Source organism: Artibeus jamaicensis, unplaced genomic scaffold (genome assembly GCF_021234435.1).
Source record: "Artibeus jamaicensis isolate MK-2021 breed Jamaican fruit bat unplaced genomic scaffold, CSHL_Jam_final contig_944, whole genome shotgun sequence".
In the NCBI taxonomy this organism is placed as follows: Eukaryota; Metazoa; Chordata; class Mammalia; order Chiroptera; family Phyllostomidae; genus Artibeus; species Artibeus jamaicensis.
In genome coordinates, this window is record NW_026522020.1 from 3999284 (window position 1) to 4117905 (window position 118622).

The 118622-nt window shown below is 59.6% G+C and overlaps 1 protein-coding gene across 6 annotated transcripts; it reads right to left on the reverse strand.

Moving 5' to 3' along the window:
• Positions 1 to 34108: 34108 nt before the first annotated feature.
• Positions 34109 to 101956, reverse strand: COL6A3 (collagen type VI alpha 3 chain). 6 transcript variants are annotated; one of them, XM_053655229.1, is made up of 45 exons: positions 101865 to 101956; positions 101418 to 101515; positions 91233 to 91350; positions 89186 to 89797; positions 84001 to 84603; positions 79848 to 80432; positions 77601 to 78200; positions 75794 to 76357; positions 73806 to 74411; positions 71335 to 71943; positions 69428 to 70042; positions 67709 to 68308; positions 66827 to 67164; positions 66167 to 66245; positions 65097 to 65242; positions 63621 to 63713; positions 63034 to 63087; positions 62176 to 62247; positions 61436 to 61462; positions 61285 to 61329; positions 61115 to 61168; positions 60624 to 60686; positions 59976 to 60041; positions 59500 to 59553; positions 57346 to 57381; positions 56689 to 56751; positions 55905 to 55967; positions 54602 to 54664; positions 53687 to 53749; positions 52218 to 52268; positions 52018 to 52053; positions 51484 to 51546; positions 50650 to 50712; positions 49459 to 49491; positions 49340 to 49376; positions 49226 to 49237; positions 48644 to 49137; positions 47199 to 47295; positions 45836 to 46534; positions 44515 to 44617; positions 42341 to 42696; positions 40678 to 40941; positions 39336 to 39434; positions 35610 to 35774; positions 34109 to 34835 (listed from the first exon to the last, which is right to left on the reverse strand). In XM_053655229.1, the coding sequence occupies exons 3-45, from the start codon at positions 91318 to 91320 to the stop codon at positions 34795 to 34797; spliced, it is 9474 nt and encodes a 3157-aa protein (XP_053511204.1). In that variant the 5' UTR covers positions 91321 to 91350; positions 101418 to 101515; positions 101865 to 101956; the 3' UTR covers positions 34109 to 34794. The 6 variants fall into 6 exon arrangements, with proteins under 6 accessions (XP_053511204.1, XP_037017284.2, XP_053511205.1 ...); XM_037161389.2 differs by having other exon boundaries at positions 101418 to 101622; positions 101865 to 101943; XM_053655230.1 differs by lacking the exon at positions 77601 to 78200 and having other exon boundaries at positions 101418 to 101622; positions 101865 to 101942.
• Between the last annotated feature and the right edge of the window lie 16666 nt (positions 101957 to 118622).

Consider the following 118622-nt stretch of genomic DNA (forward strand, 5'->3'; position numbering starts at 1 on the left):
GGGTGTGGGTAAGAGGCACTCAGTCGACGTTTCTCTGACCCATTGATGCTTCTCCCCCCACCCTTCCGCTCTCTCTAAAATCAGTGGACACATCATCAGGTGAGGATTGAAAAGTTTTGTTTGATTCCCACGGGAATTTGGTGAGCTAGCCTGGCAGGGAAAATGAACGGGAGGAAAGCTAAGAAGATCTGGGATCGGGAGAAGGGCGAGCGGCCGGATGCACCGTGTCCGATACTCCCAGGCCCGACAGAGTGAAGGTCGGAGCTGAGCTTGAACAGCAGGCAGGTCTGGGGGCGGAAAGGCGAGGTGAGGACACACACATGTGTGAGAGTGTAAACTACAATAACCGCGTCATTGCCGACCGGGGAGGGAACACGGGCTATTCAGCAGACACTTTTGGCACGTTTGTAAATAAAATAAAGCTGCGTCTTTGGACCATCCTTAGTATTAAAACAAGTTCCAGATGGAGAAAATATTTAAAAGCAAAATATAAAATCATAAAAGAATGAAGAGTTATTTTTGAGTGAAATCATTACCAATATTCAGCAGAGGGATTTCAAAACCAAAAAATCATAAAGAAAAAGAAATGGATTCGAATATGTAAAATTGTCAGCAGAAAAGAGCAGTTGAAAGGAAACTACTCAGACGCATTCCATTGTTGATGATATATTAAGAAAAAAATCGTAAAATATAATAGAAAGTGTTTCATTTTTCTGGTACACTGTCAATTTAGTAAGAATATGAAAAATCAGCAAGAGACTTCGGCTGCTTCTGTATATATTTGCGCTGAGTTTCTAGAGGGGTAAAATTTTAAATTTGGGTATTACAACACATTTTTTCCTTTGCTATCTCTGCTTTCGCTTTTATGCACAAAGTTTCTTCCTCATTTGAAGTTACCATTTGCTTGAAGCCCTCATGTCCGGGGGGCTCTTTCCCACGTGGAGCTCTTCACGCCGTTCGGGGCGACCGCGGCGTCCGGTCTGAGGCCGCCGGCCCAGCGGTTCCCGGCGGGCAGGCCTGCCTTCCCAGACCGCAGGGAGCCGACCCGGTCACGTGGTTCAGATGCGTCTCCTGTGTGGGACCGTCACCACCTGTACTCACGTCCCCATCTGTTTCTGTCCACCAAGTGTCTCGTTGAAGACGAAGGAAAGGAAGCCCAGCGAAGGGCCACGCTTTGCCTGGGTCACACAGCAGGGGGGGCTGGGGGGGCCCCCACCAGAGCACCCCAACCTCTGTCTGGGAGGACGGGCAGAGACCCGGCTCGTGGGCAGGGGCCCTTCCCTCACCACGTCTGAGGGAGAGAGGAGTGTGACTTCGTTCTGGCTTCTGGGCCCTGTCCTGGGAAGCCACGTCCCATGTCCCTTCCAGAGAGCAGGTCCACCTGGCTGCAGAATCGGACGTTGCCTCCTGCCCTTCCCTCAGGGCTCCACCAACCTGGGCGCTGGACTCAACCTACCCAAGTTCAATCCAGCTCTGACACTTCCTACTTGGGGGACCCCTCTGCGCCTCAATTCTTCTTCTTGAGAATGAGAATCACGTGTGGGGCTCATAGGGCTTTTGTAACGATTCATTGTGTTAACCCGTGTAAGGCACTCAGAACTGGAAATAAATGTTAGAAGGAAAGATGAGTCCTTCTAATTTTATTCTGTTGAAGCGTTGTTATCTAGTCCACTTCACACGTTTATTTTAGAGGTCACATCTGTCTGTTTGGTATTGGAACTGGCACTTTGGAGGCTGGTCCTCAGCTCTGAACAAAGCCACTCACTGACCGGAAGCCACGCCTTCCCGGGCTCAGGGCCGAATCACGGGACACGGCCCTCGCGTTACAGACGCAGGTGCTTTGCTGCCCAAAGAGGAGAGAAACAATCATGGATGATACTTTTCTTGTTGACAATGCACTTGGGGAAATGAGCTTTTTGCTCATAGAGAAAATATTTTTTTTTATCTTCCTTGGGTAAGGAAAAATAACAGATTGCAGAGACAGAAGGTTACTATTAAAACATTTTTGTCTCATGAAAAACTGATTGGCTTCACTAACTATTGATTAAACATCTATGTGCTGTTATTCCCGAGACAATAAAAGTCCCTTTATAACATAACCACGCAGGCCAAGTTCATTTACGGTCAGGGCGGTTTTGCCAAAACAGTAATACCCCAGTGTTATGACTCTCAAGACTGAAGGGCCTGGAGTCTCTCGAGGACCTGGTTTTGATTAGAGGACAAATTGCCCTCAGAGCTACCACTGCCGACTGCCTCTGTTCTCCCCAAACGCCACCATCTGGGGGACAGTGTGGAGTCGGGGCACCTTTCAGTTCACACCTCTGCCCATAAGAGCACGGCCCGGGTGGTGGAGGCGGCCGGCAGGTCACCGATCTGGGGGCCCACACGTGGCCACAGCGAGGGAACCGATGCCTGTGCTCCCCGGCAAGGGGTGTGGCTGCATCGGGCCGCCACACAGCACAGGAGAGCTCCCTAGAGTCACATAAATCTCTAGAATTGGCCAGAAGCCGTCTGTTTGCACGTCCCATGCCTTGCTCACACGCGCATCTGCCCTCTGTGCATGCAGGCACTCTGGTGCGTGCACACTGCACACCAGCACTCCCAGGATGGCTGCAGCCCAAGGGTCAGAAAGAGCGCGGGGTCCGCAAGGCCAGTCTCGTGACAAAGCGCCACGACCTGGCTTGTGCCTGCGTTGCCGCCAAGCCCCCTGGAGCCCCTGTGGGGGTTACCCAGGAAGGAGGTGCATGCTGGTCCAGCGTGCCAGGGTCACCCGGGGAACCTGGCATCTGATTCTGTGGACCTGGACTCAGAGCAAACGGGGGCTCATGGAACCCATATGGGGACACTCTCTGGGCCCTGGCCAGACGTCTGGGCGCCAGCCACCCGCTGCCGTGAGTGTCGGCCCCTGAGGACTCACAGCTGCCCTTTTCCAGAGAAGTGTCCTGGGAACAATGACAGCTTCCTGGCCCAGAAGTTCCCACCCACACACGAGACAACCAGAGGCCCATCCCCAGGGCTCAGCTCAGCAGTGCAATTCAGGAGCCATGGTCAGGAGCTCCAGTAGGGTTTGCAAAATTGAGCCCAGCCAGGACCGCGTCCCTGCGCAGCTTCATCCCCGTGCCCCCAGCCACCCTCTCCCGCAGCCACCCTTCCCCCCCATGCTGACCGCACCCGGTCTGTGAGTTGCTCCCCCAAGACGCCCTGCTCGGCTCTGCTGCAGAAACCCGCCTCTTTCCACGCATCGCTGCACCCATCTAGTGTCCACTGAAGCGCCCGTGGCTGTGCCTGAGCCCCTAGCTGCCTTCAGTCTGCAGAGACCGGGTCTGGCTGCTGCATTTAACCAGCGCTGCCCGGGTTCGGCCAGATCTCCCCCCGTCCCACACCCAGAGCAAGGGCATCTCGTCCCCGCAGTCAGTGGGCTCCGCTTTCAGAACCGGAGCCACACGCTCTGTGCGGCACAGCCAGAAATGGACTTCGGGCTCTCGACACCACCGATGCCCCCGGCCCCGGTTCCGGCACGGCGGTGACACCCAGGCCTGCAAGGGGTGGACGGGCTCTGGTCAGCTGTGTCCGAGTGTCACCGACAGCACCCGGTGCAGGTGGGCACCGGGCAGCTCTTGGGCACCGCCCACGGACGCCACAGATGGCGCCCCAGTTCCCACGCCCCGGGAATGGCTGGGTTCTCGGCTGTTTCCGAGGTTTTGAGGGGGAGTCCGAGGCCGTGGTCCAGGTGGAAGCAAGAGCTTCCTGGCTCATAGATGGTTGCCTCCCAGTTGCGTCCCCACGTGATGGAAGGGGCGAGGGGCCCGTGTGGGGTCTCTGTTGTGAGGACCTCAATCCTATTCGTGAGGTTCTACCCACAGGGCCTGACCACCTCCCGAAGACCCCACCTCCGAACACCATCCCCTTGGCATTCGGGTCCAGCCCGTGGATTTGGGGGGAATACATACACTCAGCCTGCAGCCGTAGCCAGCTGCCCCCACAGGGTACAGCTCTGAACAGGGACCGATGGGACCCAGTCCATAAACACTCCTTCCTACCCCACCCACAAGACCAGCACTCATGTCCCGTGTGGCCTTCGGAAGGGGCCGAGTCCCTAGAGCAGATTAGCTGAACTGCACGGCCGACACCGGGGACCTCCCCTCCGCTGTTCCCATCCCTTGGTCTTGCCCTCGGCACCACTCCCAGTGACCGCGCTGACACAGCCGGGCTCGTCACGGGCTCCTGTCCCCCAGGAGCTTGGCTGACCCAGGGCTCACGTGGTTGTCCAGGTCGCACACCCCACCCAGGAGCCTCGGGTGGGGGCTCCGAGTGGGCTCTGCGTGTCCTTCCAGAAGTGGCTTCTCACGGCTTCCTTGGCAATAGATTTGCACACATGTCAGCACCTTTAACCGGACCCGTGGGCTGAGTCACGCCTGAACTCGGGGTGGGACGGAGCCGGGGTGAGCTTTTATCTCCAACTCTCGTGGAAGCAGCTTCCACGCCTACACCCACTGCTGTGGGGGAGCCCGGGGTGGTGACAAACTAGACCAGCCTCTCGGGGACTTTCCATCTGGGAGAACTCTCCAAGCGGCGACTTTCAAGCTTTGTTTTCCATAAGGAAAGCCAAATTTTCAACTAGAATTTTGTAAAGAAAGTACACAACACAGAGGAAGAGGGGGTCGTTCTGACTCACTGGCAGAGAGACGTGGAGACCATCGGTCCCCAGCCCTGCTGCCCAGGTCCCCCAGAGGCACCACCGTGGACCTTGGAGCTGCTAGGACCCCGCTCTCGAGGCTACGGTCCTCCCCAGAGAGGCCGTCGGGGCAGCAGTGTCCCTGGGGCAGCCGATGCTGGGGAGCTGTCTGTCAGGGACAAGACACGCGGGGACGCAGAGCACAGCCCAGGCAGGCCCCCGCCTCCAGAAACACGTCTCGGGCGGGGGCCCCTCCGTGGCGCAGCCTCCTGCTGCCCTCGGGCGGCTCCGGAGCCTGAAATCACAGAGCGTCACAGGCAGGAAGGGCCCGCGTTGGTTTTGGTTCCTTGAGTACAAGCAACGGACACGGGCCGACCACCCGCACCCGAAGAGCAGTCTGTCGGACAAACGGGGGGCGGCTCACAGAAGCAGGAGGGGCCGAAACGTCAGGTGTGGAAGGGGACCCGCAGGAGGCCCAGGACCCCCGGTAGCAGGACATCGGCTGTGCCCGGGGGAACGGGCCCTGCGTGTAGGAGGTGGCGCCACACTCAGCACCCCTCTCCCAAGCCTCTCGGTGAATGTGCCACCCCTGTCTCAGCCGAGGTGAGTTTTCTCATGGCTGCCCCATTGGGTTGTCAGCGAACCCTTGTGTTTGACGTCCGAGAACACCAGCGGTTCAGAGACCTCGTCCTTTTCTCCCCCCGAGTGAGGAGCCCCATGGCCCCCGGAGCTTGGCGGGGCTGTCGTGTGGTGCACCGGCTGGGAGACATGCCAAGAGACAAACAGGGCCCGCTTGTGAACGTTCTGGAAAAACCAAGCCAAGGAGTTTAGATTTTGTCTCCTTTCAGTGCTGCGGAAAGATGAGGAACCAATAAATATTTGCTGGATGGATACGTGAGATGCTCCGGAGCAACAATGCCGGTCCTGGCAGCGTCGTGGTGAGAGACAGGGCTGACGCCAGAGGCGGGCACTCGGGTTCCGGGGTCATTGCTCAGCTCCCTGCACCGGGCGCTGCATCTGGACCGGGCACCCGCAGGTGGACTGAAGGGAGGGGAGGTGCAGAGTCTTTCGAGCGGAGCTGAGAGTTGATCGTGGGGAGTGAGGGAAGCAATCAGGGAGACCTCCAGCATCAGCGGCGGCAGCCGGGGAGCCTGGTGGGGAGACCTGGCTGTGGAAGGCAGTGCCCTGGGTTCAAGCCCCGACTGAGCCAGGTGGCTGTGTCCTGGCAGGAGACGGCTCGGGCCTGGCGAGGCCGCGTGGAGGGCACGTGGGAGAGAAGCCAGCCCACAGTGCCTGGCCCGGCTGCCCTCCACATCGCCCCCAAGACCCACTGAAGCCCACAGCCCCGGTCAAGGTCACGGACCCTGCACTGTAGGTTCACAGCTTCCCCCAGATGGGACCCTGGTAGAGGAGGGGCGCTTCCGAGTGTGCAAACGCACAGGTGCTCAGGAAGTGCCGGCCGAAGGGCCATGTTGGTGAAACACAGTGCCCCACCGCCCGCCCGGGAAGCAGGAGCTGGCGATGGAAAAACACGCCCTGCTGGTCAGCGGGTGGAGCCGCGCACGGCTGGCCGGGCTCCGAAAGGAAGCACAGGCACGCACAACCGCCAGCCAGGGTTGCCACGGCACCGAATTTCCATTTTCAAACTTCGTGTGCAGCCAAATGCAAAGCTCACCGCAGTGGGACAAAGAAGCTGACACACCGCAGGGATGGCCAATCGTGCAAGCCGGCCCTTCGCCGGGTGCCCTCGGGCAGCCAGAAGAAGGGACGCGATGGCCGTGAGTCAGCCGGGCCCAGGCCGGGTCGCTGCGCCCAGGCAGAGGCTGTGCGTTCCCAGAAGCTGCTCTGTTCTTCTCCAGTTCATCCTTGCTGCTCGTGACCCTGCCCGTCCCCCTGCCCGCCCCCACCCCGAGCCTGGGTAGAGGCCTGGGAAGTGGCAGTTCACGTCACTCCCGCCACTCTGTGGACGGTGAGATCCGTGGGACACAGCCCAGCGAGCAGCGAGTGACTGAGGAAAAGACGGAGGGAGAGTGGCTCAGTTCCGGGCCCCCCGGGGGCCTCAAACGCCCCTGATGTTTGTCCCAAATTCTTCTTCCTCAGATGCCACTCAGACTTTGGAGCCCCCAGTCCTCCTTCCAGGGAGGAGCCTGGCAGGTGGGGGGTGGCAGGCAGTGAGCAGAGACCGACAGCGTCCTAATCTGGGACCAGCACCCCCAGTTTGCCTCCTCCCCCACGGCTTCTCACTGGCCACCATCCTTTCCCAGCACCTAACCTTCCTCAGACTCGGGTCTCCCGTCTCGAAAACAGACATAGCAAGAGGACACGCCTCACGGGGCTGCGGTCCCCCGACTGTGTGCTGAGGCGCCCCGGAAGTCACTGCACCCTGGGGAAGGCTCCAGTGGGCGCTCCGCCTCCTTGAGGAAGCACAGAGATGCTGATCAGATGACAGACTATCCCCCTGGACAGAGGACAGACCTAAGGACAGAAAACGTTCGGTGGTGCTGTTGTTCGCGGCCCCCGGGGAAACTTAGTGAGGTGCCGAGGGCCCTGGGAACTGAGACCCATTGGGGGACCTGTCCTGGTGGCTGTGAGCACTTAACGGTGACCTCCGCCACATGCTTGCTGCTTGTTAGCAACCCACAACGCCTGTGACCATCATCAGCTTCCCCTCCTCTGGGCCGGCGTCAGCGTGGAACCCCACTGTTCACAGAGATCACCACTGGAATTAGGATCAAACTAAAACTTGAGCAACAAAATTGTCAATCCTGATTCACATCTTCTCATCCTCCCCAGTTACGAGTTGGAATGACAGAACAGTTCTGGAACGATAGCTCAGGTGTGTCCCCCAGGACGCGGTGTGCACCCCCAGACCTCACTGGCCCGGCCCCTGCAGCAGGGCAGGGACCCCTGAGCCGAGGCCCTGGAAGCTCACACCCGAAACAGACTTAATGGAATGAAAGAGAATCTCTGGAAATAGGCCACTTTCGACCGTACTTTGAATAACTCACTGATTGTCATCGGGCAAGTGTCAAGCACTCTGCTCCTAAAGCCCTAAATGCACCACAAACAATCTATTCTGTTTCCTTTTTAAAAACAAACGCCTTGTTTGTGTCCAAGGCGCCCGCCATTGCGTGCACTGCTGTTTTTAAACCGAGCGTGACAACTTGGCTAGTGATTAACAATGTATCGATGTTTGGTGTTTAAGTGGGAGTTGCCAAGTCACTTCTGCAGAAAGATTCCCAAGAATCGCTAGGACCAGAAGTTAGCCCCTGGCCGGGAGGCACAGACACCAGACAAGACCTGCTGGCTTTCTTCTGCCGGGAAGTTCCAAGCCAACTGCATTCTTGAGTCTCCTTTTTTAAATGGAAAGATGAGCCACATCAAGTTCCCCCGGCGGCTGGCGTGTTGTCCGAGGAGCAGGAGAAGCTGGCCGCTCCCATCTGCCGTCCGCTGACCAGTCGCCTGGGGATTCTGGTGGCTGCGCCGCTTTTGTCAACAACTCGGAGATGCCTTCCGTTTGCAGCCAAATGACTCACAGCAGCAGGAGCACCAGGCGCAGGAAAAGAAAGACCTTAGACTCCGTTTGAACCACGACTGACCTGGTTGGTTTGTGTCTCTAAATGTTCAAACACTTTTTAAAATAACTTTTTGCTCCTCACCTGAGGGTGTGCTTATCGGTGTCAGAGAGAGAAGGGAGAGAGAGGGGGACACTGTGTCAGAGAGAAGCACCCATCGGTGGCCTCCCGCACGCACCCCGACTGGGGACTGAACCTGCAACATTTTGGTGTACAAGACAGTGGTCCAACCAAATGAGCCACCTGGCCAGGACTGAGCGTGCAAACATTGAAAACCAGCAGGTTCTTGTGCAGTCAAACGTGGCTGTGATGCGCTCACACCAAAGAGATCCGAAACCACCGCCTGCTCCCAATGCCGTCTCCTCGGCCTGGCAAGCTGGGGTGGGGGGAGCCCAGAAACCTCTGCATCCAGACGAGCCCACGGAGCCAGGTCCTGACCGTGAGGGCGATGACACCCTCTGGTCCCGGACCTTAGACCTCGGACGGGTCTGAAACTGTGGCCTCTCAAAGTCCCGTTGGAAGTGACACAGTCCTTCAAGGAGCTTGGGTACCTCTGCTTTGTGACGAGCGTCATCCGATGTGAGGGTTTTGAGGACAGGCAACATGCCCCCTCCTTGCTGCGTGTCCAGTGCGTGAGTAGCACCAGGCGCTCGGCCAGCGCTCAGGGAGCCGTGCTCAGGTGGACAGGTCGGCGCCACAGCGCAGGTTTCCGCCCGGGCGCGCACAGGCCCCACGGGAGGTCTGCACTGTGTCCAGGTGCAGGTGTGGACACTGCAGCTCGGGAAGGCCGGTCGCCCACCGCAGAGCCCACAGCCAGCCACGCCACGCACAGGTGCGGACCCCCCCACGTGCCCGGTGCTCAGGGAAGCTCTGCCAGAATGGCCTGAACCGTCCCACCAGACCCCACACCTCCTGCCTCCGCTGGTGTTTCCCACCCAGCAGGGTCTGGAGCGTGCGGGGAGCCGGAGCCGGAGCCGGAGCCGGAGCCGGAGGGGTAAGGACGTGGAGAGGAGGTTGGTGGATGGATAGCTGCTCCCCACGTGACTGGGAATCAGGAGACGCATCTCCCCAACTGCCTCGTTGGGTCACCCGGTTGGGGTTGGGGTTTTTTTTGGAAAATGGCGGGTTCTGGCCAGATTGTGTGGGTCCCAGAGCCAGGGGTCTCGCCCCCCTCCTAGGGAGGCTGGCGCTCTTTCAAGGTGCATACACTCATTACCTGAGGGGGAGGCACAGGAGGGTCTCCAGCTGGCCCTCCACGTCCCCCGGGAACTGCGCTTGTCCACATGGGGATGGCACAGACCTCCCCTGCCCAAGCCCTTCCCCCTCCCAGCCCGCACTGGCCTCACACCTGGGGGCGGCTTCCCTCCGTCCCCGCCACCCACCCCGACCTACTCAGAACCTCCTGCCCAGGAAGCTTCCAAGCTCTGGTCACACCTCTCGCCTTTTCATCTTGTGTGGACCATACGTGGGACTTGCATCTGTGGGGTGTCACTTAAAAATGTGCTCATCTTTATTGTGCTGGCTGGAGTGGGGGACACACACACACACACACACGAGCTGGGCACAGGTGCCCCGGGCGGGAGGAGCCGTGGCTGGTGCCACCTCTGCCTTTCCAGGGCGGGACTCTTTTCGGGGAGAAACATCAGGTCACGCCGTCCCTTTGCTCCAAGGGGCCCTGACCCGCCTCACTGCCGGCAAGAGCACGGGCAGCTGCCTTCCCAGGCTGCCACAGTGAGGTCACCCCGGGGGAAACTCCTGTTCTCCTCCTGACACACCGCAGCCTCTTCCCCCACAAAGACCCCGGCTCGGTGGGGAGAATGACAAGGCTGCGGAAGGCACGCGGACGGGCAGCTCTCCGACCACCCTGGGGAGGGCCCCGTCCCCACTCCAGCGCGTTAGCTCACCGGGCACGCGGTGCGGTTGAGCCCCAAGCTCGGGAACAGACCGCACACTCGCCTGTGTCCCCCGGCTCCTGACCGGACAGGGCTGTGAGCCCATCCGGAGAGTGCGATTCGAGCCCGTGCAGTCGACATGCAACACGGCTCCCTTCAAAAGTCAAGTGACAATGGGGACAGATAATGTTTTATGCAGCAGATGGGAGGAAGTGACGCCAGCCTTGGGAGAGGAAAACCACTCCCAGAAATCCAGATCAGACGCCTGCGCCCGGCCTGGCCGGCCCGGAGAGGGGAGTTTCCCCTGCCACCAGTTCTGATGGCACCGTCTCCGAGGTGGGACACCAGGGGCGGGTGGCTGTCTGGGCCTGCATCCGGGACAGCTGCGCAGGCCTCGCTCTCCACCAAGAAATGAAAAAGACACTTCCCTTGGAAGTTTTGGGCTTGCTTTCTTCATTGAGGATCACAGCCTGAGTCCAGAGACCGGGCACGAGGAGTCGGCAACTGTGCACGGTGCCATCCACAGCCCCGGGGCTGGGGGTGCGAAGCCCGGTTGGGTGGCAGCCGGCCGGTGCTATGGGTTTTCCTGACACCAGGGGGTGGTCTGCGTCCCGCTGACGGTCACTGACGAAGGCAGAGCCCGCGACAGCCTTCGATGGTGTCCTGTGACGCCGCCCTGCAGAGAGCAGCCGCAGGCCCGCGGGGGCCAGCCACTCCAGCCAGGGAAGGTGGGTTTCCAGGGGCGGCGCCGGAGCCCACGTGGTTCTCTGAGCGGCGCCGGCTCCTGAAATACTCAGACTCGTGTTTCTTCTCCTGAGAAGATGGCCCAGTCTTGCATCGATGCAGTGCAACCGGGAGGCAGAAACCAAGGGAAATCCCGACAGGGAAAGTTGGGTTCGTGGAGTTCAGTAAAATGGGGGGGGGCGGGGCAACACGGACCGGCCAGTGAGGAGAAAAAGACCTGTAAGGACTCTGGGACTGGCGGACGGAGAGGCCACCTGCTCCCCAGGGCCGAGGTCCAGGCTCAGGGGAGCCCTGCCCCCGCCAGGGCCCAGAGGGAGAGGACACGGGCCTGTCTCACGGGACGGCAGAGCAGATGCTGTGCTGTGCACCCATAGATCTTGCTGGAAATCGGGCCTCTGCAACTGGCTGGAAACGTGTCCGCTCAGGGCAGGGACAGCGGGTCTGGGACCATAGTGGCTGGGGGGGTGCAGAGCTGTGGGGCGGGGAAGTGGCTGTGCCGCAGAGGTCCCGGGGGACCACCCCGTGCGATGCAGGAGCAGACCAGGAAGCCACACGCACTGCGGGGGCCTGCCAAGGGGACACACACCCAAGAGCCACCGAGGAAAGTCCCTTCCTCCGGCTATGTCTCCCCAGGGGCCTCTACGGACAAAGACTGTGCTAAACACCAGCACGGGGAGAGCATTTAAAGGGTCCGGCAAGGGGCAGTTTGGAGCTGAGCCGCCGTGGATCGATAGCTGACACCGCCCTACTTCGGGCTGCTCAGCTTCCCCGGGCACCTTCCACATGGCTGTCACCACGGCGGAACCACACCGCAGCCCTCTCCTGCCCGTGAGACGCAGCTGCTGGTGTCCTCCCCGGAAGTGCGGACGCGTCACCCCGACGGTCACGCTGACGGTTGCCTGCGTTAGTCGTTTCTCAGGTTCGGCCACACCTCCCTGGGTGTTTTGCATAAATAATCCAGCTAATTGCCAACAACTTGTACCTAAAATAAAAGTAGGGAAGAGAGATAACTTAGAAAAAAGTTCTTACATGTAGTAAGCAACTAGGAAACGTCGGGAGCATCTACAATCCTTGTTTCTGTCGTTTGTCTGACGTCTAGCGACGTCTGCAGCCTGTGTCTCCCCCTGTTTCCGGGGGGGAGGCCGCCTGGGCCCCCCGTGGTAGAAAAGCCCATGTCTTCGCCACCAAATGGTCTGAGTCCCCACCATCCCGCCTGCTCGCCGGGTTCTCTAGGTTTCCACTGAACTTGAACCCACGGCTCCGTTCTCCCACGGAGGCGCTCAGAGGGCCCAACTCAGACTCGGCCTCCCAGCCCCCACTGCGGGCCCAGCAGCCCCTCCGCCCGTGACAACCAGGACCCCCAGCTCCAGCCCAACGGCGGGGGCGCTCCTTCCAGGCTGTGGGCCCCGGGGCCTCAGGGCCTCACGATGAGCACACGCGAGTCCCTCTTCCTGGTGTGGCGGGGTCCTTGTCCCGTCCCTCGATCCAGGGTGGGGGCCCCTCACCTGGGAGCCCAAGCCTCCAAGATGCCGGGCTCCAAATGCAGGACGTTGGCGTCCTTCTCAGACCCCTGTGTCCGGGTGGCCATGGCCCCTCGTTCTCAGCACACCTGAGTCCCTTCAGGTGGGGCCCGGCCCTAAGTACCGCGGGTGGAGCTCCTTCAGGGACAAAGGCAGAGGAAGCGAGTGTGCGAATCACTCAGGAATGTCAGAGTCGGGCGTTGTTTACGCAATGCTGATTTATTTTCATTTTAAAACTTGTGTTTTTCCCTCTGACGACCATTGCCTATGAAATGAAAAGTTGAAGGGCCCTCGTTCCAGGCTAGTGCTCAGCACTGCGTTTATCATTCTATGTCATCATCATGACCCCACCGGGCAGGCAAGCGCTGACCCCCCAATTCCGCAGAAAACCAAAAGGCTCTAGGATTAACTTATTCATTTGTAATCATAATTTATGTCACGACTTGGAAAAATAGAGGAAAGGCAAAGCCAGGCCAAACTTTCACACAGTTACACAGCTCCAGTCTCCGGGAAACGTCCCTGTGACTCAGCGGAGCTCGCCGCTGCCCCGTCTCCGAGACGCCTTGGCGGGGGTGGTGTCGCCAGCGGGGATCTGGGCGAAGCATCCGTGGGCCAGGCTCCCACGGCCGCAGTGGGCCCTCGAGGCAACTTATCTCCAAGCCCTAGGATTACCTAGAAAAGAGCGTTTCTCATTCTATTTGCTTCAGAGGCAAAGGAGGAGAAGGTCAGGAGAGGTGAGAAGCGAGAGAAGCAGGTTTGCTGGGTGAGGTATTTCCACGCCCTGGCTAAGGATCCCGTCCCTGAGCAGTTGGGTGACTTCCTGGGAGTGACAGGGCTGCAGAGTCACCACCCCCGTCTGCCCAGAACAAAGCCATTCTCCTCGGCCAGTTGGTTGATTGGAGGGTCCCCCAACCAACCCCCTGGGGCCTGGCACCAAGCCGAGCCCCCTGCCCACCGGCCGGGCTGCTAGGGCTCGTCACCCCGGGTCCCTAGAGCCCCGAGGAATGGAGGTGTCAGTGACGGCCCCTCACCTCTGCAGATGAGGAGTCTGGACCTGAGGAAAAGGAGGCCACTGACCCAGAGCCACAGAGCTTGTCAGGAGTAAAGTAGAAATCGGGTCTCTTCCAAAGCGGGCCGGGGTCCCGGACTCAGCCTCCGCCTCCCGCTCTCCCTCCCTCCCCCGGAGAGCAGGGATGTGCAAATTCCGAGGGCGTCAGAAAGCGTGTCCTCAGTGACAGATAGTGAGTGGGAGAAAATTGTTCCAGGATAAATGAAAAAGGTGTGATATTCTCACTGTATCAAAAAGAGAAACTTCTACAAATCATTTGCAAAAGGGTAAATATATATTTAGAAATTGAAAAAAGGTGCCAAATATTTGCTTGAGGAGTTACAAGGAAGAAATACAAGGGGCTGATGAATACATTAAAAACTCTGAACGTAACAGACCCAATTTAAAACAGTTGAAGGTCCTGGTTTCCGAAATCCTGCTGTGCTGGGCGAGAAGTGAAAAGATTGATGAGACCCCTGCGGGCGAGGAGATGGGCTCCTCTCCTGGGGAGACGGCGTGGCGTGGGCTTTCAGACAACCGTCTGCTCGCGCGCCCAGCCGCTGCCCGGAGGCTTCTGGGAAGTTATTCTGAGCAGCAGTCAGTCCGTCGCCCCACGAGGGTAGACATGAAAAATCAGGAGAAATCTACATGACCAAAAATGAAAATAATGGAAGGATCGCCTCCCTGCACGGAGCCCTTCAGGACAGAGGTCAGAGTCCCCAGGGCAGCGCATCGGGCGGAGCCCAGTCTCACGCCCTCCACTGGCTGGCACACTCTCGGCTGTGACCCTTCTAGGTCGCGGTCTTTTTTAATAAACCTTATTTTGAGAGCAGTTCAGGGTTCAGCAAAGTTGAGAAAAGGTACAGAGGTTTCCCATCACCCCCTGCCCTGCACACACACGTCCTCCCCCACTGTCCACACCCCCCACCAAAGTGGCGCACTTGTGACAAGCGGTGACCCCACAGGACACCTCACTGCCACCTGGAGTCTCCAGTGGACGTTAGGTCCTCTCGTGGCGTGGCGCGTCCTGTGGGTCTGGGTGAATGCGTCACAACAGGTGTCCACCGTCACAGGACGGAACAGAATGGGCTTGCTGCCCTCTGCACCCTGCCTGCCCACCCGCCCTGCCCTCCACGCCCTGCCCTCCACGCCCCGGCCTCCACAGAGCGCTTCCCGTCTCCACGGAGCTGGTTTTTCTGTCCTAAGTTGGCCTCGGTGTGCGGTCTGGCCTCTTCCACTCAGTGATGTGCGTTTAGGTTCCCTCCAGGTCTTTTCACGAATCGGCGTCTTGTTTCTTCTCAGCACCGAACGATAACCCTCCGTCTGGATGGGCCACCGGGCGCTTAACAGTCCACAACCCATGGGACAGCTCAGTCACTCCCCAGTTTGGGCCACTATAAATACGGCTGCGGTAACACCCATGTGCATGTTTTTGTGTGAACCGGGTTTTCAGCGCCATCAGGGAACGCGGCGGAGTGTGACGGCTGGCGAGTGTGCAGAGTGTGCATTTGGGTTTGTCGGACGCGCTAAAGCGCCTGTCAGAGGAAGCGTCTGTGCTGCCTGCTCCCCGGCAGCGAATGAGCGCCCGGTGCTCCCCACGCTCGCCAGCGCTAGGTGTCCTTGGCGTCGGGCATTTTGGCCGCCCTGACGGGTGTGGCCTGGCGCTTTGTCCCGTGGAAGCCCAGGGAGTGTCCTGCCCTCTGGCCTTTGGTCGTGCTGCCCCTCGGCCCGAAACACGCACCCCTGACCCCTCCTGGTCTCCTGGCTCTCACCCGCCCCACCCTCAGGTGTCGGCCTCTGTGTCGGTCTGTGTCCTCTGAGAAGCAGACGCCAGGTCGGGACGGGATGTGCACTCATTGGGGGAATGCCTGCAAGGGGGAGTGGGGAGGGGGCCTGGCGACGCGGAGGGGGGGCCATCACACGCAGCAGGTCCGGCTGCGTCAGAGGAGGAGGAAAGGAAAGGCGGCTGGAGGAAGAATCGGCACCTGCAGAGCAGTGGAGGGGAATGGGGCGGAGCGAAGGCACGTGGCGGGGGCCAGACGGCGCCCAGACAGCGCGTCCCCGTGGCGTCCCCATGTCTTCGCTGGGTCCAGGTGCGGGGAAGCCTGTGGTCCGTGTGGGCACCACGCAGATTTCAGAACGCAGCAGCCAGGACGCCAGTGCCACCGCGTCCCACAGGCGGAGTCTAAGGGGTCCGTGGCCGCAGTCCCCACAGCCTGCAGGCCCGAAGGGACACGTCCATGTGAGCTCCGGCCCTGATTAGGACTCACATACACCAACCTCTCCCCTCATAACGCTCGTTAGATGTTTCAAGTTTTTCACTCCTCTTAATACTTGTTTGCCCAGTAAACAAGGAGGAGTTATGTCAGCTTGCTCACTGTGAATCCCAGCACCCAGCAGAGAATCCAATTAACATGCTCTTAATTTAAAAAACAAAACAAAACCCAAACAGGTGAATGAATAAATGAATGAGAACAAAAACGCAACAGGCGTGAGCAGACGGGGAATTTCAGTAGAGAGAAACTATTATTCAAAAACAGAGTCAACTGGAGATTCTGAAAATAAAAACGAATATGAAGAGAGCTCTTCCAGGCCCACTGCCCAACACAGCCCAGGAATCGCTGAACATAAACGCACCTCAGTGGACATTTACCGAACCGTGACGCAAAACACAAGGAGAAAAAAATGACCCCGGAGCTCTGGGATAATACCAAAAAAGTCTAACATGCGTGTAATTGGCACCCCAGAAAGATGGAAAGGGGGTCGAGAAAATATATGAGGTGATAATGGACAAGAATTTGTCAAAACAATGAAAGACACGAGACCGCAGATCCAACAAAACAGGATAAACAGGGAAGAAGAAAAGACACAGCTGGACGCATTACATTCTAACCTCGTTAAAATAAAGGTGGAGAGAAACGTTCTGCAGGTGTCAGCCGCATGACTCACGTAAGCGCAAAGATAAGAATTTATAGGAGATTCTTGTTCAAAATTCGCAAGCTCCCTCCCAGGGAGGGACGTGGGTCCTGACTGGGCAGCTGCCCACCGTCCCCCATGTGAGCAAGGCTGTGCCTGCCAAGCCAACTCACGCCTGTGGCCACGTCTACGCGCCTCGAGCACCGCCTAGTCCCCCATGCAGCGCCTCTGCTGAGCGTCACTGCGCTTTCCCACACTTCCTGACACGGACCCTTCTGAGCAGCCACAGCAGAAAATGCACAAGTTGGTGCGCAGATCGTATTTCCAGGTGTGGTCCAGGTACAGGGTGCGGTCGGCTGAGCCCGCCGGCGAGGAGGAGGCTTCCTGGCAGGTGAGGCGGAGAATCCCGGTCCCGGAGGAGGTGGCTTCAGTCCCCGGAGGGGGCAACGCCTGAGATAGCACGTTGCGGACGCCACAGAAAGTAAAACCTAGAATAAAATTAAGGGACCCGCCTCGATGCTTGGGGTTCTGTCCTCGCAGTTTCAGGAAAAGGGAGGTAAAACACAAATCATAAAGGTCTATTTTCCATTCCATCTGCACCCTGCGTGTTTACCTTCGAACCCCGGGTCGGAGTTTTCCCCCTGGAAGAAACAATGACGACAGTGGCCCAGGGTCAGCTCCCCAACCCAGGCTCTGCCTCTGAACGGCTGGTTGACCTTGGGGATGTTGCTTTGCCTCTGAGCCTGTTCCTCCATCCTCACCAGGCCATGGTGAGACTTCAATGTGACAATTCAGGGGACGCGCTTAGCCTGGTGCTGCACGCACTGTCAGCACCCAATTAGTTTTAGTCGCCATTAGCGTAGTTATCGTTTTGGTGAATTAGGGTATTATTCTCCTCCTCATTTGACCAGCCAGGTTCATTTTAGGGAGGGTGTGGCCCTGTCACTGCCTCTCCTTGGGTGCCTTGTTCTTTGGGTCCGCCCAAAGCCCAGGTGCCTCCCCTGTGACTTCAGGGCTCCTTGCTCCCTCTCCTGTATGAGGTCGGGAAGGCGTGTGCCAGCCTCGGAGGAGACACAGCTCTGCACCGCCCAGAGCGGTACGTGCCTTCCTGCAGCGGAGCCAGAGAGACCTCCTCCTTCCACCTCGCGGGGGCGTGGTGTGCGTGTTAGCCTGGCCCACCTTTGGGGACAAAGTCCAGTGGTCAGCACGAGGTGATCAAGTGAAGTCTCACCCCCCACCCCCAGCACCGTCTGGCTCTGTGACTGAGGTCTCAGAATTGTTTCCTTTGTAGCAATTATCATCAAGTGGCCAGTGTGCGCGCCAGCCCCCCGCCCCCCATGGCGCCATCCGCAGGACCGGGGATGAGCGAACGCGGCTACAAAGGATCAGAGAGGGGGGTGTTTGGGCTTTGCGGGCCACACACAATCCTCTTCCATCGTGATCCTCTTGTTTCTTTCCCCCCACACTCCTTCAAAGATATAAAGTTCTTAACCCACGCGGTGGGGGGGGCGGGGCAGGAAGACAGTCTCCGAGCCAACACCAGCCCCCGCGACAGTTTCACGACCCCGTTAGAGAGGCCGACTTCCTTTGTATCAGACAGCTTGGCGATCGAGCAGAACGTGCACTTAAACGCTGTCCTCCTTGCCAGGGCGCCACTGAGAGTGGGCGTGGTTTGCAGCGCGCAGGAAGCGGGGCCCCTGGCGGAGAGCGCGGCGGGACAGGAGCGGCATTCCACCCAACGCGCTGCATATCCTTGCGCGCGCTCGCGCTCACGTGGGCCCGGGTTCCGAGTGAATGAGAACATCTGACCTCCTTCAGCTCGTCGCCCTGGGAACGGGTGTTGAAACAGAGCGCATATTCTCAACAGCACCGGGCTTCTGGCCGGTGAAACGTTTTACGAGTTGATTTTGGAGGCTGTTTTGTTTCCATTAGTGCCTGCCTGGCTGACTCTGTCCCCCCCCCCCGCCCTCTCTCTGGGTGTCCCCCCCTCCTCCGTCACATGTGTGTCTCCGGTACCCCGCTGCCCGCCCCTCCTCTCACCGCCTCCCGAGCTGCCGGCTCTGCGGCCTCGAGACCAGGGGCTGACATCTGGTTTCCATCGGCCGCACTGTTTAACCGCGGCCCGGCCCACCCACATTTCCTGCCTGTGAATCACGGCGCATCTGGAGGACCCTCGGGCCGCTCCTGGGACTGTTTACTCAGCGTATCTCCTTTTTTAGAAGAACTGCTTCCCTTCCACCGCGGCGCGAGTTGGCTGCCATCTTCGGAGTTGATGATTTTCTCAGTGTTTAGTTTGGAGAAGTAGACAAAAGGGGAATTTACTTGAGATAAGACATTTGAAAAATTGTGTAAAAATTAGAGTTGGGTAAATCATAAGAGTTTATAAAACAAAAGTGAAAAACTGGAAGTGCACGTATTGTACTAAGAAGATGTGACATTTGATATTTTAAATAAACTTTGCCGAAGTGGTGGTAGCTGATGCAATCGCAGCTCTGTGCGGGTCGCACTGGAAACATTAACTCGCTGGTTCTCAGCCCGCCCATGAAATAGCTCTCTGGGCCTGGCCTCACAGATGGGGAAACTGAGGCAGAGGAGAGCTGCCTGGAGCCTGCCGGTCGGGAGAGGCTGTCCTGAGAGAAGGACCAGGCGGTCTGGCCCCAGAGTCCATGAGCTGATTCCCATTTCACAAATGGGGAAACCGAGGCACCGAAAAGTTAACAGAACCGTTGCAACTGTTCACGAGTTTTCCGGAACATCGTCCCTCTTGTTGGCATGTCCAGCGCGTTTCAACGCCACGCCGCGCTGGTTTGCAGTGACGCCCATTTCTCCATTTTTCGCAGAAGCACAGGCTTTGCAGAGGTTCCTCTTAGCTGCTTGTATCGTAGGAGAAATAAATAGGTCAGAACACTTTCGTAAAAAAATTGATCACAACGATCTGATGATTTTCCTCTGGTCTCGACTATAGAGGAGTTTATATAAGAAAATTAAAACGCAAATGGGGCGAAGGGCACAAGGTCCTGAGCCGCCCTCGAGCCGGGGTATGAGGGGTTCTCGGGGGCCACGCCGATGTCCGGTGGGGACTGACGCTGCCCAGGAGCTGAGGGAAGGGAACAGGAGGTAATGTCTGTCCCTGCAAAGAGCGGAGCCTGCGGAGGCAGGCGTGAGATTGTAATCGGTTGCAGCTTCTCGCAGAAACGTAGATCTTCGGGAGGGACCGGCACGCCCTGCCCCGTCATTGGTCGGAAGGGACCGGCACGCCCTGCCCCGTCATTGGTCGGGAGGGACCGGCACGCCCTTCCCCGTCATTGGTCAAGTGCTGTGTTAGAGGGGCCGCGGGTGTAGGAGGAGGAAAGGGTGGGTTATGCTGAGCAACCAAACACTCCGAAATTCAGGAGCTTTAACACAACAAAACGTGGCTTTTACTCGTGTGGCCTGTCCTGTGTGGCGCAGCCGGGGCCCCAGCTCCACGCGGTCGCTCAGGGACCTGGGCTCACGGAGCCCCCACAGGCCTGTGGCTGCGCCTTCAGAACACAGAGCCGTTGTGTCCACCACCAAGACACCGAAGAACAGGGCCCGGCTCCTCACCGCCTCCGCAGGGCAGAACGCTCTTCCTTGGCCGGAGCTCGTGTCTGGCCCCAGGACCTACAAAACAGTGACCCGGTGTGCCCACAGCAGGGAAGCCAAGGTCCTGAGAACGGAAAAGGGCAACCCCAGCCCCTGGCCTCCTGTCGCTGCACTCCTGGAGTCGGGGTAAGAGAGAGAAGAGCCCTCGGGCGGGGGCAGCTCACAGACAGACCAGTGAGGGATCGTGCGATGGAACACGGACTCTAAAATACATGGAAATCTAATACACTACTTGTAAATCCCAAGCCCTGGGACACGTTCTTGATAAGCACTATATCTTGGAATCGCACAGCAGCTCCATGAAGTTAAACGTGTTGCTGAGGAAGGATGCACAGGCCGTGGGTGGCGAGTGTGGCCCCCTGGCACGCGGCACTGCCCGCAGCCCTCTCCACGGGCTGGAGGGGAATGGTCACCGCGGGGGCGGCTCTGTGGTCATGGCCTCAATGTTCCCCCACATTCCTCTCCCCCGTGTGGCCCAAAATTCTGTGGTTGCCCCCATCCTGATCTGCATTTCTTCAGTCTCTCGCTAGTTTTGCAAAATCCCTTCTTCATCAGTTTGGTTTCTTTCATGCCGCTCGTGCCCTTTGTCCTGTGTTTGGGGGGGGGGTATCTGGGGAAGGATGCACGTGCAGAGTGAGTAAAGCAGAGAATTGTTGTTTAGTTATTTGCACAGAGAGGCAGCACCCAGGTGGTATTTCGTCTACGAGTCTGGTCTTAGTCAACTCAGGAATCATCGAAGTCCCTCTGTTGCTCAGTGATGTCTGTTATTCCCAAGCAAAATATTTATAAGTAAGAGAATCAGAACTGAAGTATCAGTAACTGGTCCTGCCTGACCTTGGGCACGGCCGTGTGGAGGTGGGGTGTCCTCAGGCTCTCTGCATCCTGGGGAGGAGAGCTGGCCACCGCGGGTCCCGTCCGGGGCTCGGGTCACGTGCCCACTGAGGATCCTCCACAGCGAATTGCCCCTTCCCGTTGTCCGTGCAACAGGTCACATTATGAGTGGGTAGGTCGGTACCAGATCCAAGCTGGGCAGCCAGGCCGCAGTGGGCAAAACCGGACTGAGGGAGTCAGGAAGCTGTGGACACAGGCAGGCTGGTCGTGAACCTTCCTGGTGCGGGCGCCCCAGACGGTGTATTCAGAGGTTCCACAGGGTGGGGTCAGGAGGGGGGTATGGGTCACCAGCGTGGGCGTTTGCCATAGCTAAGTGACGCTGGGGAGACTCACACATAAAATCCGCCTTTCATCACAACTGCCTTTGTACCGAACACACACAAGCTGACGGGTGGGGCCCTTACAAAAGTTAGAAATCCTCTCAAAACTTCTAGAAACAGGCACTATTCGCATGTCCCCTTTACACGCAGAAGGAAGAGCTGGCTCAGGGAGCTCAGACGGGGTTCATCGCGCAGTGATGCGGTGACAGCCACTCAGAGGCAGCGGCTGGAGACAGCACAGACGTTATTTCACGGTTCCGGGGGTCGGCAGTTCGAGACGGCCTCATGGGCAGCAGAGCCGTGGCCAGTCCGGCAGGGTCCCGGAGAGACGCCGCATCTCCGCCCCTTCGCCTCCAGAGGCTGCCGGCCTTTCCTCGCTCACCGCCCCCTCCTCCACCTTCACGCGGCACCCAGCACCCTCCGACCTCTCCCCGCCACGCCGCCTCACTGTCTCACTCTGACCTTGACCTTCGGCCTCCTTCTTCCACTTATAAGGACCCTCGTGATTACACCGGGTGTATCTCCCAATCCGCTAACCTGACTCCCCCTGGCCGTGTCCGGGAAAGTAGCCCCAGGCTCTGGCGGGTGGACGCAGACGGCTTCGGGAGGCCCCCATTCTCCCACGACATCCTCTCCGGGCCGGCAGCAGAGATGGGATCCCAGTTCCGATCCGACCTCCAAACTCGTCGTCCAAACCGCCCGGTTCTCCGGCCTCTCCTCTGACCACCACGCTACCCCTTCTGCCCCTGATGTGACTTCTTGAGACCCTGGAGCACCCCTGCCGCCCAAACGCCCCCTTTCTCCAAAGCTCCGCGGGACCTTCATCTCTGCAGGGGGCATGTCCTTAGTACACGCTCCTCTGAGCAGCTGCGCCGTGCGTTCAAACCCCCGCCACAGTCTTTGGGTGCAGGCGGAGTCTGGGATAAAACAACTGACCCCAGCCCCGCGTGGCCCCCCATCGCCGGCCCTCCACCCATCTGGTTTTAAACCTTAGGGACAAAGAGGACACGCCCGCTTTCTTCTGTAGGAACCCTTTTCACACCTAGGAGGGGAACGACCGATGACCTCACCCCCGTGTCTTCTCTCTGCCCCTGGAAGAGCTCTGGTTCCTTCAGCCACCGCAAGTCCAGGCCACACTCCCGCACGCACCAGAGTTTCCAGTGGCCCCTTACCGAGCGACAGTTCCTCAGTGTGGTCTACTCAGCCCTCCCCGGAACAGCGCATCTCTAAACCCGTGGGAGGTCAGACGAGTCCTTCAGAGGGTCTGTCAGAATGTTTACCCAAATTTAACCGATGCCGACATGAACCAGAGTCACTAGGATCTTTGCAACACCCACCACTAAAATGCTATCTTTTTATCTGACACTGGGAGGCAGTTCATTCGTGGGATTCTGGGGAGCAGACCACACACAAGACCTCACCATCATGCTTAGTCAAGCGCATTTCCGCAGAACCGGGCCCCTCCAACCAAGGCCCGACCCCTCTGCCTCCTGGCTTCAAGCTGCCACCCACCCGGGAGTATGGAACTCATGACCGCGGGTTTCTGTCCCCAGACTGATGAAAATGCTGAACGGGTTGTGACTGGGGCTGGAGACCAAAACCTTGGGGTTACTGAGTCAACATTCCTTGGGCGGCAAGGCAGTTAGTAACCCCCCTCCCTACCCCGGGCTGCGGCCCTCCTTCCTCCTGCAGGCCTGCCTGCCAGCAGGCCAGGGAAAGCCCGTCAAGTGCCCTGATGGGGAGCAGATGAGACCGACCTCAGCGGCATTCCCCACCGAGCCCCTGTGAACGGAGGAAGCCGCGTGGGCAGAGGCAGCTGCAATGAGGGTGTTGTCTTCCCAAGTCTCCCCCTGAGCAAAACGCAGCGCTAGAAACGACTGCCAACCAGTCACCCCACACACGGCAACCATCTTTAGAACTGCGGGAACAGTGAGCATCGTCACGTAACCAGGTCTGGTTCCCGTGCCCTTGGGCGGGCCCCAGGACAGACGTGGTCCCAGAACTGCGGGTGACATGAACTCAGCGTCCCCTCTTCCTGTCTCCCCGGGCTGAGGCACCGGTTCAGCTGCGATGACCAGCTCCGGGTGGGACGCCATGCCCGCCAGCACTGTGCCTGTGAAGCAGCCTTGACACCGGCCAAGCACACCTCCCGCGGCCTCAACACCATCCACCGGGGCAGGGAGGCCGCCCGTCCGGAACTCGGGGAAGTTCCAGTTGCAGTGACTCTCTTCAGAATGCACCTGCTACCTGTGGGCAGTTTGCAGGCAAAGCGCCATTCACACAGCTGAAAACGTTAATAGTACGATTCCCCGGAAACAGTTACCACCGCGTTATCTCAGTAGAACGAGTCTCACGCTTCACAACCCCCTTCGTACTGGTGAGGGGGGCTCAGCCGGAGCCCTGGTATCCCAGGGACGGTTCACCTACAGGAAGGCGTTAGCCCGTCACACAGAAAGGACACTTCTCAGGCTTGCTGGCTGTCATACCTGCTGGTTGGTGCCATTCCAGAACCAAAGAGATGACCCACACAGAAGACCAGAGTGTGTTTTCTCCCCTGTCACCTAAGCACACAGAGAGACTTATTAGACGTGTGTGAAATGCAGTGAAGCCAAGTTCACGGGCAAACGGCCACTGCACTTCACTCACCAGGTCTCTGACCTTGACCTGGACACTCCAAGTCTAAAAGCCTAATGCCTCATCTGTGAACTGAGTTCTTTGTCCCTTCTGTACCATGTCAACTTCTTCATCTTAGCACCTTCTTCACTATTCCAAGTTCTTTACCATTGTACCCTCCCCCACATACCTTCCCCCGATTCTTCCTTGTCCCTCATTCTACTTTATCCCCCATTACACCTTTCCCCCCATTGTATCTTCCTCACCACGGCAACATCTTTTGGAAACTATTGCGAGAGTTAAGTAATGTACATGAAATTGCCCGCTGCAAAGCCAGACCACACCGCAGGGCTTTCCATGACCAACACAGCAACAAATGTTTCCCTTCAGATGAATCACAGTTACTCATCCACGACCAGCTTCTGCGGATGAGTGAGGAGCGCCTTTGATCTCAAGTTCAGCATCTGTCGGACTGTCGGAGCCCCCGCCGTCTCTCACAGCCCCTCGCAGATCGACGCCCGGGGAGACCAGGGCCTCACGTGATGCGTGAGCGCTGCAGAGTGAACTCCACACGCCTGTGTTGGCAGCAACAGAGTCCCCGGACCTAAGGAATTGGCGACATCATGGGTGGACCTGGAGGGTATTATGCTAAATGAAATAAGTCCGGCAGAGAAAGACAAACACCGTGTGACTTCAGCCGTGTATGGAGTTTAGAAAACAACGGGAACAGACAAAACAAAAGCAAACTTATAGAGTGAACAAATTGACAGCTGCCGGGTGGGGAAAGGGGAAAGGGATTAAGACACACAGATTTCCGGCTGTAAAAACAGCCCCGGGGATGTAAAGCACAGCACAGGTCACACAGCCGAGAACGGGACAGTAACTGTGTATGGGGCCGGGCTGGCGCTCGGCTCCTCGGGGCGAGCACTCCAGAAGGCGTATAAACGTCTGACCCCCGTGCTGCACACATGAGGCTGATACAGTACTGAATGTCAACTGTAATCGAAGAATAAAAAGTAATTTTTAAAAAGAGTGCAGTGCAATGAGACCATTCACTCTCAACTAAGATGAATGAACTGAAATGCAAAGTAGCTTCCGGCTGTAATGGCAATATTTATGAGACCTTTTGGTGATGAGAAAAAATAGCATTCGATGCTGGCAAAGGCAGATATTCAGTAAAGGCTCAAAGTAAGAGTTAGAGCGAACCGTGCGGTACACAGGACATCCCACAGACATTAGCTCAGCAAACGGCACTTCCAGGTGGGGACACGGGAGCTCAGAGAGGTCGAGGGGCTTCCTCAGCGCCACACCTGGCTCCGAGGCTCAGTGAGCTGGGGAGCCTCTGGTGGGTGACTGGTCTGCGGAGTGGCACGGCCACCTGTCACCCACTGGTGTGACAGCAGCTGCTTCTAAAGAACAGAGATGCGGAAGGGCTCCCACATCACAGGGACGTGCTGTGACCCCGCGAGTGCAGGCTGGTCGCCAGCTGCTCCCACATCCGGTGTGGGAAGGGCCGCTGCGTGGGATCAAAGGGGTGCAGCTCGGCCTCCCAGCTGGTCCCCATACGCCACTTCCATGTGTCTGTCTTATGATCGACTAAAAAAGTCTCTCAAGAAAATAAGCTGATAGCTGTACAAACAAAGTTAAAAGATACAAGCCCTGAAGTTCACAAAGTTGGTTTTCAAAGAAATCAAAAGAAGTGGGTGAGTCCAGAAAGGCAAAATGGAGGGACCTACACTGAGGTCGCGGACACGCAGGACGCCATCCCAGAGGGCTCGCGGTTTCCTGAGCACAGCCTCCCTCCCAGTGATGCGAGAGAAACAAAATAGAAGCCGTGAGAGGCTGGTGGTCCCGGGACACAGGTGGGGAGAATGGGGACCCCGCCGTCCAACAAGATGGCGGCCGCCATGCCCACACCGTGCTTGGTACAGATGAAAGGTTCGTCCAGATGGGCCGTGCGGCACTTACTTGGCATCGGGTATCACACCCTTCAAACCTGGACGCCTGCAGGGTGCCATTTCCCCGGAGCCTCAGGCCCCAGCAGTCCCTGCTCTGGCTGTACTCATCCTGGACGCCCAGCGCTGGGTGACATTGTGTCTGTGACCTACACTGCTCCAAACCCTGGTCTCTGAGGTGCGGTCCCAGTGGCCGCTAAGCACAGTCCCGAGGACCCCTGTTGGCAGGTGGAGTGAGGAAGGAGGGGTCCCGGGCCCAGGAGCCTAAGGAAGCGTGAGACTCACACTTGGGGCGATTGCGAGGGGGCGTGGCCTGAGCAGTGCCCAGCGGGCGGAGTGACTCTCTGCACGCCAAAAATTACCCTGGGGTGCAGCTGGAGCCCCACCCCGCCAGGCGTGGAGAGGACAGAGCCCCAGTGGGACCCTGCAGACAGCTCCTATATCTTCTCAACCGATGAAAATGGGCCGGCCTGGAGTACTCACCCCGCTATTTTTAGCCCTGGTTCTGCCACACTGGCAGAAGCGCCCCGCTGGTGGCAGGCAAAGGGCTCCATGTGCGTGAGCAGGAAGGCTGGCCACCTCGCCCCTCCGGGCCGGCACTTCCCTTAAAAGGCAGGAGAAAGCCACATGGCTGTGGGGACCAACCAGCCTGCGGGCCCGAGGAGGAGGCCTGTCCGTGCGGGAGTGCTGGGCGGGGGCACGGGGGGCGCAGGGACCTGTGTGTGGGCGGGGGGGGGCGCAGGGGGGCGCATCCCTCCACGGCAAATGTGGTTTCATTTCGAAACTCAAGTAAGGACGAGGATCTGAGCCCACAGGTCTCTGCCTCTTCTCCCTGGAAAGAGGGCCCCTGGGTGACTCCCAGACCCACTCGTCCAAACTCCCCTGGGACACTGACTTCACACATCAAAGCTGCTGGGCGGATGGTCAGCGCTTGAGGCTAAACAGACCCTGTCCTCGGCTCAGGCCTCTGTGGGGCAGCCTCCCGGGGCAGGGGTGGGGGGGGCACAGCTTCTGAGGGTCCCCTAAACGGCCGGAGAGAAGAGCAGAGAACAAACTGGAGCCGAATTAGGATGGACTCCAATCTGGGACCTGATTCGGAATGTGCACACGTTTCTGGGAGATGGTTAATATTTATTTTGTTCTCCTGAGGTTTTGTCTTTTAAAAAAATGTAAATTATTCATTTGATAGAGAGAGAGACGTCGATTCGTTGTCCCACTTCTTCACACATTCACTGGTTGATTCTTGTATGTGCCCTGACTGGGGATTGAACCCCCAACCTTGGCATATCAGAGGGGACGTTCCAACTGACTGAGCCACCCGGATAGGTCTAGCAAAGTTGGGTCCTACCGTGAGTGGGCTTAGTTCCCTCGATGACGTGGGAAATCCAACAAACCATTCGTTGTGTCCAATGCAAGGCCGAGCAGCCCACCAATGCAAGGAATCCCCTTGGGCCCGCTCCTTAGGGGGCAGCTGGTGCACCAGACGCTGGTGAAGTCTCTCCCCTCAGCCCGGAACGCACATGCGGTCATTACGCTGCTTTCCAGAACATTGCTGTAGGTCACAGCCTGTGGGCTGGCCCGGGAATTGGGGAAGTCCACCAGAAAACCGGGAAGGGGGCAGGCAGGCGTGGGCTAGGGGTCGGGCGCAGGCGGCCGACATGCAGATCCACAGAGGAGCCAGCGGGGCCTTGGGGAGGCAGCGGAGCGGACAGGCACGGGGGCCAGCGTTGTCCCCGGCCCCCGGGGGACCACAGGGCACACACGTCAGGAGGTCCCGCTGCTCTGCAGCTTCCTGCCAACCAAGGCCGCAGAGCTCTGCTCCCGATGTCCTGTGTTTTCTTTGGAAAGTATCATGAAGGTTGCAGGACGCGTACACGCTCGGCGAGCCACACACAGCCTGTTCGTGGTCACACACCAGTGAGTGTCACGGACACACGTGTGCTCACTCGGTGTTGCAGCCCGGGATCCGGTCAGGCCACACCCTCCTGGCCAGGCCCCGCCCCCTTCAGGCCCAGGCCGGGGGACAGGTGGGCCTGCCTGTCAGTCCCCTGCACTGACGACTGGCTCGGGAAAGGCCCGTCGGACCTGTGGGGTGCCGGGGCGGGTTCGTGTGGCAGGGAAGTTACTTTTTGGGAGGTTACTGAGCAGCTCGTAGCCACAGTGGAAAGACCAGACACCAGTTCGTTTCCAAAAACGGACAGGCACCAGGGAGCTGAGCGGCCAGGGCCACGGCCCACATCCGTGCCACAGCACGGCCTCGGGCGCCGGGCGCTCTGGGGCCCCTGGACCGCTGGACACCAGGGGGCCCGAGGCCGTGGGAAATGGGGACGGGGGGCAGGGATGGGAGCCACCTGCCGTTCCGACGCTGTTTCTGCATGTGCGGACTCCGACTAACCCGCAGCTTGTAGGTGAGTCCTGGGAACCAAACTCGGAAGATGCAGACCCCGACCTGCAGGCGTCCCAGCTCCCGGAGAGCCGCCGACCTTCAACAGTGGGGCCCAGATGCCGTGCAGCCGGGATGACTGACCCCGTGACGCACACCGGACAGTCCCTGTCCTACCGGAATGGGCTGAGATCGTCTGCCTGCGTGCGGGGAACTCGGCAACCCCCGCCCTCGATCCCTTCGTCCGCTCCCCTCCCTCCTTGCAAACACCTCTGCCTCCTCTCCCAGGACTTGGGCTCTGAGACGGGAGGCCCCTCTCCCAGGTGGCCGGCACCTGAGAATAAACCACCTTCCTTTACGTCAGCACCTGCCTCTTGAGAACTGGCTTTCGGGGCGGCAGGCAGCCAGACCTGCGTTCGGTGACTGTCCTTTACCGGAGCAGTTTGCCGCCCTCCGCCGGTGGGCTGCCGGGCCCGCCGCGGGCAGTGGCAGAGCTGAGTCTCCTCATTTCTGCCACTCAGGGCGGCGAGGACCATGGTGTCTGGTCCCGACCTCTCTGGACTGCCCTCCCTTGTGAGCCTGGTCTTGCGCCTCCACTGGAGTCTGTGGGTTCGTGTCCAAGGAGGCGGGAGGTCAGTCCTGTTGGTGCCGTGTGCCTCGGCCCACCAGAGAGCTCGCCGAGGCCCCAGAGGACAGTCCCCGGGGTGCCAACAGCTCTCTGCCTCCAGGGCCCCGTCTCCCTGCGTCTTGGCCTGAGGACCTTCCCCAGCAACAGTGTGGGCAGAGCCCGGAGGTGTGGGGACTCGACACCCCAGGGGAACCCCAGCCGGAGGAGAGGAGATTAGGGAAAGGAGCAGGCGGGCCCCACCGCGCTGCACCGCCGCCCGGCCCCGCCCCACCCCGCGGTCCTGCAGCTGCAGCTAGGCCGCTGAGCCGCCCCGAGTCGGGCACCTTCCTGGGCTTTTCTCTGTCCCACTTTCCCAGCCCCTCTCCTGGGCTCCCCACGCTCCTGCCCAAACAAACTCCCTGCGACGGCAGCTCAGCCGGGGCCTGCTGTCGGGGGAACCCGGGTGAGGACAGGGTGACAGGCGGCCAGCCCACTCCTCGAACCGGACCCCCACCGGACGGAGACACTCCACTGTGAGTCTTCAGAAAACAGGACTCCCTCCCGAGGGGAGGCCCCGCCAGCTTTCTGTGCCTTGCCGCTTGCTTCCGCCGTCTCCGGGAAGTGTGTGAAAGGCTGCGTCGGCGCATCCGCGTGCGTGGCACCCACTGGGCCGCCCCCGCGGCCTCCCACTGGAGGGGCTGCTGCACCCACGGCCGCAGCCCGGGGTCTGCGCAGGCGACTCCGAGTCCAACTGAAGGTGGGGAACCTCACTCCAGAGGGAGCAGTGCCTGGAAGGGGCCCCCGGGGCTGCCTCCCGTCACCAATGCCTTTGGGCTGTGAGACTGGAATCGAAAATGCCCCTTCCCTGGTGTTTCAGTCTTGGGTGATTTTTCACCGGCCAGTGGGTCACAGAATCGGGGATCTTGTGGAAGGATCCTTGACCTGGTTCCTCACTGAGCCTCAGGGCCTCTGAGGGACAGTCCGGCTCTGGAGGACCTGCGGGGGTCCCACGGCACTGAGAGCCGCCCAGCAGCACCGGCAGCACCGGCACCACGGCCCCCGGGGAAGGTGGGCGCACAGGCAGCACCGAAGCTCAGAGCAGGGAACTGACGGCAGAGAAGGAGCGGACCCTCGGGGCAGCCCCGACAGGGCCCAGCGGCTCCACGCCGGGCAGCGGCCCCCACCCCGCTTCCCCGGGGGAACCCAGGGAGCCTGTCTCCCAAAGGACAGCCAGATCCAGCTGGAAACCGGACAGCGAGGAAATTTCCTTGGCAGGAAATCCGAACTGCCTGTAAAATGAGTCTCTGTGGGGGAGGGGCTGAGAGGGGCCTGGGGGTTTCTGGAGCTGGCTCCCGTTCACGCTCACTGCGACTTTGCAGAACTCACGCAGAGAGTCAGTGGGGGGCCCCGGTCATCACGAGCCCGGCAGGGAAGACGACGAAGGGGCTGAAATGGGCTCACAGCTGGGTCCAAACAGACGTCCCCATGACGCACCCCCCCGCAGGCCGCCCTGTGCACGGCCTGAAACTAGAGCCGGGATGTTGGCTTCTCCTCGGACAGTGAAAAAGAGACGGGTCGCTGGCCTCAGAGTGGGGGGCAGAGACGGGCTGCGGGCGCTGGGAGTAAGGGAAGGCGCTGGGGGGAGCCCTTTGTGCTGGGAGAGGACGTAGCCGATGTCGCATCTGACCCCCAGGGAACGTCCCGAAGCCCCTGGGGGCCTGCAGGTCCCACAGGAACCAGCTCGTCCTTGGGAGCCCTGGCAGGACTCAGGGTCACGATGGTTTGCTTGGACACGGCCTCCAAGAGGTCACAGCTGGAGGGGCCGGGCCACTCTGACCCTCTGTCTCGTCATCTGTAAAACCAGGAACTGGCCACTCCCAGGCATCACGGGGGTAAATCACCTAACCCGGCGCCTGACCCACCACCGCTCTCGACGACGGCAATCGGTATTAGCTCTGGTCACGCCAGCTGCTCCGGCAGCCCAAAGCCTCAGGGTCTCGCCCCAGGGGAGGCCTAGGTCTTACTCCCGAAATCCGAAACTGGTGTTCAGTCCTGGCGAGCCGCTTCTCACCCCACCCCGGCTGGAGTTTCTCTGAGTCTTCCCCAGAAAGAAGTGGGCGGGCGCCGGGGTCGGGGAAGGACGCGGAGTCCCTGGCACGGCCCAGCCAAGGATGATCTCGGGAGGTGGTCCACAGTTTTGGGGGCAGGAGGCCTGCCGCTCGGGCGTGGCTTGGAGGAACAAAGAGTCAGGGCCAGGGAACGGGGTTCGCTTCTAGTTCCTTCATCGGAACAAACGTGGGAAACTGAAAGGACACAAAACAGTATCAGTCCTTGCGTGTTTTGGATCAAAAGGCACCCGGAGCCCAGGCTTCACCCCTTCCGCTGCGCCCTGGGCTTGGCTGCCGTCACCTCTCTCCTGGACACCTGCCACCACCTCAGGGCCAGAGCCCTCCTCTGCCCCAGTGCCGCAGCCGGGGGCGCATTCTAACTCACAGAACAGCAGATCAGCCCCTGGCCCAGCTGCCGAGCGATGGCTGGGTCACGAATGTCCCCTCCGGCCCTGCACCCCCCGCCTCTGTGTCCCCCTCCCTGGGGACACACTCCTTGCCCTGGGCACCTGACCGACCAGGGCTCTCTCCTCGCTGTCGGCTTGGCGCCCCCGTCACTGTCTGCCCTCGTGTCCCAAACTCCTCTTCTCAACAAGGAGGGTCAGGCCACCCCATTGACACATGGCGGCCGCTGACCAGGGCACCATCACCCCCCCTTCCCTGCCCACGGCTGCTATCATCTCCCACAACAACAAGACCTGGGTCCAAAAACGGAAAACAGAAAATTCCAGAAACAGCAACACAGGCAGTTTGAAGCTGCGCGCGGTTCCGTGGGCCTCGCTTCCGCCCATCACGTGGGTGTCAGGTCTGGTCGCCTCACTTCCCCCGAGGGGCGAGCCCAGCAGCTGAGACACAGAGAAAGGGAAAGGCCACGTGTTCACAACTGTTCACCGCGTGTCGTTGCGGCTGTTCTACTTCACCGTTCGTTACCGTTGTCCATCTCCCGCGGCGCCCGGTTATAAATCGGACTCCATCACAGGTGTGCACGCAGAGGAAAAAACAGTGTTTACGGGGCTCAGGCGACCAGCGGGGGCCTTGGAGCATGTCCCCGTGGGGGGACACCGTGATCGCTGCCGCGGTTACCAACGTGACGGCGCGGGTGATGGCAACGCCCCTTTTCCGTTCGTCGGGGAGGCTTGATGTGCCTCAGCGCCCCCTCTCGTCGGCCGTTTTAACGACCTCCAGTGCTTTCGTCACTGCGAATAACGACAGATCGAAAATCTTTAACGCAGGCCCTTGTGTGTCTCCAGTGGGTTCCTGGGAAACACTTCTGTGTGTAAAGGTGCCGGGGGAAAAGCCGTGGAAACGGTAAGTGTTCTTACACACACACACACACACACACACACACACACAGGGACCGATGGGCTCAGGGACACAGAGCACGACCTGAGTGTGAGGCCCGCAAGGGCCGGGGCTCACCGAACCGCGGGCGCAGACGGCTGGCTTTATCGTGGACACAGTTAAGGTTTTTAATGGGATGCAGGGAATAGGTCTCCTGTGGGCGGGGCAGGAAGCGAGACGCCCACCATCCCGCCGTCCCCGGGGCTTTTGTGTCCTGGGGGACGCACCCCCATCCAGGGCCCCACCCGGCCTGCCGTGCATGTGCGGGGGCAAGATTTAGGCTGCTGGCTAAGGAAGGGGAGGGGGAGGAGAACTGAGGCCCCGGGGGGAGGCATGTGCTGAAGTTCTCACCCCCGGGGCTGACCCAGGGCCTCAGGATGTGAACTTCTTCGAAAATGGGGTCACGGCAGACGTGATCAGATCAGGCAAGGTCAGACTGCGGCGGGGGGCCCTGCATCCCATGTCACCGGACCCCTGACCCCCCCCCATACAAGGAGACGAGCCAAGATTGGAGTCGCGTGGCTGAGAGCTGAAGCCACCCGGAGGCGGGAAGGGACAGGGAGGGGCCCCCACAAGACTGAGGGCAGCAGGGCCCGTCGGTGCCAGAAACAGACAGTTAGTTCCCTGTCCCCCCCAGGGCGGCAGGGACGTCCCTCTCCTGGCCCCTGTACGAGCATCTTTGCTCCACTGGGCTGAACTTGGCCTGAACACCCCAGCCTGAGGGGAGGCGCAAGGCAGGTTTACGAGGAGGGGGACTGTCCTCACAGGGCTGGAGATTTGGGGGGCTGTCACTGAGAAGGTCACAGAACACAGGCTTCCCACCCAGGGTGCGTATCCACTCCAAGGGAAGTCATGACCTCACTGGGCTCTCCGTGGGTCCCCTGGGCTGGTCACACGCTAAAAAGGGGGCCCTCCAAAGGTAAGGAGGGGTTGGCATTACCGAGAGGACAGTGGTGGTCCCAGGCCCCCCAACCATGGAAACTTGTCAGGAGCCCCCAGAGCTTGAGTCCCCTGAAGCCACCCTGAGGTCCAGCCGGAGCCTCTCAGTCCTCACGAGGCGCTGAGAAACTCAAATCCGCACCGCCTTCAGGGACAGTGGAGTCCCGGTGGGGTCCTGACCCGCCCCCGACTCCTGCCACCCTCCCTGCACCGGTCCGTGTGCTCCGACTCTCTCCCGTGTTGCCTGGGGCAGAAAGCCCTGTTTTTCTGCCACCCCTGGGCAGGTGCCCTCCCTGCGGGTGCAGGGGGCCATCTGAGCGGCAGCCCTCCCGGACAGGGCGGGCAGGGCTGCTGTCTCCCGTCCCCTCACTGGCTCTGGGCCCTCTCCCCTCCTCACTTCCCTCCCACTAAACTCTCTGAGTCCTTCCCCGTCACGCACAGGACGCTTCCGCCTGCACCCAGGGCCCCGCGGAAGCGGAGTTCAGGGGCCACCTGAAGACGTGGTGCTTGCTTTGGGTTCCTTCTGAAGACAGGAGACGAGGTGCTTCAGGGAGAAGTGAGAAGACGCTCTGTTTAGTCTCTGAGACTCCAGAAAAGGGACGTGGGGGGTCTCCCTGGGCCACATCTCCCCTGGTCTCCCCTGCAGGTCTTCTCTTGGCCACGCTGGGGGAGCAAAGCGAACCCCGGAAACAACCCTTTACAGAGGCGGGGGGGGGGCCAAGGCGCTGGGGCGCAGCCAGGTGTTGGAGGCCGGGGTGAAGGGCAGGCTGGTTCTCAAGACCAGAAAGACCGCTGGGGTCCTCAGCCAGGACCGTGGTCCGGGTGGCCGTGGCGCGGCGGGCGCCTTCTCCAGGAGCTCTCTGGCCCCTCCGCTGGAGACAGGAAGCCAGTGCCCAGGGCCCACCCCCAGCCCGGGGGTCCTCCTGACCACAACGGCCAATAACACCAAACCCAAGACACTTTCCATATACTTTATTTTAAAGTTTCTTTGTATAAATTTCCTAAAAAATTTTAAAATTAAAATTAGGTACCCCCCCCACCCCCACACAAAAAAACCCACACATTAGAGGAATGCCAAGAATATTCTCTCATGACTTGCTGTCCACTCTTTACTCAAAGCGCTGGTCCCGCGGCGGTGCGCAGGGATTACAAGATTTCGCCTCCAAGGTCGTGGGTCAGGGGCTTTAGGAAAAGAGCCTTCTCTCGACGTCTGACCCAGGATATTGGGGGCACACGTTTATTCGCCATGGCAGGGTCTCCGTCTGAGGTCGAGCTTAACTGAGAGGGAAGGGGGAAGGAAGCAAGGCCGAGTAGACAGCATGGCCGTCGGGGGCGGGGTTCCCTTCTAGACCCCACGCTTGCCCGGAACAGGCGCAGCGTGGAACCCCGGAGGGAGGGCGAGGTGACGGGAAGGTTGGCGGAGACGGTGTCCGCAGCACAGGACCTGACTGCCGAGACGGAGGGCGCGGGGCCACAGACCCCTTAGCACCAAATGGATGGTCGTGCGGCAGGCGGTCCCTCCCAAGTTCGAGTGTAAATCAAAGCGGCACGGTGCCAGGGAGCCTGCACCCAGAGCTTCTTCGAAGACGGCGTGGAGACGGCTGACTCCTTCTTCCAGAGGTGTGTGTCCCTGGCCAGTGACCCTAGGTCCCGATGGCAGCGGCAACGCCGGGTTTGACGAGCACTGAGCGTCCGAGGAGGGGTGGGCAGAGAGGGCAGAGAAGGGGAAGGCACGTTACTGACCAAAAAGGACCCCGTGCTTCTCACGAAATGACCCCGTGGCCTCCCGTTCTCCCCGGCCACCCCTCACTTTCCAGCCCAGAACCTTTGCAGGTTCCCCAGCGCTTCTTGGCCTCGGGGACCGGGGGAGGGGGTGCACTCCTGCACTCTGAGCCTGTCTCGCCTGCGCCCCGGCCAGTCCTCCTGCAGACTGAGCGCTCGGTCCCGCAGGGGCCCAGGTCCCACAGGGGCCCGGGCTGTCGGGGAGCTGGCCCGTTTTATCACCGACCGAGTTGCCCAATGTAACAGAGGTACTGAGAGGACCCAAAGCAACACGCATCACTGAGAGGGAGCAGAGTTATTTACGTCACTGAGGGTTCGTTATCTTTGGTGTTATCTACAATTGCTCCTCTTCCCCCAAGGACCCGTTTGTTAACAATATCGTGTGAATAACAGGAATTTACATAACTCAATAGTAAGAAGGCGTTCACCCCATGTTTCTTCATTGTCAAAAGTTCAAGGATACAAGCACGTTTTTAGGAAACAATACTCATTCAGGAAATTCCTTTCAGGAGCTTTATTTGAATGTCTTCCTCACCTGACGATACAACCTATTTTGGGGGGTGGTTCATATCTACCGTAACCTTTGTAATTCAGGTATCTTAAAAAGGTGAGTTATTGACCTGGGTCGCTTTCACCTTACAGACAAAGGCCACAGCACAAAAGGGTCCTCGCTTACCGGGCGCGCAGACCCTCTCGCAGTCCGCCTGGGAGCTGAACCTGTTCTCGTTGCCGCCGCAGCCGCCGTACCAGAAGCGGGCGCAGCTCCCGGTCTCCGCGTCGTAGTACCACTTCAGCACGAACTTCCGGCACGTGCCCTCCTCCCTGGGCAGCTTGCATATGTCTGTGAGGGCGAGACGGGCCCGCCCGTTAGAGCCCGCCGTCCCCCGCGCCAGCCCGGGCAGCTGAGGGGCCAGTCGCGGGCTGGCAGGGCGAAGGAGAAGAGTGAGGACCCCGCACCCCCACCCGTGGCCACCCAGGGCTCCGGGAGCGCCAACCGGACAGCAAGGAGAGACAGGGTGAAGTGCCCCCAACCCCAGCGTCAGCCCTGGCTCGTCACGGGAAACTGAATGTAAAGTGAACGCATCTCCCTTTCCAGGCTCTGGGCCACCTGCTCTCTGGCCCCTTCACTGCTAAGTCCCCGGAGAAGACGCTGAGTTTTAGAGCCTGGGACTGTTCTCCTCCTCGGCCAAACAGCAGCTAATGCTGTCAGAATACAGCTGAAAAATAAGGCTGAACATCTCGCTACGAGCCGACTAGATTGACAATAAAAGTGGAAGTGGAAAAAATCCTTTATGAGTGTGCTGGTATACGTGTGAGCATGCAGGTGTGTGCATATGTGTTTCTGTATATGGGGTGTGCATGTGTGCGGGGATCTGTGTGGGTGTGTGTCTCTGTGTGTGGGTACACGCGTGTGAAATCCACAGCAGGGAAATGGGCCGCAGCACCGCGGCTCTGAGACAGAGCCACACTCTTCCTCCCCACCCCAGGAAGGAAGTTTCTGCGCAAACGCACACCCCGGAGGCAGCCCCGCTGCAGACAGAGAGGGAGCCGACCGCACCCCAGGAACACTCCTGTTCACAGAGCTTCTGAGAACTGCAGACGGTGCTGGGACAGGGCAGCTCTCCCGTCCACCACTATCTGAGTCTGGAGGACGCAAACCTTCTGACAAAACCCGCGCATTTACGTGGGCGGCTGACGTGCCTGCGTCTCCGCCCCCGCCACGCAGCGCTGACACCGAGGGGCCTCGGTCCTCGGCTAGTGGGGTGGCCCTGCAGCAGTGGGGGTCAGCGGGTGCAGTTCTGATGGGGACGAGCAGGGAGACGGCACAGCCAGAGCTCGGGGCCACCTCACACACCAGACCCCTCGGTGCACAGGACCGAGGCCCAGACCCATCCAGAAACCCTCCCTGGTGGGAGCGGGGCAGCTGCCACCCCAACAGAGGCAGAAAAAAATGACGACAATTCACGAAAATGATGTCTTTCTCTCAAACGCGCCAACAGCTGCAGGGAAAAGCCTGGAACGTCAGAGGGGGCGGGCAAGGCAAGATGACCCAGCCACCCAAACGGTGTTCAGCTTCTGCGGGCAGAGCGCCCTTTCGTGACCCAGTGGGTCCAGGCACTGGGTCCCGAGCTTCAGCCAGACACGGACCCAGGTCGTCACACTGACCTGGGTCACTGGGCGGGAAACGCACCGCCTGAGGTAGTGACAGGACCCTCGGGTCCTGGGTCGGAGGGCCACGGTCTCACCGGAATGAAGGACAGATTTCCGTGCATCCGGACCAACTCCCCGGAGAAAGACACACAAGCCCTGATCTCAAAAGCTCTTTGCTCTCCGTCACATGCAGGGGGGCCGGGGGGAAAAATGGATTGAAAAAAACCCCCCTCCTTATGTCGAAAAGAAAAAAAAAAAAACAACCCCGGCCTTTTCTTTTTAAAGACTGTGCTGTTTATATTAACTACAGGCTGTTTCCACGCCCGCACCGCTGCGGACCACACGCAGGAGCCGAAGACGCCCGGCCGAGTCCACTCACTGGGGCCCCGACTTCGCTGGAAACGCCACACTCCCTGTGCTCTTTGGGGGCGACATTCCCAGCGAGTGGGAAATGACAGACAGGGGTTCGGTGACTTCAAAGTTGCCATTTCGTCTGTCCCGACCCACATCTTGGGGAATTCCCGTGACTTCTTTGTGGCCTCTCTCCACTCACACACACAGATAGGGCCTCCAATGGGGGCGACTCCGGGAGGGACCGGGAGTTGGGTGGGAGGTCCGGGACCCAGTGCAGGGGACCAGGCTCCTGCGGGACCCAGAAAACAGCTTCTGAGCAGAAGCAACAGGGGCTGAGGCTCCTTCTCCGTCCCACGCCTCCACCTCACAGTCCCACGAAGGATCGTATAAGGGAAGGGACTGCACAAAACCGCCACGAACTCCTGACTCAGGCCGGTGAACCGGCATCGGGAGGCCAGTTTCTTGTTTCCGTCGATCTTCCCGTTAGTGAGGCTCCAGGAGTTTGAGAAACACAGGCAGTATCTCCCACAGGCCGATTCCCAAACGTGTTTCCGGAAACACAGGATTTGGAAGGGTCTTCAGCCCTGCACCATGACGCACCTGTGTGCATAACCGCTTCCCAGCTACTGCCCCGGCTCGGCCGCCTTCTCCCCCCCCAGGGCCTGAGGCCACCTGTTGGCACGGGCGGCGGCCGTGGTGAGGGACGATGGAGATGCAGACCTGAATATAGATCTGGATAGGACTCCTGGATGCAGACAGACACACGTGCACATGGACAGGGGGAAGCCTGCTGACGGAATGTTCTAGTGACGGAGAAGGGCCTCTCCTCCCAAGTGCGGAACCAGACACCACCCAAGATTCTCTCAACACAGACACAGGGTGCAGGCGCTACAGAACCGGTGCGGTGGAGAAACAAAGTAACGTCTCAGAGACTCACAGTGCAGAGAGAGAGTGAAATGTGAAGGCCTCACTGATAACTTGTAAACAAGGTGTGGCCGCTGCGCCCGGGTGGGGAAGGCTCAGCTGCGTGGCATCCGGCACCCACAGAAGCCGCACGGGCAGCAGCAGGTGCCCTCCACCCCAGCCTCGGGCAGAAAGAAACACTAAGGAAAGCCGCACCCCCTCCTGCCAGTGGCCAACACCCCCAGAACCAATGAACTGTCCTCGCACTCAGGGGACACCTTTGGCTAGGGGGCTAAAAAACGGTGATGTATCTTGGCGTCCACAGGCTTCGGACTTGGGTGTTAGTGCACAAGTCGTCTGTACAACACGCTTAAGCAAAGCACGTCGACTATCGCAGACACTAGCTCCTCGTGGGCGAGTGGCCCCAGCTCACACCCGCTGGACGGGGGGTTGCAGTGGTCACTGCAGAAACACGTCCCACTGGTCCCTGGTCAAAGATGAGCCGTGCACTCGCCTGGCTCGGGCCCACAGCGTGGTGTGACAGACCAAGTCTCGGGTGTGCTCAGAGAACCGGAACTAGAACAGGCCTGCCATGGGCCACCAAACCCGTGCCTCCTCTGGGTCCCCGTCTGGGCTGTCCCGGGTCCTCCGGAGCGGTTTGCTGTTGGACCAGACCTCTGCGTGGATGGCGCCCCAGGCTTTGCAGTGTCTCGGGCCACACCCACCCACGCTGGTCCCAGTTTGAGGAAAAGTGGTGGGTGAGAGAGGGTTCCTGGCTACGGCGCCCAGGAAGAGGGGGCAGCAGGTGCAGCCCAGAAGACGCAGGAGGAGACTGTGCGCAGCCACACGGAGAGTCTGGAGCCCCCCCGTAGAGGCCCGCCTGGCCGGAGGGTCAGGGCCCCAGCCGGCGGCCCACAGTCTGGACTGCAAAGACTCGGAGTGCGGGGGGAGGCCAAAGAGCGTTGCCCCCGGCCCCGCCGTTCTCACCACTCACCTCTTTCACCGCTGGCCAGCGGTTCCGTGTTCACCATGAGGTTCACGGTCGCACTGGAGGCCGTCTTCGCGGGCTGCGGAGGCACAGGCTGAGTTCTCTCTAGAAAACACAGGCAGCTGGTAGTAACTCGGAGCCACAAGGGCTGGGGACCTGGGGGCCAGGCGAGCTCGCCTCTCTGGGTAGAGTCTGGGATGTGGGTGTGGGGGGCACTGGAGCAGAGGCCCCAGAGGCCGCCCCCGCAGTCCTGACACCTGCTGCCTGCTCGGCCGACCCGTCTCAACGGGCAAGCAGACCCAACCGCTCTGAGCGGACCTACTGGCTTTCCCACGGGGGCTGTCCTGCTTCCGGCCATGGAGCCGGACCCCGGGGCTGAGAGCACTCATCTGCACAGACTGCGTGGGGACAGGCGGGGGCCTCCTTTCCTTGGGCCGGTTCCTGGATCTGAACAGCACTGGCCCAAAGTGCCGAGAATGTGAGCCTCCCCCCCACATCCAGGGAAGGGGGGTCAAGAAGAACGAGGGTGCTCAGAGGAACTTGGAAAGGGGGTGGGGCACGGGAGCCGCTGAGGCAGGCTGGGGGGGGTGTAGGACTAGACCTCGGCGCCATGGAGGAGCCAGGAGGGCGGCAGAGGGCAGAGCCTGAGAGAGGGGAGCTGGGGAGGGAAATTCGGAGGTGCTTTCTGCACTACCATGGGTGCCCCATGGCCCGGGGCGGCGAGCCCTCGTGGGCACCTCAGTTCCTCCCCAAGGAGCCAGTGACTTCGGTGCTTCCCATTCACTGAAGGGCGGGGGCGGGGCAGGCTCCTGAAACTCGGGTGGGGGAGACACCAAGCCCCAGCGGGGGCCCAGGGGCACGCTTCTCCCTCCCAGGGCAGGGGCAGCACCCAGGCCACATGGAGCTGGCTCCCTTCACAAGGTGGCCCGGGGCCCCCAAAGCAGAGCAGTGATTCACAAGGACCCCATCCTGTCTTCCATCTCGTTCATTTGTAAACTCAGGTACAAATGAAACACCAGGATTTTGGACAGATTCGGTGAATGAGGATTGTTCTCTCCAGCCCTGGCCAAGTGGCTCTATTGGTTGGAACACTGACCCATAAACCAAAAGGTCACAGGTTCAATTCCGGGTCGGGGCATGTGCCTGGGTTATGGGTTCGGTTATTTTCCTCTCTCACATCGGTGTTGCTCTCCCTCTCTCTCCCTCCTTCCCACTCTCTCTAAAATCAATAAGCACGTCCTTGGGTGAGAATTAATAACGATGATGAAGATGATGAATTGTTCTATGTCCTGTCAATATTCCACATAGAAGTCAGGACCGACCTTTCTTAACCAGGCCATGTACTCACTTGTACTGAAACTTCCTCGGTAGACGGCCCGGACCTGAGACCTCAGGTAGCAGACCACCGTCACGTGGTACGTCTGCCCGGCGCGCAGGCCCCCAACGACGCGGTCGGTGGCCGTGAGGTTCTGCTTCAGAACCAGGGACTGGTCGTGGGCCGAGGTGACGGTGAGGTCGTAGGAGTAGGGGCTGGGCGGCTCCGGCCTCTCCCAGTGGAGCCTGGCGCTGCTCTCGGTGACCTCGGACACCTGCACCTCTCGGGGGGCCTTGACTGGGACGGAGATCAAAGCACAGTGCGGGTCACCAACAAAGCCCCACGTGACCAAGACACGCAGGCGAGAGGGGACGCCGAGAGGCGTGTGTGACAGATGAGGAATAATCGGGGGGAGGCAGGGAACCGACTTCCTGTTCAAGTTCCCGGGAAATGCCGGTCTAACCTACGGACGTGGACGGAACTGAGTCGCAGTGATGAGAAGGCCCGAGACCCATCGCCAAGGCCCGCAGCTGCCCCGGTCCCTTCAAAAATCCCCCTCATTGAGGGGACACTTAGAGAGGAAAACGCACGGCCGGGGTGCTCGTCCGCCAGGAGGCGGCCGATACGGGATGAGCCCCATGACTTGGAACAGGCTGTCAGACTCCTGTTCACCGGGGGCCACGTCAGCCTCGCAGCTGCCTTCCAAGGGCTGAGTGTAACCTTAGGACTGGATACGTGTAAGTGCTCCTTAACCAGGGGCAAGGAGCTCAGTGCTGCTGCCGGGTAGAAACAAGGTGCCAGGCCGGATAAAACAAGGTGGAGGCCGGATTTGGCCTGTGGGCCTTGTGCTTGCCACCTGTGGCTTAAAATATATTACATCGTGAAACTTCAGGGTGTCGCACAAAATTCTTTTAAAGGAATGTCCACCTTCACCGTCCAGGACAGCTGGCAACACTCTGCAGTGTCTCCTGGCATCTCCTTTGAGGAAAATCTACAGTAAGGCACCCAGGGTCTCACTGAGCCCACCCAGCCCCGGATCTAACTCCGTCCGGAGCCTGTCTTCCCCACAGACGGGGCCAGCATGCAGACCAGCAGGTGGGGACTAGATGCCAGGCACCGCCGGAGCGGGCAGCCTGGGCACCTCTTTTCCCTGCGTGTCCAGCAGGACAAAGGCTATTTGTGGTGCAAGGCTCCAGACAGATCAGACAGTCTGCTGTCACGCTCTGAGAGAGGCAGGTCGGGCTCCAGGAGCCGGGCGCGGCCTGCAGCCTGGGATGCGACGGCAAGGAGCTTTTTCTCCCCCTCTCCCTGCCTCCAGGGGGGCTGAAACCCTGCTTCTACTTAGGTCCCTTTCTCTCAAGACGCTAGGTCTCCAAGAGAGAAGGGCCGTGCCACCTGTGGGAGTCCCAGAGGGAATGAGGGTGTGGGGCTCCGTGGGGAGCCGGGGAGGAGACAGCCCTTCCGCCTGCCCTTCGCCCGGGGCTCGTCGGTCTCACATGGGGAAGAGGAAGATCGCTTCCTTCCTCACACAGGAAAAGCGCGATGCTTTCACAAGTCCCTGCTCTGAACCATCCAGGGGCATAACCCCAGATCAGCGCCTATCGCTGCTGCTTTGCAGACAGGCTTGGAGGGACACACCCGGGCCACAGCGAACAAGGACGTCACAAGGCAGCAGCCCCAACTGCCACTTTCTTACCCACGGGCTTCGCAGTGGCTGGCTTGGTGGCAGCTGGTCTGGCTGCTGGGGACTTGGGGGCCTCGGGCTTGGTGGCGACTGGTTTGGCAGCGGTGGGGGGTCTTGCAGCCGCTGGCTTCACTGCTGACACCTGCTTCACAGCCACGGCGGGTTTGACTGTGGCCACCTTTGTGGCCTCGGGCTTGGCGGCAGCAGGTCTCCCAGGCCCGGGTCTGGAGGCAGCCGGCTTAGAGGCCGGCAGGTGCACCACAGCCACGGGTTTGGGGGTGCTGGGCGCCTGTTCCAGGGCGGCCGCTGGCTTGGCGGTGACCACGGGTTTGGACACAGGACTCGAAGTAACGTTACTCGGAGCATTTCTGTTAAAACAAATGAAGTATTGCTTCAACTCTCCATATTTTTGCCTGCCGTCTCCAACGGGCAAACACAGGGTCTGACGTGCTCGCGGAATCTGCCGTCTTAGCAAAACGCACGCGGCAGCTTCCCTGCCCTGCACAGGGCAAGGCACGGCAGGAAGCACGCACAGCGGTGGGGTCGCTAGAAATGAGGCTCCGTAAGTGCCTCTGACGTCTGCCCTCCAATTCACAGAACAGAAGCAGAGATACCGCAGAGACACGAGTGCTGAAATAACCGGGACGAGGGTTCTCATCTGGACCACAGTGCTCGGTGGATGACCACTCTCCCGAGAGCAGGGGCCCAGGCCGCGCAAAGCCGCGCTGGGCTGCACCTTCCCTCCGGGGCTCCCGGGAGCTTTGGTCTGTGCTCAATCTTTTTCGTGTGGTTTGGTTTCAGGGTTTTCCCCACAGTGTCTATATGGTGGCACAGACCCACCCTCAGTCCATGCCCTCACATGCACGTTCACCCCTTTGTGGCTGCGTGACGCCAGGCGCTGCACACAGTGTGCCCTCAAGTCGCTATGCTACAGACTCAAGTACGAGCTCTGCTCCTCCTGCTTTCCTAGACCTGGGGGCGCCATCTCTGGGGAATGTTCTAGAGGGATTCCAAAAAGAACTCAAGACGAGGGAAGAGAAGCTGTGGACCAAGATCTACCGGGCCAGCGTCCCTTATAATGGTCCTCGGCCGGCGAGGCTGAGACGGGAAGCGTTGCCCCTGGGAACAAAGGCCCTCGCTGAAGGGCTTTGGGGGGAATGGAGAGAAGGGGTGTAGGCGGAAGAGAGGGGCTCCTCCCCGGCCCTAGAGGTCCACCAGGAGTTTGCCAGACGCTCACTTGTCAGGGATAATTCACACCCACACTACGTCTACGGGCCGCCGCCAGGCCCCACCTCCCCCAGGCATGGCACACACTCGGTTCCTGCCGTGAACTTGGTTCACGCCCCCTCGCCTGGCCTCACTGCTCTCCCCACAGGTGCAGCTGGGCACACGGTCACTGAGCAGATGCCAGGTGGCCAGCCCCGCCCTCTCACAAATGCCCCTCACAAGCAGGCAGGTGGCCCCACATTCTTCCACCGTCAGCTGTGTGACCACAGAATCACTTATTTTAGGAAGATCGGGGTCCATTTCCTGCTGAAGTCGCCCAATCCTTCTTTATGAAATCATTTCACACCAGAGACGGCAGACTGCTTGGACACAGGGCCCTGGCTGCCCACCCTCTCTGTCCCCATGCCCTACCCGTGACGTGACAAGTTTGCCCACCGTTCCTGGACTCTAGCTAGGCTGGCCTTGGGACACGCTTTGACCGACAGGACAGGGCAGAGGTCACGAAGCGCTGGCCCTGGCCTAGGCCCCAAGAGGCCTTGCACCTACACCTGCCTCGTCTCAGGGAGCCCGGCGCCTGGGGCACAGCCAGGCTCACCTACCGGAGGGCGAGGGACCACGTGGGGCAGAGACGAGCCTCAAGCTGACACCACCCTGGACCACCAGCCTACAGCGGATGACCATCCAGCCTCAAACAGACCTGAGCCCCGTGGGGGCCGGAGGACCCCGGGCACGAAGGCTGACCCACAGAGTTGCAGACAGGACGGATAGTGGCTCTGAGCACTACCGTCTGGGGTGGCCTGTGACGCAGCAGAAAGTCAACGGATCCGACAGGTCTCACGAGACCCTGGGGAAGCATGTGTTCTGCTCTTCCAGGCCTCACCCCCCAAGCTCAGGCCCTGGAGGTTCTCTGCGTCCCCTCCTATCCTGGACTCTGTGGGACAGTTGTTACAATCACTCACACTCGTCTGTGACCAAATTTCACATGATTCTTTGCCGGCTGGTCCCCTTGCAACCAATCACACTGTTTCTTGATATCTGGAGACAAGTAAAAAGCGTTTTCACCTAGGAAGAAATAGAAAAAATATATGTGTTTAAATGTATGTGAATCTCTTGCAAATTAAAACTAATCTGCTAATAAATTAAATGAACCACACAGAAGGTAGTCCATAAATATTTGTTAAAGAATTAATGAACTCTTACACAAAAGCTAAGTCTGCCAAGTTTAAACATTAAGTACCAATATCTCCTATTTGGCAACATTTCGGTTAAAGATAATGTTCACTTGGTGTGGGCGAGAACACAGGGCCCAAGAAAACTCGGGTGCTGAGTTTCACAAGACCCAAGCCCTTGGGCACGGGCTGTAGCGGGTCACCTTCCATGCTCTCTCAGCGCTGCGTTTCACAGAGCAGGTCTTCTGAAGGCAGGGACGGTGGCCCCCGGGTGAGGCAACCCGTCTCCTTCCTGAAACTTTCGGGGCCCAGGCTTCCCAGTGGGAGGACCGTCGGTACGGCCCCGACCTTCCCTGGAATGAGAACCTCCCCGTCTGTGCAGGCTTATCCACGCTTCGTACGCCTCTCTCCTCTGTTAGTCCTAACATGACAACTCCGGCTCGGGGACACGGTGGTGAGTGACACACTTTCTCTAGGACCACGCAGCCCACTGGGCCCACAGACCACGGATGCACAGGCCACGTAATAGATGCAGTCAGTGTGGCAACCAGATTAACGACGGGCCAGCCTCGGGAACGGGAAGCACCCAGGGTAGGCGGGGGGACCGCAGGTGGGTGTGGAAAATGAACGTGGCTTCGCTGCCACAGCAGAAGTGGAGAGCAGGCTGGGGAGCCGCGCCAGCACAGACCGGAGGTTTCCAGGTGTGGGGCTGGCGGCTCAGCCCAGATCCATGCCACTCCTTCTAGAAGCTTCCACCGTGCCCCATCAGAACACACTTCTCTGTGACCTGCCATCACATTCCATCATGCCTGACCCGTCTGCCCACCTAGACTGTCCATTCTCAGGGTCCCTGTCTACACGCTGAGGACGAACTTGGTTGAATACAAAAGTGAACAGGACAGGGTCCCCGTCTGCCTCCACTGCCACCCCCGGAGCTGAAAGCGTGCTGGGGCCTGGTGGGTGTCACCACCCACCTGTTCAATGCGTGAACAAGTTAGCGTCTGCACACTGGTCACCTTTCCCATGTGTGCACCCCCACTCCCAAGAGCCCGAGGGTGCGGGCCGGCAGGAAGCCGGGCCGGGGAGCCCCAAGGCCTGACACAGGACTCACCGCTGACGAAGGACGGCAGCAGCCTCCCAAAGCGGAGCAGGGGCTCCTCGTTGAGCTCGGTGGGCTTATCCACCAGTTTGAAGAAGACGTCGTTCGGCTCGCTGGCGAAGCTGTACACCTCCTTGACATTGAGCTTCCTGCCGATGCCCAGGATCACGAAGAAGTAGCCCTTGCACTTGGCCCGCAGGATGGCCGTCTGGACCTCCCGCAGCTGCTGCCCCTGCACCTCGCCCGTCAGCATGAGCACCAGGACTTTCAGGTCCCGGGGGTTGGGCGCGCGCTCGAAGACATGCTCTACGGTATAGTCGATGGCGCGGCCCAGGGCCCGGGTCCCCTGCAGCTGCGCCATCCGGGAGCCCAGGGCATCCAGCAGCTTGTCCTTGGAGCCGTAGTCAGTCAGGGAGACCTCCACCTTCACAGGCGCCGCGCTGGCATTGCCCGCGGACTCGTGGGCCGCGTGCTGCACCACGGCCACCCTGGCAAAGTGCTGCGAGGCCCTGGGGTCTGGGCTCAGGTCCAGCTGTCGCACCAAGTGCCCAATGTACTTCTTCATCTCGTCGAACTGCAGCAGGGAGGTGGACTCGGAGCTGTCCACAAGGAAGGCCAGGTCCATGTCCACGTCGCCGCCCGCCGCGCGCCTGTCCCTGAAGACGGGCCTCCAGCTGCCCAGGTTGCAGGACGGGTCAATGTTGCAGATGTCTAGGGGGAGGAACGGCAGCTGGTCCACACTGCGGCCCACACAGCGAGACACACGCCCTGATCTGCGGGAGCCTGGGCCGCCCAGGCTGCCAGGGAGCTCGGAACCCTGTTTACGGCGGCCAAGCTTCAGTTTCATCACAGAAAGCTGACTATATAGACAAGTCAGTGAGCCCAAGTGTGTCCATATGCTGGGGCACTGGTGTCAGATAGGAGGAAGGGGAAGGAGGGGAGGGGAGGGGAGGGGAGGGGAGGGGAGGGAAGGGAGGGGAGGGAGGGAGGGGGGGGGGGGGGGAGAGGGGAGGGAGGGAGGGGAGGGGAGGGGGGGGGAGGGGAGGGGGCCTTACTTCTCTGCCGTCCTTTGAAGAACGGTTTTCTAGAAAGTCCCAAAGCCAGATCATTAACATCTGGGCTCCAAAGTCAAAACATAAGCAGAGTCTACTTCCCCTCTATTCCCTGTAAACCACTCATTCCCCGCCCAAGAGAAATTCTGTTTGGAGGCTCTACGTTGAGCGTGTGAACTACTGTGCGGCCTCCACACCCAGGCACCGAGCATCGTTTCACGTGAGCCCCACACGCAGATGGCGCCTGCCCGAGCACAGGTCCACCTGTGGACGGGAGGTTCCGGCTGCCGCTGCGCAGAGGCGGGGGTGCGGGCGGGCCTTACCCAGGCAGATGTGGCAGGTCAGGACGTTCCTGAGGAAGCTCGTGAGGTCTCCCCTGGCGGGCAGGACGAGCACGTGCCCCACCTTGGTGTCGTTGACCTGTTCCAACAAAAGGACACGATCGTGACCAGCAGCCACTCACAAACTCCAGCCGAGGACACAGACTGCCCAGTGGAGCAGCAGCCCCTCGTTTTTCAGAGCCCAGGCCCCCAAAGAGAGAGGCGGCGCTGAGCTGAGCAGGAAAGCGCGGGCTTTCTTCTACGGAGGTGAGCTCGAGTTCGAATCCCAGCCCCGTCCTTCCTGCTGGACCCCAACCACAGCTACTCCACCTCTCCCGGGCTCAGCTTCCTCAGCTGTGAAATGGGCTAACGGCGAATTCTGCACAGAGTTGTGTGAAGGATTAAGTTGGGTAACACACGCCAAGTGCCTTCTGCAGCCTCTATCAGAGAGCAGGCTTAAATAATGTCATTATTTTCAGCACTAAATGTCGATGGCGAATGTCAGTGTGTCCCTTTCTCTCCCTCCCGGGTCTACAAAGGGACGCAATGACAAAAACAGCCACTGAATCACCTCCAGAAGATTCAACACCCCCATCATAGCACACCCTGGCAAATTATTCATTTAGTGAGTAATTAAATTCAATTAATGAATAATTAATGTTCCAAACTTGCTGAAACTATCGCCGGTAAGACACACAGGCGGGTCTGGGTCACTCAGCCCACACACTGCGCCCCTGACCACACACACGGCCAGGGACCCACAAGGGACCCCCAAGCCCAGGGCTCTGCGCTCTGCCTGCCGGCGGTCAGGCAGGGGAGACTCTATGAGCCTGGACACAGAGTGTCCAGTTTGGAAGGAGAAGCGTGGAGCCTGTCCCTACCCCGCCTTTCACAGGTGAGAAATCTGAGACACGGAGAGGGCAGTGAGTGACACGCACAGCCGGGTGGCAGGTGGCCAGGGAGGGACAGCGAGCCCAGGCCCCGCCTCTGTCCCAGCCCCCCCTCCCTGCAGCCACCCACTCCCCTCCAGCAGAGAGCCCAGAGTCCTCGCCGCGTGAATAGGGGTCGATTGAGTACAACAATGAAAGGCTAAAGGCAGTTCGGGGACAAGAAGGGAGCTCTTGTCTGCGTCCCAGGCTGACCCTGGTGCCAGCCTGGCCGAGGACAGGTGTGAGCAGGGCAGGTGCACACTGGGGGCCCGGAGTCGCAGGTGTCTGGGGACCTCGCTAGGAGGCAGCAGACCCCCCGTTCACCAGGGGAGACCCTCCTCCAGCCCGGGACCCGGGACCTTGGATCTGGGGCCAGAGCCAGAGGCTGCCCTGGAAAACCCCAGGGGAGAAGTTCTCGGCCAGACCAGACCCCTCCAGAGCCTTCTAGAACCAGGGGCCCAGAGACACCCTGGGGGTGCGGCGGTGCCCAAGAACCTCCCCAGAGCCCCGGGCACAGACCTGCAGGGCGCTGGCCAGCTGACGGTCCTCCTGGCTGGTGAGGACCAGCGGCGTGATGCCCGCGTCCCACAGCTTCAGCACTGCCTCGCTGAGCTGCGGGGACGCCCTCGTGGGCTTGTTGCTGAAGAAGACGGCCACCTTCCTCATCAGGAACCCGTTCCTCACGCGCTTAAACGTGTTTCTGGCCACGAACAGCATGGCGGCCTCCAGGCTCTGCTGCTTGGAGGTCAGGGCCACCTGGAGGTTCTTGATCCGGTCCAGGAGGACGGCCTTCTTCCTGGAGTCCGCGAAGCGGATCTCCGTGGTCACCTCGTTGTTGTAGGTGACCACGGCCACGCGCGCCCCCCGCGGGCAGTTGCTCTCCGCGATGGTCAGGTCGCCGACCGTCCGCAGCAGCACGTCCCGCATCCGGCTGAACGCGTCCTGGGTGACCCCCTCCGAGGTGTCCAGAGCGAAGGCCAGCTCGGTCGGGAAGACGGGGCACTCCAGGGGCCCTGGGAAGTGGGGGTTCAGAGACAGACTTTACTCACGGAAAGGGGGTCTTCTGTCCTCGGGGGGAGCCACTCGGCTGAGCCGACTCACCGTAGCAGCAGGCTAGAAAGGAAACAGACAAGAGGGTCAGTCGCGGCCACCACGGGCCACCCCACCCCGAGTAAATGCAAAGGGGGTCGCAGACAGGGAGAGTCGTGCACTCACGGCATTTGTCCTTGATGCTCTGGACCAGGGCGCATTTCTGTGAAAGGAAAGGAAGAAGGTTTGAGGGCGGCGGACACAGGCCCGCGGACGGCGATTCGTGCTGCGCGCGCCCAACTTACTTCGATCGAGTCGCCTCTGTCGCCTCTGGGACCCTGAAAAACAAGGAAGGAGAGGCTGAGAAGCACGATGCTGGTGCCAGGGACAGGCCTCGGCCCGCAAAGAGGAGACGGAGGAAGCCGGGGTGGACCTCGGCCAGCCTGGGTCAGGTTCAGGTTCAGACTCTTCTTATAAATTTGACTTTGCTCAAAAAGCAGAGGAAAGCGACTTTTGGGACAAAACAGGACTCCAAGGGGAGCAGCTCCAGCCCCGAAACCCGGGGTGCTCCTCACTAACCAGCCCACAGAGACCTCACACCTGAGCCCGCACCCCACACGACTCTCTCCTCACGTCCGCTAGTTCAAACCCCCCGTTCCCAGGAGGGCAGTGTGAAGGCATCTAACTGCCCATCACCCCAGGGCAGAAGGATCCCCGAGGACTCTGCTGGGGGGGGGAACCTCATCCGCCCTCGGCAGCTCACCCAGGAGGTGTGGACTCCAACAGGGGTCTTTCCGTACGGCTGCTCCCGCCCGCCCACCCCACCAGGCACCGGCAAATGGATCTCCCATCGAACACCTCGGTGTTTGGACACCAGACAGACCCACCCCCTCTAGTCTCGTCACCCCTTTTTAGGTGTGACTTCCTGTCAGTAAGTTCTCATCCTGCCGTGAACCTCATTGGTTTCAAGGTAGGGAGACAGCACAGGGAGAAATTCCAGCCAGGAAACAGAGGTGAGTCATGGCAGGGGCCACAGAGGGGCACCCTCCTGGCTCCCAGGAGCCAGCGGGTAACAAGTAGGTGCTGACCTTGAATCCGGAGCTTGTTTGGGGCGGGGGGGAGGGGTGGTTTACAGACCAAAGGAAGCATTTCCCCAAACCAGGGTCTGACATGATTGGAGCCTTCTCACAAGGTGCCACTGAGAGGCGGTTCAATGTGTTCTCTTTAGTTTGCTCTCCGACCAAGCCTCAAACGAAGAACGGCACCGGGAAGTTCAGAGGCGAGTTGCAACCTGCCCCAGACGCGGGACGCCGCACGCAGTAAAGCCCTCTCCTCTGCGGTGGCATCGGGAGGAAGGTGGTTAAACGAACAAACAAACAACGGTAACAGCAAGAATGCCGCCACCGTGGTTCTGGGCAGGGGACAGTGGAAAGTTTTCAGGGACCTGTGCAGCACCCAGCCTGCGGGCGGCTCGACCGGAGGGGGTGGGTACTCACAGACGGTCCTGGGTAACCGGGGTCTCCCTTCTGTCCAATCGCCCCTGGAGGTCCCGAATTTCCCTGCAAGGGGCAGAACCAGCATCACTCGACTGTGGCAGAAGAAGGGGAATCAGAACCGCCATGGGTGGGAAGGGCGGTGACGGTGAGCCGATGTGACAGCCCCCATTCCCGCCAAAAAGCCCTCCCTTTCAGGGATCCTGGCATCTCCAAGCTCAAACGCATGGACACGAGACTTTCACAGAACTGATGGGTGTCTCCCCGCAGCGCGCTCTCTGGCAGGTCACGGGGGGACAGGTGCTCGCCTGAGACCCACTGCGGAGGCCGTCCATGAGGGCCCAGGAAATCAGTAACCGACCACCGGTGAGACCGAGGTTTGGCATAGACGACCCGCCCAAAGCTCTCAAACCCCGCACTGATCTAATCTGTCTTCATTGAGCAAAGCAACAGGACAATCACCGTGAGCTGAACCACAGTTTAAGCTCAAAATAACCATTACAGACCGTTAGGCTCATCCAAACCACCACTTGCTAATTCAAGACTCAGCACCATCTTAAAACGATGTGTGAACATCCCCCGAAGAGGGTGCAAGACCCTGAGCAGCGACAGGAAGAGGAGTCCTGGCGGGTGGGACGGGCGGGGCTGGAGCAGGTGGTTTCGGCCTGGCAGGCCTTCCAGCCCGGGACCCTCATAAGCAGGCACACGGCCCGTGAAACTCCTGTGGCTTCGCCGTCAGTGGGAGAAGCCCAATCTGAGCAGGGGAGGCGTCCAGGTCGACCACCCCCGTCCCACAGGTCCTCATTCCCACCGCAGCCCCGGCACTGGCTCGCTTACCCTTCGGCCCCGGATGCCTTTGGGTCCCGGTGGTCCCCCTGTTCCTGGTTCGCCGGGGAAACCCTGGAGGAGACCCGGCAAATGGCACATGAAGGTCTGGAACAGGACGTCCAGCCGAGGGTCCCTGGGGCTCCTGAACCACACTTCCCGGGGCAGCCAAGCGGCTCACTCCGATCTGCCTTCCCACTGGGTGGCTACCGCGTGGGCGTCTCTGGCAGGGGCAGCCCCAGCTCACTGAGCCGGGGAGGACGGCCTTACGCAGCTGCGGCGTTGCAAGGCCGGCAAAGGGCTCTGTCTCAGGGCCACTGCGCTTAGTCCCCACAAGCCCCGTGACAAGTGCACGCTGTCATCTCCATTGGAGAGATGGGGGAGTGTTCCAGGGAGAGTGAGGGCTGGGGACCTACCAAGGCCACTTGGTTTGCAAGTGTCTGACCCAGGAGGAAGGCCAGGACGTTCTATCTGTGGCCCGTGGACACACAGATGCATCCTCAGAGAGCGGGGGGGGGGGGGCTTCCCACCAGGGGAACGCCTTACCTTCGGGCCTGGGTATCCGGGAAACCCTCTTTCTCCCTGCAAGGCAAAATAAATGACTCACGTTTGCTCTCAATTTAAATTCATCTGAAATAAACTATTCTTGAGCAGAAAAAAACATATCTATCTACAGAAAAGTTATATGATAACAATAAAACGCCGCGAACGATTGTGTAAAAATACCACCTGTTAGAAGTACATACTTTTTTGCCTTTGCGCCCTTCACCGCCGATCCCATCTCGGCCATCCTCCCCCTGGTTGTGGAAAAACAGTGTCACTGCAGGCCGCCGTGCTGGGCACGCCACGCCCACCTCTGCCTAAAGCCCTGGGCAGAGGGTCCTGGAGTCCCTGAAACGTCCCCAGATCCAGGTACAGCTCCGGGGAGAGTCCCGTCCCTCCCCCACCCCCAACAAGTCCGTCAGAGGGTGGCCCGGAAAGGCCCTTCGGCCAAGGTGCTGGCAACCGCGAATCTGAAGACCTGCCCCAGCTGTCGGTACAGATGGTGCTGGGATCAGGGACTCACTGACCCTGGGAATCTAAGGGGTCAGAGGACCCGTGAAGGTCGGCTTGCCTGTGCACCTGTGAGTCTTCGATTCCACTTCAGAGCAGAAACACAGACTCAGTCTCACGCTGCCCTGAGTGATCTGAGCTCAGACGCCCCTCCCCTCGTCCTGTCCCTACCTCCCAGCCCAGGCTGCCCTCTTTCCAAACACAACCCCCCGGGACGCTCAGATCTGTCCTGTCCCTTCCTCATGGGGGCTTTCAGAATGGGACACGGTTACTTCAAAAGAAGTAGAAGAGTTTATGTGAAATATACATTAATATTTCCAGAACATACAACCCGCTACTTTTTCATTTACAAATTTAAGTGGACGTCAACAGCAAAAGAGCCATTGCCCCCGTGTTATGGAAACAGAATCGTACGCTTTGGTGCTTTTTCCCTCTGCTTCTGGAGAGTAAACTGAGAGTAACAGAAATGGGTGTTTTTAAACTTCAGTTTTAACTGTAGAGAAGTTACACACACAAGAAAAATATTTTAAAGTTCCGGGGTCATAAGTCCGATCAAGCTGGTCAATTTCTATAGTTTTTAGGTATCCTGATTTATTTTTTAAAAATCCCCAATGTTTCGTAGATTTCTTTCCCTTATGTAGGAATAGATCCTACAAGGTTATTGTTAGTGAGCAGTTAGATTACTTTAAACAACAGAGTTTTTAAAACGCAGGTTATCAAGGTCATCGTTTCTATTCCTGGGACGTCTCCCCAGGACATGGTTTCTACCTGGACTGAGAGCTCGTCAAACCCGACCCCGTCTCTCTGCCGAAAAGCTCGGCACCATCACGTCCACCCCGACCTCGTAGATCGGAACACAACCCGGTTCCGGCTTCATGGGCCAGCACGCTCCCACGCCCCCGAAACACAGAAGCCTTTACCCACAGAAGCCTTTACCCACTACCCGCCCCCGCCATGACTCGGGACTTATCGTGACATTTATTTGCGGGTCACAGGTGGCAGGTTTCCCTATTTTCAATCACGTCCCCAACGACAGGCAAAGAGATGGTAAGTCCTCGGCAAACCTCAACTGCGATGAGAAAGCTGGCCCGGCGCCAGGCCCCACCCCGCTCCCCCCTCCCGAACATTTCAGCGGAGAGGCGGAGACGCGTGCTGGCCTTACCGTCTCCCCGCGGGGCCCCGGGCTCCCGAGTCCTCCCTTCGGCCCTGGCTCTCCGGGCTCGCCCTGCACACAGGAAACAAGGCGGAGACACCTGAGGCTCGAGGCCGGTTGACACGTGACTCCAAGCCCTATCGTTCTCAGTGACGCCACCGCCAACGTCACCGTTTGGATTTTGATAAAAAAGATTTCTTCAAACCAAGTTCCTGCATGGAGCCCTGGCAGAGAAGCCGGGGGTGGGGGTGGGGGAGCTGGCGTGTGTTCTTTTCATGAACGTGGCATGTGAGCGCGCTGAGGGGGGAGGGGGGGCAGGAAAGAAGCTGAGAGAGTCGGGGGGGCACTGAATTCAGCAGGAAAGCCCACCCCCAGAGAAAATTCTGGATTCCCGGGAACACATCCCTCTCACTGAGAAAGCACTGGCCTTTCAGACAGGCTGGGTGAACTGCGGGTCTTCTCAGGGTTTATCGACAGCAGGCCGTCAGGGGACCTTTGTATGACAAGTTGCTGGCGTCCAAACAGTCGGGGTCGGGGGGCGGTTAGCTAAGTGTGGCCAGCAAGGCAGCCGTGTGCACGGCCGGTGTTCAAACGCAGCGTGTTCAGTGTGATGCTGATGTCACACTAGGAGCCCCCGCTCTGCTCGAACAGACGTGAGGACATGGAACCGTGGTCACGTGCCACGGCGTGAGCAGATCAGACGAGCCACGGCTGCCACCAGGGCCTGGCCTCGAGAAAGCAGGCCTCTGAGCACCAGCCGTGTATTCCCCCAGACGGGGACGGGGATCCCGCCGGCCAGAGGGGAGGCGGAGGGATGTGCCAGCGAAGCACGTGGGCAGGCCAGTGAATGCGGGAGAGGCCACCCGGGGGCGGCCACGGCCTGGCCTCAGGGACCGGGCAGGCTCCTGCTCCGTCAAAACCAACCTTTTTTCCCAGGGGACCGTTTCTGCCTCGTTCTCCGGGAGCACCGGGCGGGCCTCCGCTCCCCTGGGACGAGAGGAAAGCAGCGTCAGTGATGGCGTGTCCACCCTCTGGGCCTCTGTGTCTGTCCCCCGCTTCCCCTCCACGTCCCCGAGGTGGTAGCGGGGCGGAAGGGCTCGGAGTCCTGTGTGGCACCCCCAAGGCAAACGTGTGGCCTGTACGACCCCAAGCCCTGGCGTGACGCTCAGGCCGCTGCACTTAGACACCGCACTTAGACACCGCATACAGACGCTGCACAATGCAGTTCCCAGCGTCCCTCCCTACCCTGAGCCCCTAACCAGAGGACAACACCCAGATTTCAGGTGGGTCTTGTCCACACCTGCACAGTGAGACCTGGCCATGCAGGTGTGGGGACCGGTGTGCTGTGCCCCACTAGGTGAGCGAGGGAACCCGGGTTCCCACACACGGTTCCACCTGTGAGGCCCAGGAACGAGCCCCGAAACAGGGGAGAGGCCAGGTGGCGGCTCTGCCTCCCCCCTGCTCCACCTTAAATTCTTGGAGCTGAATGAAATATTGGGGGAAGACAAAAGCTTTCAGAACAGGTCTTGACCAGATTTCCAGCTGGGGGAGGACTTTCCAAATGAACCAAGGCTCTCAGCGGGTCCCCGCTGCCACCATGAAGCCTGTTTCTGCCGTTAGGTGGCAGCGGGCCAGTCTCCTGCCAGGTGCTAGTCCTTGTCACTTTCTGAAACAAGTGTAGGATGGGCCACACATGGTCCCATCGCACACAAGGGCCAGCAGGGGTGCGGGACACAGGTCTGCCCCCCCCGTCACTCACAACTGAGAGCTGTGGAATTCTGCAGTCACAGCAGTTTTAAGGGCCATCTTCCGTGTGACCGTGAGGACAGGAATCTCCTTACACAAACTATGGAGCCTCAGAGCCGACCCCCAGGGGGTGATTGTGAAACAATCCGTCACCACCTGAGACTTTCAGAAGACCTGTGGTTCACTCCGCCCCACGCGGAGGCCTCAGAGATGAGGCCTGTCCGTCCGGCCTGAGCAGAGCCCAGGGGCAGGTGCTGGGAAGGAACGGCCCTGCCCTAGAGGCCGCTGGAGCCCCGAGAAGGGCTCTCGTGTCCTCACACAAGTGGCCGTGGGGACTGAGTCCGACCCAGTGTCAGTGTCACCGAAGAGTCGGGCTAAGGGAAGGTGGGTCCTCGGCGACACCCACCGCAGGTCTCACTCAGCCCACTCGGGCCTGTGCTGCCAGCATAGCCACGCAGAGGGGTGGGAAGAGGGAACTCACCCGGGATCCGGGAATGCCTTGCTCGCCGATCTGGCCCGGGGGACCCGTGGGGCCGGCTACACCCTGAGGGGAGAGGTTCGGGTCAGTGCGGTGTTGAGGCCGCGCTCCAGGAGGAAGCCCACAATGACACCTGCGCCTTCGCCGAGCCCAGGGCCTCCCGCAAGCTGCCAAAGGGGCCCCCGGGACCACACGCCTGTGTCCGCCAGGGGGACGGCAGCCCCGCCCAGATCATGGAGAGGAAGTCACTTTTAAAAGACGCCCATGTGTCTGCAATGTCCCCAGCAGCGATGGTCACAACCTCCAAAAGGCAGGAACCTCCCAAGTGTCGACCCGCCAATGAGCAGGTCGGGAGCTAGGGCCCACCCTGCAGTGGAATATTACTCAGCCATGAAAAGGAGAGGTGCCCGGCCTCATTCTACAACGTGGTGCACCTCAGAAACATGACATGAAGGGAGGGGGCCGGAACCAGAAGACCACCTACTGAATGACCCCGTTTCTGCGAAATGTCCAGAACGAGGCAAATCCATAAGCGGAGGAAGGAGAGAGTGTTCCCAGGAGCTGGGGGTGGGGACATCACAGGCATAGGGTCTCCCCTGAGGATCGCGAGAACGTTTTGAAACTAGACTGAGGGGACGGCCGTAGACACTGGGAAGGTACAAAACGCCCCCGCGTCGTTCACCGGAAATGAAGCGTCCTGCACTCCATTTTGTGAAGTGGGTGGTCACCTTCGTTTAAAACATACAACAGCCTCTGGGAGGCAGCAGGAAGCTCGCTGGGCACTGACCTGTGCACCTCTGGTCCCCTGATCCCCCGGGGAGCCCGCCTGGCCGGGATCGCCTCTGTTGCCCTAGGAAGAAGGGGGGAGAGGCAGGGAGGGGTCAGGGTGGTTCACGCCAGCGTCGGCTCTCTGCTCCACGGTCACGCCGGACAGGGGGACCGGGCAGCAACCCAGCCCTACGAGGGGGTTGGAGGCCGCTGACCCGGCAGCCCCAGGTGACACACCTCACACCTGACGCCAGCTGTCACTGTGCACTGTTACAATCCTCTCCCACACTGGCCTCCCCTCTCCTCACTGCGGCTTTGGGAAATGGGACATCTGGGGACCCACACTTCACGGGCGAGAAGCCCGAGACACTGTGACTCGCTAATGACCAGGGAAGCAGGCACATTGTGGGCAAGGGGTGCCTGGAACTGCCACCTCCATCTTTTTCCCTTCACCCCCCCTGCCCTGTCCCCACGGTTAATCGTTGCCACAAGTCTGTTAGAAGGGGCTAAGGTGAAGGAGATGGGAAAGGTGGAAGCTGCTGACTGAGCTACCAGCCTGGAGGGCAAAGGAGAGAGGAGGTCTCTGCCTGCGGGCGGTGGGCACAGGACAGGCCCTGAGCGCCCACCAGGAGTCACGCTGCAATGACAGGCGAGAGGCGCCCACTCGGAGGCTTACCTTAGTTCCTACTGGGCCCCTCCGGCCATAGCCGCCCTGCGGAAGAAGTTGCACAGTGAGGGGACTCCGTGTGACCTGACGCTCACATTCATCCGTCACCCGCCGTGTGCCAGGCCCCGTCAGCCTCCAGGACATGCACAAAAGACACCCTCCTTCCTGCCTCCACGCGCCCCGCCGGTCACCCAGATGGAAGCTGCGAGGGCGCTGCGACCTGCCAAGCCAAACAACGACTCCTGGCCGCCCAGGCGGCCTTCCTGGGGAGGAGCGTGGAGGGGGTGTCCGCGCCTGCGTTTCCCGTCCCCGGGTGGTGGGAGCAGCCACGAGACGCGCTCCTCCGAACGGAAGGGGCCCCGGGCTCTCCGAGTCCGGCTGCCAAAGGCAACACATCCTCAGTCCAGGGAGCATCCAGGGCGCCTGGTCTGCGCTCACATCTGGACAACGCCTCCCACCACACTCCAGAGGTGACCCCCCCTCCCTGTCCACGGGGCTGGCCAATAAGTCACTCCGAGCTCCCATACTGGACCACCTCCTCTGCAGTGGGAGGGGGAAAGGCAAGGTCAAAGGAATGTCCCAGGTGCATCTCCGCAAGGCTGGGGGCTGGCATCCTGGGGACGGTCACAGCCAGTGGTGACTGGGCCGGCCCACCGCTGCATCAACCCAAGGACCACCATCTTACTCCCAACAGGCCAGCCCAGGGGCCTCCTGGGGCGACCGTTTTGCTGTTTCACTGACTGGCAGCTCTTTTAAGGTAAGACCGCTGCCTCCTTCCGTGGATGACACATGGACTAGTGGGCAGAGGTGGGCCAGGTCATTCCTCCACAGAGTGACGCTCTGTCTGGCCCCTCCCAGGTGGAGCTGTCCCAAAGGGGACAGCCTCAGTATGGCCAGAGGCCACCAGCGCTGGTCAATTCAGTGCCTGGGCCAGAGGCAGCCTGTGGGGGCCCTGCAGGGGTGAAGTGGGGGTGGGGGAGCGCAGCGGAAGGGGGAGCAGGCACAGCGAGGGCCCAGGAAAGGGGGTGCAGTGCCACAGGGGCCTGTAGCAAAGGAAGCCACGGAGGCCACAGGAGCCCCCGGCTGCATCGAATTCAAACCCACGCGTGCAGTGCATCCAAACGAACGATGCGCGACCGCCTCCCATGAAAACAAGTCCGGCCCGGCCCAGACTGAGTGATGCGGCCACTGTAACCGGGTGCCTCCGCGGCGCTTTTTCCTGCGGCAGCACGGCAGCTCTGATCAAAAATAATGCTCAGAGCTGTTGAGGGCATGTTCAGATAGTAAAAATGATGCCCACAGCATGTCGTCTGACTACAAAGGAGAGTCCTTCCTCCTAAAAGCCCTCACGTCGGCAGCCTGCCTCCCCACCGTCCAGCGGCTCGCCCCTTAAAATGTCGTGATCACGGGGGAAAATGGCTGCACGGCCCCAGCCAGTTTCCGAGCAGAGACCTGTCCTGGGCACCCACAGCATCCTGAATGGCCCCTGAGGAGTGCCAATCCCAGACCCCTCCTTCCTGGGCACGGACCACCTGCTCCGGGCCACGCTCCGAGCGCCCCGGGCCCTGGAAGGCCGCAGAGGACCGCCGTAAGCCCTCGGCTCTGGGGGCCAACTCCTCAACGGGACACAAAGGTCACACACGCGTGCAGCCAGCTGTTCTGCAGCTGACATTCCTGAACTGTCTGAAGAAGCCCCTGCGAGATGCCGTTCCCTAGAAAAACGGACTCTACTTTCATTGCCTGCGTCCCGGCAGCGCACACACACACACAACACAACACAGTTAGAAGCCCAGCAACGACCTGGGACCCCATCCGCCTTCCTGCCCGGTTGCCTCACTACCCCCCGGGGTCACGTTTCCCTTGGATTTGTTACATATTTCGTGGGAAGCCGGGCCAAATTTTCAGAAGCAGTAAAGACAGGACTTTGAAGAGCGTCGGTTCAGCATGTTTGTGGGAGGGGAAGGAAATAGGCCCAGGACAGAGCACAGAGCAAACAAGAGAACCGGAGACCTAAGAATCGAGAGAGATCTGGGCAACAACAATCTCAGAAGTTCCCCTAAGTTCCCACACAGGACACTGCTGAGTAGCTCTGTCCCACGCAGTGTTTGGATTTCCATGGCACTAATGTGGTACAAAGCCCCCTCAGCCCCCAGAGATACTCACGTCCTTCCCGGGCTCCCCAGGACCGCCAGGCACCCCATCTCTCCCAGGGAGACCCTGGTGCAGGAGAGAAAATCAGCATGAGATTCTCCACTGCAGAGAAGAACATCTACCTACCCTGGTGACATCGCCCAAAACACCTCGGGGTGTAGGATTGACACCCAGGGCAGCCGGGCACCACTGGGTGGGTCCCACTGGGGCACAGTCCCACCCACGCCAGCCTCGGCTTCTGAAGCACTGTCCAAACATGTCTAAGGGGCTCCCATTGCACCAAGGAGAAGCCCCTCTTGGAAGGGCTGTTTCCATTCCCCGGCAGAGACTTCCTGCAATGGGGATAAGTCCTCAGATTCAGGGGACCCTTTGTGGTCCACAGCCTTGGAGGTCACCTCCTCGGCCTCGGGGCTGGGGACGAGCCGGTGCGAGTTTTGTCTCCCTGGCCCTCCCCACACAGGGAGCCCAGGAACGAGGAGCACCATTACCATGGGCCCGATGTCCCCGGTTTCCCCTTTGAGTCCTTGCTGCTGGCTGTCTCGTCCCGAGTCACCCTGAAAATGACACAGGTCGGGGAAATGAGCCCGCAGGCAGGGGGGAGAGCACTGAAGTTTGCTTCAGGGAGAGGAGAGCGTCTGCAGCGTGTCTTGCCTCTGGCTCTACAAAGCCTGCGAGAAAATGACCGTCACCCGGCCAGCCTCCTGCCCTCTGGGCCAGGACGAGGCAAGAGGGGGCCCGGGCACTGTCCTCCATGGGGCTAAGGACTTTTGAGCCCCCCACGGTCAGATGCAGTGAAGGGGATGGATGTCATCTGCGCGGGGTGTGTCTGGAGGGACTGGCCACAGAGCCTCAGGTCCACGTCCCCACGGACACTTTTCCTGACCGCCCCGTCCGGCTGGGTTAAAGTGCCCAGAGACCACACTTTACAGAAACGTCTCAGGCCCCCATAGGGCGGGGCTTGCAAACATGTATCCCTACAGCAAACACTTGGCCGGCCACCCCAAAACCGACGCAAACAGATGAACCAAGTACTTCGTCAACATGCTTCAAAGCCACATAGAAAGTAAAACTCCCCCTTTCGACCCTCCCCCCGCACAGACTCGGCTCTCAGGTCGTCCACGAGGAAGTCTCCTTACCGGGTCACCTCGAATGCCGACGTCGCCTCTTCCCCCCTTATCTCCTCTAGGTCCTTTGTCACCCTGAACAAAAAAATGCAAGTGGAGACTAAACATTAAAGAGAATTGTAATTTTTTTAATCTCACCCTTAAAATCGCATTCTTCCATTCGTGAACGTTAAATACATCGGGGGTGGGGGGGAGCATTTACTCACTCACCGAGAAGATAAAGTTACTTCTGCTCTGTCCACAGATATTTACCCGGGGCCACTGTGTGCAGACCCCGCAATTTATTTGCAACAAAACAAACTCAGTCCCTGCACTATGGGACACAGCATCCAAGAAGACCCTATAGTGTCACCTATCACAGCTGCCGCAGACGTTGGGGACACCCAGGCGGCACCCCCAGAGGAGGTCAGGGAAGGCTGCTTGGAGGAAGCGGCATTAACACTCATGAGTGAGAGGAACCGGGGACAGGTTTGCCATCACAGCGAACTTGGACGTGCACCTACCCTTCTCCCGGGACTCCCGGCCTCTCCAGAAAGACCAGGCAACCCTTTGTCTCCCTGCCAAAGACAAGGACAAAATGTCATTCCTGGCACAGTCGCTGCTGATGAGTGAGTACTGGTCCCGGAATCTTCGGGACAGCGGTGGCCAGGACTCAGTGCACCAGTTTACTTACATCTTCGCCGTCCAGACCGTCTAGTCCGATTTCCCCTAATTCGCCCTATGAGGGGACAAGACACCGGGGTGAGTGTCGGAGTCCTTCAGGCAAAGGAGCAGTGAGAAATTCTGCGCAAGTTTCAATGTGAGAAAAAAAGCAAGCCCAGTACCTTCTCTCCTGGGAACCCACGAGACCCCTGGAAAAGAAGGGAAAGGGGAGCATTATGTCCATCCTGGCAGCCAGACCCTCAGCTGCGGCACAGGGCTGCCCCACACCCCACTGAAAGCCGTGGCGGCTGAGAATTCACTATTAGAGATGCACTTGTTTGGATTGCTGGCTCACCATCACAGGGAGGTGACAAAGCTAATGCTTCTGGGCCTGAGCCCTTGGGTGGTTTTGGCTTCCGGGGGGAGGGCCCGAAAGCCAGGATCAGGGCTCCAAGGTCCCTCCGTGACAGGCAGGGCAGTGGCCCTGCCTTCAGCACCTGCTCTCATACTTCAGCCAGCAGAGGAGACAGCTGGTCAGCCCTTAAAGCCAAGCATTTGCTGCAGAGGACCAGCGGGCGCAGCGGTCTCTGCCTCCCTCTTGTGCCCCCACCTCCCTGGCTCCTCTCGGGGTCCTAGGCTGAAGCCACGGGCACTGGCCTCCCCCCTGGCCTGGCCCACGCCTGTCTGTCCTGGGGATGGGCTCCCGGAGGCTCCCCCTGATACCACAGGAAACGGTTTCTGCCTCTCAGGCTTCTTTCCCAGCACGGCCTGTGCTCCTGGACCCCAGGCTGTGGCCGCCCTTCCAGCAGAGCGCCCCCCTCCATCCTCCCCTGGGACACACGGGGAGGAACCGCCACTTCCGCACCTGCCGATGCCCCCTCGGCCCACCGCCCTGCCACACGTGGCGGCCCCCACACGGTACCTTTATTCCTCTCTGGCCGGGGCAGCCCTGGAAGCCTTGGGTGCCGTTCACGCCGGGAGGGCCCCGCTCACCCTGTCAGGGAGACAAAGCCGTTTTGCAAGGTGGGGCTCCTGGCCCTCAGTGCCCATGGGGTCCATGGCTCCGTGAGAGGCGCCCCTTAGGAACCCGGTGTTACTGCCAGGCAGCTGACCGAGCCCACCGGGCCCAGCATCCCTGCCCCCCAGGCCCAGGGCTCAGTGTCCTGGAGGCAGGGCACGGGGAGGATCTGCGACACAGAGGGTGCCGCCGGGGGCCCGGGTGGGCAGGCCCCGGTGGAGAACGCTCGGCCTGACCACTGCTCTGTGCGGTCCTGCGTCCCCAGCTCTCCAGTGAGGCCAGAGCCTGTGACCCCACCAACTCCCCCAGGGGCCCCTGAATCCCAGGGCTGGGCCTTCCAGTGTCTCAAAGCCTCTCCGGCCATGTCCGTCCCTAGGAAGGCTCTGCCCACCCTCCGGTGAACCCCAAAGCTATGGTCCACCCAAGCCTTTCCTGGGAGACTTCCACTAAAGGGCATGGCCCAACCACGGCCTGATTGGGGCCGAGACACCCCGCTCCCGCTGACTCCCCCCTCTGCTTGGGGGTCTGACTGAGCAGAGCCAGACTCAGAGACCCCTCCTCGAGACTCAGAGACCCCTCCTCGAGACTCAGAGGCAGGGAAGCCCCACTGCTTCCCATCACGTGGCGATCCACCAAGTTGCCAAGGAAGTTACCCATCAACCTTTCCCGGCGGGAGAGGCCCCAGAAGCGGAAGCCCACCATTCCGTCCCAGCACAGAACAAGGAGGGAATGACAATTTCAGGAACGAGCAACTTGACTTACGGGTCCGCCCTCGTCCCCGGGATAACCTCGGTAGCCGTCTTCTCCAGCAATGCCCTAAAACAAAGCACAGGGGTTCCTGGGTGAACCCAAGGGTTCTGGAGGGGGGCTTGCTCTGTACCGGAGTGTCTCCCTGACTCCCTGCGTGAGGCAGAGCAGCACTCAAGTTGAAAGCAGCTTTAGCTGTCCCCTTGAACTTCCCAATTTTCTGCTCGCTATTTCGGTGCAATTGTTCTTTCTATCAGGACCTTTAAGGCTCCTGCTCTGTTACGACATCCTGTCTCTTTCCTGTCACTCCGAGGCAGATGCCAAGCGTCCCTGCAGACCATCGGCAGTGAGCGGCCAGAGATGGCTGCTGGTTCTAACGTTCTTTGTAACACGGAGAGCCAGCGGGTCAGGGAACGGCGAGATCCCCTCGCCCCAGGGACTGTCGCAGGAAGGGAGCAGACATTTGGACCTGCGTCCAATCCTCCGATCCTCCGTCCTACAACCTGGGGGCCCCTTCCTCCCCCTTCTCCACCTCCAGCCAAGGTGATGACCGACTCCAGAAATCGAGCCTCAGGTGTAAGAAATGGGCAAAGCCGAGGTACCTTTGGCCCGATGCTGCCGATGGGTCCGCGGTCTCCCCTCTGTCCGGAGCACTTGCAGGGCACCCCGCAGCAGGCTTTCTCCGCGACGTTGTCCTGCCAGATTGTAACCAAACGTTCGAGTCTCAGTAAGCCTGCCCCGAACAGCACAAGTGGGCCCTGAAGGGCAAGGCCCGATCTGCGCGGATCCCGGGGTGAGGGAGGAAGTCACTCTGGTGTGGCGTTCACTCAGAGACTGGCTTCTCATCCTCACCGTCGGGGGCTGGGGGGGAGGGGGCAGTCACTAACGGGAGACCAAGAGCAAAGTAAAATACACCTTGTTCACAAGGTCCCCTCGGGCTGGGCCTTATCTCTATAACTCTCCAACACAGACACTCAAGTCTCAAACATGAAGCATCCTTCATGTGCTCAGAAGCTCCAAAGAAACAGCAAAACCTAACCAACAAATGGCCAATGGTGAAACCACCAACAGAGGTGGTTTCAAAACGAAGGCTCGAGGTCAGGGCCCTGGACCAGGGCACCAGCCTGGAGGGGGCTTGGTGTGTGGGGGGCAGACCCCTCGGCCCCTGCCTCCCAGCCACGGCACCACCAGCAGGGTCACCAGTGCACCTCCGGGGCCCTCACACACCCTTCCCACCCCCCCATGGGGAAGCCGTACCCAAACCGCACCTCCACCTGCGAAACTCATGGTGGGGGGGTCTGCTTTCTGGCAGTGAGCTTCCCAGAGCTTCCCCTTCCTCCCGACCCTCCCGCTGAGAGAGCCTGAACTGCTGAGGGGGAGCGAGCCCCAGGGGCACCTCACTCGCTCCAAGGAAACCGAGGAGACGGCACCAGCAGCCTCCTCCCCCGGAAACGCTCCTTCCTCTCCCTGCACATTCTCATCACATTCTCATTCGCCTCGGGCCGGCTTTCTGAGGCCAGGGACACAGCTTCCGTTTGGGAAGGCTCTGTCCTGCTGGTTTGTCTTCTCAGAAATCTTACGAATGAAAAGACCTCCATCGGAGGGAGCAGAGGGGACACTGAGGCCACAACGTCAGCACGCCCGGGGACGCGTGTCCCAGCTCACCGACCCTTTCGCTCAGGACCTATTCACGTCCAGGACTCACTCATGCGAGGGCAACAAAGTAGGTCCCTTGTGTATTCAATGGGTTAAGTCACCCACCCAGCGGCCCCGCCCTATCACCAGGGGATCATTGATTTAATTACATTTTTAAAGGTTTTACTTATTTATTTTTAGGGAGAGGGGAAGGAAGGGAGAAAAAGAGGCAAAGAAACATCAGTGTGTGGTTGCCTCCCTCACACCCCCTACTGGGGACCTTCCCTGCCACCCAGGCATGTGCCCTGACTGGGAATCGAACCGGTGACCCTTCGGTTCGTAGGCCCATGCTCGGTCCACTGAGCCACACCAGCCAGGGCCTGACTCCTTTACCGCGAGAAGCCAAACACCGGGGGTGCTGTGCGGAGGCACATAACACGCACCAGCTGCTCGGCAAGCTCGTAGTCCAGGTCCAGCAAGTTGAGCCTCAGGGGCCTGTTGTACATGAACCCTCGGCCGAACTCCAGCTGCATCAGCTGCTCCAAGTCGGCGACGCGCTCGAGGCCCACCAAGATCAGCGCCTGGACACCTGCGAGGACGGCACGTTTCCAAGGCTCACCGGGCGCTGGAGAGCCGAGGCACCTCTCATCTTTAAGGACAACGTCAGTGTATCATTCCGCCCTTCCCGGAGACTCCTGTACACAAGCTAGTGAGCCCATCGATGGAGCCCAAATAGTGCAGCGTGGAGCCCCACCCGCGGAGCAGTGGTCTCAGACACGTCAGCGACTGAACTGCTTACTGTGGACACTGGCAGTGACACTGCGAAGTGTCTTTGTGCATGAACTCCCTGGCTGGTCCCAGCCGACACGGGGACACCCGGGAAAGAGGTGAAGCCCCCTCCAAACCAGGCGAGAGCAGTCTCAACCCTGCTGCTCGGGGAAACCAGCCATGAACGGAACGCTCTCGTGGTGACTGAACACTTCCCTACACCCGCCTCAACCCTGGTGGTCAGAGCGACACCAGAGTCCAGAGCCCTGGGCGGGCGGCCGTCACCTCCCACAGCAGGCACCACAGCTCCTCCGATTGGTCACCCTGAACTTGGAAAGTGTGCTTTTATTTATGTTACGTTGAAGTTTATGTTTCTTTGATGCTGTTGTCTTCTTGAGCTGGACTAACTGAAAAGACGGCAATATTTTTTGCTGCAAAATCAATTCCTAGTTTGTGATGTCAGCCGGTAAATCAGGCCTTCCGGTCCTCTTGCAAAAGTGTCCTGCTCCCTGATGTCGTACCACTTGGGTGGGTCTGAGACGGCGGGGCCTGTGCCAGGACTCGGTCTGGGGTGCAGGTGGCTCCCTGCTGCCCCATCCCCTTGCCACAGGTGGGCGGCAGGGAGCCAAGATGCCCAGGAGGAGGGTGGCCTGAGGACCCGGCAGCGACTCCTGTCTCTCCTGCAGAGCCGCCCGGCTGCCTCCCCCACGGCCCGGTCCTGTGTTTAGAAAGCCCCGGAACCTACCTGCTTGTCGGAGCTCCTCCGAAGCCTGTTGCAAAGCAGCCAGATCTCCATCCACCCCGTCAGTAAAATGAATGACCACCTGAAAATAGAGGACGAGTCACACCACAGCCAACACTGAAAAGACACGTCACAGACACTTGCGAGGGAGCGTCCACCTCTGTTTACAGCAGAGGAAACTGGGGGCTGGGGTCGGGCACCAGGGCCCCGCGTCCCTGGCTCTCGGCTGCCGTGCAGTTGACTCCAGTGGGAAAGGAAGCCGTGCGTGGTGGTGTTTGGTTTATCCAAAACCACAGGCAGCAACGAAAAGGAAAACAGTCGTCTCACTTCCCTACGTGTGCGTACTTGTAACTCTGTGTGCACATACACAGTTTACCACGGGTGTGTGCCCAGAGAGGGAGCGGACCTGTACAGGGAAGGGCACTATTCAACAGGTGGGTCTACAGCCGTGCACTAATCACAAATGCAGCTCATTCAGGCTCCACCAGTGACTTCCAGGGTATTTTCTTAGAGGGCTGAGCTGAGACCAGGGAGACACTGTGCTTCAGATCCGTCGACGGGCTGAGTACATGACTGGCACCACAGGCGCTTCCAAGGCCACGGAACGTGAACGGTGTTTACGGAACACCGCAGGCTTCCCGGCGACCAGGCGGCCCTGCTCACCTTCACGCTGTCCGGCGAGGCCTGCCGGAACTTGCTCTGATAGGCCTTCAGCGTGTCCGCCGTGAGGATGTAGGGGTGCTGGCTACGCATGTTCTGGAACTTCTCGAGCAGCTCCGGCTGGTACTCGGCAAAGTCGAAGGCCTCCACCGGGCCCGAGGGCGTGCTGCCCACCACGGACACCCGCACGGTGGGCATCTGGCCGCCGCTGCAGCTGAGCCTTTGCATCTGGCTGATTCGATTCAAGACGGCCTCCACCTTGGACTCGAGGCCCTTCTGAGCCACAAAGACATTCTGGTCTCTGGAGCCATCAAACCCCAGAATCACATCCAGGTTACAGGCTGTGGGGGGAAGCAGACGGTGAGCTCTAAGAGGGGCTGTGGAGATGAGCCCGACCTTCGGGCACAGCCGGGGGTCCAGGGCCAGGGCACCGGACGCACAGGGCACGGCGAGCACTTGTGCAGATGAACTCTGAGCAGCAGCCCATCCGCCGGCCTCCCCGGGCACCAGGGAGTGTTTCTGTGATAGTCATCTGTGCTGTTACTATTTGGGTGCAAGTTCGTGCTCTAAACTAAATGCGCCTGAGAGCTCAAATGCTCTGACCTCCTGTCACTGATGTAATGAATCTATGGACAAAAATGGGGGTCAATAGTTGGAATTATTGGGGGATTAAAGAATAGAGAGAGAAAGTAAATCTTACAAAAACAAGAAAGACAGGCTTCCCTCTTATACTAGAAGAACACCCCACAGCGGGCTCGGTGACCGCCCTGACTCAACCCAGGCGGACAGAAGTCCCAAAATTCCCCGGGGGAAGCGGATGCTTAAGGAACCCCCGGGGCCGGCGCTGGGTGTCCAGGCTGCAAGTCAGCCCGGGGAAGGCGCTACCTCTGGCCACGTCCGTCTGCCCCGGACACAGGTTCTTCTGCATGGCCGCGTCCAGTGTTTCCAGCACTTGCTCCTTCAGCTCCGACAGCTCCTGGATGCTGCCCACGCGGAAGGCCATGGCGCTGTTGGACGCGACCTTCCCGAGCTCCACGGAGTCGGCGCTCCCCAAGCCCACCGCGAACACCTTGACGCCCTTCTGGGTGAGCGCCAGGCTGGCCTCCTGCGCGTCCTCTACCGACCGCCCTCCGGTGATCACAAAGGCGACCGGGTAGACCTGCGGGTCCAGGCGGCTGCCGGCCTCCGGCACGAAGTGGTTCAGCCGCAGGTGCTCCAAGGCCACCTTGGTGTTGGCGTGCCGCCCCCCCTTGTAGACCACACTGTTGATGGCGTCAATGATCTGCTGCTTGGTGGAGAAGTCCTTCAGGAAGAACTCGTCAGTGGGGTCGGAGTTGTACTGGACCAGCCCCACCTGAATGGAGTCGTCCGGCCCGTACACGGTGTCCACAATGTCGGACACGAAGTGCAGCACCTCCTGGAAGCTGCTCCTCTGGAAGTTGATGGAGCCGTCCAGCAGGAACACGATGTCCGCTTTCTTGTTTTCTGAAAGTAGCCGGAACGAAGAGGAGCACAGGGTTGGTTTCCGTGGCCGCGGTCGACACAGAATCAAACGAAAACAACTGGAACGCGGCCGCCCTGCGACTCATTCCCAGCAAACACCCCCGCTCCACCCCACGCCTCTGCACTTTCCGAATTCACAGCCCTCAAACCATCACGCTAAACATAAGAGAAATGATCCGTCATGGAAACAAAGAGGAAAGGAAACACGAGAACTCAGCGAGACTGAGTCCCGGCCGCCCCATCCAAAATGGTATTCTGCTGCGCAGTCCCTGACTTCAGGTGTTTTAAGAAATGCCACCATCCTGGCTGGTGTAGCTCAGTGGGTTGAGCGTGGGCCTGTGAACCAAAGGGTCACCGGCTTGATTCCCAGTCAGGGCACATGCCTGGGTTGCAGGCCAGGTCCCCAGTGGGGGATGTGCTAGAGGCAACCACACATTGATGTTTCACTCCCTCTCTTTCACCCTCCCTTCCCCATTTTTCTGAAATAAACAAATAAAATCTTTAAAAAAAAAAAGAAAAGAAATGCCACCAAACACTCTTTCCAGTCCAAATGAAGGATGGCATCCAGCAAGAACTGGGACCCTGTGCCGGAGGCAGAGCCAGGAAAGGCTGGCAGGGACCGGTCACAAAATGGGAAGCCAACCCCACGCGCCTCTACAGGGGTCACCCGCCAAGGTGCTGAGAGCTTTGTGGGACACTGCTGAAAATCAGTGGCATTTGGGGTCACTTCCTAGCTCCACCGAGCAGTTGAGACCAGAGCAGTGAGGGTCACGGGCTGGCCAGCTTCTGTGAGGCCATCCTGTTCCGAGGCCAACGCCGGGCGTCACCGCTCAGGGCACCTTCGAGAGCCTCTCAGCTGCGTTTAAGCTCAGAGAAGCTCACGGACGTCTCACGGCGGGGGGTTAGTAACCCTTTGCTTTCTGGGTTATGTTTCCTTCTACAATTTCAACTAAATTATTATTCTAGTATTTAATTTCTAATATTATCTGGAGCAACAACCCTATGAGGTGAAAATCATCGAAATGAATGCTAATGACATTTTTCAGTAAAAAAAAAAAATACTGGTGTCCCACCCCATAGTCGCGGTCCCACCGGTCGTACCTGTGCGCGGCGGGGAAGTTACCGGCGCTCCCGGAGGTGCCGGCGTGACCCCAGAGGGTCCGACTGCGCTCATGATCCTGTCTTCCAGGTTGGGCAGGTCTCTGAACTCTTGCACCGTGAAGACCAGCCTGGGGTTGCCGGTGACGGTCTGCAGCTCCGTCCTGTCGGCGCTGTGGCTGCCCACCCCCAAGCTCACGATCCCTGAGGAGCGGATCACCTGGGAAAACCTGGAAATGTCATCCTGGGATTTTCCACCCAGAAACAGAACCAGGTGCTGGGGCACCCCGTCTTCTATCCGGCTCCCAGCGGACTTGACGAAGAGGTTTCTCGCCACGAACTCCAGAGCTTTGCCGGTGTTGAGCGGAGACCCCCCTCTGAACCCCAGGCGGCGGATGGCGCTGATCATGGCGGCTGAGGACTTGTGGGTCTTCAGGTAGAATTCGGGGAAGACGTCGTTGCTGAACTGCACGAGCCCGATCCTCACTTTGTTGGGGCCGACGTTGAGCCGCCGCACGATCTTGATGATGAAGTCCCGGATGTGCGCGATGCCGTCCGGCCTCACCCCGTCCGAGCTGTCGATGAGGAAGACGATGTCGGCCGCGTCGCTCTCAGCAGCTGCGGACGGAAGGGAAAGAAGGGGGCTCAGCACAGGGCGGGCGGCGACTGCCTCTGTTTCCGGCCTTGGCGTTTTACTCCGGGTCGTGTGGCGTGCTGCACCCCAGCACGGGATTAAAACTATAACCCGAGTCACACGTGTTTATTATAGCTTGGGGTTTTTTTAAATAATCATTATAATTGGGCCTTTTGCACCCAAATGATATCCACTTCTTGAAATATTTTAAGTTCTCCAAAATTTTCTGGGTTTACTCAGTTTTAATTTTGGCTTTTGTGGTCCGGGTTACAACTAATTTGAACAATCAAAGTGATATTTAGAAATGAATCCCAGAAACCAGAACCTACAGAATCATGTGCGGTCCCGACCAGAAGGCTCGGGGGCCCCCAGACCACCATCCTGGTGGCACAAGAAGAGCGGCCCCCCTGAGGTCAAAGGTCCTCTCCTGGCCGCCCGGACGACACCTGCTGCCTCCCAAAGCAGCCCCCACCCTCCGCCCCCGCTGTCACCATTGGTGGGTGCCTCCTGCTCAGGCATCTCCAGCATTTACACACAGTTTTTACTTTCAGTACCACGTCTCCTAGATCTCTACACGAGTCCATTGTTCAACTAACAAATTAACCCGGAGCCACGTGTTATTAAATGGCTCGTAGGCTTCCACTCGACCAACTCGGCCGATCTTCGGCCTCACCAGTCACCGGGCGCCCGGTGGGTGGTGGGAACAGCAGAGCAAATGCTGAGCCAGTGGCGCCACCGAGCCACTCACGCTGAGAAAGGGAGACGCTGCCCCGCACATACAGTGGGCCCTGGGCTCTCCTGAGGGACACAAAGACCAGAGGGGGACACCAGCGTCAGGGAAAGCCACACGGTGACCACGACGCATCGAGACAAAAAAGAGGTCACGCGGCCATCACCCTATGTGGACACTGATGAAAAGACAAAAATAACCAAACACCCCTCTGTCCTGGCTGAGAGGAGCAACCGGGGCTTCTCCGCCCCCGGCAGCTTCAGCCCTGAGATTCAGCAGGGCACCCAGTCATTAGGGTTACTTCCCTCTCTTGACCGCATCTTACCCGGGCCAAGGCCCATTTCCCTGAGCCTTCTGCGGACCCCCTGCCACGAGCTCAGGTCCTAGCAGAAGCCCTCCCTAGGACAGCGGTGACCCACAGCTTGCCTCCCGCCTGCGCGGAGCCAGAGGCCCGCCTGGTGCACTGTGTTCTGGCACGCACCGTGAGCGCCGTGGATCTTTGAGCCTGCCCCTTTTTGGTTATCAACACCACCCCCGCCTGCTCACCTGGCGGAGGATAGGTGGTGCTGGCCAGCAGCCGCCGTATCTGCTGGGAGGTCAGGGTCGTGATGGGGGTCAGCAGCTTCTGCTCCAGGCGGGGCAGCTCCCGGAAGGTGCTCACCGAGAACACGTACTCAGGGCTCAGGGAGATCTTCACCAGCTCCTCCGGGTCCATGTTCCGGGCCACGGTGAGGGGCGCCACGCCGGAGCGCTTGAGCTCTGCCACCGAGTCGTCCACCTCATCCCCGGATTTCCCGGACGAGATGAGGACCAGGAACTGAGGGACGTCCTCCTCAATCCGGCTCCCCAGGGGCCTCTTGAAGATGTTCCTGGACACAAAGTCCAGGGCGCTGCCGATGTTGACCTGCCTCCCGCCCCTGGGCTGCAGCTGCCGAACCGCATTCTGCACCTCCTCCTTGCTGGTGTAGGCGTTGAGCAGGAACTCCACCTGGGGCTTCTCCTGGCCGAACTGGATGACCGCCACCCTGGTGGTGTCGAAGCCCACGTCCAGCGAGTTCACCAGCCTCTCAATGAGCGCACGGATGTACTGAAACTCAGGGCCGGCGCGCAGGGACCCGTCAATGAGAAAGACCACGTCCTTCTTGCTGCCAGCACCTGCGGACCCAATGACAGAGGGGGCTTCGCTTTCACTGGCACCTGATTCTCAGCACGAGCCAACCACCTCCCGGCCTGTCCAGAACCACCATGTAACAGGCAAAGCGTCCCGACTCTAAAACAATTTCAGTGGAAATGCCTGCTCCCGGCCAAGTGACTGCAAGTCAAAGAGAAGAGAGGAACCGGCTGAGGAAGGGTCACTGGGAGGGGGGTAGAGACCGGATACAGGTGTACATGGTGTGGGGATGGTGTCCGGGAAGGAGGGACCTCAGCTGTGACAGATGCTGCTTGTGGGCCAAACCAGAAGGCACCTGAGAACCGAGTGCTGGGCTTGGTCAGATGGGGGGCCCTGGGGAGGAGCACTTCACGTGCAGCAGCATCGGGGGGGACAGATGCGGGGGGTTCAGAGCAGAGATGTGCAGAGTGTGGGATCTGTCTCCTCCAGAAAGAAAGCAGTGCGTGTGCAGCGAGGAGACGGTTGCCCTCCCCATGCTCAGGGACAACGGGCGACCAGGAGGCGGGACACCCCTGTGTGGGTGGGAGGAGAGCCCGGGGGCAGACAGGGTTCACCACGGTCACGGGGGAGGGGGCGAAGCTGAGGCAAGGACTCCTGTGCTGGGAGAGGCCACCTGGTGCTTCCAGAAGCCCTTCCCCAATTCCCCGACACTGGCCAGGGAAGTGGGGTTCCAGATGCGCAAGCACCTCCGAGCGGGCTGGAGGGCGGGGCCTAGCGGAAGCGGGGCGGGGGTGAGGGCGGGAGTCCTGTTGCCGTAGCAGTTCAGGCTGGTGCTTCAGGTGAAGCAGCCACAAGATCACCTCGAGGGCATTGCCCAGGGGCGCGCTCTGGGGCCCTGGCCATGCAGCCGCAAGGGGTGGGAGGCCCCTAAGGGAACGGAGTTTGCAGACACTGCCGCCCACTGCTGGAGATTCGCAAAGCACCCTGATTAGCGGGCACCTCTTTCCCTTTGAGCGTCTCACTGGTTCCCAGGTCAATTTGACGACGAGCCCTTCGGAACTTTCCCCGGAAGCCTGGGCACCGGGCTGCCCTCTGCCCTGCACAGCAGCAGGGGAAGCAGACCCCCTCCGCGCCCTCATTCTCCCAAAGGCTCTGTGTCCTGCATCTGACTTTTCTTCTGGCTTTTTCTCCTCCCTTCCTTCCCCCTGCTCCACACCAAGAGGCTGCCGACAGTGTTCTGGAGGATGTGAGCCCCAAGGAAAAGACGGTGATGACTGTCCCCACCCGGCCCCTTCCTTTCCAGCGGCCAGGCTCCCAGCACCTGCCAGAGTGTGGTCACCAGGCCCGGGAAAGTGACAGGAAGGTGGATGTGGGACACAGTCCAGCCACAGAGCCAGCCATGTGGCCTTCCCGACGATTAAGACATTTCTCAGGACCAAGCAAATTGGAAAGCCACCCTCACACTCTGGCTCTGCAGAAACCAGGATTTCGGAGACTGTGTTCCGGCTCAACTCCATACCTGGGGTCGAACCCAGGCCCTGGTCACGGAAGGCTGACAGCTGGACCTTCTGGGGACAGCTGAGAAGGGCCCTGAACCACTGTCGTCGAGGAGACAGCCCCGCCCTGTGGGCACCCACACAAAAGCCTCCCTGCAGGGCCAGGGCACCCAACCCACGGGCCAGGCACATGCCCTTCTGTCCGACTTTAATTTGGCCAAAAACGAGAACCTTAGCACCTCCCCAGGCCCCTGCCATTGCCAGCCCCCGAGACCACACACGTGGCTCCTCCCCTTCTTGGAATTCTAGTTCACACCCCGGGTGGCAGGGGACACACACTGAGAATGCTTTGCAGCCCACGGCCCCAGGGAGTCGCCCCATTGCTTTAAGGAAGGGTGACCTGGCCTTACTCGGCGCTGGTGAAGGCCCGTAAACCGTCGACAGCTGGGTGAGCTCCTGTCTGCTGAGCTGGACCTTCCCGTGGAGGTGCTGCTGTACATTCACCAGGTCCGTGAAGGTGGGGACGGTCACGGCGAAGTCGGGGACGTAGGAGATGGTCTGCATCTCCCTGATATCGGCGTTGCCGATGCCGATGCCAATGGGCACCGCCCCGGCGCTCTTCAGGACCCTGGAGGGGCCGCCCACATCGTCCCCGGACCTGTCGGCCGTGAGGATGATCAGGAGCTGGGGGACACCTTCCTCAATCCTGCTTCCAACCGAGCTGATCAGGACATTCCTCAGGACGAAGTCCAGGGCGGCCCCGGTGCTGGGGGCCGGCCCCCCCAGCAGGGCCAGGCCGCGGACCGCGCTGACCACGCTCTGCTGGTCCATGTAGGAGTTCAGGTAGAACTCGGGCTTGGTGCGGTCGCTGTACTGCACCACGGCCACGCGGACGCGGTCGGGGCCCACGTCCAGGCTCTCCACCACCCTCTGGACCAGACCTTTCAGCACGGAGAAGCCGCTCCGGACCCCGTCCGAGCCATCGAGCAGGAACACCACGTCCTTCGGCTCTGGAACTGGAGGAAGACAGCCACGTGACCCAAACAGGACACGAGAGGGATGGTTTTGTGCCACTCATGGTGGGCTGAATAACGGCCCCACAGGAATGTCGGGTTTTGAATTCCCAGAGCAGAACGTGACTTTGGGGATGCCCTTATAAGAGGAAGACGGGGACCAGGCTAGAGGGAGAAAAGAAGAGGATGGGAGCAGAAGTCCCGGAAGCGAGGAGATACTATGTTGCCGCTTTGAAGGCGAGGAGATACTATGTTGCCGCTTTGAAGGCGAGGAGATACTATGTTGCCGCTTTGAAGGCGAGGGAAGAGGCCGCTAGCCAAAGGCTGCAGGCTCCTCTGGGAACTGAGAAGGCGGGGAAGGGATAACCCGGCAGAGCCTCCAGGAGGAATTCAGTCTCACCGGACACCCCGACTTTAGCCCAGGGACCCTGGGTTTGTGAATTCCCTGTTGTTTAAAGCCACCCAATTTGTGGTAATTTGTTGCAGCAGCCCTGGCGGGGCCGGGGGAGGGTGCACCGTTATGTGTAGACAGCACTTTTATTTCAGAGCTGCCCCAGGCCGGGCGGCACTGCCGACGTTCGAAGGCCAGCTCCGGGAGAAACACGGGGCTGAGGAGGGAGGGGGCGCAGCCTGCGGGACCCGCTGCCTCGTTGTAGGTGGGCGGTTGCAGATAATTCGCTGCAAGTCACCACGGATCCGTGGGGGGGAGTGTGACCCAGACGTCCGAGTCACAGTCCCACACCAACAGTGTGTGGGCCCCACGGTCACCACGGGACTGCCCGATCCCCGGGGTCCCATCGCAAGGATCACTCGTGAAATTAGTAGCCCTTTTCACTGCACTGGTCTCAGCGGCTGGAATGTGGTTAAACTCAAAGGCCTGGGACTGTCGGTGAAAAATGTTTTCTGCAGTGTCTGGAGCGGGAACTCGTCTGCCTCTCGTCACGCTGTGCGCGTCTAATGAATGGAGTGAAGGAATTCTAACTCGGGGCACACCCTTCGAACAGGACACGGGGGAGTGCGGAGAGGAAGAGCCCTTTAGCTACAATGTAACCATGCCATGTGGCTTTTATTATGCATATAGTAAAATCGTCTCTCTTCAAAGGGTTTCTAACCACAAATATGTCTAACTCTTCGGCATGCATCTTATTGTGAAAGACTCTAATGTCCCTGAGAATAACTGCTCCCGTTTGCCTCGGAGAGCAACTAGAGAGTCCAAGTGGGGAAAGAAAAGCCCTGGTTCGCTGTTCCTGCAGAAACCGCCTGCCACTTTCCCACCTTCCCAGACACCCCGGGGGCTTCCCTCTGACGGCCGGCAGCCGCCGTCCGCCGTCACCCCCACACTGAGGAACCGAGCTGCAGAAGCAACCCGACTCTCCGTGCCGTACCTGGTGCCGTGGGCACTGTCTCTAGGAGATTCACCACCTGGTGATGAAGGTTGCCGATCTTGGGGAGCGACTCGGCCGCCAGGATAAAGGCGGGGGACAGCACTATCAGCTCCAGCTGGGCAGGGTCTGCGTTCTTGGCCTGCAACGCGAAAATCACCACCCCCCTCCCCTTCAGGACCCGTGCTGCCTCCTCCACGTGATCGGACGACTTCCCGGCCACCAGCAGCACCAGGAGCTGAGGCACGCCCTCCTGGATCCGGCTCCCGGCGGACTCCACGAAGATGTATCTGTCCGCGTAGTCCAGGGCGTAGCCCAGGTTGATGGTCCTGCCGGTCTTGAGCTTCATCCTCTTCACCAGATTCAGGAGTTCGGGCTTGTTCTGATGCTCATCGAAGCGGGACTCCATCTTGACATCGTTACTGTACTGAGCCACGGCCACTCGGGTGCCCTCCGGCCTCACGTCCAGCTCGTCAATTATCTTGTAGAGAAAGTCCCGGACGGGCTGAAACTGGCCCATGACATTGGCTGAGCCGTCGAAGAGGAAGAGAATGTCTCTCTTGCTTTCTGCAAAACAAGGAGATTAGGACACAGTGAGGTTCAAGAGCAGGGCAGGCACCAGATGGGCTTCAGCCAAGCCGCACTTGAATTCGGCCATGGGCATCACACAAGGCACCTGAACACCACCATGCCAGCAAGGGAAGAAAAAGCCCTCCCCGGCCGTCATTAAAACGCCCATGTTGTTCTGGTCCTTCCCAAGAAGGGAGCACAGGTGAAGGGCTAGAAGAGTGAGACGGGTCTCCCCCAGCCGGCAGTGAACTTCGTCACCAGAGCAACCAACAGGGGGCCCAGAGGGTCACGTTCTGGCCTCAGGGGGCAACCGCTCTACAACAGACCACGTTTCCAGATTAGACACTGAACTCTCCAACGTGGGGCCCTCCTTGTCCTTTTGCTTAGAAGCCGACCTACTTCTTGTGACAGAGGCGGGCGCTGTCACTAACTGAGGGTAAGTGACACCCACCTATCTGCTGTAACGGGATTACCATTTCCTTCAGTTGGAGGTTACAGATCAGCACTCGGTATAATGTCCGTCACTGCTCTGTGGGTCGCTGCACCCCGATCCGCTGTATTTAGACATCAAAACAAGGGTGACAGCGCCCAGTGGGGCCCCCCGGGCCACATGAACGTGGGGTTGGGTCCCAGCGCGCCCTAGGACTCTCTGATGTGGTTCGGTGGTCTCGGTCCTGCCGCCTGTCCGCGTGACGTCAACAGCTGGACCACTCAGCACCCCTCCGCCACCACCATAGTCATTTGCGGGAAGAACCCCGGGCCAGGCTGCCTCTGGAAGTCCTGTTACCATCACAGAAAGTGCAGCCCCTGGTCCGGATACGGCAGATGGCGTGCACAAAGAATGTCGCCTGAGGAAAAGACCTGAGACTGCCCACTGATTCCGAGGCACCCTCCCGGGGAAGCAGGCTCATCTCTATCTGCTGGCACCCCCTCACGTCCACCTCTGTTTGCAGCCCAGAAGGAAGATAGCAAGCATTCGGGGAGGCAGCTTCTGAATGAAGGGTGGGGTGAGGTGTGAGGCGCACCAGCCGAATTCCCACCCTCACTGACCCTCGTGAACACCCTCCAGACAGAGCGCACACAGCTGCTGCAGCCATGTCTGGAGCCCCCATTCAAAACGCTTTGGCCAAAGGGAGTCCGTGGACCTTCTACAGGCCACCATGCTCTGGAGTTCAGGCTGGGCCGCCTGCCCGCCGGGGAGGAGCTGGGGGAGGGAGCCCCGCCCAGCGGGGAGCTTTACCTGGCTGGGCCAGTGGGACTTCCTCCACACCCCCACTGACATACGTGGTTAGGGGCTGAATCAGCTGCTGGGGCAGAGCCGGCAGGGAGCTGAAATCGTCCATGAGATACACCAGGCTCGGGTTAAAAGCGATCTGCTCAAGCTCGGCCTTATCCACCTGCTCGGCTCCCACACAAAAGGTCAGGATGCCCTCGCGGGCCAGCGCATTGGCGGCGTGCAAGTAGGAGTCCTCCGACCGGCCGGCCGCGAGCAGGAGCAGGAGCTGCGGGATGTGCGCGCGGATCCTGCTGCCGCCGGCCTCGGTGAAGTGGTGGGCGCGCACGTAGCGCAGGGCGGAGCCCGTGTTCCTGCGCGACCCCCCCTGCAGCTGCAGCCGCCGCAGGTGCGCGAGCACATCTGCCTTGGTCTGGTATGTGTTTAGGGAGAACTCTGTGACCGGAGCGTCACTAAATTGCACTACACCCACGCGAATCCTGTCGCCTCCAACATCAAGGCTGTTAACTACGTTCATTACAAAGTCCCGCACATAGGGGAAGTTGGTCTTTCCGACGCCGAGTGATCCATCCAAAAGGAAGATGAGATCCCTTTGGTTTGCGTGAACTGCAGTGAAGCACAGAGAACAAAGTGAGACACACACACACACGCCCACGGGGGTTTCCCATGTGTGCCTTCTGCAGGCACACATGCCAACACGCAGGACACGGGGACACACCAGGGAGGCAAAGCACATCCGGCTCTGGACACGAGGCAGAGGGCTGCCCAGGTCCCCCACCGGAGCAGTGCGTGAGACACATGGACAGGCACGGGAGAGGCCAAGCTGGCTCACAGAGAGACACATCGCCAAAGGCACAATGTTTTCAACCGACAGAAAGGATCGGAGCCTTAGCACCCTTCCCTGGGAGTGGATTCTGCAAGGGTGCCGTTGAGCCTGGCCTCACCCGTGTCCGGGGGCACAGTCAGAGCCAGCGTCCCCTGCCTCAGACGGGGTACTCGTGGACATGCCTCTGTGCATGTGCTGGGGCTTCCCCTCCAGGCAGGTTAAAGGGGTCAAAGGCGCTGACCCAAGTTCACCCCAGAACACAACTTCCTTAAGACTCAAAATGCTTAACAGGATGAGTCTGTTCTCATCTCGAGCTTTCCTAGGGGCACCCACTCATCCCTTCCTTCTGTCCTCTTTTCCTAACGGGGCACCCATGGGAATCCCTCTGGAGCAAGAGCACAGGATCAAGGGAACACGGGAGAGGGGAACGAGTCCCTCTCTGGGCTTGGCCGAGGCTGTACCCGTGAAGGGTCAAAGGTGCAATTCTCCAACACGGTGTTTCCCCCCACATCCAAGTCCATGCCTCTTTCCTGTCTGTCCCCAGTGTCAGGAAAATTTAAATCTAGCAACTAATTTTACCCTATGTTCTGTCAAACTGTACTTTGGCTATGAGAGTGTGGATTAGAATTTTCAAGAACAGGAGGGAGGGCGGGGGGAGAGAGAGAGAGAGTGCCAGAGGAGAAAGCGCACATTCACGCAACGTGGCCAAGCACGGAACTCTCTCAGGCAGAGCTCCTGAGGCAGAAACCAGCTCTGTGAGAGCATCTTTAGTAGGACGGCAGGCAAAGCCCACTTGTTCATCAGCTCGAGGACTGCCTGGGTGTTGCTGAAACAACTTCCCACCAACAGCCACACTACCTGAGGGCATGGAACAACCGCTGTTCATACCCACGGGTTCCCTGTGCTTCCCACGGATGGACAGGGCATCCCGTAGACGGAGGGGACAGCGGGTTAGCACCTGCCCTGGTCCCTGAGGAGTGGGCTGTCAGCTCCAGAGAGGAAGATCCAGGCTTCATCTTGGGGTTGGGGACGGAGGAAAAGGAGGCTGGACAAGGGTCCCCAGTAGACACAAAATGCTGGGACCTGAGAAGGGACAGGAACCCAGAGGGGACCACCTCCTCTAGAAGCTTCAGAGACAGACGGGCCCTGAACCTACAGTTTAAGCCACGGCATTCTTATCTGATGGCACTAGAAGACGCCCAGTTCTCACGTGACATACTCGGACCTGAAGTTGTACCGTATGGCAGCTCAGTCCCACAAGTCCTGGCTCAGGGCCAACAACAGAAAACAGGACATAAGTGTCACCTGTCGCACTTGCCTCCTCCACTTATGGATTGTCTCCTAACTGGCACAAGTTAAGTGGCCCTCTGCTGTGTTGCCTGAAGGCTCTGCCTGGGGCCCCCCACCCCCAAGCCCCCCTCACATACCTTCAGTGGTTCCGGAGAGGGTTCTCAGTGGTGCCAGCAAGCTGGGCAGCATGCCCTGCAGGGGAGCGAGCTGGAACTCGGCCGGGGTGAACACCAGGGACGAATCGAAGGCCATGTCCGCCAGCTCGCCCTGGTCGGCAGCCTTGCTCCCAACGGCGAAGCACAGGATGCCGTCCCTCTTCAGCTCCTGGGCCGGCTGGCTGACGTCGTCTAGCGACTTACCACCTGTTATCAGCACCAAGAGCTTCGGGACGCCCTCGGCGGCCCGGTGGCCGGCCCTGGTCGTGAACAGGCTGTTCCGGACGAAGTCCAGAGCGGAGCCCGTGTACAGCACCGAGCCCCCGAGGGGCCTCATCTTCCTCACGGCTGAGATCACCTCCCTCTTGCTGGTGTGGGTGTTGAAGTAGAACTCGGGGTTCACAGTGTCTGCGTACTGAGCTACCGACACCTGGACAAGGTCCGGCCCGATCTCCAGCTTCTGGATGACTCTGGCAATGAAGTCGCGGATGGCGTTGAAGTTGGCTGTGGGCAGCGCCGCGGAGCCATCCACCAGGAACACTATGTCCCGCTTGTTGACTTCGACGACTGTAGGCGGCAAGACGAGAAGGTGAGTGGAGCACCTCACAACCACGGGCAACCACGACTCTGCACGGCTAACAGAACACCCCCTTGGGCTCTGGCTGACCCGAGGTCAGTGGGGGGCTTGTCATGACTCACATATACACAGTGACAGCTGGGTCCTTTTCTACCAGGATGGCAGTGTGGGCTCCCCAACCGTCCCCACCCACTCGGCGCTTTATTACCAAACAGGTGTGGTTTCGTAGCCCCTGGTGAGCTAGTGTGTTGTCACTGAAAAAGTCAGCAAGTGCTGAATGGGGCCACGGCTCCGGTCACCGAAGCAGCGGTCAGAGTCCGCTCAGGGGGCCCTTCGTGCCCCTGCTGGGCCGCACGGACACCCACAGCCAAGGGCAGACACCAAGAGAGCGAACACCCTGTCCCTCCCATTCTGGCCACCCTGCCTTGACTTTGAGGCAGAGGAAGAAGGACAGCAGTGAGCAGGCACCATAAAAACTTGCACAAAGGAAACCCACGTCAAAGCCAGTAAGTGGCACTGAAGGGTTTTCAGTAAGAGCCCCGGGGCGTGGAGGTTCTAAGTGACGTGGCTGGAGTGGGAGACAAACCACGAAGCAAGAGCCCTGTCCCCAGGCCGGGTCCCTGCATCAGCAGCCCACCTGAGTCCCGGGCACGCTGTCCTGCACACACAGCCCCTGCACAGCCCCTGCACAGCCTCGAGAGCTGTCTACCGTAGGGGTGCGTGAATAGAAAGACAAACCCACACCCACCCCTGATCCCCGGGGATGCCCGCCGTCCACCTGAGTGGCAGTGCTCCCACCCCTGCCACAGTGAGACTTCCTCCTTGCTGACCAGGAGCCAAGCCAAACGGAGCCTCTCCGCTCTGCCCCAGGGTTCTGCTGGGGCTGGGTTTGCCACACCCTCACCGGGAGTCGAACCCAAGGTCCCGCTGCTCGGCCGGCTGCGGCCCTCCCCTCCCTGGTGGTCGACTCCAGTACGCTCCCCGGGACACGGCTCCCCCGTAGCCCTGGTGGCCCAGGACCGGGCACCTGCCCTTGAATTGCTTCCAGGGAAATCCCTCTCAACTGTCCAGACCCCCGCTGCTCTTCCTTGGTGCTGTCTCCCTCCACTCTGCTCTCGGGGTGACTGGAAGCTACTGTTGGGCTACTCCTCTCAGTGACCCCGGGACCCGAAAGCCAACAAAGCCTGTCTTCTCACTCCCGGCACCTGTGTCTAAGGCCCAGGTGGCCTTGAAGTCTTCAGAAAAGGCTCTGAACTCTCAGGCACTCACCACCCCCTCCTGGCCTCACCCTCCAGCTACCCCTGGCTCCTGCCCCTCCGGCCCCACCTGAAGCCCCGGACCTGCTCACCGATGGGCCCCTTGCAGTCTGCACTTCCCTCCCTCCACCTTCAGGGCCTAGCCGTCCGTTCCCGGGCCCCTCTCTCCGTCAGCCGCTGACAGAGCCACCGTCCTGCCCCCTCTCTTCTCCACACATTGCCAGGCCACCTGCGTGACACGTCAGAGCCCCAGGCTGCGCCAGCAAGCTTTGCTCCCCTCCCCCAGAATGGCTCTCCCGGACTCTGCTCTCTGCTCGAAGCTGCCTCACCCGCACGGCAGCACCGCAGTCCTCTCGGCGCGGGAGACCCCCGCTCCCGCCGCACCCACTCCAGGGACCTCCCCATGCACACAGCAGTGGGGCTCTCGGTCTCCATCCTCCCCAGCTTCTCCACAGCTCGGGGCCCAGGGGGGTCTCCCCCACCCAGAGACACACTGTCCTCGCCGGGCTCCAAGCGTCCCATGCTCTCGCCTCCTGCCCCTGACTCCTGTGCCACCTGTCCCTTCCTTCCTGCTGCAGCACAAGCCCAGGCCCTGCAGCCTGGTCCCCGAGACCTGTCTCTCGCTGCCCACACCCCGAGACTGTCCTCTCCGCCCGTGTGAGGTCAGTACCCAGCACCCAGGTGCCTCTCAAACTCGTGGGCCCACAGAAAGCTGTCCATGCCTCTCGGGGCCTCATGCACAGTGAACGCAGGCCCCATGTGCAGGCTGGCAGGGTGGCCGGCCTCCTCTCCAAGCCCCACGGTGGACACACCCGTGACTTCCCTCCCCCCACTCTGCCTCGTTTCTTCCTGCGGCCCTCGAGGCCCGCCTTCCCTGACTGTCCGGTCTAAAGAGTCGGGCCCACTCTTCCCCTGACGACCCCCTGTGGTGTCCTCCTCAAACCTGCCACACTCCGGGGACATTCAGCTGAGTTGTCGTCCTGCGTCCACTGTCTACCTCCCCACTGTACTCTGAGGCCAGCCGCCACGTCGGGGTTGTCCACCAGCCCCGCGTCTCCCAGGCTCAGCTTATCGTCCGGCTCCTACCACACAGCCAGGCACATCTGCGGGGCACTGACGAGCTAATTGCATAGATTAGAGGGGATGTTTCCAACGAGGAGTTGGCACTTTCGTTCCCCAGTGAGCTGGGGAACCGAAACGAGAGCCACGTGCCACGTGAAAAAGAATCGGAAACGCCTCCCGGAGCGGAAGCACATCGTCCCTGGTGAGGCTCCTTCGTCACAAATTCAGGACCCTGGAGCACGAGAGGCCATGTGGCCAGCCCAGCATCACGCAGAGGGTCAACGTAGGATCCGGGCCCAAAGACTGGCCCTTGGTCGGCATTCACAGGTCCTGTGGAAACTGAGGAAGTTTCCAAAAGCGGGCCAGCCCAAGGAGACCTTAGTGGGGTGCAGGCCGACCAGAGGCAGGTCTGGAAGTACTGAGAGGAGCTTCAGGGTGCAGTGGCACATCCACCCGCAGGGACAGAGGGGTCCCCAGTCCGTGCGACACCCCTGTCCGCCGTCCTTCCTGTAGCCGCCACAGCCCCCAGCACTGCTGCTTCCTGAATGTTGACATTCACTTCCCACCTCCCGCAGCTCTTACACAAAGATTTAGGGCATTGATGAGTTGTCTATTTTTTTTAAATGACTCCAATTGGGCTTTTCGCCAAAGACCCTCATGTGACTCTACATCACAATCGCTCCACTCAAAAGAGCTGCCCCTGAACTTGACAGGCACAGGGGAAGGGTTCTCCGAAATACTGCACCGAGCGAGTGCTTCCTTATGTCCTACCTTCAGAAGCACACCTCTGGATTCCCAGCCACAAAGGACTTTGGGGAGACAGCCTCGCATATCTGTGAGCACACTTCCCTCAGGCTGACCTTCAGGGGTCGGTACCATTGTCCTGGAGTGGCTTTCTCAGGATGGCAATGGGCCCCCGACACCCAGGTCATCGGGAGATGCTGCTCTGGCATTTGACATCTTGCAGGGCCGGGTCCACCGAACAGAGCGAGCTTCCTGGACCACACGCCATCTGACAGGAGCCCCCCACTCACACTCCCAGACCCTTCATGTTTTAGGGACCACGCTGTCCGAGACGCCATGCCCAAGAGCTAGCTCCCATAGCGCCCCTCGAGGACTCGGCTGCGGTACTTACAGCTGCTCCTGGGACGGGTCATTCAGGGAGGTGCCCTCCTTCCTTCCACAAACCCCACCCGCCCAACACCCCACTCCCCCTCAATGGCGAGAAGGGTATACGTACCTTGTGTGACAACGGTTGGCGGTTGCAAGACAATGAGCCTTTGGGCCACGCCAACAATGTACGACAGTAATTGCTCCTGCAGGTCCCCAAAGCTACTGAATTCCGGGACAGTAAATACCAGGTTGTCATTGGTAGCTATGTACTGAAACTCCGCCCTGGGGGCGGCCTCGGCTCCGAGGGCAAAACAGAACACGCTAGCCTGCTTCAGTGCCACAACCCCGTCTCGGATCTCGTCACTAGAAGGGCCGGCACTTATGAGGACCAGCACCTGGGGAACCCCTTCTTCCACTCGGCTGCCCCCTGCCCGGGTGAAGTGATTCTCCACCACGAAATCCAGGGCAAAGCCGACATTGGCCAGCTCCCCGCCAATGAACCCCAGGGCTTTGACAGCATCCAGAACCTGAGCCTTGGTGGGGTAGGTGTCCAAGGAGAACATGGTTCTGGGCTCATCGCTATACTGGACCACCCCCACTCGGATCTGCTGGGTTCCAACTGACAGTCTCTCAAGGAGGTTTACAAGGAAGTCCCGAATGACTGTGAAATTGGCACTTCCGGTGTTGTCTGATCCATCAATAAGGAAAATAATGTCAGCAGAGTCTTGTGCTTTAAAAGAAAGAAATGCAAAAAACGTGAAAGCGTTAGAACAGGTGACCACATGCATCGTTCAGTGTTCTGACATGTTTCTTTGGAAACCAATAAGAAACACGAAATATGGACAAACGAAACACACGTTGATTAAGGAACGTGAACTTCTCCTTTTGTTCTGCATTCTGAATGGATAAGAGGCAACTTCTTAGAAATGATAGTGTAAGACAGAGAAATTTCTATCACATTTTTCACTTTTGCCATCTTTGTAAGGCCCATATTCGCTTTTCTGGGGGGAGAAAAACAAGGGTGCATGTTCTAGAAATTTCTACTCGGTTTGGAGGGCAATGAAGTTTCATGGGATTGTGCGTTACCGTAGCTACGGAAGAAAACAAAGAAGGACGTTAGCACAGGCCCAAAGATGAGACGGACATTTCTTGAATTATCCTCAAGTGATTGTAAGCATTTCCTTAGTGCAAACCCATGGCTACAAAAGAGAACATCAGATTCAAGGGTCGGTGGCTCATCACCTCAGTACGTTAAACGCTTGACCCCTGAGCGACCTGTACCTTCTCTGTTTTCTCTAGAGACCAGTTGGACTGCATACATATAACTTAGCTTGTTTGAAAGGAAGAACTCAAATGGCACTGAAAGTTTTCATTTTAAAAACACTGTGCTAAAACTTGGGCTTGATTTTTTTTTGTTTCGTACGGTGCCCAGTTGTGTGAAACACCAGTGCGGGTCTGGGACTAGGCTGTTGCCTCTTATCCAGTCACGCAATGCAGAGCAACGTCAAGCAGGGTGATATAGAACCAGTCATGACATCATTATCCAACTTTGTTTCTATGACACCCTAAGTTGCTTGTCCCCTGGGTCTGTGCGCACCTGATGATGGACCCCTAACCAGAGCTAGCTCCGGGGTACACAGATGGACTGAAAAACGGGTGGCTGGCCAAGGCTCTTCTGTCCTCCCCATGAGGGCCATTGTGAAACTTTCGTTCTAATACTAGGAATTGGGATTTCTGAGTAATCAATATATAAATCTACAAACCCGAGAAGAATATTTTAAAGGCTCAGCTGGAACATTCCAATCAGACTGATTTAAACTGCAGAGAAAGGAAAACTACCCTGGCGTTGGTTAGTCACTTCCGCGCATGGCAGAGCGGAAACAGATTTCGTGTGACATTCTGAGATCTCAGGACACTGTATTTTGGGTATAATGACAATATAAGACCATTCACTCTGATCTTTTTCATGGCAGTGAACGTTTTATATTTAAAACTATTTTTCTTTGCGCCAACAAAATTGCTTCTACTCTCACTGCAGAAATAGGATGCAAATCTAGTCCCCAGACATGGAAAAGCTTCGCCGCTGCGCAATCGCGCTCTCGCCCAAGCTCTCGCACCGCAGGAGCCGTGAGCCGAGCCACGGTCGCAGGAGCTCCGCCCCCTCTCTTTTCCTCCTCAAATACACAGGCCCCTGCCCATGTCTTCGCCAACGAATTCCTCGCATAGGGAGAGATACTACCTTGGAAACATAAGGTCTAACGGGCATGATTTTCCTTGTGTTATTAACAATTGTCGTCACATGAAAGAATTAAATGAGACTGGGTCTTTGCTAAGAAGTCCGAAGTAATGGCCACTCTTTAGCCAATGGGATTCCTGAAGGGTCTGCGGGAGGGCGGTACCAGCAGTGTGGCTACATAGCTGGCCAATGAAACGGCTCGTGTTATCACATGACTAGAGGTTCTGCCAATCACACCGCAGAATTCCTCAAAGCTTCTCAGGCCTGAGCCGATGACCCCCAAGGGGCCAAGGGAGGTTTGCCGGCCACACGCTTCGCACAGCAAAACATTGAAAAGAAGAATTAACGATGATCCCAGGGTAAATCACAGAAAATATCGCAGGCTGACACCCTATCTTATTAATTTATTTCTTATTTTTAATTGCAACTGACAGTAGTATGAATAAGCTACATGGACCCTGCGGGAAACCCCTTGAACCTGTCTCTTCTCAAAGGCCAAACAGCTGCGGGTCATAGAAAACTGTTGGATAATTTGTCATCACTGAATGAACAGCATGGTCCCCTGATGTGCACATGATAGACACACACGGTTATGCTGTGTTACCCAGGACCCTCAGGGGCACGAGAGGCAGGGGTCCTGCATCTGGCAGGGCCCCTCGGTGATCTAGGGATACTCGGAGGGCAATCAGATCCACTTAGAACGAAAACCGGGGGCCTCTTTGGTTTTTGCCTTCAAGGCTCATGCCTTATACCCTTGGTGGCATTTTCTATGGAAAAACTGAGCAAGGTCCATGGAAAAACCATAGGACCCTTCAACACTGCTGGAAACGCTAGTTTCCTGAAGACTCGGGGTGGGCACCAGGCCTTCCTTAGCTCACAGGGTGCTTCCTTTTTTAAGGCAAATTTGAAAGATCACACTTGCAGGTCCTACCCAAGCACAAAGTGGTCGGTAGGCTGCCTGAGTTCTGTGGATCCTTATGATCTGCACCAAAAAGCAAGCTCACACTGAAACCGACTTTTGCTTTAGTTTGAAGTTTTTCTGTCCTATATTCACTTATAAAACATTTTTTCGAACACAACTGTCAGAGGCTGATTGAGAAGAGTTCATTTAGAACAGTGGCAATCACTAACATTTTATATATATACATATTTATTTACATAAATATAAACGTATATATATACTCTTGGGGGAAAGCTACATGGTGGGCAGGTGATGGGGAGAAATGGCCCCAGCTCAGTAGGATTACTCTCTCTCATGACTACCTTTCCCCAAAACTGTAAGCAGAGAATTTTTTTTTCCTGTAGAACATGCAGTGGGACGTGACTCTAGAAAAATCGCTGAGTGAAGTTAATTAGAAAGGACAACACAAATGGATTAATAGTCCACCCCGGTGCTGCTAGTGACTTGGGCACTAGAAGACAGAGATGTCCTCGCAGCATAAAAACAAAGGTTTTGCCAGTGGTGAGGAAACCTGGGCTGGTAGGCTCCTGTAGCCTTCATAATCGAATCAGCTGATTGTTTACATCAGGATGAAACACAGAGGCAAATTCATGCACCCTTTTTCCTGACCTGGCCAGAACATCAGTAAATAAAAGCCGTCCCATTTGCTGCTGACCCCCGCACTGTTTTTGACATGGGTTAGTCATTGTCCCTCCAGTCGGAACAGCGATGAGCAGTGAGTTATTGATGCCGAGGAGACGGCAGCACGTGGAGAAGCCAAGTGCAGGCGACCTCTTGGCACTGCCCCGTCACCTGGAGTGTGTGGTCTGGGGCACTCTGGAGGGTCCCGCGTTCTTTTCCTGCGACCCGGCAGGACCGACACACACAGAGGTGAAGCCCGCCAGCTGAAGGAGGCAACCCGGCCTGCCCCTCGGCCTTCTCCGCTAGAAGGAGCGCGTGGCCCTCTCACCTCACCGAATTTAAAGTCACAGCAGCCTTTGGGAAACCGTGTTATGAACGACCTAATGAAACACCGGGGCTGTGCTGGCTCTGCCTGCGGGAGACACTGGTTCCTTTCCCCTGACCCCCAGTCCCCCTGCTCCCTCCTCCTCCCTGCCCCCTTCTGGGGAGACATGGCCCCTCTCTCCCTGAGGCTTCGACTCTGCCTTCGCTCCCTGCCCAGGCTCCTAAAACCCCCTGTCCCGCATTGGCAGTTGGCTCCCTGGGCTAGTTGTCAGACAAAGGGGGCCCTCCGCCCTGCCCCCCACTGAGAAGGGAGCCCCGTGCGGGCACTGCTCAGAACCGCGGTGTGCGGTAGATCTGACCCGAGCCTCACCACGCTCCTGCCTGTCAGTCTTCCACACTCAGCGCTGGGGAGGGCGCTCCCAGGTCTGGCTGGCAAAACGGCACAGCCGCAGGCTGGTCCGCCTGCGTCCCTGCGGCACCGGGCAGGGCCATGTCAGGCTTTCTCAGAGCGGCTGGAACCGTGCTGGCGGGCCGGTCAGGGCAGGAGAGCCTCTGTGGGCACAGCCACAGTTGCACCAGAGACACAGGACAAGACCGGACTCAGAACCTCCAGCTCCGACCCTCACTAACTGCGAGTCACTTACCTTCTAGAACCCCATCCCTTTCTCGGGCCTGGGCTGCATCACATCTAAGGTTCCCTACTGTCCTAACTCCCTCAAGCCTCCGAAATGAACTGCGTTGTGCCGGAGAGAGGTGCTCTCCGGCTTCTCCACCGGACACGGAGCGGGCACCTTCCCCCGGCCCCCACCTGTCCACGTGCCCTCCAATGCCACATGTGCTCTCGGGAACGGTTTGTGACCGCAAACAGTCACACTGGGGCTTTCCCTCCTAAGGACTCCGCAAGCACCTGCAGTGGGATGTGGGGTTTTTCGAGTTAAAATTTAATGTTTTCCAAAAAACACCTTCTTGGATGTGGGTGAATGCCCTCTCTCTCTCAGAAGGAGACTGCAGAGAAGAAAAACCTTTGTTTTTAAACCTGTGAATGGCCATCTCTTCCCTGATCCACCCACCGCGGGTCAGCCAGGGTGAGGCTGTAAAGCCAGCGGGAGCCGAGCTCGTCTGCAAAGGACCGCAAGGCAGGCAGCAGCAGCGTGACGGCGAGGCCGTTACCTGTGACGTCTTTAAGGGTCTCTGTGTCTCCAGGCCTTTGTCGAGCCAAGGATGAGTGCACAGAGGACACTAAGCGGCCTACTATGTCATGAAGGGAGGTGACATTCTCTAGGCGGAAAACATGCATTTGGAACGGTTCGCTCGCTATCTCCCTCAAGGCTCCTTCATCCGCATCCCTGCCTCCGATCGCAAAGACGTCAGCAGACTTAAGTCCGGCGGAGGGCAGAGCGAGGCGGTCGTCCGAGCGTCCGTCGGTGAGCACTACGATAACCTGTGGGACTCCGTGCCCGGCCCGGCTGCCGGCGGCCTCAGTGAGGTGGCTCTGCATTACGTACGCTAATCCTTTTCCGGTCTGATTGCTGCCCCCAGTGTAAGACATGTTGGAAATGTGGGACAAGACCTCTTGTTTGGAGTGGTACGTGTTTAACAGGAACTCGGTGCGCGGGTTGCCGTTGAACTGGACCAGAGCAAAACGGAAATCATTCTGTCCCACAGCTAAAGACTTTATAACATCGTACAGAAACTCTCGGATGAGCTGGAAATGGTCCTTTCCAATGCTCCAAGAGGAATCCACTAGAAATATTATATCGGCAGCGGCACCATTTTTGACATCTTTAAAAGAAGACATGGGTTTAGGTTTTTCTCCTATTCAAGCAGTCACTCCCTAGCAGTGCGAAGCGTCCCTAAACTCATTCCATGTCCTCCCTGCTGTCTCTGAGTGACTCGCGCCTCACCGGCAGCACAGACGGGCAGGCCGACTTACCTGAGGAGCGGGGCTGGGGCGCTGGGACTGCAAGCTGCCGGGGCCCAGTGCGCGGCCCGAGACCCATCTGCAACCCACGTGACTGCACACCACGAGGGGCCGGGCTCCAGAATGGGGAAAAACATCCCCTGGGGGTCTTTGAACTCAAGCGTGACCTCTGTGGCACTTCGAAACCCAAAGCCCTCTGGACCAGGCCAGAAAGAGAGCGTATCGCGGTGACCCGGCACCATTTACAAATGCGCCCTGGGGTTTGGGGTGGGAAGCTGGGCCCTGACGAGAAGGAAAGATGAAAGGAGCTGCTGTTTGACCTGAACTCACCTCCAAAGCTTTGGGCGGGTTCAAGAAAAATAAATGTAATGACTAAGCCTTCCTTCAGTGAGGACGATTCGTGTCACTGCACACAGGCAAAGTCTCACTGTTCTCAGACTCGTGGGCATGAAGAAAGGCGCCCTGACAACTTGCTACACATTTGGGGCGTCAGAAAAGCCTTCCCAGGTGTCGGGCATAATTCGTCTGTTGCAAAGATGGACCCGGTGGGCGCTCAGCAGTGGAGGACGCAGGCTCGGGCTGTTGGGGAGGCCCTTCTGCAGCGGTGGCCGGCTGGCCAGCCACCACTGGCTCCCGGACTCTCCTTACCTCGGGCTGACCCCGTGCCCAACCGGCAGTCCCCGTCCCCTGAGCTGGCACTCACCGCCGGCCATCTAACAACTACAGTGCTGGGTGGGAGCGTCCCCGCCAGGGGCCCCGCTCTCTCGGCCGAGGACAGGGGCCCTAGTCACCCTTCAAGCTCGCAGGGCACGAAGCGTTTCTTGGTTTCCTAAAGCTCTGCAAGCGAATTCTTAATGGGGTTGATGAGGATCGGGTTTTTTAAATAGTTTGGGGAAACTGATTTCTGAAAGATCTGACGATGCTAAATGACAAATGTTTCTAGGTCCAGAATTGTGTTTTGTTTCCAAGGAAAATAACGTCCTCTCCCGGTTTTCAGCGAGCAGGAAAGCGGTTCAGCTGATTAAATACATGAGATGCAAACATCCCATCTGCAACCCAGCACAAAAGCCAACCAACCACTTGCAAACCAACTCCAAGGTGTCAGACTCAAGTTCTAGTAGAAGCCAGGCGCCCCTCGGTGGGGGACGAGTGGCTGACGAGGTTTGAAAACTAGGTGATGTTCTGGAAAGATCAGCTCAGCTCTTTCGCAAAAGCATCTGTAAGCACCACCTCCGGTCTGGAAGTGGAGGACACGGTTCCTGTTCTAAAGCATTAGGGGATGTTTCTGGGCCTCACCTGCTTGTTGCTGACCTCGGGTCAGCGAAAAGCCTGAAAGCAAAAGGCAGAAGGCAGCCGCCAAGGGCAAGTGCCGGTGCTTCCTCATTTTGAGTTTGTCTGAGCCCCACGTGCGGACCTGCAAGAGAAAACAGGGCGGAGAATGACCCATTATTGGCTCTGAGACGCTTGGTCCAGGGAGTGAAGAAGTTGCCCCTTTTACGACAAATGCTTTTGACTGAGCATATAAATGAGACTCTTTGAATCCAGTGGCCGTGGTACTGTGGCCATAGCTCCCAACTGTGGGACGACCCCTGTCTGAGTCTCACACTGGCGCAGGCAGCAAGAGGGTGTCACTAAGCTACCGGCAGCGAGGAGAAGAGTCCGGAGGGACGGCACATGCAGGCACGGAAGTGGCGGGATTAAAACACCTGGCTCGGCTTTGTGATCCTGTTCAGAGGAAGCCCACCAGGGAGCTCAGGGCCCAGGAGGGAGCGGGCTCCGCCCAGATCACGGTGTGGGCGTGCACCGGTGCAGCCCCAGCGCTGGGGCCATTTCGGACCTTCCCTTTCTGCTCCATTAACATCTAGCACTTTCCCCGCAGCAAAAACTTGCTGCGCGCCAGCCTCCAGGCTCAGAGCGGATCACACCCAGGGCTTCTGAGTGAGCAGACTGAGAACCAGACCCGAGGGCTGGCCCCTTGCTGCACAGTCCCCATGACCACCAGCTGCTGGCTGTGACTTCTTGCCACACTCCGGTTCAGAGGGGTTCACTGGCTTGTGTCCCTGCAACATACCCTTGCCCCACCCATAACCAGAAAGCAGCCCCCACGGCACCAAACTGTCCTGTCCCCCTTCACCCTTGAGGCCCCAACCCGGAGAGGCCAGTCCGAGAGCCAGGCTCGTCCACCGGACCCCACAGGGAGCTGGCCCGGGCCTTCTCCGTCCAGGCTCATGTCCCCTTGCGGAGACAGCGCCTCTCTCCTCCTCCCCTCGTCTGGTTCCTGCCAGCTTTTTCCTGGGACATCCCATAAGACCCCATGCTCCAAGGGCCCCAGGTTTGGTGTAATGCTGTCTTGAAATTCTGCGTAACTTCAGAACAAGAGCCCTCCGCTTTCACTTGGCACTGAGCCCACACGTGACGGAGCTGGCCTTGGTATCCCGTGGCTCCTCTCACGTGCCCCCAGCCTGCCCCCGGGACCCCCGGTCAGGGGCATGACGCCACATGAGAGAGGAGGGACACTGGTCTCAGCCCCTGCTGTTATCGAACCGCTCTTTCTGACATCGCAGTACCCAAGGCTCCCCAGCACCTGCTATGTGCCGTGTAGGGCTTCTCGTCATTCGTCTCGTGGGCCCTCACTCCGTCTTTCTAGGCGCACGCTAACCCCCAGGCTTACGGAGAAGAAACTGGGGGCTCGGAGAGCAACCAGCCCAGTGCACAGCTGTTTGGGGGCGACTTGCTCTCCCCTGGGCCCCCCACTCTGACAGTAAAAGGACAGGGAGAAAAATATTTTTTATACTCGGGGACAACTTTTATACTCCTCCCCCTGTCGATCAAATTCGATAGCCTGAATTTGGAGCTTTTTAGGAACAAATAAGGAGCCAGGGGGAGGAGGGAAACTGGTGAACCTGGATTGGGGGTCCGGCACACCCTGTCTTCCGCAGGCCCCTTAGCTGGCCCCGCCCCCTCATCCCAAACGTGAGACCGAGCTGACAGCGCCCCTCTCGCCAGCAGGCTGCTGTTAAACTCCCGACCTGGGATGGGTAGGAAGTGAATTCTAACTGCCCTTTTCTTCCAAAGTTGGTTCTGCCAGCATTTCTCAAAGTGTGTTCCAGGGAACCCTCATTCCATGACATGTTCTAGCGAAACGAGGAGGAGGGTCTCCACCTTCCCGTCCCCTCGCACCTTCCTTGGCCACACTCTGTGTGACCTCCCTACTCCTGAGGGTGTGTTTATAGCTTCTCTTTTTTTTGTAAATAAAGTAAAGCAAGCCCAATGAGTGCCACGTGCGTTTACACCCCAGTAACTGAGGACACGCACTCCAGGGCCAAGTGGAAGCGTGTGGGACGTGGGTGCTTATTCCTTCTTTCAATTAAAACTAAACACTGGAGCTTTTATTTGCAATAAGCATCTTACTAAAAAATGGGAAAACTGGCCACGCGATCTAAAGTTTACTGGACTCTTTCTGGAAATAGAGCTTGTCCTTTCCAAATATTATCAGAATGTTTTTATTTTTTGATCATCACCTGAGGACTTTTTTTTTCACTGCTTCTAAGAGCAGAGGGGAGAGAGAAAGATCAATCAGTTGCCTCCTGTATGCATCCAGACCAAGGATTGTGCTTGGACCGGGGATCGAACCCTCAACCTCGGCCTGTGCCCTAACTGGATATCAAACCCGCAAACTTTCGGCTGTGGGACGACACTCCAACCAATGGAGCCACACTGGCCAGCGCTGGTCAAGAACACTTTTTACTTTGGAGCCCACAGATTGCAGAGGATCCGACCGCTCCCGACAAAGCTAAGTGAAACTTTGGTTTCCGGATCCGCACGTGAGCCGAGCTCCCTGCTGAAGTTTAACCACCACCTTCAGTGACGGTTCCAGTGCAGGGCCTCTGGGGGGTCCAGCCCAACTGGCTTAAATTAAATATGCCCTCCACACACCAGACGCAGGGCTTGAAGGAGCATTCCAAAATAAGTCCGCTGTCTGTGCCCACCGCCACACAGGTGACCCAGAACCAGAACCCTGACCAGGGCCATAACAAAGGTCTGCGTTTCCACCGCCCACAGAGGGCCCCAGAAACCCTGAGAGGCTGTGGCCGGGTTGGCCTGGCACAAGGACACTCCCCACGACTCGCGGGGATAAAATAGACGCCTTTGATGGTGACAAACCACAGATTCCGTGTCCACCGAATCTGTCTGTTCACTGCAGTTCTTTCAAATACGATAAAGAATTGGCTGCTTGAGACCCTTGGGTGGGGTGGGGTGGGGTGGGGTGGGGTGAAGGGCCGCTTTGTGCCGCAGACTCTGCCCTAAAGGCAATGGAGTTTAATAATAGAACAAAACGCATCCGTGTTCTCCCTATTTAGCATCAGTAATTCCTCTTTTTGTTAATCTGTCTCCTTCTTGGAGGGATTTGAAACGCCTTAAAACTTAAAAAGACCCCTCTTTTATGAAGCTCGCTGAACCCGGCCATTCAATCCGACCTGGTATTCCGCCGTATTCCAAAGACTCTCCCAAGCTATTTTGCGGTGCCGCGGGTTCAGTTTTCATGAAGTCTGCTCAAACGCTGTTTCATTTTCCACGTCTGGAAATCTTTTTTAAGAAAGACACACACACATGCACACAAGGAAATAATTTGGAAACAAAGGCTTAAGTACATCCAGAGCTCCCATTTTGAAGTCATTTCTTTGGTCTTCTCCAAGCACCGCCTTCAAGAGTCAGGCCAGTCCTCCCACCCCCCCCCCCCCCCCAAGGGCTGGGACTGTCGTTAACTCCTCCCCAGCCCTGCTGCCGCCAGAGCTACAAACAGTTGGAGGCCACGAGGCCGAGATTTGCCATCTGCTGTGACATAAAAAGTCACGTTTCAGGAAACCCGAGGTGTCCTGAGTTTGCTCGGTCTTTTCCTGCCTCTTCTTCCCCTTATGCCCGAACCCCAGAAAGGAAGCTAAGAGGGGGTGTACTGGGTCCACCCATTAGGAGGAGAGCGGAGTTTAATATGTTACTGCCACTTGAAGGAGCTCCGGAGGACCCTCGAAAGCAAGTGACCGGGGGTAGCCCCGAGGAAAGCCCTTCAAAGAACACTCGAGAAGCTGGCACTTCCGTTCCAGGAAAATTCACCGGACACGAAGCACCAGCCACAAGCCCGTGTCTGTAAACAGTGACGTACTTGAACCAGGCTCTGAACGAGGTTCCGTGACAGCAGGCTTTTAACTCTTCCAGCCCTGTGGGCGCTGGCTCAGCCTCGCTGCCACTCCCTGGGGTCCTGGCCGGACCCGGAGGGGCTGAGCCGAGTCCTCAGCTCTTCCTCATAAAATCGAGTGAAACAATTCCTGTTCGGCAGCTCAGGACTGGAAGAGAGCCGCACAGAGGCAGTGATGTCCCCTTGAAAGCAGCCTCCTGGGTGAACGAGGTCCCAGGGAGGATGTGCCGGGCCCATGGGGTTGGCTTGCTCCCCGCACAAGGGCCACTCCGAGAACCTCCGCAGCAGCTGCCCACATGCTCGGGAATCCATTCAAACACGTTGTCCCCGGGTCCAAGACAATGACCTTCAGGCAGAAAGTTCCATATCTGCAGAAGCTGGAAAAGCTGGACACCCCAGTGCAAATGTGAAAAACACTTTACCCTCGGACGTGCGAGGCACCTGGACAAGGCTTTCTACATTCACACCGCAAAGGGCAAAGCTTAGAACTAGTTCCGGTCTTCACTGAGGCCACAAGGGAACGCGCACACCCTGTTCCACTCCAGCCCCGTGACACAGGGTGCCAGTGGCTCCGGAGTGGGGCTCGGTGTCTGTCCCCCTCACTTCCTTTCCTGGCCCCAGATCTGGGGGGGCCTGCCTCCCCCAACCCATGAGGTTCCATGGTACAATCACTCAGCGTGGCTAAACTGCTCTTGTATTTTAAGGAAATTAAACACGCTGGTTTGTTTTCTGGCCTGACGCATGATCAAGTCTAGAAGACAAACTTATTTAAAATAGAGCCTTTACAGTAATTACGTCGAGGCATCTGGTAAAATGTCCTCGGCTACGGCCTGAGAGAGACCCTGGACCCAGGTTCCACGCCGGTCTCCACCGGCGGGGTCCTCGCGTCTCTCGCAGCCTCGCTGGCTGGCGTGGGAGACACAGAGAACGGCCGGAGGGTCTCACGGGTGGGGTCCTGAGGCCACAATCTCCGTCCGCTGCCCTGGGCTCCAGCCGCTGACGGGGTTCCTGCTGCCCACCCCCACCAGGCACAGAGAGCCCAGCCCCGCCTCACGGGCTCAGCTGAGCTTGCCTTGGCCCTGAGCTGCTGAATCAACTGATGAAGGTTCCAGAAGAGAGACAGACCAGTTTCCTGGAACGGCTTCCCTGGAGACCTGAGTCACGTCCAGCTGTGGCTCGACTTTGAATTTTGAAACTGAACCAGTCCGAGAGCTCTTCCTTGCAGTGGCCCGCCCTCCGAGCTCCAGACTCGGGAGAACCGCATGCACCGCACACACCAGGGAAGGGGCCGGAGACGCGTCCCGCCCCACTTGCTTCCCCGGGCCTCCCCCGACTCGGAAGCGCTTCTCTCCCGAGTCGCAGCTGGTGGAGAACAGCTGCATGACACTGAGCTGAATGCAGCCAGACCCTGCAGGAGACTAGCTCTCTGCCTTTGGGAGAGCGTTTGGCAGAACTCGGCCTGTTTGTCTTATTTTTCTTCTCTCCTTTTCCTTTCCAGACTTTTTTGGACAACGATTACCTCTTTGCTAAATAAACTTAACATACGCTTCTCCACGGAAGCTGCATCGAAGCCAAGAAGGGTCTTCCTTCACATAGTGCTGGGCACCGTGCTCCCAGAGACGTGTGCCCGGGGGGGCGCCTGGTCCTGGCCACCTGTGTGTGCATGGTGCATGGAACCCCAACAGGAGGGAGCGCCCAGGAAAGGGCGCCCCGGCTTTGCTGCCCTCTCTGCGACCTCACCTGCGGTGTCAAGGGGTCGGAGGAGGAATCCTGCCAGGTAGCCGTGTTTTAACATTCTAAGTAGCCAGAGGGAAACCGCACTTGCCGACCAGAACGAAGGGCCTGTGTCTTGGCCATTTCTGTCCCCCACCCCCACCCCAGGCGTCCTGCCGGGGAGCGCAAGCGCTCGCTGAGCGTGAGCAATCAGCAGGCTGAGACTCCACTGAGGGGTGGGGTTCTTCCCTCGGAGCCGGATCTGTGACTCGGGCCCCAGGCAAGGACCCCTCAGGGTGGTGGCAGCCCTGAGTCTGGGAGTCCATCACCTACTTCATAGTAACAAATACTTCAAATGGGACGTTTGTAATTGCCCTATGAGTGCACTCCTCACAATCTGTCCAAACAGGTTGCCTAGCAGGAGAGACCAGCCGAGGGCAGGTGATGAAACGCTTGAGTCACAGCATCAGTCACCTTAACATCCCACTGGTTCCCACCAGTGGCTGTCAGCTGTGTCCTCAGAAGGAACCTCGCAGGCGAGACGGGATGGCAAGGAGCATTCGAAGTGATGAAAAGCAGGGACCTCCATCCAAGACTGCTCTACCCAGCAAGGCTTTCGTTTAGAATAGAAGGGCAGATCCAGTGCTTCCCAAATAAGGTCAAGTTAAAGGAGCTCATCATCACCAAGCCCTTAGTATATGAAATGTTAAAGGGACTTATCTAAGAAAAAGAAGATCAAAACTATGGAACAATAAAATGACAACAAATTCACAACTATCAACAACTGAATCTAAACAACTAAGCACACAAGCGGAACGGGAACAGAATCACAGAAATGGAGGTCCCATGGAGGGTTATCAGTGGGGAGGTGGAGGGGAAAGGGGGAGAAGGGACAGAGAACAAGAAACCTAGGTGGTCGGTGCAGAGTAGACGGGGCAGGTCGAGGACAGTGTGGGAGATGGAGGAGCCTGAGAACTTATGTGTAGCGCCACGGACGTGAACTAAGTTGGGGGAGATTGCTGGGGGGAGGGGGGCAAAGGGGGGAAAATTTCAACAACTGTAACAGCATAATCAATAAAATACATGTAAAAAATAAAGTAAAATGAAATAAAATCAAATCGTGGCACACTGGAAATACAAAATAAATCCCAGGAATCCTGCCCGGACAAGGCTTCACAGCCGCTGCAGACCCTCCTGGGCAGGCGTGGCGAGCGCCTCCGGGGACGCGTCCCCAGGCCGATGCCCCTGTCACGGAGGAGCCCTGCGGCCTGCAGAGGGCCTCCCTGTAGGGCACGCTTTTGCCTCCGAGCACACTCCTACCTGAGCTACAGAAATCTTACACCGTCCTTGGAGGCTCCAGTCCCACCTCCGAAACACTTTGTATCGAAACCACCTCCTGGGGGTTCCCGACATGGCCCCCCTCTCTGCTCTGCAGAGTAGCCCTACACTGTCCCTGCAGACCGGGAAACCCCACCCTGAGTTCTCCAGTGTCCCTTGGAGATTCTTCTCGGGCGCTCAGGGGGACATACTGCCCTCTAGAGGAATAGAAACCAAATTTCACTTTCAGGAGCAAGGCTCTAACTCAAAATTTCACCTCCTTCCCAAAATAGCCTGCGAGACCAAAAGGCATCCACAGTTACGTTTCTGAGTATTAGCATCATTAAGTTCCGAGGGGAATTAATCAGGACACGTATGCGCTGAGTGGGAAGCCGTCACGACCCTGGTGGGAGAGGACCCTCTTCTGTGAGGGGTGGGTAGAGTTCTCCCAAGAACTTTCACATCGGGGAGAAAGAAACTGAATCTACAAATGTCTAGTTCGAAGCTGTCTGAATGTGCAGGGGCTTCTTCTGAAGCTCCCCTGCTTTAAACTGTGACGCACGGAGGGTTTTCATTTCCCTAGCTGGAGCGACTGATAAGGCGTTTGAAATGTCAGGTCGCTCCCGGGGTCTCCCGCTGCCCCTGTGGGCGGTGCTGGGTGTTAAGGCCGCCCCCCAGGCTAAGGAACCAGGAAAAGCAGGCTGCCTCGGGTCGCAGTGAGAAAGCCCACAGCAGGCACGACGCCCCGCTCAGACGGGGGCATCCCAGGCCACGTCCGATCCTTCTCCGAGAGATAACAAGCCCGCCGGTTCCTCCCAGGAGGGCGGGCCAAGAGCCAGTTTCCAGATGCAACTCTTGGCTGAGTGACTGCCACGCCTGCGAGGCAGCTGCATGCCACGGAACCCGTGACTTGCCGTGGAACTTTCGGTCCCCAGTGTGGAATATCACATGAAAGTGGGTGCTGACACACCCTGCCAGTGGGGACCACGCTTCGCTGGTCCCCTGCCCGAGCGCTGGCGGGGAGACCAGAACCCTGACAGCGGCGGAGACGCTGTGGCTTTCTCGGGGGGCAGGGCGTCTGAGCCGGCTTCGGGGGGGTGGCCGCGGCAGCCCCACACCCACTGCGAGGTCCAGTGGGGCGCCCCACGGGGCCACAGGCTGATCGCCGACTGCCAGAGGGCTGCTCCCCACTCTCCCCCACGGATGTGTAGGTTCTCCGCTCAGTAGGAGAAGAGCAGGGTGACAGTGAGCCCCGAACGCGGTGGACACGAGGGGGTCCAGACGAAGGACAGTCCCTGCTCGGAAAAATGTCCATTTCCTCCCCTCAGAAATGTCCTAAGACTCAAATTCGAACACTCACCACAGACCCGATCGCCGGAGGGCCGCGGGCACCCAGAGGTGGCCACACCCTCCAGGTCCGCGGCTGGGAAACCGAGGACAGCCACCGGGCACCGCCCTGCCCCGGGACCCTTCCCCGAGGGGGCCCCTAAGCCCACGCCGTCTCGGCACTGCCTCACTGCTCAGCACACAGGACACCCTAACCCCATGATGAAAAGCGTCCCTTTCACCCAAGAAGCCATCAAGACCACGTGGCCACTCCTAGAGTAGCCATTCCTCCCACAGCCCCTGGCTGCCCCCCAGCCCCCACCCACGAGGCACCCGCAGCCGCAGGCCCACAGGGGGCGGCCTGATGAGGGAGCCGCGGCGGGCGCGATCTGGCTCAGGGCCAGTGCTGGCGCTGTGGCTGGCTCACCTGTCCTCCGCTCACCGGCAGGGACTCGGGGAGCCCAGAGCAGTTTCCCACCCTTTGCAGCAGACCGAGGGAGCGAGGCACCGTCTTCTGGGGGAGCAGAGCAGACGCACGTGCAGACCAGAGCGTTAACTCGGGGTCTGCACCAGAGGCCGCCTGCTTTCCCGCCTCAGGCAGGGATTTCCTGCCATCACCCACGCCCACGGGTCCTGTGGCCTCGGCAAGTAAGTCGGCCTCTGGGGACACCCTGTTCTTCCTCTTCAAAACCGTGGGACCAGGCCTCAGAGGCTCCCACCAGGGACACCCCCCACAGCCGGCGGCCCCTCAGCAGGATTTGGGTTACAAACAAAGACTGCGTGGGCTCAAGGCCAGCTCTGTGCACGTTTCTGAGGTGTTTGGAACGGGTCCCCTGGAGGTGGGGGACCCCAGGCTCAGCACATTCTGTCCACACGAGCTCCGAGCACCCCAGGAGTCCTCACGCCTACAGCTCTCAAGGACCCACCTGGGAGGGTGCCCCAGCCCTGCGGTCCTACTGGGTGCAGGCACCCCTCCCCTGGCCTGGAACGGTTCATTCTTGGGGTCCAGACCAGCCCCTAACCCTGCCCCTTGGGCTGGATGTGAAGTGCTGGTTTTTTGAGTCCCCCATATTCCCCGGGGCCCTTCCTGGGACCCCACCCTCCTCCACCCCACACTGATTCCCTAACACAGTAAGCCCTTGAACGAGGTCCCCAAGGCAGGCTGGCAACTGTCAGGAAACACTTTCCATCCCGGGGGAGAGGACCGAGCCCCACCCTCCTGGCCAGGGAGCAGCCCGGGCCTCCCGGCTTGGCACCCACCCCCCATCTGGGCAGCACAGGCCAGCGTGGCCCCAGGGCCCCGGCTGTATCCCCTGGGCACGCCGCCCAAACACCAAATGCCTTCTCCTGGTCTGACCCTGCAGCTCCTTCAAGCAGCCCCAGGGGACAAAGACTTCAACCGGGGTTCCTGAAGAGATGAAGCCCTGACGGTCAGGGCTAACTCTTGACTTGGCCCCGAACCTGGACACTGAAGTTGCCGCAGTCCCCCAAAGGCCACAGATGTGCTCCCCCGGGAGGGACTGGCACACCTGGGAGAACTCAGAGGCACCCCCCACGGAGCAGCCCGGCAGGTAGACGCCCCTGCTAACAAAGCAGACTCCTGCCGGGCCGGGGAGGGAGAAGGCGGTGCCCGCATCTCCTGGGCCCAGCAACACAGCCGCCCAAGAGCCCAGGCTGGGCGGGGAACCCCAGGCGCCCTGCGGCGGCGGCCCAGGTACACCCCTGGGCAGCCCGCGGCCTCAGCCGCCTTAAGGAAGCCCAGTGACCGCAAACGGAGAAAGAACACTCAGCCGAATTTTCCAGAGACCTGTAACTTGTAAAGAAAACGGACGCTGCCCAAGGGACCCCGAGAGCTGCCTCCCATGGTCCCCAGCTCGAAAGCACCCCCTCCTCGGGCGCAGCCTCGGGGCCACAGGGGAAGTCACACTCACCCTGAGCAGACCTGAAGGGGTGGCTTCCCGGGGCTGCTGTGTTCAGTCACGCTGGGTCGGGCCCATGGCTGTCCAGCTCCCGGAGTGTCCCTTTCTTTCTGTAGGAGAGGGGACCTGAGTGGCGGAGGAACACTTCCCGAGGTCCCTGCAAGAAGCTGGAGCAGGGGAGGGCGCAGCGGCCTTTGGGGGAAGACGGAGCTGCACACTGGCCGGGGTCCAGGGGTACAGTTAGGGCCTCCTCTGGCCCCGCCTCCGCCCCGCCCCGCCCCCACCCCTCCGGCCCCTCCCCGCCGCCCTCCTGCCGCCTTGCACTGTAAATGAGAACCAGACCCTGCCCTGCTGCTCCTGGCCCCTGCAGCCGCTGAGGTCACCCTCGGGGGGCCGTCTTCCCCCGACACGCGTGGGTCTGGGCTCCCACAAACCCCGACTCCCGAAAAAGAAGCCCACCCCTCCTCCGAGTCCCCTCTCGGGCTGGGCCGCCAGCGGCAAAGCGGATAGATTTTGGAGTTTTTCCGTGGGTCTCCGCCGCGTCCCTGCAGGGTTTTCCAACACCCGCGGGAAGGAAAACAGGAAATACAGTGCCCCTCCGCCCTCGCCACGCCCGCCTGCCCGCTTCTCCCTGGACTTTCCGAACAGAGACTCCTCCTAACAGCCTCCCCCCAAATACTGATCCCGCAATCAGAGCCCCCCCCGCCCCCCGGCTGCCCACTCCCCGAAGCTCTGTTTGCCAGTGAAGAGACAAGCAAGGGAGACCAGGCCTTTCCTCACGGTTCTGTAACTAGTGATCCCCAGTGCCAGGCTGGGGACCCCGTTCCGGGGCACGTCCGGGGGAAGAGAACAGTTCTCCTGCTCAGAGTGTCAAGGAAATTCTTGAGAGAGTACCTGCGTTTCTACAAGGCTTGGCACCGGCCCGACATTTCAATACCAGTCCTTTCTTCCGTGGCAGACAATGACACCGAAGCCCTTTCCGACGATGCGCCTGTGATCTCTCGTGGGGGCCAGGGAGGGTCCCACTTCACAGACGAGGGAACCCGGGCCGGTAGCAGGGCTCCCGGCCGAGCCCTGGCCTGGGACACGCCCCAGCTCCTCGCTGCTCCCGGCCCAGCGTGAAATGCCGGGTCCGGCAGGGGTGAGGCTTCCGTGTGGCGGACAGGGCGATAACACGGCTGTGACAGTTCATGGTTTTCGCGTGGCCATTTCACCGAACATGTCATGTGGTGTGCTCGAGGGTGACAGCCATGTGACAGAACTACACGCTTATGATGTTGTAGTGTGCGGTGCGTTCTTAGAGGCACCTGAAGAGCACTGTGGCTTCCTTTCCACAAGGCCTGGGTCCAGCCCGCAGAATGTCGGGGGGGTGGGGGGGACAGGGGCTCATTGTGGCGGGTCCCGGCTCCTCACCTGTCGGTGAGACCGTGAGCGGAGGCTCTGACGGGGACCCCAGTACCCATGTGGTGTGTGGAAACACACCATTTCAAATAGCTGAGGGGAGCCCTGCCCTGGAACCAGGAGAACAAGGGCAAAAATGATTCAGTCAGGCACCGCACTCGGTGACCTTGAACTGTCCCAGGCCACCAATGACCTAACTCTCCAACACCGCCTGTGGCCCCAGAAGCCCCCGAGGCCGGTGATCTTGGGCGGTGAATCTCCAGGGTCCTCCCTCGCGCTCCCCAGACGGAGCACCCGGGCTCCTGCGGTTTCCTCGCCAGCTCCTGGGACTCGGGGTCCTCGCTGCAATGTCCCGCTCCTCCCCGCCAACTGGGCACGGGGGGGCCCATCTCAACTTTGGTCAGCACCGACCTAAACACTGAGGGTCCTGGGTCTGCCGGCCCCCTGAGGGGCCCCATGGGCCACAGGGCCTCTCAGTGCAGCTTCCCCTTCAGTGCTGGGGCGAACTGGCCTGGAGACAGTGTGTCCCCTTCAACACAGCTGGGGGGTCCCCCTCCCGACTCCCAGGTCCCCCGCCTTGGGGGCCGGGTCTCCCTTGGGTGCACAGCTGTGATGCGGAGAAGGTGGTGGGGGTGCTGGCCATTCCCCGCTGCTCTGGCTGCTCCTCGAGCCCCCGGCAAGCCGAGCGAGAGCCTCCCCCACACCCCTCCCCGGGGCGGGGTGCCCACAGCAGGACCGAGGCGGAACGGTGCGGCTCTGCAGCCTGCTCCTCTGGGGTCCCCCCACACCCCCCCAGGTAATCCCCAGCCTCGAATCCCTGTGAGCTCACAGCAGCCAGGCGGGGTCTGCTGTCCTGCACGGAGCCCAGCTGGGGCCGGTGCACTGATCCATCAGCTCTCAGCATCGTGCTTCTGAGAGAAAGCACCCCGGGCCCCGGCGGGGTGGTGGGCGCTCTCGCTGTTGTTTGCGTCGGCCTGCAGCCCGGGGGTGCGCCCAGGTGTCTCCTTCCGCTGCCTCTCCACCTTGGCACCCCTTCTCTGGGAAGGAGTCTCGTCCACCCCATCGCACGGCGTGGAAGTGTTCGAATTCACGTTTTAGGGGAAATGTGAAATGATTTCTCCTCAAATGCCACCTCTTCCCCTTAGTTCACCAAAGGAAGTCAAAGCTGATGGAGAGGAGGCTGCAGGTGGCACAGCTCCCGCGCGTGGCCCTGACTTCGCGGACGGCCTGGCCACGGGGACCGGACCCCGAGCTGGTGGGAGTGTTAACTAGCACTGCTGCCGGCGCCCTGAAAGGAGGGGCGTGGGGGGTTCACAGCCAGCTTCCAGGTCCACATGGGCTAAGCCCTCTGCCCCTCCACGTCTCCAGTAAGCACCCCCAGAACCACCACCCTAACAACCAGCACCCCATAATAAGCACCAGGAGCATCCACAAAGCCCACCGGCCCCAGAAGCCCACCTCTGTGACCACTGCCCCCAGTTGAAACTCGTGGCCCCTGGATGAGCCGAGAGGTGCCTCAGCGGCCCCGCACTGGGCAGGCCTTTCTGGGGTCCCAGCCACACCCCAGCTTCTGGGCCCTAAGGATGCTGCTTGAGACCAGAAGGTCCAACAGGCACTGAAGACTTCCACGCATAAGAAGCAGACAGGAAGACTACAGCATCGTGGGCACAGGAGAATCTGGGTTCTCCGTAATTATGCCCCGATCCTGAAACATCGAGGCATCCCTAGAATAGAAGAAACACTGCGCCCAGTCTCCGAAGTGGCAGCAGCCGAGGGGCCAACGGCCGCGCTTCGTCCTGGTGGGAACCGGGAGGCGTCTGTTCTGAACTCGGGGTGCATCGCCCGGGCCAGTGCGACTCAGGCGGTCAGGGCGTCGTCCTGTCCCCCACGCGTACTTTGGGGCGCATGGTCAGAGGGCCCGTCCCATCAGAATCACTCAGGGACGTCCCTGAGTTCACCGATCGCGTGTGGGGTCCCAGGTTCGCAGAGACTCACTCGCTGGGGAGCTCTGACCGGGGAAGACCAGTTTTGCCTTTGGGATAAAAATCGAGTTCCTGGAAGAGGCGGGGCCTGGGGAGGGTCTGCGTCTGCAGGCGGGGGCAGGGGTCACGGATGCTGTGCTTGTTGGAGGCTGGAGGCCCCCTTTCTGGGGGGGGGGGCGGTGTGTGAGACTCCAAAGTCAGCTGACAGTGAAACTCGCCAGAGAGGCAGCCCTGCTGCTCCAGGAGAAGGGGCATGAGCACAGCCACGAAGGAGCGGCTGAGCTGTCCCCCCAACCCCAGGACCCCATAGTGGGTGTTAGCTGGAGCTCCTAGTGCACCCCCCACCCTGGGCTGCTGTCAGCTTCCTTCAGCAGCACAGGGGAAAGTGGGAACGAGGCCTTCTTGCTGCTAATAAACTGTGAGTCTTGGGCAAGTCGGCTGTCTGGTCTCAGTTTCCTCATCTGCAGAACTCCAGGTCGCCATCATGACAACGTCAGGACCGGTCCAGCGCTGACCCCTGGTCCTGACGTACGCACCACATTGGCCTCTGCCTGACCTCCAGCCCCGGGCCGCTGGCTCTGTGGCCCCAGCCCCAGCCTCAGGGCTGAGGTTGGAGGGTGCGGGGCTCTTGCCCCCGCTCTGCCCTGCACTTGGTACAAACACTCTGCTGTGAACCCCCCCCCCCCATGGGCTTGTCCGCTGCTCAGCGGGTGCCGTGGCAGCCATTTCTGAGAGTCTAAAGCTCAGTGGCATTTCTCCTCCGCTGGCTGAAGCACAGCCGGCTGCCAAGGGAACTGGAGTGCCGTCGGGGACATCTGCTATGTCGTTTGTCTGACCCTCACGTCCCTTCTCAGGGGGACTGCCCTCCCCTAACTTCATCATGTGCTTCTAGAGCGGCTGCCAGCTTCCCGAAGAGCCGCTGGGGCAGGCACGGGACACACATGGGCCCAGCGGCCAGCCCCAGGCTTCCAGCCTGCTCCCGCAGCCAGCCCACGTTAGGACACCCTGAGGAGACCCCGGGAGTGGCCCTAGTTGCGGCCACGTAAAGGGAGCCGCCAGAGAGAAGGGGACAGAACCATGCAACCCTGCTTCCAGAGGTCCCCAGGCCCCTCCGTGCATAGTTGGGCCCCCCACCTCTGCTCTCCCTTTGACCTTGTGAGCCAAAAGTCACTCTCTTCTCACACCAAGTTGAGTTAGGCTCCCCAGACTTGCAGCCTGAACAGCCTGCTTGCCGCCTGAGCAACCGGCAGCTGTTCCCAGGGCCAGTGCCGCCTCCGAGGCCGGCAGCTCGAGAGTTGCCCCTGCTCTCATGAGCGTCTTCATCCGGATTTTCCCCACTTTCTCTTAAAGCCACTTTTCTCATCAAACAGACAGGAAAGGAAGTCCTTGTCCCTGAGAGGCACGTGGACACCAAGCCTGGCACGGAAACTAGACCTCGGAGCGAGGCGTTCGAGGAAGCATCGCCCTGAGAGGCGTGTGGCGGGGCTGCAGGTCCCAAGCGGTGGACTCGCGGAGCCTGGGGGACAGCGCGTAAGGTCGATGAGCTTTCTTGCAGAGAAACACCAAACAGGAGGAACTTTCATTTACATCAAACTGGTCACTTTGGGGGGATGTGTGAACCCCTCCATTTGGGGAAACGAGAGGATGGCTGTGAGTAGGAGCCATGAGCCAGCACTGAGCTGGCTCTAGGAAAATCTGTGTCAAATTGCCCGGTTAAAAATATAGCACACTTCCCAGAATTTGGTGAGCTGTAAGCCGCGCTCGGCTGATTAGTTTTAAGGATGGCAAACCCAAGGGAGACGGTCCAAGAGGCTGTTCGCCGTTGGCTGGGATTCCCACTTTTTAGCAAGGAGATAGTTGGAGTCCTAATAACCAGACTACACCAAAGTTCCAACCTGACTCATTTTCTTTCTTCCTTTTTTTTTTACGTTGAACCATGAATTCCATTTGGAAAGAAATGGGTGGGTTGGTTCTTTCTTGAACAACCGTAGCCTCAGGATTGATTTTTCTCTCAGGCATGAAGTCAAACATCAGCTCATTTTAGCTTCACCGCCCTCTGCCTTCCTTCGCCCCTCCAGCCCTGGGCACTGAAGGACTATTGTGTGAGGAGGCTGTGCAGGGCGGCGAGGCGACCCTAGAGGACCCGGAGGTGGAGACTGCCCTGCGGGGTGGGACAGGGTCTCCCGCTGCAGGCCAGGCCCCAGCAGGGAGAAGAGGCCTGGGCGCACCTGGGGTGAATACCAGGGGCGGCCAGAAGAGGGCGCCCTCACTTCCCCTGAGAGAGCTCAGGCAGATCCCTTAGGAACTGCCATTTAACTAACAAGAGCAGGAAGAGGCAGGAAGCACAAGGGTTGGTGGGGGGGGGTCCTAAGTGGAGAGGACACAACCCCCAGATCCTGTCCCAGGCAGATCACACCTCCAAACCCCAAGAGGAATGGAGGGGTGAATGTCAAGAGCAAGGAACTCTGCCGAACACGGGGCACAGAACGAGGCAAGGGTGAGACCCTCCAGGGACAGCAGAAGGGGTGGGAGTGTTCGGTAAGGTCTGTATGGAAGAGGACATGTGCCTCCCAGCCCCCCAGCCCCCAGCCCCCACAACAAGCCACGGAAATCACATGCTCTTTCTGCAGCGGTGGCCGAGGACCGAGTGCCGTGGTGGCGGGCCGAAACAGCGGAGGTGTCCTCCGCACTCTGGAGGCTGACGTCCAGATTCGAGGTGTCTGCAGGGACATGCTCCCTCCGACGCTGCCAGGGGAGGGCCATCGGTTCCCCTTCCAGCCCTGGGGGCTCCAGGCGCCCCTCAGCTCACGGCAGCATAGCTCCAATCCCTGCGTCAGTCGCCCCACGGCTTCCTCCGTCTCCTCGTGAAGAGAGAGGTGAAATGGGGTTAGGGGGCGCCCTTCCCCTGCGAGACCTCGCCTTCACACCTTACATCTGCGAGGACCCTACTTCAAATAAGGACACACTCCGGGTGTGGGCGAAAAGGGGCCGAACGCGGACCCTCACACAGGCTGGTAAACGCAGGCTTCCCAACAGAAGGGGTCATGGCCAGGAGTCCTGTCCTGGGCCTGCGGCTTCCCTGACAAAGATCAGGCTTTACGTCAGCGGAGCCCGCCCGCCCTTGGGATGTCAGGGTAGCTTCCTGTCCAGGGCCCTCCGGCCCGCCCATTGCACGGGAGCACCAGGCGCGGGGCCCCTGGCTGTTGGCTGGTTCCCGCACCCCACCTCCGTGGCTGGAGCGCTAGTCCTGAACTGCACTCCCCGCCGAGGTAAGAGAAGGGTGCGCCTCTGCCTTTTACCCTTTACCAGTCCCAGGGGTCCCCCGGTTTGTTTTTTCCCACACCCTTATCCTGAAGGGTATAAAATAAGCTGCAAAACTATCCTTTTCCTGGACATTCTCTCAGTCCATTGAGATTTTTGCTTCCTGGCGATTGTCATCAATTCGGCAGAATTTGATTGTCATCAAATAAACGCAGAAATGTTCTCTACAGGGTCGAACGTTTCGGACAGCGACTCGAGGTCCTGGGGGCGGGACTCGGACAAGCCCTTCCGGGGAGTCGCAGCCAGACCCTCGACCCCCTTTCAGCGGAAAACCAGGAAGTGCCTCCATGGAAAAGCTCGCTGGGCCGAAAGAAAAGGCAGTCAGGTGCCACACGGGGGTGCCCATGAAAGTACATGGGTCCTCACCCAGCCGCAAAGGCCGTCACTCAACAGGCCCGTCCGCAGACACGGATGTGTAACCAGATGTGTGTGCCCACCCTTCACATGGACACCGGCTGAACCTCCATAAGGAACAGGGACTTCAGCCAGCAGACATCACTTAAGTAACCAAGTGACATCCTGTCAGGGAGACCGACAAGGCAGGGGGCAGAGGAAGCCTCGTTACTGGGCAATGGTGAGGATTCCCAGGGACCAAAGAGAGAAGACTGCAGACGTGACACGAGGGAGAAAATTATCTTTCAAATGAGGACGTTGGCTGAGTACAAAATCCACCTGGAAATTAAACACGCCAGACACATGGCACACGCATACAGATTCCGAAAACATCCAGCTCGCAGAAGCAGAGTAGAGGCGGTCACCGGGAGCCGCGGGTGGGGACTCGGGGAGATGGCGGTCAGGGCTTTGGGGCAGCTGCTGGCACAGACTCGGCAACAGGGTGAGGAAGCTCTGGGAGTTCAAGTGCAGCGTGGCGACGAGACTTAGTGAAACTCCATTGTGTCCCTGAAGTTGGGCGGGAGAGTAGATATTAAACGCCCTCATCACAAGACGAGGGTGATCGTGTGAGGTGACGAGTGTGTTCATTGCCGTGCAGTCACTCCCCGGTGTCCCCGGGTGTCAGAAGTCACAGCCTACACCATAAATACTACAAGTTTTATTAGTCAGTTACGCCTCTGCAAATCTCAGACAGACATTGTAGCAGAACCAGAACATTCCATAGAAGTGTTTGGAAGACTAACTTGAGGAAATCCCTCAGTAAACAGGAGAAATGTCGGAGCAAAACTAAATAGACAAGAAAATGGCAGGTCTGTTTGAGAGGTCCAATGTCTGAGGAATAAAAGAAACAATGGAAGAACAGTAAAAAACAAGGAAAAATTGCTAGATAAATAACATGAAAAAAGAACAGAATAGTGGAATAGGACAGGGCAGAATAGAATTAGAAGTAGCAGACAGAATGGGCTGGGGTAGGACGGACGAGGAAGAGAAAAGAACCAGAACCGGCGGGTGGAAGGGGAGGAGAGGACGGAGCAGAACAAGGCAGAATAACGGGGACTCCGGACACGCCCCCGGAGCAGCGAGAACGAGAGGCTGTGGGACTGAGCTGGTCACCCACGCCGAGCCCCCGTGTTCTCTGTGGCAAACGCGAACAAGTCCCCGAGTTCCTGTCCTCGCAGCGGTCCTGGGCCGGTGAGACGAGAGAGTGGAGAGGTTTGAAGGCCCCGGGAGGGTCTGGTGGACGTCGCAGGTAAAGAGCCCCCACACGGCCCCCTCTGCCCGGAGCACCTCTGAGAGTCACAGCAGCCCCGGTGCCCGACGAGGGGCCCCTCCTGCCATGGGGCCACCGGTGGGTTTGGGCTCCTCACCTCTGGGCCTCCTGGGACCACGGGGCAGAGGGCGGCACCAGCCCCAGGGACGGAGGCCGGGGGCCGGGGTACAGATGGGAGACTTCTGGGAGTGGGGGGGCCGCCCCAGACCAGGAGAGGATGGCAGGTGGGTGGGACACGCCAGCAGGATGACAGGGCAGTGAGTAAGGCTGGAAGCAGGCACAGGGAAGCCAGCTCGCCGGCTGCCCACCCACTGCAGCCACAGACCGGGAGGGGCTGAGCTCGGGGCTGGGGTCGCTGCGGCCTGGAGAGGGGCCGGCAGGGCCACTGGGTGGGCACACCCTCGGCAGCGCCGCCTCAGCCCGCCCTGTCCCCCGGGGCGCCGTGAATGGGGCCCTCACAGAGGAGCCGTCAGCAAGGGCGGCTACTGATTCACGGGCCATCAGCCGCGGTGAAGCCCTTTTTCCACTGGCTGCGTGCTGTAAACAGTAACGGTGACCGTGGCTGTGGGCCACCACGCCCTCTCCTCAGCTCACCTCTCCAGCCCGGAGCCGCGCCTGGGGACCGAACGCCGGCCCATCGCTCCCCACCCGCACAGCCGCGGCTCGTGGGGGCGACACACAGCCACCCTGGGAAAGTCACACAGGACTTCCGCCAGGTCTGCGGGCCAAGTCCTTGGGGGGGGGGGGGGGGCAGATGCGGGGCTTCGGTCTTCCCAGCAGGACGTCCAGCAGCAGCCGGGCCACACGGCGGCAGTGAGGCTGGGTGTATCACTTCAGTCACCAGTCACGGCCGGCCCCTCATTCATTCTCGCAACCACGCCGTCCCCGGGCATTCGCCCACCGGGACCGTCCAGGGGCCGGAGGCCGTGACACAGACTCCGCACGGAGGGAGGGCTGCATTCTCCGGACACCCTCTTGTCACCTTCAAATTCCCAGCAAGAGGGCCCCCTCCAGGTACCACCGTGGAGAGTCGTCTGCAGAGCAGACACCTGGTTGGCGGCCACAGGGGGGACCCCAGAGCCCAGGGAAAGCTCCGGGGACACAGCCCTTTCCAGGGCTGCCCTGCCCGGCGAGCGCCTATTGGGGTGGGTCGCACCTGGGATCAGGGATCGGATCTCAGGGTGCCCCACCCAGCCCCAGGACCCCTTTCTCAGCTCAGGGGCCCTGCAGGTGCGGCTGATGTAGGCTCCCACCTGTCACCCTCTCTGTGGAACCGTCTCTGAACAAGTCGTGCAGAGGCTCCTGTGGGCGGGAGCACCAGGCACCACCCCGGCACCCTCGGAGTTCCTTGAAGCCCCATGGACGGACGCCCCCTGAGCCTGCGGGCTGGCCATCCTCACTGCGTGGCCCCCTGAAGACCAGGCCTCCAGAGCCTCTCTGTCGGCCACTGGACCCTGACAGTGACCCACAGGTCTCAGAGCGCCTTCTAGAAGCTTCCCGCCCTCCCCACCCGTAACCCACTGGGCCCGTCAGGGGCTGACTTTGCTGGGTGAGAAGGGGCCGGACAGATGCCAGATCACACGGAGCGTGTCCCCCAGGCCTGCTGCCCGGGAGCTGGTCCTGCGTATGGGACCAGGGAAAGTCTGGTGCCTTCCCCAGCCACCGCCGCTGCCGGGGTCTCTCACAAAGGACCCTGGAGAGGGTCTGCTCTCGGGGACAGCAGGACATTGGAGCAAACTTCCTTTGAAATAAAACACACCCCGCAGGCCTGCGGTCGCGACCTCTGTCACAGAAGGGGGACCGCTGGGGTCAAAGACCTGGGGTCGGATCTCAGCTGCCTCTGGGCTGATGAGCGTGGGTTTCTTCGCTCCCAGCCCCGCTGAGCTCCGCCTTCTGATTCCTCCACTCCCCCAGCCCCCCAAGCCCCCTGACACTGCTGCTAGGCACCTCTCAGTGCCGTTGTTCATCAGAGCCTTAGCCGAACGATACACCCGTCTGTTGCGACTCAGCATGGCCAGTGAGCATTTAAGCAACTATCAGATTTCCGACCGGTTTCCACTGACCCACATATTAAAATAGTAGGGGCCGCTGGTCTCCTGAGGTTTCTGGACAAGGCCTCATCCAGCAGAGTGACGCGCCGCTGTGGAATGTCGCCGGGGCAACGGGCCCCAAACAGAAAATACCAGCACTTCTGGTGCAAGCTCCTTCCGCCCTCCTTCTTTCTGTCTTTCTTTCTTTTTCTTTTTTTCAAGCCTCGCCGAAGGACTTTTTTTTAAGTAGAGAAAGAGAGAAACATCTGTGTGAGAGAAATGTCAACCGGTTGCCTCCTGGATGCGCCCTGACCAGGAATGGAGCCGGCAACCTAGGTCTGCGCCCTGACCGGGGGCGGGAGCGGCAGCCCTCTGGTGCACAGGGCAACGCTGCAACCCGCTGAGCCCCCGGCTGGGGCCCACCCCCTTCTGGACCCAGCACCTGCTATTTCATTTCTACCATTCCTTGTCAGCGTTCACGTGTGTGCTTATTCCTGCAGTTTGAGGACCACTTCGCTCCCCAAGGTGGCCCTTTCTGAGGCGCCGCACCGCCATCCGGGTCGGCGGGCCCTTCCAGGGAGCGAGGCTCTGCTGCACGGTCCACCCCGGGGCCACGCGGCACCGAGACGCCTGCTGAGTGAGTGAAACTCAGACGACGCCCCCCCTCCGTACAGTTCAGAGTCCCTGCTCCTGGTGTCACGGAGCGGGGTGGCCCCTGCAGGTCCAGCAAGGTGGCCGCGGCCCCTGGTCCTCGTGTGTCAGACTCTGCAGAGAGCTCGCTCTGCAGGGACCTGGGCTGGCACGGGGGTGGGGGGCGTCTGCAGGTTGGGGAGTGAGGTGGGTTGAATGGTGCCCCCCAAACAATATGCCCATGTCTTAAGCCCTGGAACCCCAAAATGCGGCCCTATTGGAAAAAAAGCCTTTGCAGGTGTGAGAAAGGCGAGGAGTTTGAGATGAGAGGCTCCTGAGTTGGGGGGTGGACCTAACACGCCGAGAAACCTGCCGGGTGAGAGACCGGAGACCCAGGGCGGGGCGGCGAAGGGAATGGAGACAGACCACCGTGACGTGCCCCCAAACCGAGGGACAGGGGAGCCACCAGGCGCGGGAACAGGCGAGGCGTGCGCCTTTCTCAGAGCTTCTGGGAAAAGCACGGCTCTGCTGACACCCTCGTTTCAGACGAGGCCCCAGAACTGTGAGGAAGTTAACTTCAATGGTTTTAAGCCACCAGCATGTGGGGACTTGTCACACAGACACAACTGTCAGAGGGAGACGCCCCAGAAGGGGTCACGTGGGCCCCTGGCCCCGTGAGCTCATGCGAAGTGGGAAGGTCAGGGTAGACACTGGCAGGGGGTCCCTAACAAACCCGGCGCTGGCAGTGACCGAGCACAGGAAGCCCCTCCGGCTCCCAAGGCTCCAAACTCAAATCCACACCTGACAAGAGAGGCGAAGACCAGGGGAATCAGCAAAGGCAGGCGAAGGGGGCTCTGAGTCAAAGCTCACGGCAGAGAGCGCAGCACGTCCCTCCCGGGGACCACGTGGGGGACCTCCGAGAATGAGGCCGGATGACCTACTCTTCAGACGCGCGTGCTGGTCTTTGAATTTTTCACTAGAATAATAATGACCCCTTGACAGCTGGACACATGAGGGTGAGAACAGGAGGAGAACGTGGCAGGAAACAGCCCGGAAGCGGAACCCAGATGAGAGAAATGGACGGTGAAGGAGGGAGGAAGGGTCCCTCAGAGAATCAGTCCCAGGAGCCGCGAAGTGGGGGGCCGGGAGCTGTGGGAGAGGTAACCGAGGACACGCCCTGGAGCGGAAAGACCGGAGCGAACAGCTCCAGCGGCCGACAGCAGCCATGGGCCCAGGGGTGACTCGAACCCACGTGGGGGCGCACAGGCGCCGTCTCCCCCTGCCCGCCCCTTCACCTCCACCGCCCGCATGAGGGGTCCTGGCCCTTACCGTCTCGCTTAAAAAAATTTGGCAATGTTCGCATTTCATGATGTTCACATACTGAGCAAAAGATCCAAAAACTGGATCTAAAAGTGAGGCGCACACCGCACGCGTGTGGACATTTCTTGCTGTGCAAGGGGACGGCGTGGGGAGCGGAGCCGAGGCTTCTTCGTCCGGCGGGGTGACGACCCCGCTGCGCAGAGCGGGGGCCAGTGCGAGGGCGCGGGTCCGACAGGGCCGCACAGAGGACGCATGACGGTGGGGCCCCCCTGGCAGCCAAGAGGGCGGCCAGTCGGCCGCTCTGGTGCCAGAGGGAAACTAACCCCCCAAGTCACGCTGGACACATCCGGCAAGGGGACGCGCCCGCATGTCTGCCCACACGACCAGAGCGGCCGTGTCTGCAGGGCAGGACCAGGCCCCACCCCGAGTGATCTTGGCTTCTGCCGCCCTTTCCGAGCAGACAGCAGAAGAGCGCTCGCACCAGCACCAGCGGCCGAGGAAACCCGTGCTGCTGCCCCGAGGGGGGCTCCTGACGCCAGAGCAGGCGGGCGTGGCTAGGCGGGACCTGGCTGGGCTTCGCCCTGAGTGCCCTGGGCTGCCGCGCCCTCCAGGCTCCCGGCCAGCTCCCCGTGGACCTGTTCCCTTGCTGACTGTGGCCGGCCGGCCCCTCCCGCGTGGCCCCGGAGCCCCACCAGCCCTGATGGCAAAGTCGGACAGGCTCATACAGGCAGAGGCTGGGAAGCAGGGGTTCACCCGCAGCTGGGCAGACTTCCGTGGGTGGGGGAGCAGATCTTGGGGGGCCACCCCGCCCCTGCCCTCGCCAGGCCCTCCGTCCTGCTGGTGGACTGACCCCCGTGGGGACCCTGTTCTTTGGAGAAGGAGACGCCGCATTTTTTCACATGTTAAGTAACACCCAGCTGAATCTCCAGCTGAAATTTCCCCAGACGTCCCTCTGGGCTTTGCTGTCACAATGTTGGGAAGGCAGCCGAAAGGGGGCAGGGGTGTTCGGAGCCTGCACGTAGGGGCTGGTGGCCCTGCAGAGAAAATACCTGGGCGGAACCAAATTGTGAGGGAACCCCAGTGAGAGGAGCTCCGCGGGGGTGAGGAGTGGGGTGGATGGGGGGGACAAAGGGGGAGGAGAAGCAGGACCGGGAGGGGACGTGGGCGGGGACGTGGGGGTGTCAGCCGAAGAACAAGATGCCAAGGGGAAGCCACGTTGTGCAACCTTGGTGCGGCCTTTGGAACTGGATGGGAGCAGCTCTCTGCCAGCTGAGGCCGGCCGTTCCGTCGCCACGACATGAGCACGTGTGCAAATACCCCTCTCTCATTCCAGCAGGTCCCGGGGTGCAATCCTCTCGAGGAGCAGAGTCCAAGACGAGACTGTGGGTGCAGGCCCCAGGCAGGGATGTGGGGTGGACACCCGGGCCAGGAGGACCGGGAGGAAGAGCCGCAGGCTCAGTCAACAACAGGCTGCAGAGGCAGATGAATACTTCTGGTCCTCGCCCCAGAGGGGGCAGCTCTGGACACACCCTACAAGGTCCCCAGATGGCCCAAGGGAACCCATGCTGTCCACACCCTGCCTCACTGTCCCACTGCCCTGGGGCTCTGCCGGGACCCCTCCCAGTAAGTGGCGGGCACTCCAATGCCCGCCCCAGGCTCCGTCTGCTTCTGAAGAGGCCCAGACAAAGGCGCTCTGGACGCACAAACCTGTCAGTACGGAAGGTCGTTCACACAGTAACTAAATTACACACCAATTCCCCCCACCTCTGCCACCAGGGGGCCCTGCCTGCGCCCCAGGCTCAGAGACCGACGTGGCTAATCAGTCACGGGCAACCGAGGCTCAGCCCCGGGGGAGGCGCATCCCATCCCTTGGCCTAGTCTGTCACGGGTGGAGAAGGGAGATACGTCCCTGGGGGGTTGCTGGCCCTGCTCCCACCCTCGGCGGGCAGGGCCTAAGAGCCACTCGAACACTGTCCCTGTCATAATGTCTCCAGCTCCGTAAGTGTCTGGTTCTCCTCCTCTGTCACCAGCCTTGCTGAGAGTCACACGTGCAGAAGCATCGGCCGGAAGCCGGAGTCCCCAGCTGCCCAGCAGCTGCCCAGAGGAAAGGGCGCTGCCAGAGCAGAGGGCAGTTAGCCAAGACCTGGCCCACCTGGCCCAGCGAGCTGCTAAAAATAGGCATGACTCACCGTGGGCTGGGAGGGCCCACGGAGGCCCGCCAGGCCTCCCCCGCCTCGCACTCCACCTAAGGCGTCCACCAGGCAGAGCCCTGGGTCCTGTGTGCAGGGCCGGGCATGTGCTCCTCACGTGGCCGCAGGCCCGCCCAGACCCCTGCCTGCGGGGCCGGGGGCGCCCAGCTGCTGGGCTCACCGCACAGCCGGCCGCTCCATCGGGCGGGCCAGGTGGGAGCCCCATCGGAGTCCCTGCATAAACACACCCGTCACTTAGGAAAACCGAATGACATTTTCCACAGTGATGAAACACGTCCCTGGGGTGTTTCCAGAAACGGAGGCTCCGCCTGGGGACCCTGTGGTTCCTGCCTGTTCTCGAGAACAGGAAGGCTTTGCACCACGTCGGGGAGAGAGGAAGGTGAGTCAGACACAGGACCAGAGGCGGGGAAGTCCAGGGAGGCCCACGGTCCAAATAAACAGTTTTACAGTGACAGGCGGCCCCTGATTTATGCTCCGGCCAAGCGCCAGGACTGCGCTTCCAAGTCCATCGTCTGGGGCCCGAGTTCCACTTTCCCACAGCGACTGCACTCAGGGGTCACGGGGTCGGCCCGATGGCACGCGGGTGGCAACACGCTGTCCTCAAACGGCCCAGGGCCCCTGGACAGGGCAGCCAGCGCTGCCTCGGTGAGAGAGTGAGTTCTGGTGCCCAGGGCAGGACAGGGGAGCCCCCCTCTGTCCTGGCAGGGGCGGGGCGGAGAGGGCTTCCAGGAACATGGGTGGGGCAGCGAGACTCGGTGGGTGGCCACAGCTTTGGGTGACTCCCAGAAACCCCTCAAGTTCTGGCAAGACCCGTAACCTCGCTTGGCCTCGGTCGCCTGGCCTCAGGTTCTTCCCGCCTTATGCTGTCGCTGGGGGGACCAGGTGGGAGCAGGTGCCAGAGCTCATGTCTGCTTGCTCATGGTGGCTGGGGCAGTGGTGGGGGGAGCGACTGCACCCCTCGTGCCGGGCACACCCAGAGACTCCTGGGCACTGCGGTGGACATGTCAGCAGAGACAGCCTGGGCTGGCACCCAGCGGCACCCGCCCCGCCTCTCCCTTGTGCCCCCTGGATGTGGAGACCACGCCATGCTCCAGGCCCTCCAGCTCCGAGACTCAGCGGGCAGGACCAAGCCAAAGAAGGAGAGGCCCGGTGACGGCACCCCAACCTCCCGCCCTCCTGCTGGAGTGTTCCGTGACTTGGCCACCCCGCCCCCCGCCAGGGAAGCAGGAGGACACAGGGCCACTCCGGGCTTGGGGACTGGTGCGGCCTTTTCACGGCCCGGGGCCCAGTTCTGGGGGCCCAATCAGCACCAAGAGGAGAAGCCGGGAAAACACAACACAAACCAGAACGCCCTGTGGGTGATGGTGGAAAGGACCTGCACTGACCAGAAACACAAGCCGTGGCTCAGCATCGATTGCCTGGGGCCAGCGGGGCACCAGGAGGGTGCCACACGGGTGTCTCGTGGACCAGGACTTGGTCTCAGGGTCTGTCGCTGACCAGCTGTGGGGCATCAGGCCTGCTCCTCACCTCTCTGAACGTCACTCGTCACTTCCTCATCTGTCATGGACCCGGAGTGACCCCATGCGCAGTGTTCGTGTGACTGTCGAGTTGGATCCTGCATGGGCCGACCCATGGAGCTCAGTCAATGTGGGCAGTGTCCTTGCTGCGGTCACCCCGGCTCTGGGCACAAGGGACTGATGAGGTGACCCCGGCAGGGTGTCTGGTCACCTGAGAGCGGAGCTCGATAAGGCTCTGTGGACAGCAGGGACAGACCCAGAGTGCGGTGGTGCGGAGTGCCCCCAGGTCCCTCTGTGTCCCCAGTGTGATCCTGCGTCACACCACACACAGGGCTCGGACGCAGGGCTCACAGTCGGAAGGGGCCAGGGTTCTCCAGGGCAAATCGGACGAACTTCGGCAAACTGGGGGTGTGCCAAAGAGGCACCAAAGCCGCGGGACTCGGGAAGGGCAGGAACCAGTCTCTGTGGGAGGGGGAGACTTTGGGAGCCTCGAGCTTCAGGGTCACGTGACAGCAGCCTGGGCTTGTCCACATGCCACCGGGGACACCTCTCAGAGGAGGCCACGGGCTTGGTGGAAGCCTGCCCTGCACAGAGGTGCCCGGCAGGGGGCAGGAGCCATCTGTGTGTGAGACCCGCACCCACAGTTTCCGGCAGGAGTGCGCCTCATGTGGCGTCAGGAAAAGCCCACAGATTGCACCAAACTCTTGGTTCCACGGTGCATGCTACTTAGGACAGGCATGAACTTGACCTTTCCTTTGTAGGAATCCATTAGAAAGTTCTGAGTAACTAGAGGTGACCCGTGGGTACGGCTAGTCACACAAGGGCTCTGTGGATGAAGCAGCTCACAGGACAGAGACATCCAGGGAAGGTGCGGAGTGGCCGTTCTAAACGGAGGTGCCCTAGTGGGCCCAGGGTCCTCGGAGCCGTTGTTTCCAGGGACAAGACAGAAAGCCTGAGTGAGCAGGCGGGCCCACTGGGAGGGGCCCGGCCGGTGGTCCTGGTGCCTGGGGAGCCCACCATCCCGCCACTCAGCTGGGTCCCACCGCAGCCGTGGAGGAAGGGCAGGCCCAGGGCTGCCGGACCTCCCGGCTTCAAAGCCAAGTTGGACATTGGGACTTCTGTGGGAATTTTTCAGGTGTCTGA

Excerpts from the sequence above, each read along its gene's own strand:
- COL6A3 (XM_053655229.1), bottom strand. The coding sequence starts at position 91,320 with ATGAGGAAGCACCGGCACTTGCCCTTGGCGGCTGCCTTCTGCCTTTTG. Across the intron at positions 54,665-55,904 it reads AAGGCATTCCCGGATCCCGG|GGGAGCGGAGGCCCGCCCGG; the intron begins GTGAGTTCCCTC and ends CTCTCGTCCCAG. Across the intron at positions 44,618-45,835 it reads GCTGCCGTCCTTCGTCAGCG|GTGAAAACGCTTTTTACTTG; the intron begins GTGAGTCCTGTG and ends ATTTCTTCCTAG.